Below are 105,555 nucleotides of genomic sequence, written 5' to 3'. Positions count from 1 at the left end.
CGGAATGACGTTTGGGGATCCGCACAGGAGCAGGACGCTGATGAATTGCAAGCTCCTCAGTTCTCTAGACGTCCAATGGACCTTTCCAGAAATGCATCGATGTATAAGTCAGATTCTTTTCATCTTTTACCAAACGGACTCCTCTCAAACTTTGTATTTCGTTTTGCCAATGAAATGAGAAAATATTTGATATTCAGTAGTTGTTTCTTTTTAAATATTTGTGCGATTAAGGAATTTCATTATTCGAACACCCCTAATGGCAGCACCTTTATTGTGATTTTTAACATGGTGAGTTGGGAGGCAGATATGTTATTATTTAGCATTTGAAACTGGCAACTCTCGAATAGTTCACCGGTGGTAGGAGACCTACACAGGATATTCCAGCTAACTCTAGCCAAGCGGTTAAATAAAAAACTGGTACAATGTACAATTACGAGACGTTCAGTGTTCAAACATTGGCCCTCTTTTGCCACCAGGATAATTTTTGCGTGCTAATTATCTGGTTAATTAGAAAAAACTGATTAAATGTTTTTTTTTAATCCAGGGTGCGAGTTCCATTGGGAAAACTTATTGCATCTTAGAACATCCTATTCAGCAGTTTTTGTCGCGTGATGTCCTGCACAGCTACTTTTTCAGAGTGTGAGAAGTACGAAAGTGCCACGTGATTGCGCACCCACTTGATGCAACACCAGGAGTCCTATACATTTGAAGGAACTGACTCCTCTAACTCGGCAACCGCCTTGTCATGGTGTAGACTGTGAATGGTGCATGGAACACGCAGTTCGTATTCAGCGGAATCGAACTGACAGCTTGTCACTTCCAGACAATTGCCAATCGAGTCGGGCAATGAGCAGAGTTAGTTCGTTGAAATCATTTTTGAGACCACTGGTGCTGCGTCCTGTAGATGCACAATCACGTGGTACTTCTGGTGTTTCGTGCACTAGAAGTGCAGAAAAAGAAAATTACGCAGGTTATAGTGTGATGAAATCGACTAACTGTGTTATTTTAGTACGCAATAGTAACAGTTTTCCCATAGGAAATAGCGCCCTGAATTTGAAAATTCGAAACTTGTTTCATTAATTTTCTTTAATCTGAATAATTAATGCAAGAGAAATCCTGGTGGCAGAAGGGGACTAATGAATGAACTCTGTAGGACTCGTAATCATATATAGTACCAGTTCTTCTTTATGTAGCCCCTCGCCAGGCCCCATTGCAAATTTAGGTTATACACTGGAAGTTGTAGGGAGCATCTTGTTGCAAGAATTTTTCAAATTAATTCGTTCTTTATTAGAGACAAGAGGAATGGAAATACCTTGTTGCCGGTGCTACTAGGAAGCAAGCTTCACTGCTAGTGTACGCACACTCTCCTTCTGCCTCAACTAGCACTAGCAAATGGCCTTCCTTCCCTTCCTCCTCCCACACGGAAGCCAAGAAACTGTATCACATATGTGTCACAAACCTCGCCTCTTGTATTTTCTTCCTCTTTTTGCTGCGTGGCACTCTCCCAGTCATGGTATTATCCGTTCTGCATTGGACGATTTGTTGAGGTCGCGTGCCATAATCGGCGACTTTGCTGGCAGTGTGTGGACTTTATTTTACGTTGCCCAACTACGTCGCAGTTTAGTTGCACCGAGAATCGTGCTTCAGATGCCATGTGTGCAATTAGATAAACTGGACGAATAATTTTATGTCAGTTATTTCAGTCTACATGCCGTTTCGATATGTAGAAACATAGCACTAGACTTTTGTGACTATTCCTTCAACTTTCTAATATGTGTGCTGTCAAGTTCATAATTAAAAGGTAATTGATGTAATTTCATTAGTGATTGCTTTGGTTTTTTTTTCCAATGATGCCCACCTTGGTGGATAATCCGTCTGTTCAAGCTAATCAAGTACACTGTATAATCACTGAAATGAAGAGCTTCCTAGCTGGTTGGTTGCCTTTGATCACGCACGTGAATTCCAACAGCATGCTGATACAGGCATGGCATTGATGCGTAACCGTCAAGGCGCGCCGAAAACGGAGGAGGAGGGAAGCAGTTCACCCTACTTTCCCTTCAGACACACTTTAGGTGCTTCGCGATGCGCGATCCCCTTCGCTGCGGCCATCATAAGCACCCACGCGAGAGCGAGGGTGAAGTTTGTCGTCACTCGGGGGCACTCTCGAAGCGAGCTAGAGATAGCAGCGCCGCGTAGCGGCTCCGCAGCTGCTCCCATGCCCGGAGCCATGGTCTCTACACTTTTGCTCACGACTGTACATGCACACATGCTTGTACGTATATATGTGCATGTTTGAAAGACCTCGTCTTTGTACTATCTGTAGCTTTGTACCATTTGAACACAACTTCCTCACACAACACCCCTGCCTCCCATATAAAGGCAAGGTGGTTCATCACACCACAACTGAACCTGAGCTAGGCAAAGATAGCAAAAAAGGGGTGAGACGGACCATAATTAGGAAGCGTGATTCACTGGTGAATTTAGACATGTTTTAGAGCGCAGCTCTTAGGCTCCTGTTCCTGTGGCGAGCGTCGGCACCGTACCTCATAACCGAGTGAATGAGCACAGCGAAAGATGAGAGCGAACGCAGACCACAGCAGGCAGAGAGAGAGAGAAGGAGATTCTTGATGATGGGGAGGAAAGGTTGGGGTAAAGTGCAGCGCACTAACTGTCTCTCAGCAGAGGACACCTCAACCGCGCTGCACAGGGGGTAGGGAATGAAAGTAGGGGGAGAGAAAGAGCACCAGAAACAGCAGCACGCCGCGGAAATGGGATGGAGCTAAAGGCGGTCGGCGAGGCCGACAGCCTCGGCGAATGTCAGGAGCGCACGTAGAAGTGTCCTGTGTCGTGAAGGGCAGCCCGAGGGGTGCAGGAGTTCAGTCACGGTGCCACACGGCAGGCCGTGCCCCCGGTAAACACGGGCAAGGGACGCGCGCGCGAGCGAAAAGTTGGGGCACTCACGTAGCAGGTGCTGTAGGCAAATGAAAGACAGTGAGAGCAAAGATAGTGCAAGAAGGAAAGCAGAGGAGGAGGGTATGGTGAAAGCGTGAGAAGAAAAGCATAGTGCCGCGCAAGACGGACTATGGTGACGATGGCTTCGAGATGGCGCCAAAGTATCCCGCGTCATTAGGGTGCCTCGATGCAATCACTCTCCTCTGCTCCATTCGCGGGGTTGCACAAATCAAGGCACTCTACATGTTGTCAGTTCACCAAACCGCTGCATAAGCGGAGGTCTGTCTTCGGCGGCTGCTGTGAATCACAACCACGCATCACCCACACGCCGCCTCTTGTGATCTCCCAATTAGCGAGGCAGTCGCGCCACACTTCGCTCTGTTTCGAATGTACCGCACGAGATAGAGTGTCCGCTTCGGACAGTATATCGTGATATTAAAACACGTATAGAGCTGCACTCAAATTTCGTATTGGAGAACATCATAACCGTCGGTGAATTTTTCTAGGGACATTCTTAACCTGTTACGGATTGGAGCACATGGCAGCGAACAAAATATTTTTCTGTTTCAAGCCTCCATCCTGAACAATTTTTCTTTTTCCATGTAGCAGTGTTTTCTGCAGTATTTTGTACACCTAGACTTTCATTGACAGATTATATTCAGAACACGGTATAAGACATAACATGGGGCGCCTTATTTTCATGCTGGTTATTCTGGTTATTGCGCACAGACACAAAAAGAAGTCTTAAATTCTAAATTCAGTGCTTAAAAATGTTTTTCACCATACAAGGGGTTGCTGACGAGTCCTTATAAGCTTTACCTCAATTGCACTGAGTGAATGTTTGGAGGATTCTGTCGTATGCATGGCAAGTTTAATGTCGAAGTCGCTTTTTCTATTGGTTTTCACTAAAGAATTAAAGGTGCCGCCAAACTTAAGTGACCTTACACAGGAAGAGCCTTGTGCTGGAAAGATATTTGTGTGCAAATAAATCGTTTTTACTGTTAGTATTGCTCATCAGCTACAATTGGGGACAATGCCCTTCAGGAGCCAATTGCGAAAGAACAATGAAAGCATTGAACTTGCTACATGACAGGACACTGACACTTACCCGCCACCTTCCTTCCTATTTGTTTTACTAATACAGTTTGCACATATATTACTCAAACCTACAGCACATGTCTGATCATAAGTGTTTCAAGATGTATGCGACACATTTTAAATGTCACTGCCACCAGCGATATTGTGGAGGACTATCTTGGCGCGCAAAACTGTGTACACTGTGCCTGAAGCGGCTATGCGATAGCACTAAAGCATTTGGCTTGGCTTTGGACCAGCCATTCCAGCAGATGGGAAGAGCATCCTGGGAGACCTGTGAAAGTGCCCCTTAGGGTAAATCTGAAAAGTACTCATCAAACAGTTTTGCAAAACAGAAGGGTTTCAGGTTAATGCACATTGGAGACCCTGAAAGCATTTAGGTAGTGTTTTCACTGATGTGGTCATCGGCAGTTTCAGCGAATCTGTCTCCAAATATTCAGTGTTGGTCAGAAAATGCAAATGTGGCATCTTTCGAAGGTTTTCTTTTTCTGCTAATTTTTATTGGACTGGTTTGAATAGATAAGACATTGTGATTTTCATGTGCTGCCCATAGTGAATAATGGCCAAGGAGTGGCAGCATTCACTGTCACCCTAATGAAAAAGAAAACAAATAACTGTTTTGTAAAGGGGCTTAAATGCAAGGTGTTAGGATCTGTGTTTCTAAGAGATATGAATATGTTTATGGATTATTTCGAAGTGGAGAAGTGGTAGCACCTTATTCATCACTGTTGGGCAAAATGAGGCACGGTCTGGTCAAGAAACATCTGGGAGAGTTGAATTCAGTGCTGTTTCATTGCAAAATAATGCAACATTCACATGACTAGGTGTATTTAGCACCTGTAGGCTTCTTGAAACTTTACTTTTTATTATTTATATTTTTGCTTACATTTCTGCAAAAGACTAGTTTACGAAAGACCACAATCTTTTCTGGAGAGACTAGAGAGTTCTAAGGCTGTACCGAAGTCCAGTTATCTACAAGTATCTTTTCCCCTTGCTTAAGCGCCAACTTGTCAGTATGCCCTTGCATATTGCAACATCGTGTTTTTATTTATCCTATTGCTTCCTTTCATGATGTAACTTTAAAGTAAACTTATATTTTTGTTAGAGGTGTGTGAATGTTCAATATGAATCGTCATTGTTCTAAAGGCAGTGCATATTGTAGAGACATGGACGAACACTATGTCACACAAACGCAAGTGCTGTATTTGATTTTATGTTTGTCCATGTCTGAACAAATGCACTGCCCATAGAACAATAATAGCCAACCAACTTGCCCATCAATACCTCCTGAGCAAATACGAATAAAATATTATTTTCCATTTGATTTGAGAATGCATCATTAACATTTGTTGAATATTTGTTTCTGTTCGAATATAAGAGCAACATCTTAATTAAAGTTTACAGAGAGAAAAATTCATTCAAATAGTGACCGCTCCGAATGATTCTGTTGTTTGAATCTTTTCTCTTTTGTGCTCACGAGGATTTCTACAGGAATTCGGGGCTCGGGCTCCTTTTCCAAGCGTATCACCCCTGAAAAAATCCAAACGCCAGGCCTGGGTACACTTGTGCCCATCTGAACCTTTGGGTGCTCAGCGGCGGTGGGAATCGAACTCGCAACCTACAGCAGCCAAAGCAGGAGGTTGTGGGTTCTTAAATGAATGTGTGCAAAAGTTAACATACCTTCAACATTTTCCAGTCATTCAGCAAGAATGCCTTGTCTTTAGACAGTCTGTACTAATCTGTTGTCTTGATTTAGACAAAGAAATCAATTTCTTTACAGCAAAGCTGTTTATGCGAACCCTGTGCCATCGTCTTTGGACTTCGCTAAAAAGGGGCCTCGTGACGTAGTGAGAGAGAAGGAAAAGAGCTCAACAGTGGGAACAGGGTTGGAGTAAAGCCCCTTAAATTTCGTAAAGTAGTGACACTCTCCTCCTTTGCCTTCACTATTCATTTCTCCTCTCTTTCATGCTCCCTCCTCGACCGTGGCGCTGCCTACACTGCTCGAGTGTAGCAACGGCGCCAACATGCGCTTCTCACCACTCCGTAGACGCTTCTCAAGCAAAAATGGCGCTGATGCACGGCGCGAAGGCCCACGTGATGCTATTAGGCCAATAGCGACGCGGCGTCGACCTCTTCCAGAGCGCGTGAGGAGGAGGCGGCATTCTTCAAAGCGTGGCAGTACTTTACTAAGTTTAAGGGGCTTTAGGTTGCCATGGGGTGACCCCTTTTCTCCTGCGAGAATGTTATCTTATACACGAATCTTATACGGTTGTCACATGGTACATTTTCGATGATCGAGCTAGATCGGCATCGTATTTATCGATGAGTGATTCCACCCTGCCGTGAAACAAACATTACGCTGGCGGTTTGCGGCCAATGAACAATGCCCAGCTATTGAAACGCGACACTAGGGGTGTGTGGCTGCTGGCACTTTTTGTGCCAGCAAGAAGTCCTAGCATCCATGTCAATCGTCAAACCAATCCAACCAATGGACAAAACAATTGCAGCGCCTGCATCTTCAGTGGGTGGGTTTTGTGCCCAATATACGGAGCTTTGGATTAGTGGTTCCGCACATTCCATCCCAGCTACAACTATTAAAAAAAAAATTTAATTATGGGGTTTAACATGCCAAAACCACTTTCTGATTATGAGGCACGCTGTAGTGGAGGACTCCAGAAATTTCGACCACCTGGGGTTCTTTAACGTGCGCCTAAATCTAAGTACACGGGTGTTTTCGCATTTCGCCCCCATCGAAATGCGGCCGCCGTGGCCGGGATTCGAACCCGCGACCTCGTGCTCAGCAGCCCAACACCATAGCCACTGAGCAACCATGGCGGGTAGCTACAACTATAGCAAGACCACGAGTAGTGCATACTCCTGAGGAAGAAGCTGCCTACTGCGAGCGCCAGGGCAAAAAAGGGGCAGAGCAACTTGCACACGAAAAAAAAAAAAAAGCACGGCAAAACACAGACAGAAACCTCACGTGAAAAAAAAACACTGGGAGAATTGCAAAACAGAGCACTCCTAAAGCATGCTCACCACGCAAAGCACGCAAAAGCAAAAATGAGGTGAAAGAATGGTGAAACAAAAGGTTTACAATATAGACTGCTTGCAAAGTTTGACTTGCATGGTGTAACACTCGATGTAACAAACACAGCTTTGCTGTTTGACCATCTTCACAGACTGGAAGGGGCAGTGGTATTTTAGCCAGTGTCAGTGTTTGTGTCCTTTTAAAACGACTTGCTGTGCTGCGTAGTATTTCCTTTAACTCCTTCAAGGAACATAACATAATATTTCTACCCACATTTGGTGATATGCCGGCCGTTCCTTTATATTATTACTGTCACGGTCATGGTGCACCAGATTTGATTGCTTTCAAATTGTGACCGATTTACAAGTTCCACAATAGACTGGTCGTCCAGTTGTGAATGACATTTACATGCATGAAATGATGTAACTAAGCCTTTTCTTATTTAAAGGGACTCTTGTAACCTTAAACTTTTAGTTTGTTTAGAAATAAGACAATTCAATAAACAAGTGTCATTTTTCTCAATATTTAAGTGACTTGTAACTTTCACTATTTGAATACCCTTAAATTTTTTTATAATTTCCTTGGAATATATAGGACATATGTACCCTACACAATAATATATTTTCTTGATCTGTGCGGTGTGTAACCATTTGAGTACAAAGAAAAATGCTTCTTCGCACTTTTGTATGATTAAGGGCTCCCAAGGAATGGGTCCTGCAACACTTTCTGAACATGGTTAAAAAAATATGGTTGGTCACTAGACGATGCTGTCATGAATATAGGTATAAGCCTATTATTGCAATCCTTGCAGCAGGGAGCCACAATTTCACTCAAAGCGAGCACCTGCTTTTTCCTTTAAATTGCTGAAATCCCTGCTGCTTTCTGTGTATGTTTCTATGTGCTTTTAATCATGATGGCCATTTGCTGGATTCTTTTAGACACCACAACTAAGCAGTGCCTTCAGCAAAGGCAAAGAGAGATATCTCGGGATGATGTGTCACTTTGCCCTTAGGATGGGCAGGCAGGCTATGACACAGTACCCTAGGCATCAGAGGAAAAAAGGACAAAATTAAAATGTAAACAAATCAATGCATACATACATTCAATAAATAAACAAAGGAGAGTGGTGCCATCTGGTGGTGGAGAATACCAGCACTGCATAACCGCTGTGACATCATAGATTAGTCAGCATAACAGGTTCACACTACACAATCTTGAGGTCAATAAAAAAAAAAAAAAAAGCGTGGCTCGACGCTGGACAGAGCACGTGGGGCCTAGTTCTGCATAGCCATGGCAGCTCAGTTGGAATGATGAATAAGCAGGGAAAGGCCACAAGAGTGTTGCATTGGCAGCATTTGATTACTGGAACTGCATTCATGCAAGACGCATCAAAAAAACTTTTTGTTGGAACAAATTTGTGAGGAGGGTGCCTTCTCCATAGCCTCAGACATTCACCATTCGTGAAAATTGCTGCAGCACCCATTTAAAAAATGTACTGAAGTGTAAAACTAAACAACCAATAATTGTGTCACATTTATTTTCTTTTACTTGCTGCTACTGTATTACAAATTCATCCCTTACAAAAGGCATTTCAAACAACCATTTACTCATACTTTCAACACGGGCTGCATATCTTGTATACTAAAAAGCACTGCCAGTTTGCCAGTGCCAGATTCAGCTGGCTCATTTTATTGTGACAGCAATGACGTGGACACTCCAGGCGCATTTCTGCTGTCGGTGTCACCATCGCTGCGGCAGGCCGCGCATACCCGGCCGGGCCACTGTATTTTGAAAGCCATCAGCGACGGATACAGAGTCCCACTGCGCTTTGTTTTCGCCACTTAGCGTTTAGGTGAGCGGCTGCACGAAGCTCACTTCACTCGCTGTTGCTGCCGCACTTGCTCACGACAGCGTTTCGACAGCAAGTGTCCACGGTTATCGAGTGTGATGTGTTTTTGTTTGCTGTGCGAACTGACACTATGCTTGTTAGTATAGTTAGCAAGCAGATTCACAAGATGATGTGGCCAATAAAAGAGCTATCCTTACTTTGTATGGCTGTCTGCTAATTTGCTATCGCAATCAATGCTTCGCTTTTCTGGCAAAACTGCAACTTATTTTTTATTTTCATAAACCAGTTTTGTTTGGCGTTCGCACAGCAAATTCACTCCAGGATTGTTTAGAGATGAGTTGCAGGAAAATAGTGTCCTAAAAATTATGTGTTATATGTTGTGACACAAAGAATCTCATTTGTGCATAGTTATGCAATGCAGCACAAGTTCACACAGAAATGGCATCTCCTTCGTTGCAGTTCATAAAGACTGCAGAGTCCTTCAGTGGTAACAATGCATTTTTTTTTCTATTGCAGTTGTGACCGGAATAAAGAAGGAGAAAATTGTACATGTAACAATACCAATGCATTTGCATACCACAGGACACCAAACACACATATATACACACACATTTAAAGTGTAGCCTTTATATGCATTTTAACATCACAAGTAGTGGTCTTTATCACCAATAAATATGTCTATGAAGACACTGAGCATTTAAACAATAACTGCTGTTTGAGGAAAGATCTTGAACACAGATATAACTGAAGTAGGTGCTTACATAGCATATTAATATACTCACTGGACATTTCTGAGTACACATAAATTTACAAAATTATGTCAACACAGCAGAAGCTCATTTTTAGAAAAAGTACTAAAGCACAGAGGAAAAAAAAAGCATCTCTACAGTTTAATATACATCAAGGAAATGGCATTTCTTCTGGCATTGAACTGCTGAACAGGTGGGAACTTTCGCAGACTTACTTTCATTCTGACTGCACATATGATGCACTAATAAATTATTCTACTTGGATCACACAGTATACAGTATACAGTTTCATCTTTTTAACATAAAAAGCCTATCTGGAAAGTTGCATACACACACAGCTTTTAAGACACTGAAAACTTACACAAAATGCATAGAAATTGCAACAGTTATACCAGGTACAAGAATTGCTTGAACATGAAAACTGTACCTAGTCACCTTCTGTAGCAGAAACCAGCCAGGGACATCCTTGAGCACATGAAAGGGCGGCTAAGTAAGTCGGGCACCAAAGCTGCCGTAGCGGTTACAGGCATACCACTTTTGTGGTTGCTTATTGTGTAGAGGCTAAGAGAGCCCCAACTTGTTAACAAAGTCTTCTAAGTTCCTCATAAAGAACTTCTCATCATCCAAGCTTGTCTTTGTCTTGCCAAAGGGAAGGTGGGGGCAAGTTGTCCTCCTATCTGGAATACCAGGAGTTCCAAGCATGACACAGGTGGCAATCAAACAAGCCTCCTGGGGGCAAAGTCTTCTGGAGGCAAAGCCTCCAGAACGCTCTGCTCGCAGTGAAGTGGCAACTGGAAGAAAGGAATTTCCTGCATATCTTCAATGTGTTGTCACCCGGCGTCCATTTCATGCTGCAAGATGACAATGCTGTAACATCGGCCGAAATGTGTGCCATGTGATTACAGAGTGAATCAGCAACCACTGATGCGGGGCCAACACCGTGTTACAATGCATTGGAAATTCATTTCTTATGATTGCCACTTCTGCACTGGCTATAACGAGTTAATCTTGTTTTAATCTGTACAGGTTGCTTCTAGCTTTCACCAATGAAGCAAGCATTGTTGAAAAATGTACTCATGCCAGAAGGGTGGCTCTGGCACTCCACATGTTCTTAGCCCTGTAGCCTTGACAAAAATGTTTAACTATTGAATGTGAAGCATTTCATTGCATAGTCAGAGCCAAGGCCAAATACGAAGCCATTCAAAGTCGCAGAGTTTGACACTGATGCGCGTGCATGTCCATGCGCCCGCTTGCTGGCTGCTATGGGCTCAGCGCCTCCTTGCACCATGCACATGTGCATGCACGCCCACGTGCACGCTTACAAACCGCTACTGGCTTAGCGCCTTCTTGTTCCACTTGCCAGTAAGGGTGTGCAAGCCACAAATAAATGTGGCTTGGTTGTGCTAGGTGCGCTATGTTGTGTGTAGGCCTCTACTTGTAGATACCACAAAGTTTGAGATTGTATTTGTGAGTTTTTGCACATCTATTGACAAGGTTCATTGCTAACTCACAACCGTAGTGGCACGTACTGCATAGTCGTGAGTAGGACACCAAAGCAAAGTGCAGTAGGCTTGAGCTCAATTTGCACACAGGCAAATTGTTTTTTAAAAAACTGAGTTTTTGATCAATAATCACACCACTCACTGTCCCACCGCTGGTCATGGGCTGTGCAAAAATGCTGCTAGCATCGCAATGACTGCATTCGCTGTGTCACCACATATCGTAACTGTTGCTGTAGGAGCAGTTCAGCCCAATAAACCTGATGCTCTTGCTAAAGGCAGATGATTGCTATAGCCATGTGTAATACTTGCACATCGTCAGTGCAACTAATATCAAGATCATTTTACTGAGGCATTCAGGAGGCAAAACAGTCATCCAGATATATGTGCTCCCACCTGAAGCCGACAGTTCATAAAGGGCTCATGGCAATGTAGAGGCCATATTGAAAGGCTCGATTAAGGTACTAATATGTACTGGGAAAACACGAGGAAAGCGGAAGATGGAAATTCAAGGCGATGAGCAAAACGAGAACAAGGTAAAAGCAAGCACCACCGTTTCGACAAGTGGACTTGCCTTGGAAACGACAAGTCCACTTGTCGGAACATTGGCTCCCGCTTTTACCTTGTTCTCGTTTTGCTCATCGCTCTAATATGTATACTGGGTAATATATAGCCAATACTCCAGTGGACATTAAGAGGGAAAAATGGAACTGGGCATGCCATGCAATGTGTAGGGCAGATAACCGGTCGACCATTAGTTAGAGAATGGGTGCCAAGGGAAGGAAAGCACAATTTAGGATGGCAGAAAATTAGGTGGGGTCATGAAATTAGGAAATTTAGAGGATGAAGTTGGAATCAGCTAGCGCAAGATGTGGGTAATTGGAGATCGCTGGGAGAGGCCTTTGTCGGGCAGTGTACACAAAAATATACTGATGATGATAACGTACTGGGTTGATATGGCTTTATCTATATTGATTATTCTTTACCAACCTTTGCAAGGTAAATTCCATTAGGTGCATTAACTCTTTCATTACCGCACCTATAGAAATCGATCAATTGGATAAACAGTTTTTCTATGCATTGTTAAACATTTCCATTCAAATTCCTTTACTAGCAACATCATGCACCGTTTAAAATGACGACTAAACTTTAACTACTTGTCAGGTTTTACAACTTTTGGCAGATTTGAGAGTCTGGAAAAATAAAACTTCGACTGGCAGTATTGTCGAAGCTAGCCTCCAGAGCTCCTAGCACTTCTTCAATAAAAAGGCTCTGCTTTGCTCGACTCGGTAATATCATTCTTAAATGACAGCAGCAGGGAAGACACAGAAGCTTCTCTCAGGTTGTCAATTGTCCGATCCGATGCATAGGCTGTTTTAACAAGGACTCAAACAACGGTAGATGCGCGTGAGTGCGTGTGATTTTGATAATTGTGTTCGACTAGTATCAAGTGCAACTTTATTCCCTCCCTTTCACCCCCTCGTGGGCTGTTTTTATCCATCAGTGCTTCGACACTGTATGTATAAAATATTATGAGCAATCATTCCCATCGTGTAGGGGTTTTCACTCGCACAAGAGTCGCAAGTGATCTCAGACCGACCTTCGGCCGAACCTTGACTAGCTGTCTAAACTCTAACATTTTGAACACCGCCTGTGCCCTTATTCATTACTGTACAACAGCGTGCAACACTCCACATTGCTATACAGCATGGTGCACAAATGGAACAAAGCACGTGGAGGCTCCAATGCCAGTTGAACGCACATTAGACCACCTTGCTCGCACAGAAAAGCCGATCGAACGCAATAACCTAGTGTGAGGAGGCTTCTGCATGCTCCCTGACCTGACAGCCATTACTTCGCGAGCCTAAAGAATGCAGTAAAAAACGAACGAGGTGCCTGCTGCAATGACAAAAAACAAATGTTCCCTGTACAACAGGAACTTGCCTGTTTTAACATTTGCAAAGCTACTGCTTCTCCTGGGAAAGCATAGCATGAGCATCACTATGGCTAGTATTGATGGCAATAAATCTTAATTTTTTTTTGTGATGTGACTTGCAAATGCTGGGAACTAGGAACTAGGTGCATGTTCTGTACATTTCATTTTTTTTTTACTTTCAGTATTAATACTAAAAATAGCAAATTATTACTTTCATTTGTGTTCCTTGAGGTGCTTCTTTGAAGTTTATCATAAGAATACCACAAAATTGCTTGAGCAATTATTACTGCTATACATCCATCCAGAACATCAGTGATCAGGCTATAATTTTATGTATTGCAGTACTATATGGTATGACTACTACGGATTCAAAATGTTAAAAAAATAAAAGCACCAGAAATTTTCACATTTCTAGTGGTAATGAAATAATTAAGTGCGCTAAAATAAGACAAAGAGGGTAGACTAACATACACAAGTTAGCAGTATTTAATGCTATCTGCTACACACACATTGGCTCTTAATTGGTGAGTTAAAAGTGCATTGAATCAAGTAACACAAAAGAAGAACACACACACATGCACAGCGTATTGTGCCTAATTTATGCACAAAATATTTCTTGTTGAAGAACTTTCTCAAACAATATTGCAGGGTCATTTACCTGCTCAAATACCCAAGCTCACCACGGCACCTTGTCTTCTGAGTACCTTTGAAACATCAGCTTTGGCAACATACATCCAACACTGCAGCACACAACAGTAAACCACCACTATGTTGGACATATTCACAGACAAATTCCTCCTGCTAATATAATTAGTGAGAAGAGTAAGGTGGATCTGAGGGGCCCAATTTTTTGTTGGTCACAACCATACAAAGAAATAGACAGTGAAGCCAGAGAAAGCATAGGGAATATTAATTATGTTGCATTGAAATGTATAAATATTGAGGTAAAGAGAAATGAAAGAGGATGACAAGATAACTTGCTGAATGTGGGAGGCACAGTCACATCTTCGCGTTATACATGGTTGTGCTTTACCAATTCAGCCACTGCAGCGTTACCCTTCTGGCCACTTTCTTTGGTATTTGCATATGTCTACAAGAGTAGCCCTGGGGGTGTTCACCAGCACCGTTCAAGGCCATGGCAGTGGATGTACTCGCACAAACCTCTGAGCATGCAAATCAGCCGTACTCAACAGCACCAAGCAAGAAAAATGCAGCAAGAGTGCAGTTTTACGACAGAGATTTGTTTTCCACTTGCTCCCACTGCAAGCGCTGCAGTCAGCCACTGACACATGATCCTACCTAAAATGAAATGGCAACAGCAGTGCCAGCCTCACCAGTGGTGGAACTCAAGGCCAAAAATGTGTATGTCTTTGGGAAGTAAGAGAAAATGTCTCTTGGTCATTAATTGCATGAGAAAAACTGTAAAAACATTTTTGAATTCTGCACGATTACTCAGATTCATGTTCTTAGTTACAGTGGCGAGTTAGCATGGCAATGTTTAGATGCAGACACTTGCCATTGCGGCAGCAATCTATCCTCAAAGGGTGCAAAGGTACCCTTTCTTCTGGGCAGAGATGGCCTGTAGTTTCATCCTCAATGATTTCAGCCAGTCACATCACAGCAGTTATCGCCTTTGCAACACAGAAGAATGCAAGTGCAGATTCTAAAGTTATCAGATGTCGTTGAAGATTGCGTATTTGTTGCCCCTTGTATAGCATCGTTTTTTTTTTAATAAAGATAATAAACTATCAAGAACAAAAGCCTGTGTAACACTGGAAGTGCAGGTGGGAATTTAGAGAGACATCACACATCACAGTGTCCACACAACTGTAGACCACTGTCATTTTCAGGGTGCAAGACATTTTTTTTTTTTTCATATAGCTCATCCATTTTCGACATGTTTATTGGAGGTCTCTTGGACTATGCAGGTTGAGAACAAAAAATCATGGGGGATAGATGTCTTCACGTACCTTGAAAGAACATGCCGCTTGAGTGTTTGAGGGCTGCTTGCGAGATGGCCAGCCACAGAATTGTGTCTGCTGCTTCCTCCACCGAACGGCACCGTACAGAGACTTTACGCAGCAGTTTCGGAACAGCATCCTTGACCCCTGTGTAGAAGCAATTAATTGCATTCATTATTTAAGTACTCACTGAATAAATGAATTCATTATTGCAGTATTAATTAAATTCAAGTGGTAACCTATTCTATTCATAGAAAAAAAAAATAGAGAAAGGCCACGGATATCCTAACTGTGTCAATTGCCAATTGTGGACACCAGAACCGTCCCGCAGACTTTGAAAAAAATACAGGGTAAAGGAATAGAGGATAAGGAGGTCAGACAAATTGTTGTAAAGAAATTCCAAGCTGTGCCATCTAGACCCTTGCAATAATTGCGCATAAGAGTGTTGCTGCTGCATTGAACATTCTGAATACCTTTAGGAAACATGCAACGAGTTGTAAAGCTCAAGGTTATTCCTTTTCTTAAAACAGGTAGCTCAAAAATGGTGCATAATTAAGTGAGCACAATGTGAGCACATGCAATGTGAACACATGCAGCCCCCATCTTACGTTTCAGACCAAGTCTAGGTGCTCTCTGCAATAACAGTGTCATGGCATTGATACATACTTGAATCAAAGCCAACCTTAATTCTAAGCAGATGCCCAAACGTCGGAGTCGAAAAGAAGCTTTCCTTTCAACCAAGGGGCAAGTATCAACGACATACTAAATGTCGCTCTTTTCTCACATCAGACATTAGTTGCAAATTCTCTGTACGATCACATGACACCCAAAAATGCTTATCTTTATGCAAGATGCTCACTTCTGGTCATCATTGGCATTTACATTTCATTCCTTGTTGCATACTTCTTCCCAAAATTCAAAGCCCTCGGTCTGTCGAGCATGTTGGAAATGTAGCACTGTCAGAACAGTTACGAGTCCAGTTTATCAAAGATGTTGCTCAACATGGCCACTATTTAGTTTGCCATCTGTCAGCGACATGCAGTTGAAGTGACCTGCCATGGTTAGGTGCTGCTCTTCCTCGGTTATCCAGCTGGTGTAGCACTTCCTTAGCCTGTTCTTGTTGTTAGTATTGGTAGATTGTTAATAGCAATATGAAGTGGTTGCAGTTTACTCCCACAAACCATAGAAAAGAATCATTACCCTGCCTCCTTGAATATAGACTTGCTCTCAAGTTTCACTTCCACATTTTGTAAAACAGAGAGCTCGCCTCACATTGCAACAAACAGTGTTCACAAAAGAAAAATGCTAGCTGTATTATTTATTTACTTTCTTTTCTTCTATTTAAAGTAGCTAAAACTAGTCAAGCTAGTCTGCTCGGACAATATGACAAAAAATTGAAACAATGATGTAAGCAGAGCACCATGTTGTAATCCCTTTTTGTCAGTTGGTTACAAGAGCACAAGAAATGCAAACAGGAGTTGCAAGCTAAAGAGATTCACAATGGCATTTGCATTTACAGTGCAGTTTGTGACTAGATACGTATAGATTTTTTTTTAACACAGCTCATTCACGAGACTTTCGTGTTCGAAAGAGGTGAATGTTGGTTTTACTTCAGTCATTACTGATAGAATGAGGCGTGGGCACTGGACAGTGACCATATACAGCCCATCTGCACTCGACACAAATTTTAGGGCCAATCTTGTACTTGCCTCTATTTAGACTTGGAAGCTCGCACCACATGCAGATGTGCAGCTCGCAAACTTTTCACCCAATTACTTACATTTGCCATCACTGATAAAGAAAACAAGAACAACACTTCAAGCGTTAATGTTCAATGTACCCTTACGTTTACACCTAGGCTGTGCTAATAGAGATGTGGGTGCCTCAACACTGCACTAGTGTCTGCCTTTACAAGTAGTCTCTTCTAACAAGCATGTTGCCATTTCAGGTACTTGTCTACAAACGCCTAGACACAAATTTTATTTATTTATTTACTTATGTATTTATTTATTTATTTACATCATACTGCAGGCCGTGTGGCCCAAGCAGGAGGGGCAAGGTAACAAATAAAAAATATGCGTACAAAAGGCAAAGTTGCAAAATATGAAACTTAAGAAATGAAACAATATAGCATAAAACAGCAATGTTACTTAGGAAATACTAATAATATGAGTGAATTGATTCAGGGAAGTTCAGATGATGGAAAGGGATGAGGTTCCATTCTTCTATAGTTCGAGGGGGAAAAAAAATTGTAAGAGGTTTGTCCTGGCAACGTAAGGAGAGAAAGCGAGGGGGTGGGAATGATGGGTTTTCCTGGATGCAGAAAAAGTTATGTATGGACTAGGATCTAAAGAAAATTTACGGTTTATGAAGGAGTAAAGGAACTTCAAGCGCATTATTTTTCACCTCGTTTGAAGGGTGTGAAAACCATTTGTCCGCAGTAATTCAGTTATAGACTCTTCTCGGCCATATCTGGAAAAAATAAAACATATGGCTCTTCTCTGTATCCTTTCAAGGGCGTTAATGTTGATTTTGGTAAACGGGTCCCAAATAACGCAAGAGTATTCCAATTTGGGTCAAATAAAATTGGTATAGGCTAATGATTTTACTTCATGGGATGCATGTTTAAGCTTATGGCAAAGTAGACATAGCTTTCTGAAAGCAGGAGAGGCGGAGAAGCAGGTTGGCTCTGTCTACTTAACAAGACAGAGCCAACTTTTTACAGTCCTACCCACAACACGTATTCGTGCATAGACTAAGCCATAGGGTCAGCATCACTTCTTCTATACCTGGAATGGAGAGTTATCAGTAATCCATATGGGAGCGATCATTTCCCAACACTCCTAGAAACAAGAAAGTGGCACGATGGACCAGCTTACCCCAACAAGTGGAAAATTCATAGTGCAGACTGGTCAAAGTTCAGAAACATATGTAAACTGTACCTGGAAGATGTGGACCACCTAGGTGTAGAGGAACTGGCCAGCTACATCACTGAACATATCCTCTGTTCTGCTATGTTCTGTTCTGCTAGGAGTGGCGGTAGCAGCAATGTGGCTATTCCAATTTAGGTTGTTAGTAATTGTAATTCCAAGATACTTGTACTCGCTCACTTCGGCCAAGGGATCTTGGCCAATAGAATAAAAAAACTTAAGGGGTAGCTTTTGTTTGTTATACATAGAAGCACATATTTATCTGAGTTAAGTTTCATTCCCCACTTGTTGCTCCACTCAAGAATGTTGTTTAAGGCTAAATGAAGAGATAGTTGATCATTAACTCTATTAATTTTGTTAAAAATGATAGTCGTCTGCGAACAGACAAATATTGACAGGGGCCTCTATTACATCAACTATGTCATTACAGTAAATAAGAAATAGAAGTGGGCCGAGCACGCTGCCTTGAGGCACACCAGAGGTTACTGAAAGGGAATTGGACTGCTGCCCATCAATCACTACGTACTGTTTTCGATGCGTTTAGTAAGCAAGTAAGCAGAAACCCAGGACAGGATAAAGGAATTTTAATTTACTAATTAATTTGTCATGAGGAACATCAACTGCTTTTTGAAAATCTAAATATATCACATCTACTTGGCCAGCCTAGTCAAGGATAGAAACAAACGAGTGAATGACTGTGCTTAATTGGGTGACTGTCGAGAGCCCCTTCCTGAAGCCATGTTGGAAAGGAGAACTTTGTAGTTTATCAGCCTATTCTAATATCCTGAGTGAAAAATGCCTCTTTGAAGAAAGCTTTTCTCTTCATATCAACAGAACACTGGTATTTTCTCTTAACTGGCATTTTCTCTCAAAGTGGTTTAGTCCTCATACCAGTGCTGCCTTTCACTTTCTCACGCTTCTCATCTACCACATGCCATTGCTTCCTGCTCCTAATTAAAAATTAGTGGAGAGGAAAGGCATCTTATATTTATGTTTTTACAAAGCTGCTCACGGTCAAACTAATAGATCCTGTTCCTAATTGTAAAGCTAGCTTTCCTGCCAGGCCAGTTTGCTAAGATAACGGTGAAAATGAGTACTGGAATCAACATATGTGTGCACACCTAATGCGTTTTGCAATATGCATAATGTACACTTTAACCCCACAATAAAATCATGTTTTCACTAAGCACACACTCCTACACAGAAACACTTACTTTATGTCCTAATTGCTGAAAGTACTACTATAGTATTATAATAAAGCTCACTTCTGCCATTTCAACCTGCACTGTGCTGCTTCAAATTACACACATGTACCATACATGCACACAGGCTATAAAATGCAGACTGGTAGCTGTAATAAAGGCCAACTGCAGCAAATTATCACTTTGCCTAAACTGGCTATATTGAAGTAGTATATATTATAAATACATTATATTATATATTATATTATGAAATCAAATTCTGAGATTTTGCATGCCGAAACCTGTTGCGATGCCTGTTTCGCGAAGCTCAACCGGCGTTACTATTGGGTAGCGTAACGTCGGCAGGCTGCAGGCCTCCGGTAGACCATGGCGACCAGGTAGGGACGAGACGATTTCTAGTGCGGAACTTGCACTGTTTATTCAATGGTTGGGGAAAAATGTAAAAAAAGAGAAGGAATGATGAAAAAGTACATTGCAAGGCCCCTTAAATAGGCTCACTGAAATCGTAGGCAGGATCTTGCTCACGTCAACGTAACGTGACATGCACTGAGTCCCCCTCGTTGCTTTGCGGCTGCTCCTTTTCTCTTGGGCGATGTTGTACGTCCTCGTTGTTGCTTTTTGGCTGATCCCACTTTCCTAGGCGACATTGCACTTGCTTGCCTCTGCTGGTGGCAACCTGCGGGTCCGCGATGGGCGGCTGATCCTTTCTTCTAGGTAACGTTGGTTCGCAGAAAGGGTCTCCCCTGGAGTCGGAGAGTTTGCGGAAAGGGTTTTCGTGCCCACACACAAAGGGGCCTGTGAACACAGCGGGTCGCCTGCCAGACCAGCAACCACTCGAGAGAACCATAGAAAATTAGGAATCCACCCTCCGTTTCGATGAGGCATGGTGGTTGAGCATCCTTTTGCCTGGGGTGTTGCATGCCAACCGTAACAGCATCTCCAGCGGGGAGGAAGATCCCGACACGTAGAGGCCAGCAGCCACTGGGCGAGGGATCGGCGTTTCAGCAGCAGAATTTCCCTCCGGGATGACGAACCCTTGGTTCATAGCTTGTAGATTCCTTGGAGTCGTTCATCGGTCCTTGTGGCGCTCTTGTATGCCTTTTCTCCCTGATCCGGTCCGGTGAAACTGAACTTGCAAACCGGTCTCACGTCTCATGTTTGGGCAAGCAATCACTCTTGAACAGTGCCGGACCCACAACCACAAAGCAAGGAAGCACAAGGCCACCCTCCCCCAAGACACACCAGGCTTTACAAAAAAAAAAAAAAAAAAAAAAAACGCTATTGCTTTCCCATCCCTTTCACGCGTCCTCCCCTCCTAAACACTAAAAACAGCCATTTGTTGAAAGCATTAAGAAGTGGTTACTAAAATCAGCTAACAATCAACTACAACTTCGCTATAATAAAAAAAACGTATGAAAAAAAATACCAACATAAAAATGCCACAGCTGAGGCTTTCGCTACTCTAGGGGCAACGACTCAGACCGTCGGCATTGCCGTTAAGTTTACCCTTCTTGTAGTGAATATCGAAGGTGTACTGTTGAAGAGCCAAGCTCCAGCACAAAAGACGGCCATTTTTCGTAGACATGGACTACAGCCATGTGAGGGGAGAGTGGTCAGTCTCTATGGTAAACCTTGAACCAGCGATATAGCAAGCTAGCTTCTGCGCTGCCCATACTACGCAGGCGCATTCCTTTTCTCATGCACTGTATGCTTCCTCATGAACTGAAAGCTTTACAGCACAGGGTGTTCGTTCTCGTCATCTCTCTTTTGACAGAGCACCACCCCCATACCCCTGTCGCTGGCATCACACTGAAGAATGAATGCCTTAGAGTAGTCGGGCGCGTTCAACACTGGCCGACTCGTTAGTGCTTTCTTCAGCCTACTAAAAGCCTTTTCATTGGCGTCATCCCACTTTATTGTTTGCGGTTCTGTTTTTCTGAAAGCATCTATTAAAGAACTTGCAATCTCGGAATAATGTGGGATATATCATTGGTAATAACCTTCCAAGCCAAGGAATGACCTGATGTCCCGCTTGGTGCGTGGTTGCGGGAAGTTGTCTATTGCGGTCAGTTTAACCTCGAAAGGCCGACGATGGCCTTGCCCTTACATGACCTAGATAAGCTACCTCCGCGCGCCCCAATTGGCATTTGGGAGCCTTGACAGTTAAGTTGGCCTCTCGTAGACGACACAACACGGTTCGCAGGTGTTGCATATGGTCCGCCCATGATGAAGAAATGATTGCTATGTCATTGAGATGTGGAAGTGCAAAGTCCTCCATTCCCCATATCACCTGGTCCATAAGGCTAGAGAAACAATAGGGAGCATTCTTCAATCCAAAGCTCAGGACTTTCAGCCGAAAGATTCCCATCGGGAAAATAAACGCTGCAAGCCTGCTTGCCCTCTCGGTCAACGGAACCTGCCAGTACCCTCTGATATAAATCGAGTGTAGAGATGAAATTAGCACTGCTCACTTTCTCAAGCCTTTCCTCGATATGCGATATTGGGTAGGTCTGGTCCTTCATGATTAAGTTGAGCCTGCAGTAGTCGATACACGGTCGCGGCTCCTTTCCTGGGACCTCAACCAAGAGGCGAGGTATAATCACTCTCTCCTGGCTCGATTACACCTAGCTCTAACATCTTACTGAAGCAGGGTTTGGGTACGGGATAGTTGGTATTCCATTGTTTCAAACATCACTTACAGCGCGTACATAGACAGGGACCAAAAGAACGTTCCCTGTCTTTGGTCCCTGTCTATGTACGCGCTGTAAGTGATGTTTGAAACAATCTAACATCTTGTTTATTTCAGCGGCCATGACTTGACGTTGACGAGGTGAAACGCGATGAGCTTTCGAATGAACTGGGTCCGATGAGGTTAACTCGATATCGTGAACTATCGCAGTGGTCCTACCAGGTGTGTCCGAAAATATGTCTTTAAATTCAAACATGAGTTCCCTCAGTTTGGCCCTTTGATTGGGATTCAACTCCACCTGCTTTACAAGCTTGTTAATGGTCTCGTGAATGTCTCTTGCTCCCATTATTGATGTTAACTCCGGAAAGTCGACAGGCATCTCCTTAGGTTGGTTAAGGGACATGTTCACAATGGCCTTACTCTGCTGGTAGGGTTTAAAACGATTGCCGTGGTGCACTTGTGGTGTCCTTCGTTTTCCCAGTACTGTGATTACGCAGTTTGTTTCAGATAATTTCTGAATTATGTCAACTGGTCTTTCGCATTGAATCTGTAGTTTGTTTTTCAATGAGGGTTGCAGGATCATTACCTTTACCCCAACTTCAAAGCGTCGCGCTTGAGCCGTCCTGTCATAGTAATGCTTAGCATTGCTTTGTGCCTTGTGCATTTCCTGCCCTGCTAATTCTTGAAAAGTGTGCAATCAGTCTAACAGCTCTAGCACATATGCCACAACAGGAGTGTAGTCCGCCCGGCCTTCCCAGGTTTCTTGAACAATGCGAAGAGGGGACCGAAACCTGTTGACTCGTGCGGTGCAGTTCGAAGCGTGAACATTGCTGCAGGCAAGCAAACCTCCCAATTGGCTTTGTGCTCATAACAAAGAGCTCGCAAAAGCCATTTCATGACTGAGTGAACTTTCTCTACTGCATTTGACTGCGGGTGGTACACTGAGCTATGAATTATTTTAATACCACATGTTTCCAGAAACGTCGAGGTCAGTGCGTTCATAAAGACGGATCCTTGATCTGACTGGATTTCTGAGGGAAAACCTAGTCGCGCGAAGGTAGACAAAAACGTGTTGACGATCTCCACCGAGCTTAGTTCTTTGAGGGGCACCGCCTCTGGGAATTTCGTTGTGGGGCATAGTACAGTGAGAATATGCCGATAGCCAGACTGCGTTGCAGAAGTGGTCCCACTGTGTCTATTATGAGTCGGCGAAACGGCTCCGTGATAATGGGAACAAGTTTCATTGGCGCTTTAGCCTTATCTCCGGGCTTGCCTATGCATTCATTTATTTATTTATTTATTTATTTATTTATTTATTTATTTATTTATTTAAGATAGTTTCAAGGCCCAAAGGCATTACAGAAATGAGTGGGTGAACATAAAAAAAAAATTTTGCAAGATACAAAGACATATTCAAGGTGGCGTTTCATGAAAGGTGGTTTTCAAGGTGTCGGTATCCAGGATGGCTGCAACGGTGGCGAGAAGGTGGTTCCAATCTTTGCTTGTGCTAGGGATGAATGCATTACTACAAAGTTTAGTACGTGAAGATGGCACACCAACTTTGAAACTGTGGTAAGAGCGAGATGATATGTATGACGGTTGGGTGATAAGTTGTTTTTTCAACAATGGGTTGTCGTAGTAGATTTTATGGAAGAGCGAAAGGTGGAAGCATCTACGACGGAAAGAAAGTCCTTGCAAGTTAAGTGTTGTTTTCATTGAGGTAACGCTAGCATATCGGGAGTAGTTTGATAAGATGAAACGTGCTGCACGATTTTGAATGGCTTCTATGCTGTCTATGAGTGCAATGTTACCCGGGTCCCAAATGGCGCATGCGTATTCTAGTTTGGAGCGAACTAATGTTTTGTAGAGAGTTAGTTTCAGTGACGATGGTGCAGATGAGAAGTTTCGGCGCAAATAGCCCAACATGCGATTGGCATTGCTACATATAATGTCGACATGCATGTGCCAGGAAAGATTGCTGGTGATGTTTAGTCCAAGGTATTTGTACAATGAGACAACTGAGAGTGGGCTATTATTGAGGAAATATGTATGTAGATTAGTAGTATTGGTACGCTGTGATATGCGCATGCATTTACATTTGCTTAAGTTAAGCTTCATAGACCACTTGTTACACCATAACAAAATGTTATTAATGTCGTCTTGAAGTTTATGAGAATCATTGAGGTCAGTAATCTTATATTATAGAACACAGTCATCAGCAAAAAGCCTAATAGTTGAAAATTTCACACAGGATGCAAGATCATTAATATAGATTAGAAAAAGTAGAGGACCTAGAACCGACCCTTGCGGCACGCCTGAAGTTACCGCGAGGGGCGCAGACAATGAATTGTTCGCCATTACGTATTGTGTTCTATCAGCAAGAAAGTTTTTAATCCAGTCCAGTACTAGCAGATCAATGTTAAGAAGACTAAGTTTATAGATTAGTAGGTTATGGGATACAGTATCGAAGGCTTTAGCAAAATCGCTAAAGCTGCAATCGGTGTCAAGTCCTAAGTCGGTGTTAGAAAAGAGGTCGTTAGTAAAGCAAGCTAGTTCCGTTTCGCAGGAGAACGATTTCCTAAAGCCATGCTGACTGTTGTTAAAAAAAAAGAGTTTGTCTCAAAAAAATCAATTATGTGGGAATATATTATATGCTCCAGAATCTTACAGGGAATGCTGGTTAGTGATATGGGACGGTAGTTTTCGGGGCAATGTGTGTTACCTGATTTGTGAACAGGAACCACCTTCCCCACCTTCCAGTCGCTTGGCAGTGATGAGCAGTGTAATGATTGTTGGAATATCCTAGAAAGAATAATTGATGAATACAGTTCAGTACATTTGAGTATTTTTGAATTAATTTCATCTGAACCCGCAGATGAAGATATCTTCAAATTACCGATTAGTTTTCTGATGCCCACCCAGTCTATAAGAATTGAATCCATTGGGGTATCATAAGCTTTCTCCACCACTGGACACTCATACACTGCCTTGGCCGCAAGCGCCCTTGCCTTGGAATGAGTTAAGGCTTGCACTATCCCTTCACTAAACCCGATTCCCCTGCGTCGCAGCAAATCCTCAGATTTGTTAGAAAACAAATATGGATACTGTGGCGGGAGATGTGCCGAGACGGCGGCTTAACTGTTTAGTACTCCAAAAGGGCCTTCGATACAAGTCTTTGCCACAGGGAGACAAACACTGGAGGTGTCTACGGCTTGCCTTATCCAAGCACATTCTCCCGTGAACTGGCCTTCCTCCACGTACAATGGGTGCACCACGTCCATTGTGGCTACAGAGTCGCGAAGCACCCAACACGGTTTGCCGTTTGCCAAGAGGTCTCGAATGTACAGTTCTAGTCATTTCAGATTTTCCTCGTTACTAGTTAGTGACATCAACAATAGTTTGGAATTTTTGCACCCCACAGAGATAAGCCCAGTTTGCTGGCAGTTGTAGCAAACTACTGGTTTCTTTGCCTCAAAAGCATTTTTCTTTTGCATTTCTACCCTCTGTTCGGGTGACTCCTCCTTTCCCTTGCTGTTCTCGTCACTAATTTTCACCAAATCTAACCTTTCCTTGGATTTATACTGACTCGACTTTGACCATCGCTCTGGCTTGTCGGGTCTGTATTTATTCATCTCCTTCTTAGGAGCTTTGTTGCCTTTGAACGCATGGCGAGTTACATACTCCTCAGCAAGATCGGCTGCTCTTGTGATAGCGTCCACACCTGGTCTATCCTGAACTCAATACTTGACGTTTTCTGGCAGCCGGCGGTAGAACTGTTCTAAAGCAACGCACTGCATTGTCTTTTCGGCGTCGCCGAGTGCACCCTCTTCTCTGAGCCATTCTTTCAGGTTTACCTCCAAGGTGTATGCGAAATCTGAGTATGACTCACTTTTGGTCTTCTCGCCCTTCCTGAATTTTCGCCTGAATGCTTCTGCTGATAATCTATACTTTTTAAGCTGATTCACTTTGACTTTATCGAAGTCCTCTGCTTCTTCTTTCCCCATGCGGGCAATGATATCAGCTACCTCACGTGGCAGCAATGTAAGCAAGCATTGTGGCCACGTGTTTTTCACGAATTTCACGTTCTCACACGTGCGCTCAAACTGCACCAGAAAAAGACCTATGTCCCCTCCTACTGCGTAGGGTGCCATCAAGTCCGTCATTCTGTGCTCGCTTTCTCGTGCCTCTGTGCTAGGTCTTTCAGTATTTTGAGCCTTCAGAAACGCAATCTCTAGGCACCTCATTTCGAATGCATCGCATGCAACACGGTCGCGCTCTTCTCTTTCTTCTAGGCTCTTACGCTCTTCTTCCTTTTCCGCAATGCTCTGTAGGCATTCCTTCAGTTCATCATCGTCTGCCCCGATCGCTTCGATCACCTCAATGATCTGCGGCTTTCTCTTCGATTTGGCAATTTGGAGGCTCAACTCTCTGGTCAAGCTAAACAATTCCGGCTTCTTTAGTGCCTTCAAGTTCATGACTGCCCTTAGTGCTGCTAACTCTTCACTCTATAACAACCTCGACGTACTCAATACTTCCGTCAATGGTTAAAGAAAAATCACTGCTCCGTACTTCCCCAAAAAGTATGTAAAGCCAAGTGATATCTTAGTGAAGAAAAGCAGTAAACTCGCCATATGCAGTCATGAATCCTGACACCTTCCTTCCGAACAGTGTCAACAGGATGAAGAGGAGACGATTTCTTAGATGTCGTCCAAAGTTGGGGTCTCCAGGGTAGCGTATCCCATCACTGCCAACCAGTTGATGTGATGCCTGTTTCTCAAAGCTCGACTGGCGTTACTATTGGGTAGCATGGCGTTGTCGGCAGGCTGCAGGCGTCCGGTAGACCATGGCAACCAGGTAGGGACGAGACGATTTCTAGTGCGAAACTTGCACTGTTTATTTAATGGTTGGTGAAATATGTAAAAGAAGAGAATGAATGATGAAAAAGAACATTGCGAGGCCATTTAAAAAGGCCCACTAAAATTGTAGGCGGGATCTTGCTCACGTCAACATCACGTGACATGCACTGAGTCGCCCTCGTTGTTTTGCGGCTGCTCCCACTTTCCTAGGCGACGTTGGACTTGCTTGCCTCCGCTGGTGGCAACCCGCGAGTCCGCAATGGGCAGCTGATCCTTTCTTTTAGGCGACGTTGGTTTGCGGAAAGGGGAGTCGGACAGTTCACGGAAAGGGTTTTCCGCACACACACAAAGGGGCCTGTGAACACTGCAGGGCGCCTGCCAGACCGGCAACCACTCAAGACAACCATAGCAAATTAGGAATCCATCCTCCGTTTTGATGAGGCACGGTGGTTAAGCATCCTTGTTGCCTGGGGTGTTACACGCCAACCGTAACAGCAGCAACCACTTGAGACAACCATAGCAAATTAGGAATCCACCCTCCGTTCTCTCTCCAATCCACTCTCCACCAACCATAACAAACCACAATACGATTATGAGGCATGCTGTAGTGGGAGACTTCGGGTTAATTTGACTACGTGCACCCAATGCACAGTACACGGGCATTTTTAAATTTTGCCCACATCAAAATGCGGCGACTGCAGCCCAGATTTGATGCCGCACCCTCGGGCTTAGCGGCGCAACGTCAAAGCCACCAAGGTGGGTAGTATTCACTATCGAAGCAATCTTGACAAAGCCTCAGTGCTGAAATTGTACAATTTACTTATTAACAGCCTTTAAATAGCACCTAAGCAGATGCATGCACCTGGTGGTGAGTGGATGTGATGCATATCCCAGCACATCCCCTCCGAGATATTCAGCGTGCCACGGCTGCTGCCTAACCTCGGAGGTCATGCCGAGGAGCTGTGCAGGTTTTCGACTTTCTGGGTTCTGCATCATTTTTTACGAGTGCTAACGACTGCATTTTGTTTCCTTCTTTTTTTCAGTGTTGGTATAAAAAAGGGTCTATCTTTGGTACCTTTTCATGACACACCTATCAACATTTCAAAAAAAAATTTGCATGAAGGGTGCTCTATATCTACACTATTTTAATCTAGGATTTCATCAGAGTTGGCCATTAAATTGTAAAGCACTGCAACGAATGAATTATAGCTGTCACATTACACAGTATACATTCATGAATTCTATGCATGTGTCTTGCATAGCTGAGGACCCCTTTCTATCAGTTCTGCTTTTTTTTTTTCAACATACTGGCACCTGACTGTGAATGTCTTGCAATTGTGACTGCTGCTGGAGTTACTTAGAGTGCAATTTCAGTTTCGTTCTCTAGTGCCTCAAAGCATTCTGGTACCACACTCCTCTGCCCATTTCTTTGTAATGTTGACATATATTACCTTATGAAAGTGCAGGCACTTAATATTCTTGCATAAACATATTCTTCAGTTAACAAACTTAAATTCATGAAGCAATGCAATCAGAGTGTGTTATGTGGCACAAAAATGCCTAGTACTATTTGCAGTGTAAAAAAAGATTCATGGACAATTACAATACTTCCTAGTGAAAAATGTGAGCGCAGCTTTATATGCGTTTTTATTTCACAATATAGTGGCTGGCGCGGACAATTTGTCTCGTGCGGCACATTGCAAATGGAGCGAATTGTGGCATGACTGCCTCGCTAATTGGGAGGTCGCGAGAAGCAGTGCATGGGTGATGCATGGGCGCAATTCGCAGCAGCTGCTGCAAACAGATCTCCCAGACAACACGCACTACTCTGGCACCATTTCGTAGCCATCGTCACCGCAGTGCGCATGTTGTATGGCATTAAGTTTTTCTTCTCACACTTTGTTATACCCTCCTCCTCCTCCTCTTTTTGCCTCATGCGTCCGCTGCACCCTCCTCCTCCACTTTCCTTTTCGCACTCTCTTTGCTCTCATCACTTTTTTCATCCCACGCATTTGCTCTTTTATCCGCTGCACTCGTTTGCTCCTTGACGCCGACGCTCTACACAGGAACGGGCACCTATGAACTGCGCTCTTAAAGCATTGTGGTGCAAATGAGCGGTTGCCACTGATTTCCTGAGTGACACCAAAGGGCGCAGAATTGAATACCCACCCAATGAGCCAAAAATTTGCTTTCTTTCTAGGATTTCATCTTCTGCTGTTCCAACTTGAGCATTAGGTCAAGAATCAATCCCCTCTGTCTTAGTACTGTGGTTAACCGTAGTAGAACAAGGAATGTCACTGGCATCAACGTTTTGACCAGGGTACTTGTCTTCATCAGAGCAGCAACTGCTTTCCTTAGCAGCATTTATGCCAGCACAGCTCACTATCCAAGACCCTCAATGGGGAGGAGGAGCAGAATAAGCTTGTGTGTAGAGTAGGGTAAGGGAAGCCAAAGTGTTAAAAAAATAGGAGGGGGTCCCCTCCTCCTTCTCCACCACTGAGGTAGAAGGAGAGTGAGCTACATGCACATAAACGGCTGCCAAAGAAAGCAGCTGCTGCACAGACAAAGACAAATTCTCTTGTCGAAATTCAATGGCTCCAGCAACATTCCTTGTACGACTACTGTTTTTCACTTCGAGCCTCCATCCTGTGTCTTGTTTGGATCTCTCTTAATGGAGCAATTTGCAATTTGCAAAATATTTACATTTCATGCGTTTCACTGTCTGCAGGCAGGAGAGGACAATACAGAACATGGCACAGGGGCCTAAACAGATGCTAACCTGTGTTCACAAGCAGCCATGAAATGCACACTGTATAAAAAAGAAAACTTCTATTTATCTGTACTCTGTTTTGCTAGCGAACAATGCTTTTACATAACAGTGTTTGTTAAAGCTGTCCTTTTTAAGCGAATACAACAGTTCTAACATACCATCAGACATTATACACTGCAAAGCAGCTCTGATGTAGCCGTCTTATTTGGCCAAAAAGCTACTACACCAAGAACTAAACCAAAAGAGCCGATCAGGTTGTGTGGACCTCAAGTGACTACCAAGGCACTGGTGCAGCGATATGAAAAACTAACTCTGCAAGTCACTCTTTACATTCATACCCTGGGGTTCAAGCCAGCCTGGGTGCATGGCTGAGAAGTGGATGCCTGGGTAAGTCTCAGCATAGTGTTCCACCAGCACAGCCTGGTGACGTTTAGTCTGTGTGAAGGCTGCCAGCCCATTGAAAGGGAACATGCACTCGAACTGAAGATCCACTGGGTCCAGCCGCTGCATCAGCAGGCTTCCACAGGTGACCAGCACCTGCATTGCACATTTTACAATGGTGCTGTCAGGATCACATTTCAAGGGGGAAGGGGAACTGAACCCAATTCTACCTTTGCCACTACTTCTTTAGTAGCTCCCAAGCTCAAATAACCAAGTTACAGCTATTTGCACAAAGTGAAGCTGCAATGCCTTTTTTTCCCCATGTCATGTATTTCAGGCCTTTGCACAACTTCTGTTATTTGCACTCGTTGTGTTCAGTACTATCTTGCTATTACGTTATTTTCTGTATGCCTATCATAGTATTGTAGCCACTCCTGCTTAAATCCATTATCACAGGCTGGCACTATCCTTGAGGTAAATTAATTTTAAATTTAATTGTAACAATAAACTCAATGTCCACAGATTTTAAAAGTTAAAAGAGTGCACTAGGCAAATGGTATAAACTGTGCACTGGTAACAGTTGCATATGCTCGTTGGCAATATTGTTACGTATAAAGATGCACGGGAATGACTATACACGGGTATATTTAATAATAATAATAATAATAATAATAATAATAATAATAATAATCTTTATTTCCATCGGGATGATGGAGGAGGTTGTGGGTAAAAGCTGCTCGTAAACGGCAGCTTGACAAAGGCCCACAGCCCCCTTCTACAGGGAAACAACAGCAAAGCAGGGAATGATACACACAAGTATACATATAATCTCTTCGCAATTTAGCAGAGCCAAAAATAATATTTACAAGTGTATATGCATCTAGCCCTCCCTAGAACGCACAGCCTATACCAGGTTATAACACTGTCCTCATTATCTCTTCAATCCTGACAGGCCTCCTGTTGGTCAATGAATAAGGTCGCAATTTCGCCCGAAAGTCAAAGCATCGATTACAATAGCAAATTATTGGACAGCTATATGCAGTAAGGATAGTAGTTTTATCGGCTGCATAAACTTGTAAACATAGGCATAATAACTCAATTAACAAGCATGGTGTCATGCGCACATAAGCAAATATGAACACATCTTACTCGATGACCGCTGTTACGTTTCGCCTACGACGCGCGGTATAGCCGGCGCAGATGCAACGGACGCCGGGGCTTCGTTCAAAGCGGCGGACATTTTGGCCCGTTCGGAGCTGCCGCAAAGCCTCCCCGCCAAGCGCGTCCAGGCGTGTTTCAGTGCCACGTGTCTTCGTGTGTGCGTGTGTGTGTGTGTGCCCACGCTTGTCAAAGCGCGGCAGCCGGGGAGAGGAGCTCCCCAAGTGTGCAGCGAGGAGGTCCGTCCGGCGCCGGCTTGGCGGATGCGTCACTACACTCGTCTCAACCTGTCTCTCAGCCTGTCCGTGGCCCGCGTCACGTGGTCTCGTCACGAGGCCTTCCTCTTGCCCTCGACTCCGAGAGTATAAGAGCAGCTGCCCCCCGGACGCCGAGAGAGAGGCTCCGATTTCTTCCGTTGAGTTACGTGCTCTCCCGTCTCTCCACTTCGGTCGACCTGACCGCCCGCTCTTTTGCGATGTTAGAATAAACAAGTTGTTCTGTTACCAGTCGACTCATGCTTTGCCGGGACCTTCGGATGCTTCCAGTTGTGCCCCAGGCCGCCAGGCCAACGCTACCCTTGGGGCTCGCGACCCATTTGCAACAACGGGCGTCAGCGCTGAGATTCCTACAACTGTCTGCCAGCGGTGAGATCGCGACAACGGAGGCCAGCAGCGAAGATATGCAGTTGACTGTATGCTGAGCAGCACAACGACCATCCGGGAGCAGTGCAACGAGCCCTGTGTGATGACTGGTTGCCTGCAGCGGAACGACTGCGCTGAATTCTTGGCTGCGAGGTTTGGTGAGTGCGGGACTTTCTTCTTCTGAGTTTTGCCAGGCTATTGTTAGTGTCAGAAACAGAGCTGGTAATTGTGGTTGTCGTTGCTGCCGGGTAAGTTTGCGGCAAGACAATAGTAGGCAGTAGAGAAAGCAGCATTCAGAGCAGCCATGGATTTGAAGTCGTTGCGCAAACCGATATTGCTGGAGCTTGCAAGAGAGTTGGGTCTGGATGTCTCAGACAAACTCAGAAAACCAGAACTGCTAAGGGCTATTCTTGAGTTAGAAGCTGAGGATGACGAGCTGTCGGAATGCCTTGAGACCATTGAGGAGCGGGCAAAAAGACAGGAGCGCGAACTTAAAGAGCAAAAAGAGAGACAGGAGCGCGAACTTAAAGAACAGAAAGAGAAACAGGAGCGCGAACTTAAAGAACAGAAAGAGAAACAGGAGCGCGAACTTAAAGAACAGAAAGAGAAACAGGAGCGCGAACTTAAAGAACAGAAAGAGCGAGAGCAACAAGAGCGCGACCGTCAACACGCTTTGGAAATGAAGCGTCTCGAGATAGAGATGGAACGCGCTCGTAATGGAAGTCAGGCACACGGTGCAGGAGAACGAGTATTGTTCAAAATGACTGACCTGATGCGGCCGTTTAAGCTTGGAGAGGACATTGGTTTGTTCCTGGTTAACTTTGAGCGAACGTGCGAGAAGCAGGGGTTCTCTCGGGAAACGTGGCCACAGCGCTTGCTCACTTTGTTACCCGGCGAGGCGGCCGACGTAGTCGCTCGCTTGAAGAGAGAGGAGGCAGAGGATTTCGACAAAGTGAAATCGAGTCTGCTAAAAAAGTACAGGCTGTCAGCGGAGGCTTTCCGTCGGAAGTTTCGGGAAAATGAGAAAGGTAAAAGTGAGTCATATACAGAGTTTGCCTACAGGCTTATGTCAAACATGCAGGAGTGGCTCAAAGAAGAGAAAGCGTTTGGTGACCACGAGAAAGTTCTGCAGTGTTTCGGGCTAGAACAGTTTTATAGTCGGTTACCTGAGAACGTGCGGTACTGGGTCTTGGATAGGCCAGACGTTAGTACGGTGGCTCGAGCCGCTGACGGTCAAAAGGGTGAATTTGGCTCCAAGTTTGAGAGGCCGAAGTTCACGCCCATGAGAGCAAAGGGGGACACACGTAGTTCGGATGCGCGTGAAAGCAGTCCGACCGAACGTAAGGAGACGGCGGCAACCGAAGCCGAACGCAGAAAGCGGTTCGAGACGAGGCAAGCGCGCGTGTGTTATACGTGCCAGAAGCCGGGTCACTTTTCGGCGCAGTGTCCAGAAACAAAAACAAAAGTCGTGTTTTTGTCATTATGCAGCACTGACGAGAACATGAAGCTTCTCGAGCCTTACATGCGAGACCTCCTCGTGAACGGGAAAGAGTGCCGAGTGCTTCGCGATTCCGCAGCTACAATGGATGTAGTTCACCCCTCTTACGTAGAACCCGATATGTTCACGGGCGAGTGTGCATGGATCAAGCAAGCCGTGGAAGCTCATAGCGTGTCTGCCCGTAGCAAAAGTGCTTATTGAAGAACCTTTCGGAGCACTTGAGACGGAGGCCGCAGTGTCATCTATGCTGCCCCCCCAGTACCCGTACCTATTTTCGAACAGGTCCGATCACCTCCTGCGCGAGAAGGGGCTTTTGTTTGGTGAGGCTAGCGTTCAGGCCTTAACCAGATCAAAGGTTCGGGAGCTCGCTGCAAAGGCGGTAGTTGCGGGGCCGACGTTGTCGAACAATGAAAAAGGGTCAGAGGCGCAGCAAGCTGATATTCAGAGCACGCCCGAACTGAATAAAATTGAGCCTGTAGCGTTAAAGGCACCAGATACTGGAGAGGAAATTCCCGATGCGGGAAAGTTAGAAGAGCTATCTGCAGATTTGCTCATCGCGCCTACGTCAGACCGACTTAATAGGTTGCTAAAAGTCAGCCGGTCGGCTTTGATAGCCGAGCAAAAGAAGGATGGCAGCCTAGAAAGCATACGCTGCATTGTCAAGAAAGGTATCGCCAAGAAAAATGCTCGCTTTGTGGAAAGAGGTGGGGTCCTGTACCGGAAGTATCTAGACCGCAGGGGAGTGGAGTTCGATCAGCTGATCGTGCCTCAGTGCTACCGTCAGGATCTGTTGCGCTTGTCGCATGGGGGTTCGTGGTCCGGACACCTAGGAGTTAAGAAAACTAAGGACCGTCTCTTGCAAGAGTACTATTGGCCAGGGTGTTTTCGGGACGCAGACCACTTTGGAGGACATGTGACACCTGTCAGTGGGTGGGCAAACCAGGGGACAAATCGAGGGCGCCGTTGAAGTTGGTACCTATCATTACGGAGCCTTTCAGACGGCTCGTTATTGATACAGTGGGACCTCTGCCGGTAACAGCCACGGGGTACAGACACATTTTGACTGTGATCTGCCCAGCGACAAAGTTCCCTGAAGCAGTGCCGCTTAAAGAACTGAGCTTAGTTGAGATAGTCAATGCACTACTGTCCATATTTGCGCGAGTTGGTTTTCCTGCGGAAATCCAGTCAGATCAGGGCACAGCGTTTACTAGCGCTTTGACGACAACTTTTCTCGAAAGGTGTGGGGTAAAGCTGTTACACAGCTCAGTGTACCACCCACAGTCGAATTCCGTTGAGAAGCTCCACTCCGTCATGAAGCGCGTGTTGAGAGCATTGTGGTTTGAAAAACAAACTGACTGGGAGCTGTGCCTACCTGGGGTGATGTTTGCATTAAGGACCGCGCCGCATGCAGCTACGGGGTTTTCGCCAGCTGAGCTAGTGTACGGTCGCTCGCTGCGTTCTCCGCTTCGCATGCTTCGAGACGGATAACTGCCCTCTCCAATGGCTGCAGACCATCTCTTCCACAAATGGCCGCCTCCTGCGCTGGAGCCTCGCTTTGCAACAACATTCCTTTGAGGTGCGTTACAAAAAGGGGAGTCTCAACGGTAACACCGATGGCTTAAGTCGAAGCCCCTAACGTAAGAATCAGCCTCAAAGTTATTTGTTACTGATGTTTTTCTTCCTGAGGCAGGATTTTTAACATATTGCTTTTGTGTAGTGTTTCAAAGTGATGACGTGCTTTCTAGTGCAATTTTCCAATTTGTGGATGTGTTCTGAGTGCTGCAAAACTACTGTAAGGAACTAGGCAGTAGTATAAAAGGGGAAAGAGCCTGGCAGGGCTTAGTGAGGGTTGTTTCGTGCTTGCTGACTGAGCGGTTGAGTTTCGGCGTAGTTCTAACGCTTGCCGGGAACGAGAACAAAAATGTCAACTCTCCCGAAGTCACTTTGCAGTGTCCTGTGTGAACCTGAACGAGAGAACGAGGCCTTCTCTGTGCGCTGCGCTCAAGAAACGCCGAAGGACGCCCGACTTCGGTTATGAGCATCATCGAGCGACATCCCTCCGGACAGCGGATGCAGTCCCCTGACCATCGGGATCTCCTTTCCCCGGCGGGGCGGTCTGTTACGTTTTGCCTATGACGCGCGGTATAGCCGGCGCAGATGCAACGGACGCCGGGGCTTCGTTCAAAGCGGCGGACATTTTGGCCCGTTCGGAGCTGCCGCAAAGCCTCCCCGCCAAGCGCGTCCAGGCGTGTTTCAGTGCCACGTGTCTTCGTGTGTGCGTGTGTGTGTGTGTGCCCACGCTTGTCAAAGCGCGGCAGCCGGGGAGAGGAGCTCCCCAAGTGTGCAGCGAGGAGGTCCGTCCGGCGCCGGCTTGGCGGATGCGTCACTACACTCGTCTCAACCTGTCTCTCAGCCTGTCCGTGGCCCGCGTCACGTGGTCTCGTCACGAGGCCTTCCTCTTGCCCTCGACTCCGAGAGTATAAGAGCAGCTGCCCCCGGACGCCGAGAGAGAGGCTCCGATTTCTTCCGTTGAGTTACGTGCTCTCCCGTCTCTCCACTTCGGTCGACCTGACCGCCCGCTCTTTTGCGATGTTAGAATAAACAAGTTGTTCTGTTACCAGTCGACTCATGCTTTGCCGGGACCTTCGGATGCTTCCAGTTGTGCCCCAGGCCGCCAGGCCAACGCTACCCTTGGGGCTCGCGACCCATTTGCAACAACGGGCGTCAGCGCTGAGATTCCAACACCGCGGAAACCCACTGTCAAGACACTGGAGTGAGGAAGCATGGCAGCAGCAGCAAGTGAATTGACCTTCGTGCTGCAGCTCACATCAACGCAAACTAAGCCATGGAAACATAGTGTGCGGAAGACTCTGTCCCAATCGCAGATCTCTTTTAAAATACAGTGGTAGGCCACGCGCGCCCACTCGGGCCCCCTGGAGTAGAATGTGCCCCCCCTTTCTACTGCTTTAGAGGTAATCTGCCACGTGTGCAAAGAGTGGGCATGCTGAGAAGGCGTCGCATCACGTTAGCTGTCTTCCTGTGCATTTAATATTGGAGTTTGCGTAATCTAGAGTTTCGGTGACTTGTTGGAGTGAGAGGCAGACGAAGCATTCGCTTCCCGCTGCTGGTGCTTTTCATGATAGTGTTGTCCCAGTGCGGGCGACGCTATGAGCTGCGGGGGCGGAGTGCATGCGAAAGCATGGCTGGCTTCACTTAATTCGTACCGCTGATGTGAAGATATTGTCGACGTGGCATGAAACTGTATCATTCGTCACTGACTCCCAAATTCATAATAATAAATTGTTTTCTCGTGAAAACTTGTTTTTTTTTGGTTGCCCAATAATTCGGAAAATTTTGCGGCGCCTTTCTCTGTAAGAAAAATCTATTGGTGACTGTACTTGTTTGTATAACAGGCCGAATTTCAATGCAACAAAATTTCGATTCATGAAGAAAATTGCCGATTTTACCTACTCCATTATATGGAGGTTTAGGTGTAATTGCTATCGCAATAGTAACTGTTCCGTAGCGTTATCTATGGCAACAGAAGCACCGTCCCGGAGCTTTAAAGGGAGTCTTCGAAACCACAGTGGTAGATTTTGAGCCTTGATACATGAACGACGTCACTGGATGGAAGGAGAGACGATGAGCTGGAACTGACAGGGGCAATGTCGTAGGTAACAGGTGTAACCTTCGCTAGAATAGCAGCTTGGGCTTGTTGGTTTTACATCCTGGTGTTAACAGCGCAAAATGTAGATGGGACACGAGATGAGAAGGCGACACCAGCTGGTGCCGTCTTCTCGTCTCATGTCCCGTCTACATTTTGCGCTGTTAACACCAGGATGGAAAACCAACAAGCCCCCAAGCTGCTATTCTAGCGAAATACATTTCTTGTACCTTGGGCCCTTTTCAATGTTTCACTCTCGACTTCCTAGCACAGCGCTTGTGGTGTCGTCTTCTCGTCTCGTGTCCCATCTACGTTTTGCACTGTTAACACCAGGTGTAATCTCCTGCAGCACATGGTATGGTGCCATGTACCGGGAAAGAAGCTTTATGTAGAGGCCCACGCGGCGGGAAGGGGACCAGAGGTGCACAAGTGTGCAAGCCGACAGGCGTGGCCAGCCTGCATGATGGCATCACGTGCGTACTCGCTAGTGAAGGCGGCAGATGGTGGGAACATAGTGCCGAGAGGTAAAGTCGGCTCTCGTCCCAATAGGTTGAAAGGTGAAAATCCAGCTGTGTCATGACGAGAAGAATTATACACAAAAGTTACGTAGGGAAGAGCAAGGTCCTAATCACGGTGGTCTGACAAAACATACATAGTGAGCATGCCTGTGAGAGTGCGGTTCAAGCGTTCCGTGAGGCCATTGGTCTGGGGATGGTAAGGAGTGGTCAGTTTTTGTTGTGTGGAACAGGAATGCAGTATGTCGGAAATTACTTGAGAAAGAAAGTAACGGCCATGGTCAGTGAGCAATTGTCTGTCTCAGGGCACTGTGAAGCAATATAACGTCACGTAACAAGAAGTCTGTGACATCAGTTCCACAGCTGGTCAGCAGAGCTCAGGTAATTACATAATCAGTAGCCACTGCGATCCATTTTTTTCCCAATGTGGATGTGGGAAAAGGGCCAAGAAGATCTAGTTCAACGCGAAAGGTAGGTTTTGTGGGTATGTCGAATGGCAGAAGGTGGACAAGCAGGTAGTATCGGGGGTGTTTTGAGACAGCATGATTCACAAGTGGCCATGTAACAGTGGATAGAGCATGCGAGGCCTGGTGAAAACAAACAGCACCATACCCGCTCATAGGTGAGAGATACTCCAAGGTGTCCGGCAGTGGGTGCATCATGAAGTTCTATGAGGACATTCCGTCATAAGTGTCTAGGCACGACAACAGGGAGGTCAGGTCCATCAGGTTGAAAATTATGCCGGTATAAGATACCTTCCTGAATTACAAATTTGTGGATAGATGCATCATTAGGTGATGATTCTAGGCGATTGATTTCTCACAATGAAGGGTCATGGTCTTGTTCTTCATCAATGTGAATCAGGGCCAGCATGGAAAATATTGAGTTGTTAGTGTCCGCAGCATTCTCAAGGTCGTCGACCGGATACCTGGACAAGCAATCTGCATCCAGCTGCTGGTGGTCGGATTTGTACACAACTGAATATGAAAATTCTTGTAAGCACAGGGCCCAGTGACCAAGCTGTCCGGAAGGATCATTGAGAGAGAACAGCCAGCACAGCCCATGGTGGTTGGTAACTACAGAGAAGGGCCATCTATGTAAGTAGGGTCTGAATTTCCCCAACCGCCCAAACGAGGGCCAAACACTCATGCTCTGTAATGGAATAATTGCACTCAGCGGCTGATAGGAGGTAGCTAGCGTAGGCGAGAACACAGTCATGGCCACGTTGGCGTTGGGCTAATACTGCACCAACTCCGTGGCCACTAGCATTGGTACGGATCTCGGCAGGCGCAGCCAGGTCAGAGTGGGCGCAACTATCGGAGGAGTCGTGAGCAGGCTGAAGAGGTGCGAGAATGCAGAAGCCTCTAACGGGCCCCACGAAAAAGGCATGTCTAGCCTCAAAAGCTCACTGAGTGGCCTCGCTACGTCTGCAAAATTTTTCATGAAGCGCCGGAAGTATGAGCACAGCTCTAGAACGCTGCGGACATCCTTTGCAGATCGGGGAACAGGGAAGTTCTTGACTGCGCAGATTTTTCCAAGGTCTGGTGGTACACGATTAGCATCTACAAGATGGCCAAGCACTGATTTGGCGGTGGCCAAAGTGACATTTGGACAAGTTCAGCTGCATTCCGGCCCAACGAAAAATGCAGAGGACAGCTGAGAGGCGCTCTATACGAGTCTCAAAAATTGGTGAAAAAACGATGACATCGTCCAAGTAGCATAAACACGTGGACCAATTGAAGCCTCTGAGCAGAGAGTCCATCATGTGCTCAAAGGTGGCCGGAGCGTTAAAGTCCAAACGGCATAACATTGAATTGGTAAAGGTCATCAGGTGTTACAAATGCCACCTTTTTCACGGTACATATTGTCCACAGCAATCTGCCAGTACCTAGAGCGTAAGACAATGGAGGAGAAATAGCGGGCACTGTGCAGGCAGTCAAGAACATCATCATCAATGCGTAATTCTGTTAAGGTGCCGATAATCCACACAGTATCGCCATGTGCTGTTCTTTTTTACTTCAACAAGTGACGCCCAGGGACTGTAAGATAGCTCAATGATGTTCTTGGCGAGCATCTTGTCAACATCACTATGTATAATTTGACACTCAGTGGCAGGCACCCGATATGGGCACCGATGAGTCATGCCTGTGGCTTGGCCCAAGGTGCAGCCCCTAATGTGAAAGATGTCAAGTTAGGAAAGCAGAATGTGGTGTAGTTCTTCAGTCTACTAAGGTGCTAAGTCAGAAGTGATCATTGACTTTATGGTGCTGACAGGGCAAGAATTGGACTGCTGATGAGTCGGGGAACCAGGAGAAGCGGCCAATGTGAAAGCCTCCGCTTCGCCTCCATCAAAGGCACAAATGAGGGCGAGTGAGATGCCTTGTGGCAGCGCTTGCAGTGTCAAGGTGAAATTCACAACTGGAAGGACGGAAAGGCAGATGCAGCTTGCCACTATAGACAGAACAGTATGGGGTACTGTGATATCGTGGGTGAGGAAGATGTCAGTGATGGGCATCAAAACATAGTCATCGTCAGGAACTGGCAGCAACGACATGAAGTCAACGTAAGTCAACGTCTGCGATGGCAAACGGGTGTACTCAGTGGAACAGAAGCACCTTGGAGATGGGTCAGCGGGGTCCAGAAGGGGCTAGATCAAGACGGAGGGTGCTGGCTGAACAGTCGATAAGGGCGGAGTGCGCGGCAAAAATGTCGGGGCCCAAGATCGCGTCATGCAGGCATTTGGAAAGGACGGCGAATAGAATGACTGTCTGGAAATCAGCTATGCAAACACGAGCAGTGCAAATTCCAATGATGGCTGCTGTTCAGCCATCAGTGACGTGGATGACTTCAGACATCAGAATTTTCTTGCGCTTTCTGCAAAAATGAGCGCTCATGATAGGAAGGTGTGCGCTCCAGTGATAGGTGATAGGTGATAATGCGCTCCAGTATCACTGAGTGCAGTGACTTGCACACAGTCGATCTGCACGTCCAGGAGGCCCTGTTTGGTAGGGGTCGTCCAGAGAGGATTTTTGGTCGGTTAAAGCATGCAGTGCCACCTCTAGGAGCTGCATTGCTTAGTTTTCTGTCTGGGAGCATCATAGAAAGGTCGGGGAGGACGGTTGGCTGGGCTGGGGGGGGAGTGAGACTGGTGCCATTGGACTGAAGGTGAGCAGGAGTAGTGGGGCTCAACCCCATGTTCTTGAGGGGCAACTTGGTCAGAGTTGGGCATACACAAGCGACAATGACCAGGTTCAAGTAACTTGAAAAATTCATCTGTGCAGTAGAATTCCAACGACTTTGGCAGTGGCGAGAGATGTGGCCGACACGGTGACAATGAAAACAAATAGGTTTGTCATCGGGAGGTTGCCATGTGGACAGATTCTGGAATTGTGGAGGAAATTCTGATGTGGGTCGAGGTGCAGTTGCAAAATGTGGCTGAACATCGGAGCGAGGAGCCAAGCAAATGGAGTAGATACCAATATTGGTGATCTCCTGTCAGATGACGGTATGGATAAGCAGTAAAGGAAGCGAAGGCGGGCCGAAGGACTTAGGTTGCACAGTAGTTGGAGCAGCCACCTCAAGTTCACACCGATACATACATGTAACATTATCACAGGTGCTGGCCAGGTGAAAGAGATCATCACACGATGACGTTGCTGCGGTATTCGGCAGGTGCTGTAACTGATGTGCGATGCATTGGCTTTTGGCTTGTTCCAGGCAGTGGCCTTCTTTAATGACGGTGTCAACAGTTGTAACGTTCGTAAACACAAGCAAGTTGAAGGCATCGTCAGCAACACCTTTAAGGACGTGCACAACTTTTTCCGCCTCAGCCATGCTTTTGTCATCTTTGCGGCAGAGACCTAAGACATCTTGCACATAGGTTACCTACGGTTCTGTTGACGTCTGTGCACAAGTAGATAATTCCTTCTTGGCAATGAGCTGTCGACCCAAGGGGTTCCCAAATAAGTCGCGAATCTTCTGCTTGAAGCTGTTCCAGCTTGTGAGGTCATACTCGAGGCGTTCCACCAAGGTAAAAATGTTTGTGAGCATGATAGTAAGGTCCCACCTGTTAGCACTGATGCATTCGTAGAGGTTCAACCAGTTATCGATATCGGCACTGTCCAGGCCTGAGAAGACGCCAGGATCTTTAAGGGTGAAAAGTGTGCCAAAAGTCGTTGTGGTAGGTAGGGCAGCCAGTGTGGTCGAGGTTGACTGCCCAGAAGCCATGGTGAAAACCTCGAGTGAGCTTCTGCTGCGGAGTTCCGTGGCAAGGACAGGGACCGCAACCTCCACCAAATATGTTGCGTATGAAGATGCATAGGAATGACTATATACAGGTATATTTACAAGTGCATATGCATGTAGGCCTCCTCAGAACAAACAGCCTGTGCCAGGTTATAACATCATCCTCATCGTCTCTTCAATCATGGCACGCCTGCTGTTGGCTAATGAAATAACTGTTCCATAGCAATATCTTTTCACAGTCTCAAACTAAGAAAATTGGTACTAGTATACATTTTAGCAATTTCATTAGTCACTCAGTAATTAGATGCTAAAAACATCCAGAAGCATTGAGAAGCTCGAGAAAAACAAGACTAAGCTGTTTTCCAGATTAAGTTTGTTGTTTCCTTAAGCCAGGAAGATGAACCCCTGGGATAAAAATGTACCACCTGGTATTTTTAGTACATTTCAATTAAAAAGTTCATTTATGTGTTTTAAGCTGGAAAGAAAGAGCACATAATAAAGTTGAATGCTATTAAAATTATTTATGCATGGGACCATAAATATCTTTCATGTATAGATCACTGTTATATTGTGCCTCTCTCGTAGCCCCAATAAGGCACAATAAACACGCTGAAACACTAAAAATATCCCTCAATGCAGGCTCACCAGATGTTTACTGAAAAGTAATCCTTTCCTTCAGGATGTGTCGATTCATGTAATTATCCACTCATGTTGTCAGGGCCACTAAATGTCTTGACAATAATGCAAGAAAGCTGCAAAAAATTTATTGTCACTTTTGCCCCTCTTACAAGTTATCTTCACTCCTGCGGTGACTACACATCTCGATGGAAGTTGGCAGACAAACGACAAGTGAACAGCATGAGGAACATAAGGACTTGTGTTCCACCTCGTGCAACTTTAAAAAGTAGTCCACCGCAACTATGAGTGCAGCATAATGCGCTCATTGAGTGCAGCATTATGTGCCCATTCGTATAGCCCCCTGACGCCACATGTACTACTACACCAAATAAGCATGCACACTGCTGATACAGGATGTTCATCATCAAACCCAAAAAAGGGGCTGGAGACACTTAGGTTATTTTGTTATAGAGATAACTTCAGTGCCTATTCTGTGTTGTAGCAGTGCCCACAATACAAATAAAAGTAAGACATTAGACGGGTTCTAGTTTCCCCAATATTACACAGGTCATTTCACAATACTGGCATTCATTGTAAAAGCATTCACCTGTACTGAAACAATGTCACAAAGGCAGTTAAGCAAGTTAGTTACAGCTTAACCATGGTTAAAATGCATGCAAGTATGCCTACATAGGTGTTCATCTGGGAGCTGGCAGCACTCTTTCTACTTATCGATGTGATCTGAGAAGCTGGATGCCATGCACACACTCACGACTCAAGAAAAATAAAGGCAACTGCACTGCATCTGAAAGACATAGCCATTCATGCTAGTGTATTTATAAGAAAGAAACATGTTGCATCGTGTCCAGCGCTGCGTAAAACATGCAATTTGCAATTTTTGTTGCTTCCTTAACATCTCCAGCATCACTTCCTCATTAGTTATCATGGTAAATCACAAAAAGTGGGTACTGAAATTTCTAACCTCATTCCTGCTATTTGGATACAAAAACGGAGGAACGAGCAATGAAAAAGTGATGGTTCAAGTGCACACCTCCAGCACTGCAATCTCCAGCCAATTCTTGCAGGCTGGCCACTGAATTTGGTGGCAATTTGCTGTTGCCACTACACTGGCCTGCCTTGAAAAATTGTAAGCAGCCATAACAAATTTCTAAATTTGTCTGTCACCTCCCAGAATAAGTCATATTAGTTTGTTAGAAGTGGCACGTCCTTTGCAGCATTTAAAGTGAATGCCAAATGCTTCAAACTGCACTCACAGCCCCAGATGTAGCTCTGCAAGATAAAAATAATTCACACTGCAAGCCCATATAGAACACAAAGACAAGTGTGAAACAAAAGTTTTGCCTAAGCTCACCACTCGTGGCTCACAGCTCTGGTTCAACAAAGGAATGAGGTTGGTGATCAGGACATGGACACCTGCAGAAGCATAAGAATAATCGTAAGGAGAAAGCAGTCAGTGAGACATACTACAAGGAGGCAAGTGCAGATAAGATCTCAATAATGTGATTTTTTAAACTGGACAACGAGTTCATAAACTATGACATGGCAAACAATGATTAAATAATATATTTCGAAATTACAAAGCGTGAACAAATATATTTCGGCAAGCGTTAACATCTCTAGACCAAAATATGGTAACAGCAGATTCCAGTGAGCAAACAAGAAACAGGAATATGCACATGCGAACTCTCTTGCAAGGTGGTGCCACTGAGATTGGTGCGAGTCCTTATGAGAGCACTTTTCAAACACTTTTTAGTGCTTCTCTTAACCCACTACAAAGAGCCACAACACTCCAGATATCAAACATATAAAGCCATTTCTGTATCAGCTAAACACTGCAATGAACAAACAGATGGCAGGAAATAATTATCCAGATCCCATGCACTGTGGGTATCCATGTTATGCGAAGCATTTTGCAGGTGGCTGGCTATCCTGTATTATTTGGGGTTCTACAAAGTGTTACCTCATGGACCAGCTTGTGCAAAGTGACCAATTGTATGTGACAACAACAGGAACGCCATCATTTTCCTCGGATATCCTTCAAACAACCCTCAAGAAGGATGTTAATATAAAAACCTTTTCAATTCTGTTTTGCCTTTAAATAATCATGAACATTCTCTATATGATATGCTTATACTAAGATTTTCCATAGCCTTTGGAAAAGCAGGACGTGTAACAGATATACTATTGCGGGAACACCGTGGTCAACACAATCAATTTTTCTGAAAAGTGTGCCATATGTACGTACAGTGTAAACAACTCGGGAGCCTGAATGGATGTCTTTTCAAGATACGTGTATATGCCTGCCTGAATATTAACTGCGTGTATATAGAGCTTTAGCACTTGTCGAAAGCTACTGGCCTCTTTTTCCCATGCAGTAACTTTTTTTAATGCATCTTAATGAGTGGAGCATCATGATCATGTGTTGGGGGACCCTGGTTTAAATTTTGATTCCTGGTTCATATCTTGGTCCCTGGTTCAAAAGTTGGACACATATTTTTTATTGAAGAGGCCAGAAATGAGATGAGACAGGAACCTACCAACCACAATGTACCTGATATGAGGGAAAGAATGCTTTGCATTAGAACAACCGAGAGGAAAAAAACACTAATGCATTTGTGTCTTGCACTCTGACAAACTCATAAAAAAGACTTGATAGCTCGATACTATAAGGTCCAATAAAGCAAAATTGGGAGTTTTCAAATGCTAAAAAAGTTGCTTTGTTAGCTGTGTGTGAAACTTATTATGGTACACTAGGCTAGGGCTGGGTTCTTTAAGAATTTTTAAAGAAAGATATTTAGGCCAACACACATAGTCCATCTTTTTTGTTAGATTATTTGACCCTGCAAACATGAGGCACATGGTAATGTTCGAAAATAATAAATTTGGTGAAGCATTCTGATATTTACTTACATACTTAAGACTGAAATACAAAGCTGAAGACAATCATCACTGCAAACAAATTTTGTCTTACCCAATTTCCATGATGAGCACTTGGTATACAACACACACAGTCTAAATACCCATTCTCATTAAATAAGCAGACACGTTCCACAAGCTGGTGTCAACATACAGAAAGTGGCAGGTAATAAACCAATGCCAGTATGCAATATGCAGAGATAATATTTGAAAATGGATGGACATGCACAATGAGCATTTTCAAAAATAACATTCTCTTAGAGACTATTTAGGAAGAGAGGTGAAATTCTGATGTACATGTATGATTCAAATAAATTTTTGACCATTAGCTGATGTGAGTGTTGCTTGTATCTATGCAAATATACTTTATTCTACTGCAAGCTGTTAAAAAGTTATGAATATAAAAACTTCAATAAGTGTGTTTAACCTAGAGAAGCTGCCATTTCAAAATATAGCAAGCTTCCTCAATTTTATCCAGCAACTAATTACGGAAATGTCTACAGCACATGAATCTGGAAAGAAGCAATTACATTAAAGTTTGTTTCACACACAAAAAAAGATAAAGAAAAAACACGCCTACATAGCTCAGTTTCTTTCACCATTACTATATAGGCACAATTATGCACTGAACAAGAAAATATCAACTTTAGCCAAGAAAGTACCTAAAAATTTTGCTTCATGAATACAGTGTTAAAACAGTTCTCCAAAACAGGAAAATTCTGCAGAAAAGCAAGAAAAAAAAAAGAGCATGTGCCAAGTTTAAAACAAATAAATACCATAATATATCCAAGATGTGTACACTCAAGAAAGGCCTCCTCAAAGCACGTTGGAGCTCCCTCTGCAATTCAACAGTGTTCTGTGGTTAGCCTTCATCTTTATCTGGTAGCACGCAAGCCGTTGACTGATCACACCGGGGCTCACATTATCCGCGCACATCTTCACTTTGCACGCTCAAAACAAATTCCATTTTCCAAGTTCCAATGCCTTTTGGGACTGTCTTGAATTCTAGGCATGTCTTATTTTTTTTTTAATAGAATTTGCATACATGTCGTTGCACACAACATATTAGCACACACAGCCATAACAAAATGGAGCAAGGTTCCGACAAGGGTGCCCATTCCTTTTTCATGCAGCTTGAATGTGTTTGCGTAATGGTGTTCACCAATACCCTTTCCGCAGTGCAGATAGCAGGCTCAAGTGTAACGGCAAGCAGTTATTCATTCTCGCCATTACGAGCAAGTCAGTATAATGCTGCACAAGGCAATAAAAATCATCACAAAAGGAGGAAATGGCAGTTTTTAACACTCACCAAGTGTGTTTGTGGCAAAGGTTTTTTCAAGACCATCATCCCCAATTTCCCTGTTTTGTGTGATTGTTGAAGCACAGTTCACCTGTGTTGGGTTATACATGGCACAACATGAAAAAAAAATGTACAAACACATTTATCAGCTACAAAACTGCACATTACCCTTTTCTGCTCACTGCACACATGGTGGGGGCAAAATTTCATTTCTTCGATCTCAAAGTGCAGTGCAAAGCATTTAAACAAGTCCATCAAAGGTATAGCTGTGTGGTTTGGTAAATAGCATAGTAAAAAAAAAATTACAGTGATATGACAACATGGATGTACAGAGGAAGTTCTCTGAATGATGCAGTGCTCAGCAGATGGCTCAGGAATTTTAGGAACTTAAATGGACACTGAAAAGCAAGGTTAGGTTGTGCTAGACTGGCAAATCATCCTGGAATATCAGAAATGTCAGACCATCCCATGAGCGGAGTTCTGGTAAGCCAGAAAGAAATGCAATTACAAAATATGGCCTTGGAAGTTTCTGCTCCTCAGGACATTGCAAGATCTGGATAGCATGTAATGAGAACTAGTTAAAAAGTTTCACAAACAAGGACTACAGTATATTATAAAGGAGCCAGACTCAACCTAATGTGTTTTGAGAACTCTTTCCAAAAAGTAAAACGAACAGCCCAAACACAGAAAGATATTTTGAAATAAATGACATCATACTAATGCACTGTCACTACAGTTTGGCTGTGAAATCCAAGAATGCAAACTTTGCCATCCATTTTATCCACTAACAATCAACCTTTCTCAGCTAAACGCATGCACAACAAGTATTGAATTGAACTTCAAGTATCAACACAGAATGTGTGTTGTTCTTCAGTAATCACAATGCCATAACAGCAGGCCCAATCTCCGCTTGAGTCTCTAAAGGATGCTTTACAAGACTAATCCGACTTGTTGCTCTTCTGCGTCCCTCGAAAAGATGGACATAAGAATGTCGGTGATAAATGGCAAACAGTTTTTGGTCACTAACAATCAGCAGCATACATTCAAAGAGAGCATATGTGGGGACGAACAATTCAGAATTTTGTTACATTTGGTGGCTTCCGGGACATTTTCAGTCATTCTTCAGCCTTAAAATGCTTTCCAGTGTCCAAACCTTCCCTGAATAAGACACCAAAAATGATGCACACAATCGACGTGGTATTTTTCACAGGCAACGCTGTTTGATTGTGCAAGGCTGCAAAATCTTGTCTGTAAGTTATGGCAGGTGCCTTTAATAGTGCCAGAAACAGTGTATAATACCATGTCCTATAGTAACATAAAAATATTCAAGTGGGAAAGCTGCACCTAACAACATGCTGTTCATCACAGTGTGGAGCTACACAAGTCCTATGGTGGACCCAGAGCTGGAGCAAAGCTATTAACTTCTATGTTAAGTTAGGAAACACACCTACAGAAAAACAGAACCCCTCAATGAAATTTTTTGAATCATTCATTATATGTGAGTTAACAAATGAAAAGTGCTCTACTCATTAATCGAAGAAGACAAAATTTACTGTGCCAGTACAATTACTGTTGATGCATTTTCAGCATGCATGATGCCCAGCTCTCACTTTTTTTTTTTTTTTCATAAGTGAAAAGGAAGATGCTGACAAAGGCAACTAGTGCTACTGAAGCAACATTGTTCAAGATATTACTTCTAGGTAAAAGTGACAATAATTAAAGTTATATATGCCTGTGCCACGTGTGATATCTTGGTTCCTGTAAATTATGTTGGGTCACACATATTAAGCGCCTGGAAAGCCACAAAGGTAAATGTCAAGCAACAATTTCTTACCAGAACATGCAAGATTTCATGGTCTTGCTTAAATTTTTTTGCAAAACTGAAGACATCCTGGGGGCGAGACATGTCCACTATGTGCACAACAACTGTATTCTGTAAAAATAATGTAGCAGTGCTGCATCAATATTTCATGACAAATGTATAATGCGTGAGAAATATTTCATACCGGCAAACGCATACCTCATTTTCTGTTATGTCAGTGATTGTTTTCCTCAAAACTTCTGCCTTCTCTTCATCTCTGCATACGATGTGCACTGTACCACCTGTTTGAAAAAGTTTCGTCACATGCTTGATAGAGTTGTGTTATTTTCTCGGCACACCTTGGCCATGGCAGTCCCCCAACGCGGAAACGTGTCAACTTCAACAACGACAACAACAACGTACAACAACGAGTCCCATATATCAGCGAACGTAAATTTTCTACAATGTCGTATCATTGCCAGCTCATGGTGCCCGCGGTAAAATTTTTCTAGCTCAGCACATGTGATTTATGGGCACAGGGTCTTACAGAGATGAATGCCTTAATTAACCTATACAATACTTGACAGATTCTAATAACTAGGTTCGAAGCTTCGATCAAATATCGGCGGGTGATTCAAATAAAAAAAATATAGTAACATGTATGTCCCACCTTTTTGCGCAAGTTGGATAGCAACAACCTTCCCAAGCGTACCCGTGGCACCGGTAATCATGAAAACTTTACCGGTGCAATCAACGTCCAAGTCTGGGAGGTTGAACGTTCGGCAAGCAGACCGAAACCCGCTCCTGAAAATTGGAGAGCAAGGCAGAAAGGTCCTCACTTCATTTTATGCGGTAAAATTTATTGGTACAAATAATGAGGTCCCAGAGACCGAGCTTGGTATGCTACGTGGTAACCGTACGTGAAACAACGAAACGTACTTACGTACGCGGACACGCCCAAAACGCGCGATTGTCAAGTAGAACTGCAACCCATCCGCGCTATATAAGGGTTGGCCGTAAAACATACTTTGTAAAAGCATTCTTCTCTTCAATGCATCGATTCCATAGAGAACTGTAAACTACCCCGTGCAAGTGTCACACCAGTATGCCCACGCAGCTTTCTTACCTGCTGTACTCTTTCATGCCCTTCGCAAACCAAAATACGTTCCTGTAGAGGGACGTCATAGTTGACTACAAGTAACTATGAGTACAAAATAGGCCAGTAGTGAGCGACAGCTGCACAGACGCTGCAAACTACACTTGTCTCAAGAGTTCGCATATCTCCGTGCCATCCGTCCAACAGCAGACGGCTTTAAGCCAGGCTCATGGTAGCCAGATTGCTAAATGAAACCCGCTACGTGATGCAAATGTGGGAGAGAAGTAGGGAAGTAGACACGTGGCTAGGCAGCAGCGGCGGAAACAGCACCATGTACTTGCTTCGGAGCCGCATATCTTCAGGAATGTCACGTTCGGCGGCCGTAAACCGCGAGCCTGCCCCATGGTGTTCTAATAAGAACAGAATGCAGTCGTCGTGCCAAAAGACCGCATAGACCGCATCGCTTGCGCAGCGGTTCAGAACTTTCATATAGAACTTTAACTTGAGTATGCTTGACGTATTAGATGCGCTTCAGGTCGGAGTGAATGTACCATCGAGTCAATATATGTGTGGTTCCATAACCGTTCAAACGGTTCAACGCCTCTTAAATATAAGCGAAGGCAAACTTTCTTGGTGCAAATTAGAGAAAAAATTTTTTTTTTAGAGGAAATGAGACATTTTGATAGTCAGCGAGTGAACTGTACAGCTTCAGAGCGGTCCAACTTTGGTCTGCTCTTCCATATACAGAGTGAAGTTGGGTTTTTTTTTGTTTTTTTTTTTAGCTGCACCAAGTATATTAAAGGATGCCTATGGAAGATAGCACAACTCTGAACCTTTATCTAAATTACTCAACGAGACGGCCATTACTTCTACGAGAACTCAAAATTTTCAATTGAATAATTAACGTAATTACGCAAATCAACTTTTTAAGGAATTAATTTACGCCACATATTTCAATCTACGAATTATAGCATTCTCTGGACATCACCAGTTCCGAGATATTAATTTTGAATGTGTCCGACGAAATGCATTGGCCCTTCGCTCTGTAGAAGAAACCTTGTGGTTTAAGATCCTAAACCAGTAATTTCCTTTTCCCTGCGCATATTGCAATTTATTACATATTTCAGTTGGACTTCACCTTTCACTTTTGCCATTTTTCTTATTTCTTGCTTAACTGTACTGTACAGGGATTCACTAGTGTCATGTACGTATCTCATGGCGAATTCTGCAAATCCCACTGGCGCGCACCGGGGCGACGACGATTGGATGAAAGGGCGCATTGGCGCGCCCCAGTTCGCACCGGTGCGATTTGCCGAATTCACCATTATTTATTTCTGCACTAAGTGTCATTTTACAACCTATATTGTTTATCTTTTCAAAGGCCACTAGTGCCAGCTATAAGTCTTCAACAAATATTACCTTTTATCAAACGTTTATAATTGTGTTTCAAACTTGATTCCACCTCTCAAACGTTAAAAGACTTTCCTACAAAAGTACACAACTGTTTCAACCTATATAAAAGTGCACGATAAAATTTTGGATTAATCAATTAATCGATGAATTAAAGCCCTTCATCGAAAGCGATAAACCGATTAAAGGCTAAAATGACGAATGATTAATGGTTATAACAAAAATATAATCGACCATCTCTACGCTAGTTAAGACAAAGAAAGAGTGCGTCAATGTTTGCAATGAAGCTCGCCTCCTGCAGCAGCATGGCGAAGTGACATTTCAATTTCTCCTATCTCCTCTAATAAAGAACCAAATTGAAATACTCTCGCGGTAAAATGCTCTCTACACAACTTACAGCGTATAACCGAAATTTCTCATAGGGCCTGGTGAGGGGCACATTAAGTTTGGCAGCGCCACACGCAATGGTGCAACATGTCGCAAAACAACTATAGCCATATGATAAATCAGTACAGCGCTAAATCACTGCTCACAAAGACAACGAAAAAAGTGAGCGCGCGCTACATGGAAACACATACTGGCGTTACGTTGCATCAAACCGGCATATGCTAATCTTGTAGCCGATGTTCCATCGTTTTTTTCTGTGTTACGTACGTGGCTGCAGGAGGCATGGAGGAGGCAGGAGGCACGGGGGCATGGAGGAAGGAAAAAAAAAATCAGTTTTTCCTACGAGACGTTCATTTGATGGATCGCCAGCCGTTTGTGCGCAGGCGCGAGTAAGAGCGGGTGTGAGAGAGAAAATCTGGGGGCTTTTGTTATTTATTTATTTATGGATACTCTTAGCCCAAAGGCCGATACAGGGTGGAGTAATCATAAAATAAGCTTCAAAGATCGCTACAAACACGAGCGCTACACAAATCAATCCAGAAAATACAACTGCTTAGGTTTGCCAATTTTACACAAGAATATAAGCATTGTATAACAGGCACCGAACATTACAAGCAATAAATGTACCATACAAAATAATATTTTCAACATCACAAACAGAAACTTCAATATCCCGTAGGATCATTTCAATCATGTCACGTTGCACATGCTGCTTATCATTGCACAAAAAAGCTAATAATGTGAGAGGATGGTTACATAGAAGAATAATAGGCCAGTACAGATTTTTCAAACTGTTCTAGAGAAGCAATTTCCGTTATGCTATGCGGTAGCGCATTGCAATCTTCATTCGTTTTAGGAAAGAGGGAGCAATTAAATGAGTCAGCCTTTGCTATTGGCCCTCGTGGCGCTAGACCTAACGGACCGTGATGTCCGTGACGTTCTCTTTTGTAAGTACCTTTGAGTGTCGAAATTGAAGTGGTTATGTTTCATTAAATAAATAAATTTTAGTCTAGCCACTTTTCGCCGCAATGAAAGCTCGAGCAAGTTTAGTTGAGTGAGCATCTCAGTTACAGAATCCGTGTACCTATATTTTGACATAATAAACCTTGCTGCACGCCTCTGTATTTTTTTCTATTTTATTTACTTCATTCTTCTTATACGGATCCCATATTATGCTAGCATATTCTATCGCGGGACGTACCAATGCCAGATATGCAGTTAGTTTAACATCTCGGGGAAAGATCGTGCTTCATAGGAACATCTCGGGGAGCAAGTTTAAGCCTCCGTCTTAGTGACCAAAGTTTAACCTCTGCGGCATTATACATAAATTAGTGATGTGTTTTTTCCAAGATAAGTCATCTGATATCGTAATGCCTAAATACTTGAAGTGGCTCACTTGTTTTATTGGTCTACCATCTAACTTGTAATTGTAATGTAACACATTTCTTGTTTTTCTAGTTATTCGCGCATAAACATTTTTTTCGTAATTTATTTTCATTTTCCATCGCTTGCACCAATTGGTGATTGATTCTAGTGCTGAATCTAATTTTAATTGGTCCTCATGACACGAGATTTTAGAGTATATTAAGCAATCATCTGCAAATAAACGAACCATTATCTTATCATTGAGGCCATTTGTCATGTCATTAATATAACATAGAAACAATACAGGTCCTAACACAGACCCTTGAGGGACACTTGATGTTACTTTTAGAATTTTCGATTTGTTTCCTTTCACTTCCACGTACTGCGATCTGTTAGTAAGGTATGAAAGAATCCACTTAACTATATTTAAATTAACTCCGATATCAAGTAGTTTACCAATCAAATCCGAGTGTGAAACGTGGTCGAAGACTTTTGATAAATCTAGGCAGATTCCGTCCACCTGACCTGTTTCATTAATTACCTGAGCAAAATCGTGCACTGTTTCTGCAAGCTGGGTGATAGTGGACAATCGGCTCCTAAATCCGTGCTGGTTAGAAATAAATATGTTCGAGCTTTCGATATAGTTAAAAAAGCTTTTTGATAGGATATGCTCGCACATCTTGCAGCAAGCACGTGTAATTCAAATGGGTCTGTAATTTTGAACTCTATGTTTGTCCCCAGCTTTATGAACTGGCTCGACTCGCGCCATTAACCAATCATTTGGTAAATTGTGCTGTTCAAGAGACGCACGGAAAATTATCAGCAAATACTTCGCGATCCATTCAGCATATCGTCTCAAGAATTCATTAGGGATGCCATCCGGGCCAGGAGACTTTTTTGTGTCTAGACCTAAAAGAAGTGAAAGTATACCTTCTACAGATAAGGTAATGCCTGGCACGTCTGAGCGAGCATTAGTCATTTTCTCTCTTATTTCTGCAGGCAATGGTAGGGGAGGGTCAAACACGGAATGGAAAAATTCGTTGTATATATCAGCAATTTGCGCAAAGTCTGTAATTATACATTCATTGCTGGTACATACTTCACATCCTCACGTGATGGAGCAAATTGACGCCAAAAACGCTGTGGCGAATCTTTCATAAACCGTGATAAAGTGTGGGAATAGTAATGTTCTTTCGCAGTAGATAATTTTTCCTTTAGTATTATCGAAAGATCTCGAATCTCATTAGGATCTTTATTTTTAATTTTCATTCTACGTTTTAACTTCCGCTTTAACTGAATGATTTCTCGGTTCACCCAAGGATTTCGCTTTTTCACTTTTTTTTATCTTCATTGGAACATAGTTATGCAAACAGTAATTGACAATACCTTTAAACTTATGCCACAACGTATTGACCTCAGCTGCTTCATCAAACGTCTCCAATGCCATCTCCAGGTAATCTAGGATGCTGACATCATCTGCTGCAGCTAAATTTCTTACGTGTATTGCTTCTCTGTGAAGCTTGACTGGTAACACTTTCTTTATGCACAGTAGGACAAGTTTGTGGTCTGAAAGTCCGTCGTGAACAGAAAAGGCATAATCAGTAATCCTGCTATCTATAAATACAAGGTCAAGTACTAGCTGACTGGGTGGTTGGTCCAATTCTAGTTGCTTCATTAACAGCCTGCATAATATTTCTGCTAAATACCATGTCAAATAAAGCATCACAGTGTTTCAAGTCTGCCGAGCCAGTCTGCCGCACACCCCAACGAATATCTGGCAGGTTAAAATCACCTGCTATAATGAGACGCGTGTTTTCAGATACATTGTCAATCAAAAAGTCGTGAATTGATTTTAGAAAGGCAAGATGGGCATTACGTGTCTATAAACAGCACCAATTACGCAAGGAGAGCCACGCAGCATTGTTCTACACCAAATACTTTCGTTATCTTCGTTATCGTTTGCTCGGCACTGCGGAGAAGCTTGCACGTGTTGTATGTGTTTGTCCCCTAGACATGCGAGTTTATTTACGCTTCGACGCGCGAGGTGACGCAGTGGGCAGGGACGCCCCATTTGGTGATCGCTGTGTCTGAAGGGGCAAGGTTCTGACTGTTGTTACAGTCACGGGTCGCTTTTTTCGTCGCGACGACAGATTGCATTTTTTACAAGCGCTGCTTCAGGAGGGCACATGTCCCGGCAAACGGAGGCCTCAGGAGAGCACCTGCATGAGGTTATAATAAAGCAGGCGGCGCAGGATCTCCAGGGCACCCAAGGGGTAACGGGGGGATCAAAGCTGGAAGTAGGGCGGCCCTTAGGTTGGGGCCGCGGAGGCCAAAGCGTGCCAGGGAGTGCCCGCATAAAGCGGACAGCTCCGACGCGCGCAAGGCTTCGGAGGGAGGGAGGCGTTCTACTCCGGGCAGCCCGGGCAACAACACCAACACCACCTAGACAAGAGAAGGCCTGAGCACTCGGCGAATGACTTCACGGCGAAGAGGCCAGCGGCGTGCTCGGGGATACGGGTTGAATGAAGGGATCGCGTCCTTATGGGCAACGTTAACCAGAGCGCAGTTTATTGTTTTAGAGCGCAGCTCTTTGGCGTCCGTTCCTGGGTTTCGCGTCGTCGTCGGCGTTGTCGTCGGCCTCGTAACCAGCTCCGCCCCCCTTTCATCCCCCCAGCGCTAGCAGCGACCGACTGATACCGCTGGATGCCGCTGACGCCGCTAGAGATTCAAGATAACGTGACTGCATAGAACACCGTCGCCGCCATGCAGAAAGAGGAGGAAAGGGTCCCCCCCCCCCCCCCCCTGTTCTTGTGTGGCGGATAGGGTGCTCTTCAGTTGCCGACGCGCCGGTTATTTCACGTAGGCCCCGGCACGTCGACGAATACGTGACCACCTTCCCACGGCTAGACCTGGTTCTTAGCGCTGCGGAAGCGAGGGTATCATATTGTTTGTGTCGGCATCGGCGGCGTTGTCCCTGAAACCAACTCCGCAGCTGGGGTTGACTCACTATCGGCGTCAGCGGCATCAGTCAGTCGCTGCTATCTCTTCCCTCCTCCCTTTATCGTGTTGTCCGCTTGCTGCGCGCGCTTCTGCCCCCATCGTTTGCCGCTGGGTGTACACGCCGCCCCCCTCCCCCCTCTTCCTGCGAGTCTCCGGTTGTCAAAGCGCCGGCTCGAACTTAATTCCTTTCTTCGCTCCTCCTCCAATGCAACCCCTGTGCGGTGGCAATCAGAGAGCCAGATCGGTGGCGGCGGATCTGTATATGTGCACCGCCCGAGCCGAAATTGCCGCTGCCGTTCGCCCTGTGCGGTGGCAATCAGAGAGCCAGATCGGTGGCGGCGGATCTGTATATGTGCACCGTCCGAGCCGAAATTGCCGCTGCCGTTCGCCACTGCGAAATTATCTGCCAGTTCTTTCTGAGCCATGAGCGAGACGACCGATGGAAGTCCTCCGTCTGCTGCTGCTGCTGCTGCTGCTAAACGAGCTGCCAGAGCAGAGGCCCAGCGCCGTCGCCGTCAGAATCCAGAGGTGCGTGCCGCCGAAGCAGAAGCTTACCGTCGCCGCCGTCGAGATGATCCAGGAGTACGCGTCGCCGAAGCAGAGGCTAAGCGCCGCCGCCGAGAAGACCCTGCCGTTCGCGCCGCCGAAGCGGAGGCTCATCGCCGCCGTCGAGAGCAACCAGCAGTAAGCGAGGCTGAAGCAGAAGCTCATCGCCGCCGCCGAGAAGACCCTGCAGTTCGCGCCGCCGAAGCGGAGGCTCATCGCCGCCGTCGAGAGCAACCAGCAGTAAGCGAGGCTGAAGCAGAAGCTCATCGCCGCCGCCGAGAAGACCCTGCCGTTCGCACCGCCGAAGCGGAGGCTCATCGCCGCCGTCGAGAGCAACCAGCAGTAAGCGAGGCTGAAGCAGAAGCTCATCGCCGTCGCAGAGAAGACTCTACCGTTCGCACGGCCGAGGCCGAGGCCAAACGCAAACAAAGGCTCGCAAACAGTCAGGGTGCAACAAATGCAACAAAAAAATTCTGTGATAGCGCATACATGTGTTGCTCGATTTCTTTGCCTCAATCTATCGAAAAGGTGAAACAGCTTATTTGCTGCGCTCAAATTTCGCATTAGGAAGTAACGTAATCGACGGTAATTTTTTTTTTAGGCATTGTTGAGCAGATGGCCCGCAGAGAACAGAGGGTGTTCTAAGATTATTTTATTTATGCAAAACTATTTACGCGCTGCATTATTAAAAAAAGACAGAAAAATGCTATGGTTCAACCTCAGGATTGATAACGAATTTCGAGTAAATGATGACAGGGAGCATGGCTTATATTGAAAAGTCACAGTGCTGCCCTCTTCTTCAGAGTAGCTTTTTTGCCTTGATTTATCGTCGGCGTCAAAGAGTTTAATTGCTGTTCATGCGACCACAAAAGTTCTTCAACAAAATGTTAGCACTGCACCATAACACATATCTCATGACAACTTCACTGGTGTGCCCGTCTTCACATTCGGGACACATGTATTTATTCCAATCTAAATTAGGCTCTAAACGAATAGTTTCGCTTTTGAGTCGTTATTACATACAGTGCCGCAGTCCACATATTTACAACACTTCAAATGCGTTTAGCAATGGAGATACAAAACATTCGTGCAACTATTTACAAAGAAACAGCTGCCTTATTCCGCAGAATTCCAGTTTTTCTCTTCTTTGCCTTAGCATTGGCGCCCAATATTTTGTCATTGATCTTGCGGAAACATGAACGCATGATTTTTCGGCCCCGATTTGTAATTGCCAAGCCTTTTGCCTACTTCTTAATATTTTGTATCTTCCTAGTACTGCTGTTACCTGATACAAGCTTAGTTACCTGATACAGGCTTAGTTACCTAAGCCTGTAACGGCGCCGGTCCTCTCAATCTCTTCCCTGCTTTTTTCTTCCACTAATACTCTAAACTTCACTTGATTATCTCAACTGCTGACCGGTTAATGTTTCCATGCGCTTTGAATCCCAGCGCTTCTGGAAGCTTAACGTTACCTACAGGTCTTAATGGGTGAACACCTTCGCATTCCATTATAATGGGCTGTCTCTGGATTTTTTCTGCAACAGACGCAAGCCTCACCATGTTGCGAATATTTGCTCCGGAATATTTTTGTCCTTAGGGAACCAGATCGGGCCTCAAATAGCAAGGCACTGTCTTCCGTGTTATCGTACAGATTTTCCTTTGTAATTTATTCCTTTCCATTCTTGTAAATTTCCATGCTTCTTTTTTTTTTCTCGATCCTTTGCATCCATTTTACTGTCTCTGTTTCTCTCACGTTCTTGTTTATGACTCGTGTTTGTCTATTTACACTTTCGATTACCTTGTACTGTGTTGCCAACTTTCTTGACCTCTTCCTCCATTCCATGTCAACACTTTCGAGGGGCAGACATATTTGTGCACTCTAACCACCCATTTCATGCATTTTCCTGCGTCTTTCTTCAAAACTAATTTTGATCTGCGCTTCACTGACTTCAAAAGATGCCCAAATCATGTAACATTGTACTGCTTCATTTGAGGTTTTACCGTAGGCCCCCAAATCCAACCGGTCTACCGACCTTTGGTTAAATGTATACCGTCGGCAAGGTATCTGATTTTAGCCACAAAATAGCATTTGTGAGCGTTAGTGTTAGCCCCATTACTTCTTTCCAAATTCCTCGCACCGCCTCATACTTATTGTATCCCCAAATTGTTCTATCTTTAATTATTGCTGCATTCCGCTTCGCCTTCATTTTTTAGATTCTTAGTGGATGCTTGAGTAGGTCTTTCGTTCCTTTATGTATACTCCCAGATATTTATATTGCTTGGCTATGGGCATGGGCTTGCTGTTGAATTGATACCACTTCATTACTCGTCTCTCCATTACAGATCATAATTCCGATTTTTTATGTGCTAAATTTAAGGACCAGATTTGTCGCTGCATGGCCACGTATGCTCGCAAGTCTCTGTAAATCTTAAGACATGTTTTAACAGTTGAACTAAAGAAACAAAGGACTAGGAAAGATAGACAAGATCTTCATTAGTCCTTTGCTTTTTCAGTTCAGCTGTTCAAACTCATCTTAGCTATGAACCAAGTAGCTCAGTTGAATACCACTTCGTAAATCCCTTGCATTGTCCGCTAGTAGCACTATGTCGTCTGCATATATCAGCCCAGGGACATTCTGTTGAACCCTTTTGCGATTACGGATGTAGTATAAATCAATACCAGCCAGTCAATCCAGTCGCCCATAACATAAAGCGTGAACAAAAATGGAGACATAGGGCATCCTTGTTTCAGTTCTGTGAAATTCCACTAGTTCTTTGCAATTCCGGCCTTCCCACACACTTTGTACTCGGTTGTTCTTATATAACTCCCTCTGCAGCTACCTGAAATTATCTATGCCTTCATGCTAGAGAATATCCCACAGCAATTCCATGTCTACATTTTCATAAGCTCCCTTATTATCTAGAAATGCTATACATAAACGTCTATTTTGAGGTTTAAACTCTCTATGCACTGAGTTAGTACAAAAATATTATATTCCAAGCGTTTGCTTGGTCTGAACCCATTCTGTAGTTTACCAAACATATCATTTCTTCCCCACCCAATTCGACAACTCTAATTTATGACTTACATTGTCATTCTATACATCACGGACGTTACTGTAACTGGTCAGTTCGAGCTTGTATTATCCGTATTACCTTTGACTTCGTAGATGATGTTCATCTTGCTTTTACGCCACTCAATCGGGATTGCCTTTGTTTTAATCACTTCCTCTATGCCACTAGTCCGCTGTACCTTGCTCATGGACCCAGCTGTTTCATTAGCTGTATCGGGATTTAATCTGGTCCTGCTACCGTGTTATTAGGGACATTTTCTTCTGCTTCTTTCCTATGAAAGTCTTCTGCGGTAAATTTTAATGTTTCAGGCTTCTCTGTTGCTGGGTCCCGGTTGTCTTGACTACGCTTTATTCCCTGACGAAGTTATCACTAACGTCTCTCACCGCAGCGCGTCGTCTCCATCAAAGAGGTTACCACCTTCATCTATTATTGCCGTTTACGAATTTTAGTAGGAGCTCTGAGTGCTCTTACATGGTTCCAGAATATTTTTCGTGCGCCTTTGTCTTTTTTGCGAACGTTATGCGCCCAACGTTCACTAGCGCATGTAATTTTCTCTTGCACTATCTCACTTACCATCCTTTTCTTTTCTCGGTATTTGTTCAATCTAAGGAGCATCTCTCCTTCGAGTAATCTCAACTTTTTTACTTTTCTTTTGTCCCTAGATGCCTGCTTATGCTTTTTCATAGCTTGCTTTATTTTCTTATTCCACCCCTTACGTGGTTTTTTTCTTTCCGCTTCGACAATTTTTAGCCGTGTTTAGCTTATTTCCTGCTGCATGACGTCTACCAGTTCCTTGTAATCCCAGTCTGCTGTAGGAAGCGCCTCCATTTTCTTCTCTATGCTGTTTGCGATCTCTGCTATTTGCTTTTCATCAACCTTTAAGCATTCTCCTGCTATTGGTTCCTGTCTTGCGTCGGTCTCTCCAAAATTTTAAGGTTATACGTTTACAATTGCTACACAGGCTATCTGTTTCTTGTTCATCTATTGTCCTTTGGTCTATAGTCGTTCATAAATCATTTCTAGGACTGAGGCGTAGCCGATACACGACTGCCAGTTTCCGCATTGACACGTTACATGTCTATAACACTTATTCTCTCTTAACTGTATAAGGTTCTGCTCCTCGCACAGATCCGGCACTAGGGAATAATTGCAATCAGTATATCTGTCTCGATCCTCCATGTGCGCATTCACATATCCTAATATTACCTGGCCTGATCTTCTTGAACTCAATAATACCATTTCTAATGCAGCCAAACATTTTTTCTATTTTGATCCCTGCTATCATTACCTGTCTGTAAGCAAGCTACTCCCAGCCCCATCTTTTTTCCCTTCTCGTGTGTAGCTAACCCACAGATGATGTTTACATGTCTCGTTGTAACGTTTCCCCCTTCATAACTCGCCTAATGAGCATGCCTACGCCTCCGCCTTTCCTTGAGCTAGTCAATCTGATGCATGTAGCCCTCTCACATAAAATTGTCAATAACCGGCGGATGCTCCAAATCTCGAAGATGCGTTTCGGCCAAGGTGCAAGCACTAATAGCTTCGTCATTTTCGTCATTCAGCTGCGTTTGAATTTCCAGCCATCTATCTTGCTTTTGACCACCCTGCATGCTTATGCAACAAATTGTGCGGTCTCTATGCTTATTCTTTGTGCCGCGTTTCTTAACTCCTTGTGTCATAAATCTGCTCCGTGCTGGTGGGTGGCTACATTCAGTACTTAATCTAGCTTCCTAAAGAAAGCTACTGCACGTGCCGCGGAATGAGTTGATGCGCATGAGTGGTTAGCGCAGAGCAAGCAAAGTGCGCCATGAACAAGTAGGGTTCGTCCATGGGAAAAGTGGTACAAGTCGGCAGGGCGAGAACAGCTCGGACATGGGGTTAAGATGTCGAGGTACAATTTATACAGAGATTATCTTCAAACCGAAGATGTTGATTCCCTCTGGGCATATGTATACATTGCCTTTCCCTGCTACACGTTCAACTCACTTGAGAAATTTGCTGGTGCTTGTTGCTTGAAGAATATACATGGCGAATCTGTTTGGCGAATTGACACAGGCTGCTCGGCCCAATTATTTTAGTGAAATATGCCTTTTGGACCATATGGCTGCATCCAGAAAGAAGCCGAAGCGTCATTCATTATAAGTATGGGCCATAATGAAGATATAACTCCCCGGTGGAGGGTCAAGAATCAAGTGAAATATGTAAGGCTTGTGGTACGTTTCTTCCTTATGAAAGTTTGCGAGGTTCTCTTTTAAGTACAGACGAAGCGAACAGTTATCCGTTTGTATAATTAAACAATGCTAGTTTGAGACATAGTGACGCAGAATGTGCTTGAATTTTCCTTTTCTAGGCAACCTAAGCTGCGCTGTAGTACCTCGAGAATACTTTAGACATTGCAATTGGCGCTATAAAAAACTGCTTTATGGTTTCAATTCAAAGTTGTAGTGAACTGATGGGTTTCGCGAACAATGCGTGCCTCGCCATAACGTAGTCGGTTGCTACCGTCGTGTGAGGAGTCTATACCATATTGTCAATAAATGCTATTGAGGGCCTCCATGAAACATTTCATCGCTTGAAATTGATTGGCTCTTTATGTTAACTACGAAACTTGTCTTTCAGGTGATTGCTACTATGGTATTTGTGAATTAACTATGTAAATACTCTACAGGACGCGCCGTCGTGTTAGCAGCCATGAGCAATATTCGTTTTTTGGAGGCCTGTTTCAGAGATCAATGAAAGTAGCAGCAAACTTTTTCATAAGAAATGCCCACCTAACTCTTTTACGCATTAATAAAGTGGCCACATTTGAGTAGAACAACTCACCAGAGTAATAAGAATCATGACAGTTTCGCTGGGCAGTGTCTTTCCAGCACGGATGACATGTTGACGCCAGTTACCAAGATTTTTCTCCTATGTAAAATGCAATGTCCCTCATGGCTAAGTACTAACGGAATGTTAAGTGTTTAGCGAACCATCATACACAACTTCGCATATTGAATTTGCAGACATTCTTTCTACGGAAAATTTATGGACAGACACGGCGCATATATTTGTTGCAAGACCAGAAGACCTGTTCAACGCTGCATAGCTTGCGATATCCAAGCCGCAAACTTTCTCGACTCACGCGCTTTTGAAGGAGGAACTGGGGTTCAGGCATGGCAGCAGAAAGAAGCCGACATATCCTTCAATACGTACGGCTCGAGCCACCCATACCCCACGCATACACGAAGGGAACGAGCGCGCGCGGCAGCCGAGCGAGCCGGATCCAGCGAGCGGCGTCCTGGCCGTGACGTCACTCGCGAAAGGGCGCCACTACAAATTCTCGCCGCTAATGACCGTAATCGCTGCTGTAAATGGTTTATTTTCTCCATCTCCAGTAATGCAAATATTTTTTTTTCAGTATGTATTTACGTATAACTTGAGGCTATGTAGACACCGAATAACATGGAGGAGTGTTAAGTGACTGAAGAATTAACTGCAAGAAATGTTTTGCTTGCTATAATTTATTTACATCTTGCAGCATGGTGTTACGTTTCGCCTACAACGCGCGGTAATGCCGGCGCGGATGCAACGGACGCCGGGGCTTTGTTCAAACGGCGGACATTTTGGCCTGTTCGACGCCGCCGCAACGCCTACCCGCCAAGCGTGTCCAGGCGTGTTTCAGTGCCACGTGTCTTCGTGTGTGCGTGTGTGTGCGTGTGCCCTCGCTTGTCAAAGCGCGGCAGCCGGGGAGCGGAGTTCCCCGAATGAGGAGCCTGGACGTCTCTCGGCTCAACTGTTCGCGCCGTCGTGTGGGTGAGGGTTGGCGATGCGTCACTACACTCGGTTCAGCAGGTCTCTCGGCCCGACAGTTCGCGCCGTCGTGGGCTCATGCTCCGCCGTCCCGTGACCTTCATCCCGTGACCTTCCCTCCTTCCCTTTTGGACCGCGACGCCGAGAGTATAAGAGCAGCTGCCCCCGGACGCCAGGAGAGAGGCTCCGATTTGTACTGTTGAGTTACGTGCTCTCCCGTCTCTCCACTTCGGTCGAACTGACCGGCCGCTCTTTTGCTATGTTAGAATAAACAAGTTGTTCTGTTACCAGTCTTCTCATGCTTTGCCGGGACCTTCGGATGCTTCCAGTGCCCCAGGCCGCCAGGCCAACGCTACCCTTGGGGCTTGCGACCCATTGGCAATAACGGGCGTCAGCACCGAGACCCCAACAACTCGGGCCAGCGGTGCGATTCTAACATCTGGTTGCCAGCGGTGAGATCGCGACAACGGAGGCCAGCAGCGAAGAGATGCGGTTGACTGTATGCTGAGCAGCTCAACGACCATCCGGGAGCAGCGCAACGAGCCCTGTGTGATGACTGGTTGCCTGCAGCGGAACGACTGCGCGGAATTCTTGGCTGCGAGGTTTGGTGAGTGCGGGACTTTCTTCTTCTGAGTTTTGCCAGGCTTTTGTTAGTGTTAGAAACAGAGCTGGTAATTGTGGTTGTCGTTGCTGCCGGGTTAGTTTGCGGCAAGACAATAGTAGGCAGTAGAGAAAGCAGCATTCAGAGCAGCCATGGATTTGAAGTCGTTGCGCAAACCGAAATTGCTGGAGCTTGCGAGAGAGTTGGGTCTGGATGTCTCAGACAAACTCAGAAAACCAGAACTGCTAAGGGCTATTCTTGAGTTAGAAGCTGAGGATGACGAGCTGTCGGAATGCCTTGAGACCATTGAGGAGAGGGAGACGGCAAAAAGACAGGAGCGCGAACTTAAAGAGCAAAAAGAGAAACAGGAGCGCGAACTTAAAGAACAGAAAGAGAAAGATGAGCGTGAACGAAAAGAACAGAAAGAAAAAGAAGAGCGCGAACACGCTTTGGAAATGAAGCGTCTCGAGTTAGAGATGGAACGCGCTCGTAATGGAAGTCAGGCACACGGTGCAGGAGAACGAGTATTGTTCAAAATGACTGACCTGATGCGGCCGTTTAAGCTTGGAGAGGACATTGGTTTGTTCCTGGTTAACTTTGAGCGAACGTGCGAGAAGCAGGGGTTCTCTCGGGAAACGTGGCCACAGCGCTTGCTCACTTTGCTACCCGGCGAGGCGGCCGACGTAGTCGCTCGCTTGGAGAGAGAGGAGGCAGAGGATTTCGACAAAGTGAAATCGAGTCTGCTAAAAAAGTACCGGCTGTCAGCGGAGGCGTTCCGTCGGAAGTTTCGGGAAAATGAGAAAGGCACAAGTGAGTCATATACAGAGTTTGCGTACAGGCTTATGTCAAACATGCAGGAGTGGCTCAAAGAAGAGAAAGCGTTTGGTGACCACGAGAAAGTTCTGCAGTGTTTCGGGCTAGAACAGTTTTATAGTCGGTTACCTGAGAACGTGCGGTACTGGGTCTTGGATAGGCCAGACGTTAGTACGGTGGCTCGAGCCGCTGAGCTAGCCGAGGAGTTTGTGACGCGTCGGGCTCGCGGAGCTAAGGACGGTCAAAAGGGTGAATTTGGCTCCAAGTTTGAGAGGCCGAAGTTCACACCCATGAGAGCAAAGGGGGATACACGTACTGCGGATGCGAGTGAAAGCAGTCCGACCGAACGTAAGGAGACGGCGGCAACCGAAGCCGAACGCAGAAAGCGGTTCGAGACGAGGCAAGCGCGCGTTTGTTATACGTGCCAGAAGCCGGGTCACTTTTCGGCGCAGTGTCCAGAAACAAAAACACAAGTCGTGTTTTTGTCTATATGCAGCACTGACGAGAACATCAAGCTTCTCGAGCCTTACATGCGAGACCTCCTCGTGAACGGGAAAGAGTGCCGAGTGCTTCGCGATACCGCAGCTACGATGGATGTAGTTCACCCCTCTTACGTAGAACCCGATATGTTCACGGGCGAGTGCGCATGGATCAAGCAAGCAGTGGAAGCTCATAGCGTGTGTCTGCCGGTAGCAAAAGTGCTTATTGAAGGACCTTTCGGAGCACTTGAGACGGAGGCCGCAGTGTCATCTATGCTGCCCCCCCAGTACCCGTACCTATTTTCGAACAGGTCCGATCACCTCCTGCGCGAGAAGGGGCTTTTGTTTGGTGAGGCTAGCGTTCAGGCCTTAACCAGATCGAAGGTTCGGGAGCTCGCTGCAAAGGCGGTAGTTGCGGGACCGACGTTGTTGAACGATGAAAAAGGGTCAGAGGCGCAGCAAGCTGGTAGTCAGAGCACGCCCGAACGGGATAAAATTGAGCCTGTAGCATTAAGGGCACCAGATACTGGAAAGGAAATTCCCGATGCGGGAAAGTTAGAAGAGCTTCCGATCGAGCTTCCGGGACTAGGCTCAGTGACGAACAGGAAAGACACCGATCAAGTCATTAGTGACTTAATAAGTAAAGCATCGCTGTCGCCTGAGCAGAAAACCGAACTACACCAGCTCTTACAAGAGTTTCAAGGTCTGTTCTCTGAGAGGCCTGGTAGGACTTCTGTCCTTACTCATGACATAGAACTTACCTCCCCAGAGCCAGTACGATCCAAGGCGTACCGGGTGTCACCCCGCCAGAGCGATATTATGGAGGCTGAGGTAAAGAAAATGCTACAGCTCGGTGTTATTGAAGCGGGTGAGAGTGATTATACCTCCCCTTTGATTTTATTTGAGGTACCGGGCAAGGAACCTCGTCCTTGCGTCGACTACCGCAGGCTTAATTCCATCACTAAGGATCAAATTTATCCGATCCCTAACATCGAGGAGCGCCTTGAGAGAGTGAGTAGCGCTCAGTTTATTTCCACCCTAGATCTTGTCAGGGGTTATTGGCAGGTTCCACTTACAGAAGAGGCTAGTAGGTATGCGGCGTTCATTTCACCAATGGGGACATTCCGTCCTAAAGTTTTGAGTTTTGGTTTGAAGAACGCGCCATACTGCTTTTCAAGCCTCATGGATAAAGTGTTGCGGGGACAGCAAGAATTCGCTTTACCGTATCTAGACGACGTAGCGATATTCTCCGCATCCTGGCCTGAGCATATGGCGCACTTGCGGGCAGTGCTAACCCGCCTGCGCGATGCGGGCTTGACAGTCAAGGCTCCCAAGTGCCAGTTAGCGCAGGCCGAGGTTGTCTACCTCGGACACGTGATTGGTCGGGGTCGTCGCCGCCCCTCTGAAATAAAAGTGGCCGCTGTGCGAGACTTCCCGCAACCGCGCACGAAGACCGATATTCGGTCGTTCTTAGGTGTCGCCGGCTACTATCAGAGGTACATCCCCAGGTACTCTGATATCGCGGCTCCCTTGACGGATGCTCTAAGAAAGACAGAGCCGCAAACAGTCGTCTGGGATGAGACGAAGGAAAGAGCTTTTAGCGCCCTAAAGAGCGCCCTAACAAGCCAACCTGTGCTACGATCGCCCGACTACACAAAAGGGTTCGTTGTTCAGTGTGATGCTAGTGAGCGAGGCATGGGCGTTGTACTGTGCCAACGGGAAAATGGAGAAGTAGAACACCCCGTCCTGTATGCTAGTCGTAAGCTGACCAGTCGTGAGCAGGCGTATAGCGCCACCGAGAAAGAGTGTGCGTGTATCGTGTGGGCCGTTCAGAAATTGTCATGTTACCTAGCCGGCTCGAGGTTTATCATTGAAACGGATCACTGCCCTCTCCAATGGCTGCAGTCCATCTCTCCCAAAAATGGCCGCCTCCTGCGCTGGAGCCTCGCTTTGCAACAATATTCCTTTGAGGTGCGTTACAAAAAGGGGAGTCTCAACGGTAACGCCGATGGCTTAAGTCGAAGCCCCTAACGTGGGAATCAGCCTCAAAATTGTTTGTTACTGATGTTTTTCTTCCTGAGGCAGGATTTTTAACTTATTGCTTTTGTGTAGTGTTTCAAAGTGATGATGTGCTTTTTAGTGCAATTTTTCCGATTTGTGGACGCGTTCTGAGTGCTGCTAAACTACTGTAAGGAACTAGGCAGCAGTATAAAAGGGGGAAGAGCCTGGCAGGGCTTAGTGAGGGTTGTGCCGTGCTTGCTGACTGAGCGGTTGACTTTTGGCGTGGTTCTAACGCTTGCCGGAAACGAGAACAAAAATGTCAACTCTCCCGAAGTCACTTTGCAGTGTCCTGTGTGCACCTGAACGTGAGAACGAGGCCTTCTCTGTGCGCTGCGCTCAAGAAACGCCCAAGGACGCCCAACTTCGGTTATGAGCATCATCGAGCGACATCCCTCCGGACAGCGGATGCAGTCCCCTGACCATCGGGATCTCCTTCCCCCGGCGGGGCGGTCTGTTACGTTTCGCCTACAACGCGCGGTAATGCCGGCGCGGATGCAACGGACGCCGGGGCTTTGTTCAAACGGCGGACATTTTGGCCTGTTCGACGCCGCCGCAACGCCTACCCGCCAAGCGTGTCCAGGCGTGTTTCAGTGCCACGTGTCTTCGTGTGTGCGTGTGTGTGTGTGTGCCCTCGCTTGTCAAAGCGCGGCAGCCGGGGAGCGGAGTTCCCCGAATGAGGAGCCTGGACGTCTCTCGGCTCAACTGTTCGCGCCGTCGTGTGGGTGAGGGTTGGCGATGCGTCACTACACTCGGTTCAGCAGGTCTCTCGGCCCGACAGTTCGCGCCGTCGTGGGCTCATGCTCCGCCGTCCCGTGACCTTCATCCCGTGACCTTCCCTCCTTCCCTTTTGGACCGCGACGCCGAGAGTATAAGAGCAGCTGCCCCCGGACGCCAGGAGAGAGGCTCCGATTTGTACTGTTGAGTTACGTGCTCTCCCGTCTCTCCACTTCGGTCGAACTGACCGGCCGCTCTTTTGCTATGTTAGAATAAACAAGTTGTTCTGTTACCAGTCTTCTCATGCTTTGCCGGGACCTTCGGATGCTTCCAGTGCCCCAGGCCGCCAGGCCAACGCTACCCTTGGGGCTTGCGACCCATTGGCAATAACGGGCGTCAGCACCGAGACCCCAACAACTCGGGCCAGCGGTGCGATTACAACAATGGATACAGAAGCACGCATACAATTCGGGAAATGTTCTCAATTCTTTCGTGTTTTTCCTCTGCAATGAATTTAAACATTTGACACACAGCCAGTGGTCAATATTTATTTAAAGAAAACGGACGCCCATCTAGTTAACATGGTCTTCTTCTCTCTATATATAGAGAAATGCAATTTCTAAGTTTATTCCTGTGCATAACATGAATCACTACATTTAAGATTTACAGGTAAACAGAATTCAAGTTTTAAGGGATCGCATGCTCCGACGAAGTGCTCCGCGTAAAGCGTGTAACATGGCGTGTAATTTATTAAAAGGTTTTAAAGATGTACATCGCTGGCGATCGCAGCACACTGCTCGGCGGAATTTTCAGCCACCCATACCCATATGACGTAAATCACCCAATTGAACGAGACGTTCATTTGAGGGATCGCCAGTCGCTTGTGCGCAGGCGCGAGTGAAAGCGGGTGCGAGAGAGAAAATCTGGGGGCTTTTGCTCCATGAATATATGACTCTGCCTAGGCACTACGTAGTACGTTTCTTAGCGGGTGTTGTATGCGTTTGGCCGCTAGACATGGTCGAGTTTACGCTCCGTCGCTGGCTGCCCGCGCGGTGAGCCAGTTGGCACGGGCACGGCCAATGTAATAAAAAAAAAAAAAAAGGTGCGGCCTGCCGCGTGCATCGAAAACGCTGTCACCCGCCGCGGCGCTGCCAGTCGGAGACTGTTGTCTCGGATCGGCATAGCAAGTGCGTGAGGAACGCGCTTCGAACGCCGTCGCCCGTGAAAACCGACACGTCCCGTCCCCGAGAGCTAGCGCCGTTCGGCCCAGCCAAGCGGCCAAGAATGCAACTACGGCTGTCACGTTCGCTCCCATTTGGTGATCGCTGTGTGTGAAGGGGCACGGTTCTAAATGGGGTTGTATAAGACATACGCGGGTCGCTTTTTTAGTCGCGACGATAGATTGGATATTTTACAAGCACTACTCCAGGAGTGCACAAGTAACCGGCAAACGGAGGCCTCAGGAGAGCACCTGAGGTTAAAGCAGGCGGTGCAGGATTTCAGGGCACCCAAGGGGCAGCGGGGTGATCAAAGCTGGAAGCAGGGCGGCCCGTGGGTTGAGGCCGCGGAGGCCGAAGCGTGCCAGGGGATGTTCGCATAAAAATTGGCTATCCGCGATAGCGGACAGCCTATCTTTTACATCCCTGGCACGCGCAGGCATCGGCGAGCCTCAACCCACGGACCAGTCCGGGTTCTAGCTTTGGTGTCCCCGTTGTGCCGCTTTGGTGTCCTGGAGGCGCCGCCAATAATGCAAAATAATGACACGTTGTTACAATTAGTAAAAAAACACACACACACACGATTGAATAAATATAATTAGGTCTAGCCGCCAACTTCTGACGCTAAGTCTAGCACTACCGCGCGTCGCGACTTCTGCAACGCCAGTTAGAACTTTGCGTCTGAAGGGACGTCGGACAGACTTTCTCGCGCCTGCGGCGCTCGTGCTGGGTCAGTCATCGTCACCGGCGGCCTTTCAGCCACTTGCGTTTGTTATGTTTGTGCCCTGGGATTTGCCTGACGGGAGGCCAGTGCTGTGGTGTGTCGACCGTGGAGGCAGCATTCATCCCCGCATGGTGCCCGCTTCAGGCACACGACGACTACGTGCACGGCTCGGGTTTCCTCGCGGCTGCACGGCGTCTACGACGTCCGGCTTAACGCAATAACGTTTCGCGAGTCCGGTATTAGGGTAAACGCAAGCGCAAGGGGACAGGGCCTGGCCATTTGACTTGGTTTGACTGTGTCGTTTCACGGGATGAGCAGAAATTCTCGCAACGCACGCTGCTTCGATAGCTCTAGCTTGAGTTCGACCACGAGGTCAGTGGGGTCGACTGCTAAGCAGCTGGCGGAGAGTTTGGAGAGGCTTCGCGCGCTCGCTCCTAGAGAACCGGAAGTCGACGACACGACGTGCCATCATGACGCAGCGCCAGTGAAGGCGGAGCTTAGCCCCGATCACTCGGCGAACGAGTTGAGAAAACGCATGACTATGGAGGAGGGTAACTTGTAATCGCCCGTAGCTCTTTTAATATGAGACGTTTCACACAATTAAATTGTGGTGCGAATGATTAACTTTAGCTGTACCCTATACCATAGAGTTTCCTACAAATATTATTGTAGAAAACTCTATGCCCTACACGTCTACAAAATTTGTCCGAACCGCTTCAGGGCCTCTTTAAGCGATATTTCCATGGCAGTTTTGGTTGCACAGCAGTTTGGAAAAAAATCCTGACATACAGCCATAAACAGCTCATGCATAGCATGCCATCTGACTAGCATGAAGCTCGATGTTAAGAGAAAGCTTTAGCTCGGGTTCAACTCCGACGCGGCCTATTAAAATACATGTAAAATGCAAAAACGTTTTTATGAGATAACCCCTGGACTGATTTTAATGAAATTTATTGCATTTGAAAGAGAAAGCTAAATTCTAGTGACTGTTGAAAGCGGAATTTCGATTTGGGGCTTGAATTTTCTTAAAACGATTTTCAAATATTTGACCGTCTGAAAAAAAAAAAAAGAAGCACGAAGTTTACAAATTCATGGCTCTGCATCAAGAACTGATATCGAAGTTCTGTAAACGGCATCCATTAGATCATTCAAAGCGGACAAATTCAATATGTCATTTCACATCTTACGTGAATTTGTTACGTTGGTTACAAGGGTGTTGCAAAAGTTGTATTTCCCTATTAGTAAATATTTTTAAATTCATGTGTAACATATCAATTTTGTCCGCTTTAGATGTACTATTAGATGCAATTCACAGAATTGTATTATCATTTTTTGTTGTTGAGTTACAGAGTTGTAATCTTGATAGTTTCATTTTTCGAAAATTTTTGATTTTTGCCAATGTTTAATAAAAAATTGACGACCTAACTCAAAAATTCGAAACCAACAGTCACTAGATTTTAAGTTTTTCTTTTAAATGCAACAAACCTCGTCAAATTTGGTGCAGTGGTTGCCGAGAAAAACGAATTCTCCTTTTCCATGTATTTAGATAGGAGCACCCGAGCTAAAGCTTCCTCTTAAGAGAAAGGTGTGAAATGATTTGCATGGCTATGCCAACAGCAGTTTGAGCAGAGTGCCAATGCTTGGTCAGTTAATGAAAAAATTCTAACCCTTCTTATCGGTTACACAGAACAAAGGCTTGTCGATTCACTTCTATTACCTTAAAACAGAAGCAAACGCAATGATGATAGCAGCGACAGATGCAACACAGAATACTATGCATGCAATTAATATTGTAACAGGACAAGGCAACAGCATTAGAACAATTGACAAAAAAATAAGAGGAAGACAAGGTCATCAAGATGGTGTGAAGGAACACGAAAGCAAGCGAGCAGCTAATTAAGAACGGCTGTATCACTTATTTTCCAGACTACAGCCCACACCCAACCTACACCTCCACAGAGGTCCAGTTGGCCGTTCTTAATTAGCTGCTCGCTAAATAAATCGCAACAATCAGCCAGCCTCATCGCCTCGCTTCAAAAGGTGGCAGCGGTGGACCTAACATGGCTGACGGTACATGCAGGGAGCAAGTGACAAACAGTGATGAGTAGAAAATTCCTGCGCAAATTAGAGGACAACTAGGAAGACGAAGCGGGAGTCGAGGGTATACAGCAATTGAGCATGTGTAATATTGATGTCCCACGGCCACATTCGATTGTGATCAAGCCCGATCCGGTTCGAAATTCTTGAATACCATTGACTCCCTCCCGCAGCTTGCACAAAGAAGCCAATCGCGTCTGAGTAATTCGATACCCCACCAGACTCGATCACGATCGAAAGCGCGCCAGGAAGCTAGCAAAATTGTGAATACGCTACCAGCTGCAGAAATATTTTGTACACTATCCAGACGAACTCGCCCTGTACACAAGGAATGCGTTACAATCACGGCATGATTTGGTTCTCTGCTAGATTCTACCATTCTCACTTGGGATTCAAAAATAATGTGAAGAGGAAAGAAGTACGTGAACTTACCGTCTAGTACGGTATGCAAGCCTCAACTTCGTTGAATGCTAGATCACAGCTAGCAGACGTGGCGCATTCGATTATAAACATGAAAATCAGAGCTGTGTAGTGGAGTGCAGCCACAGCTGCAGTACTACTAAAGCCACACTAAAGGACAGGTTTCGAAAACGACCAGTGCATTTGACGCAGTGCAGATGCACTCGCCGGAGCTCAGGACCCTTTTGTTTAGCAGGCCACCCATTCTGTGTCATTGCGTTCGCTGTTCTTGTGTAAAAATATACTGCAGAGCTCGGGACAAGTGAAGGGCCGACGCAGACTCTGTCCACGTTCCACGGAGATAATTGCGGAGAGCGCCGGTCCCAAGCATTTCCGCTACTTTCGCAGAGGTGCAAACGCAACGCGACACTAAAGGCACAGAACGTTTGCGGGTCACATGAAAGCAAAGCAGAAGTAGTTCAAGGTTCAAGCGTCCAAGTCCCCCAAGTGTGAAAGGGGTGAAACAGCGCAAGGCATCTGTACACTATGTGATGTGTTTGGCCAGGCCGCCCAGCCCAGGCGCTTGGCATGGTTTGGCCAGTCATTTACCCCGACATTGGGCTCCGCTGTGCAGCTGTTTCGTATAGGCATTCATAGGTTTCATAAGTGTGTAATAAAGGCATTGGTGTACTTTTGTTTCGCTGGTTCTTGCATTGCTTGTTTGGCTTGTTGTAGCGATTGCGTCGAAGTCTGCTACCGCCTTCGAAGCTGCCATTTACTTCATTATTGTGGATCAATCCTGGCTTTTAGCTAAATGGCAATGAGTGCGAACGATGCATTATGATGTGCGCTGTAAAAGCTACATGCGGTGTATCCCGTGCTAATTCGTCGCCGACAGAACATGAATTCTCGTGCACGTCTTTTTCCTGCTGCATCTGCGCATTGATTCTTGGACGCGCTAATCAGTGAATTCCTATGTCCTGTGAGCACCTCCAGAGCGTAGCCAAAAACGGCTACTATGTGCAGCTACTACAAAAAGCCTGACCATAACTGACGCAAGTCAAGGAATGCGAATGCGCTTGGAACATTTCGTCATCGCTACCGGCGTGGCTCTCACTGCTGTTCTCCTCGGCAGGGTCGCACAGTCATTGACTGTGGTGGCTGTTCTGGTAATCATGCACCTCCTACTGTACTGGCAGCAGTCTGAACAACCGGACTTCAACCAGAGGCTGCACGCAGACAGTGGACAGTGGCTGAGCCTTCTCCTGCATTTTTGCTTACATCTGGCAATAGCTGAGCACAGCGATGTTTACACCTTCACCTAACTGGTCTGCAGTCAGGTGCTTGTTCTGTCTCTTGCGGTCATTTTAAGATCATAGACACATCCATCTATGCCCTTTCGACTGTATGGACATCTTTACTTGTTACAGCGACTAGCACTTCTTTTCCGTGGAGTGCAGCGGCTGCAATGACTACGGCAGGAACAGATTAGCTTAGGGGACACAAGCGACTTGCATACGCAAGATCTAGGGGTGACAGTACTGTTCATGCGCAGACCCTGACGTAGGGGTCTGTGCAAGCGCAGTACCAGGACCTCTAGTTCTTGCGTACGCAAGCCGCTTGTGTCCCCTAATCTAAATCTCTATATTCAGTTATCTCGTGACGTTGTTACCGGCTTACTCACCCAAGTCGTTCACTCACAGCGAGCTGTTGCTCGTTTGCCAAGGTATCACTACGTTCATCATTGTTTCCGGATGCAGCCTGGTGTGCAACATCATCTACAGAGACCGCTGTGAACCTCAAGTGTTCTGCCTCTGCCGGGTTCGTTCAAGCAGGACTCTTCAGTCTTGCTTTGTTTGTGGCAGCAGTAACCCAAATACAAGCATTGTGGAAACTGACGGAGGTTTATGTGGGGCTTTTTATCTCCGCAATTTTGCTCGTCTATCCTCTGTGCAGTGTCATGGCCAATGCAGAACTAGTGAGCTGGCTTGCATACCCCTGCGTCAGTAGCTGCACAATTTTGCCTTACGGTCTCTTGGATTATCATGTTGGTAATAGCTGGACTGTTTGTGTACTGGTACACTACAAACTATAGTGAAAGTTCCACTGTGGTGTGCAAAGTTTTCCATGCAATGATTGTGCCAGTGTTTTTACCAGGAGTACTATTAGATCCAAACCTTGTGTACCTTGAAGGTGGCGCCAATCTCGGGGCGTTTGTGCTCCTCGAGGTATTTAAGACATTGTCGATTCCACCACTAGGGCCGCGCATATAAAGTGCTTTTGCCATGTTTGTTGACAAAAGAAGATGCCGGAGCATTCATTCTAACACTCGCCTGCCTGTTCATTTGGTGTGCTGCATCCCTACTGCTCTTTCCGGAATAATTTGGCGACCCAGAGAGAATGCCCATTTTACTTGGCGTTACAGTGGCTCTTGGCAATGCAGCATGTTGTTGGGTTGTAACTTGGAAAACACCAGTGGCCCGGCACATCAAAGACTGTGGAGGGGACACTTGCTGCCATTGTCACACAGTTTGGATTCTATTTTCCATTGCTATTTATGGCTGTGCCAACTGTGTGGCACCAGAACACACTATTGTTGTGGTGCTCTGCCTAGACTTGTACCTTGAAGCATGTGCAACTCAAATGGACAATTTAGCACTTCTGTTTTTTTGTACCCTATGATGAGAGCCTTGTATGCTTTGCAATGACAACTTTCTATGTTAAATGACAGTGAAGCATTGGTGCTGCCTCAGCAGGGTTACTATCTAGCACAAGAATAAATACAAGGCTATTTTGCAATAAAAAGACATGAACTATGTACTTTATTTATGGTACAATGCACAGTGGACTCTGCCACTAAGCCCCTTAACATCTTAAGAGGGTGAAAATAAATAATGAACCGGTGCTGTGACATGACTATGCAACACGGTCAAACAATTCTGACAGAACACTGTCATACTGAATAACATCTGTGGAGGTAGACAACTCGGTGACATAGTGCTCTAGCTCTGTGTCAACATTAGCAGGAGCTGCTTTAGTTGTCTGCCTTGCAGGAGTCACTGCAGTCATCCCTCTACGCTTTGGTGCTTTCAAAGATGACTTGTCCCAATTGTAAGGTGGACGGGTTGCAAGCACAGGGTTGTATCCAGGGGACCCACTCCCACTCTCCTCTGTTGGGAAGAGAAGTTTTTTTATCATTCGTACATATTCCTCAGCAGACTTGCAGCTGCTCAAGGACTGCAATTGAGAACTCCTGGTTTCACAAGTAGAGTCAGAGCCAGCTGCATTATTGGAAGTGCCAGATGAGCTGCTTTCGCTTGGTTTTGAGCTTATGGAACTGAGCTTGCTGGACGTGGGGCTGAGGACAGGTTGCAAGATGTCTGGAACTACCTGCTCACTCCGAACACTACCTTTTCTTTTTCTACGCGGAGTGTGTTCCACTTCTCTTCTTGTCACTGCCTGCAGGCATTTCTGTGGCATTGTCACCGTTTTATTTGAGTGGGCTCCACCATGTTGCGTCTGTGCTTTTGTAATTCTCTTGGACTTTCGTTTGGTTATCGGTACGGCCAGGGCTTGGTTGATCATGGCCAACTTGTCCATTATTGCACAGCCAGTATGACTGGTGTTTTGCCCCGACAGCAGAGTAGGTTCTTTTCTTTCTTCCCTTTCCTTGCTTTGGTGTGCTGCACTTGTGCCTGTATCTGCACTTGCGGTGCTGGCAGGTGGCTTCCACCCTCTTGTCCTCTTCTCAACATGTGCTGGTGTGTCCGACGAAGAAACAGCTGCAGTCTGCGTATTGCTTGTGTTGACTAGGTTGGGAGGGAGCTTGACCACAATTTTCTGCATTCTGTTTCGTAGACCCAAAACTGAAAAGACAACGGCCTGCCCCTGAATCGTGGTGTCAATCACTTTCATTCCAGTTCCCATGGAAACCGTAGTGACACCCTTCTGCACTTTATCATTCGAAGGCTTGTTGCTGAAAATACTCGACGATGGCTGCAACAATGCAGCAGAGGTGCACTGCTGCAATGTGCCAGAGTCAGCCCTTGCACTACTAGTCGCTCTGACAGTACTGGCGGGTGTTGCACTCCTCTTTCTCTTTAAACTGCCAGTAGGAGGCCGACGCAAAGTAGAAGGTGCCAGTGGAAGGCAGCCAGCTCTACTCCTTGCATGGTTTTCCAACACAGTGTACTCTAAAATCTTAAGGTCAATGGGATTCACAAGAGGTTCCTGTGTCAACAAGGTATCCTGCGGTCCACCAATTTTCATATTCCACACGCTCTCTGCAATGTACAATGACGCTGTAAGGGGATCCTCTACAGGACCCAGTTTGTGAGCCACAGGTTTGTTTGGCAAACCAGAGATTTCAGTGATAGCATTTGACGCAGTGGAATGTTCACAGTGCTCTATTTCTGCGCGTGTAGTGCCTTTGTGTGCCTTCTGTGGAGGCCCCAGTAGCTCCACTGATGAGGTTTCATTTGCTACCACTGAGCCTTCTGGTGAGCTAGCCTCACTTCTACATGGTGGACAGAACCAACCAGTGGTAGCCCTTGACACAAGGTTTTTATGGTGCCCGTGCATACCCTCGGTATCTGCTTGTTCGTCACACAAGGGTTCTGATAGTGATGTGGCTTCAGCCGTTGCTGTGATGTTAGCTTGCAATGTCTTGCCAATGCCGTGCAGGAGTGGCAGTTCTTCAATGGCACTAGACTGAGGTAAAGATTCATAGCAGTTGACAGCACTTGCGGTACCTTCTCCTTCCTTCACCAGATATCTGGTCACCTCTATTGAGGGTGCTGCATTCATGGCCCCTGGATTTCCTGGTAAGCTTCCCTCAGTTCTGCTTTGAAATCTAGACAGTCTACCAGGAGCACATGGAAAAGCAACAGGGTCAACGTAGCTGTCAATACCTTGAGTGTTTATCCCTACTTCTTGTGAACACATAGGTAGCTCCGATGACGTAGTCTCCTCTGCTACGACAGATATTTCTGGTAAGCTTGCTTCATGGGAGCTTGGTTGGCAAGGTAATTCACTGACTGCACAAGACGGAGCAAGAGGGTGGTCAGAGGTAGCAGCAGCTTCAGTGCCCCCTTCTCCATTTAACGGTCCGATTTGGTCAGTTGGGGGTTTCATCACTACTTTCAAGTTTCCTGGTGAGCTTGCTTCATTTATACTTTGCGATTTGAAAAGCTCATTATCAGTATTTGGTAAATCAAGGGATTTATGGCAGTGCAGTCCACTGCCGGTGCCTTCTCCCTCTTTTTGTAAAGACCTGGGCAGCTCCACTGAAGGAGTTTTATTCACTACTGCCAACTGTTCTCGTAACTCTGCCTCACTTACACTTTGCGAACTGGATGGGGAACCTGGCAGGCTAGAAAGAATGTGGTCAGTGGCGGCACTTTCTGCGTTCCCACATTTCAGTAACGGTTTAGGTGGCTGCATTGATATTTCAATTTCACTTGCTATTAAGTTTTCTGCTAAGGTTGCTTCACTTCTGTTAGGCAAGTTCAACAGCTCAGTGCTGAAGTCTTTCGAAACAGCGAGGTTGTGTTGATCTGCTCTTTGCTTTTCTTGACAAGATGTAAAGGTATTCGGCGAAGCAAGCGTGCTTACTACGGCTAAGCCTTCTTTTATGCCTACATCTCTTCCATCAAGCAGACTTTGAGGCTTTATTGTAGTTTCTACAATGGCAGGTTGCTGATTAGCTGCAGTTTGAGTATTAGCCCGCTCTTCCCTCAGAGATTCGGCCAGATCTGACATTTCACTAGCTATCTGGTCACTCTTTGGTTGGCCTACTGTGCTTAGCATGCCACGCATATCACCACAATGTCTCACTGAATCACTGAAATTATGGTCTGTTGTATTTTTAGCCCCTTGCTCTTGTGACAGTGCAGATAGGTTTGTGGGTGAAGTTTCACAGGGTAATGCCAAGTTCTGTCTTTTGTGAAAAAATCTGCTCTCCGTGTCCACTGTGTCAGATTCTCCCACAGATGTGAAGGCAGCGTTAGTTACAATGGCACTTGAAACAGGTACAACCATCCCCTCCTCCATGGTCAATTCCATAGAACTGTTTTCTGTGGCACACGCACTGTCTGCACTTTCAGTGGCAGCACCAAATGACGCATAACCTTTTTCTAAATTTATTGAGATATTTTCACGAACTAGTGGCACTTTTGTTCCCTCCCTATGCTTGTGCGCCAGGCTTGCAGATGGTGAGCTAACCACTTTCTGCTTTACAGCATCTCCCTCAACAGTATTTGTTTGTAGAGATGAAGATACCGGGGTAACGACTGCTTTCGCACACCTGAGACAATACGCAGAAATGTTTCTTGCTGCTGGCTCTTCTACCATTTGATGTGGATCTACTTTGAATGCACAATTTACTTCATCCTCTAGTTCTTCTGGCACCACCTCTTGCCACGAGTCAATAACACCACTTGCAAGGAGTGTGGGAGTTCGAACATTATTAGAGAGATGACAAGAGGGCTCCATTTCAGATGTAGCAACAATTTTCACTTTAAGTACTTTTCCCATTTGAAGCATGTTGACCTTATCACACTTTTCATCAGCATTTTTTTTCTGCTTTGTCTCTGGGCAGAGATTAGGGCTCGTAGGTTCACGATTAACAACACAGAAAGGATGTTCTGATGAAGCAACAACTTTCACTGCCACCGCCTTGGGTATCAGAGACATGCAGAAAACACTACCTCCTCCTGTGTCATTGCATTTCTTTGTCTTCACTTCCGATGGAGCACTGACACTCAGGGGGATGATGGTTGAATCATGAAACGCTGAGCCAGATGATGAAGCGGTAACTCTCGCTGCTGACGTTACAGCTGCAGCAGGTTTGTGGATAGAAGGATGTGACCTGTACCTATGGTCTGTGTTTACGCAGAGCGAGGTATTAGTGCCAAATGACTGAATGGGTGCACTGCCACAAGTGGTAACGGCAAGTACTTTGTCGATGGTGCCATGTCTCACCTCACTACAAGTGGAGGCAGAAGTATCACGTGCACTATAGACATGTTCCTCTTCATCCACACACACCTCGGAGTTGGTGCACAGCGATTCATTGGTTGCATTGTCACAAATGTTTACGGTGGGCTCTCCAACTGGTTTGATGAACACCTGTCCCGCATCGCCACAAGTAGAGGAAGAAGTGTGACATGTCCTGTACATATGTTTCACTGGGTTGACGTGCACTGGGGGCTCGGCACACAACAATGCTGTGGGTGCACTGTCACGAATGCCAACTGTGGGCTCTCTAAATGGGTTGGCAGTTGCCTGTACTGTGTCCCCACTGATGGAAACAGCAGCACCTTGACACAACCTGTCCCTGTGTTTTTCCAGGTGCAAGTCTGGTGATGGGTTGGCTCTGGATGCAGTAGGCACCTTGTCACAAATATCAACAGCATGTCTTCGAAAGGGTTCAGTTGTCACCTTTTTCGTGCCAGCGATGGTGGCAGAAGTATGATGTGTTCTGCTCTTCTGATTGTTCGAGTCCAAACCTGCTGAAGGACTGGCGCTTGATGTGGGTACTTTGATGCAATGATGATGATATCCTCCATCACTGTCACACCATTTGACTGGACGTGGCTCCGTGAAAATTTCACGCAATTTGGGCATGTCTATCTCGACGAGATCTGCCTGAATATTGCCATTTACCATGTCTGAACACTGTGAAGAAAAAAAGAAAAATCAATGCTTAAACACTTGGTTGAAATAATGACTGAGACAACATGCTACATATGCTTGCAAAACATCTGCACTGCGTGTTTGGATAAAATGATAAAAGTAAACCAGGGTTTTGTCACGCAATGCAATAAACTGCAATGAACAGCTGCAGGCTTACTCAGTAAGAAGGAAGTGCAACTACAGTGCAGAGAAGTTTAGATCATATCCTACTAGCAAACTACAAAGATGTCAAAGAAGTCTTTACTCAAATGCTCCTTCAGTAAACATGACTGAATTTGGAACACAAGCTGTAATAAACACAAGTTCCAACACTGGGAAGTGCCAGTGTTTGTGTTGGGGTCACAATAGAAATATCTGACCAACCTAAAGGGACACCAAAAAGGAACATTAAATCAGTTTGTACTGATGAAGCATTTTTGAAGACCTTTAACCCTTTCAAGGTCGATGACGTAAATATATGGCGCTGCGAACGAGTCCAAAATGGTCGATGCCGTATATTTATGGCGCCATCTGTACGTTTAAAAAGCGCGCCAATTTCCCCATTTTTTCTTTCCTGGCATGTGCTGCCACTAAGTGGGAATACATGGAATTTTTTTCTCGCGCCTCCTCCTCTCGGTTTTCGTTGCATGGTTTGTTTTAGAGCTAGTTTGCTCCAGCATGTCTGTATACTAACGCTCACGCATTGGCGTGCACGTGGGAGGGCAGTGGTTTGGGTTTTCTTCTGCGGGCGGTTTCAGTTTCTTGCGCTCACAAAACTGATGGCTATCTCGTTACTAATTGCTCAAAGGGCGGCTGCCTGTTTCTTGCTTGTTTAGAGCTCACAGAGGTGAGCATAGGAAGGATGCCGCCATGCATGCGTTTCCTTTTCTTTTGTTGAGGAGACTCGCGATATCTAATTGCCTCTGGTTGGTGATAAGATGCAAGATTAGCGGAAGTTTGTCACAAGTTTTGCTTTTTTTGACGGGCACACAGCCACAGAGTTTTCTTGGGTGCGCTCACCTACGCAGTTCGATTAGGCTATGGACGTAAATATTAGTGTAAGAGCAGGAACATTTGAGACTTGCGAAATATTCTCGTGTGCACATATTCTAAGGCTTGAACTATAACAATGCATCAAAATTTTAATTCTTATAGGATTATTTCCTTTTTTATTCTTGTTATTCATGAATAAAGAGCACATTTATTTGAACATACTGCTAGCCTCACATTTGAGGCTGTTGCAGGAAAGGGGCAGGATACATATTCAAGAGAACACAGTTCAAGTAGGCGCGGTGTTAAGAATGGCCGTACGGGCCAGCTTTCAGCCCGCTGCACGTGTTCCAAGCCCACCAGACAGGGATCCATTCCGAGAACTGCGGACGGCCGGCAGCCACGTGGCGCGCGATCAACTCCGGAAATTGGTACTTGGCCGAGCCACCCGGGACAAAGCAGTTCTACGAAGCCCTCTGACGTCGGCACTGAAAGCTGGGCGGGTACCGAGAACTGCGGATGACCGGCAGCCACGTGGCGCGCGATCAACTCAGGAAATTGGTACTTGGCCGCGCCATCCGAGACGGAGCAGTTCTACGAGGCCCTCGGTCGTCGACTCCGGAGCCTTTGTGTGTATGGGTTCGCACCTGTGTGTTTGCGTGTGTGTGGGCGTAAACGATAGTGCGGGGCGGCGGCAAGTTTACAATGCTTGGACGAACCTTCCCGACCATTCGTGCTCCGTCCACGACCGAACGATGACGTCAAACTATGACGTCAAGCGGAGAGCTTATAAGCAGCGTTTGCCGGCTGCTAGGGAGTGCTCTGTCATGCTCGAAATGTAGTAGTGAGCTGTGTGCTCGTAAACTGTTTGCTGTATGTTAGTTTTGCGGGCTCCATATGGGAGTCGCGCTAGTCTGCCAATGTATCCTGCTTAAACTGTTAATATGTAAATAAATCCTGTTCACCGAGTTCCTGTCTACGACCTTCATCTCCTTCAAATGGTGGCAGCGGCGAGATAGTCCGACGACTCCTACATCTGGTCGACGGCGGTAGGATCGTCCGACAACTCTGACAGGGGACATAGGTAAGTTTAGGTGAACAAGGCAGTACATATGCACTCTATATTCATTATACAAATGCTATAAAAGGAGGGGGGGGGGGAAGTAGTAAACGCCATGTTGGATGTTCATTGCGCAAGAGATAAGACTTGGCAGGTACTGGGGGAGTCATGAGCAGAAAAACACACACACACACACACACACACACACACACATATTTATATAAGGGCAGGATACAAGACATTGATAAGTGAATCAGAATGGCATTGCACGACGCAGCTCGCCTACGTGCAGATCGTAGCTACAAAGCATTGTTTGATAACTTGGCGATAAATGTTTCGAGTGATGCGCAGGTGACAACGTCATCAGGCAACGTGTTCCATTCACGGATTGCATGTGGAAAAAAGGAGCACCTGAATATGTCGTTGTGAAATCTGTATTCTGTTAAGTGCTTGGTGTGTTTTGTTTGAGAACTACCTGTATCTGTCTGTAGTAAGTAGTCACTCGCATTGATTTTCATACCGCCATTAAGAAGAAGGAAAAGAAACTTAAGACGAAGTAGTCGAGCTCGATTTTGTATGGTGGGAAGTTCAGCTTGCCGTAATAGTTCTGCGGGGGAGTCAAGACGGTGATACGTATTAAAAATAAATCTAATCGCTTTCCTTTGTACGCTCTCCAATTTTGCTATGTACAGTTTACGGAAGGGAAACCAACATACTATTCCATAATACAGTATAGGGCGAACTAGTGACAGGTATGCTAAGCGTTTAGTATCTATTGATGAGGATCTAAGCGAGCGTTTTAATGAGTATAAAACTGCCAGTGCTTTATTAACAATATATGTTAACTGCTTGCCCCATTTAATATCTGATGAAATTATGATGCCTAAATATTTATACTCTACTACTTTTTTGAACATCTGTCCTTGTAGATAATATGGATAATTCATGGGCGCTCTTTTATTCGTCACTGTCATACAAACTGATTTTTCTGTGTTAATCCCCATCTGCCACATTTGGCACCATTGTGTTATATTTTCAAGTGCACTGTTTAAGGTTATCTGGTCATCACGACAGGTTATTTCCTTGTAGATAACGCAGTCATTTGCAAAGATTCTTACTGTGGCATTAGTATTAATGTTTAAATCATTGATAAAAAGAAGAAAGAGGATAGGAGCTAAAACAGCACCTTGTGGGATGCCAGATAGCACATCGCCGCAATACGAAGAGTGGTCTTTGAAACATACATATTGACGTCGACCTGCAAGATAGCTTTTTATCCACTTGGTGATGTTGTTATCACCGAGGTAGTGGATAAGTTTCTGAAGTAACTTTGGATGGGAAACCCGATCGAACGCTTTGGATAGATTTTGGAATATCATATCGGTTTGACTGCATTTGTCCATTGTAAGCGCTAAGTCGTGGATTGTCTCAATAAATTGAATAGTCGTAGATAATCCTCTTCTAAAGCCATGCTGATTAGGGACAATTAAATTATTTTTTTCTACGAATGATATTGTGTGTTTTAGGATTATATGTTTGAGGATTTTGCCGGCCGTACAAGTAAGCGAGAATGGTCGGTAATTTGCTGTGCTGGTAAGGTCACCGGATTTATGTTTTCCATTTAGCAGTTTTCCATTTCACCGGAACTTCGCCCATTTGCAATGATTTTACAAAAATAATCAGCAAGAACTTGGACATCCATTACGCGTAGCGCTTCAAGAATGCATTTGGTATGTTGTCAGGACCACAAGATTTTTTTGGGTCTATTTCATGTAAGAGGGAAAAAAATTCCCGATTCGGTTATGATTAAGTCTAGTTTCACTGTGTTGCTCGGAAGAAGATTGAGGTTGGCTTGTTTACCGTTGTCTTGTGTAAATACTGAAATAAAGTATTCATCGAACTCTGTAGCCTTTGCCATAGCTTCAGTTGGTGATGGATTACTGGTCTGACGTGACTTCGAATTAAGGTATCGCCAAAGCTTAGACGGAGATGTTTTGATAAAATTACTTAGGGTGACATTCATGTATTCATCTTATGCCTTTTTTACGGCTGCCTTTAGTGCCAGGGAGTGTTCGTGTATTTTAGTAGTGTAGCCTGGTATGGGTAGTTTATTTCTCAGTTTCCTTAATCTGGCAATCTTTCGCTTTAGTTGTATTACGTTTCTTGTTATCCAAGGGTTTGTCTTACGTACTGGTTTGATCTTTGTGGGAATATATTTTGATAACCAATGCTGAATGATTTTTTCAAATGTTGACCATAATCCATCTATTGAAACTGTAGGATCATTCGAGAACGATTTAAAAGTGGAGTAAGAGTGATCTAGATAATCAAGAACGCTGACGTCGTCAGCATTCGCCCAGTAAAAAATTGGTGGACTCCCTTTTTGGGTAGGCGGAGGTGTGCCTAACAGTAAGGAACATTTAGTAGCTTTGTGGTCCGATATGCCGTCGAGAACTTCCCATAAAACACTGTCTTCTGCAATAGCATCACTCACAAACGTCAAATCGAGTACATTCCTGCTTTTTGCAGTAACACGTGTTGGCTCCCGTATGATTTGTCTAAGGCCAAGATTAAAACATACGTCAAGTACCTCTGCGTGAGTTGTATCAGCAATGTTATCAAGGGAGTCCCGTGCTATACTAGCAAGGTTAAAATCCCCCGTAAGGATTAGCTTTGTAGTATGTGTAAAAAGATTTTCTATATAATTTGCTAGCACGTGTAGCATATCATGGGAAGTATTAGGGGCTTGGTACATGGTGCCTAAAAGAGGGAGGATTTATCTGTCATGATTTTGCACCAAAGTACTCCAGCATCAACCATTTCCTCATAGGTGCGACGTAAATATTTTCCCTTATCAAAATTGCTACGCCACCACCGCGAGAGGACCTATCTCTATGCATGACAGTATAACCCGGAGGGAAGATATCGCTGCTTGAAACCTCAGGAGAAAGCCATGCTTCGATTATTGTTACAATATCTGGTCTATGTTCTATAATAAATGCCTCAAGTTCAGTGCTTTTGTTTACAACACTTCTGGCATTTATGTTCACTATCACTAGGCTGGAGGGCGTTTCATGCTTAGTGAGTTTTTTTTTTTCTGTCGGACGGCAGGTTTCTTTCCCACGGGCACTTGGGCTCCTTTATGTTCGTCCCAGACGTAAACTTGGCCATTTCCTTTTAATCTTGTCGTACACAAGTGTAACTTTTTTGCCCCTCTCTCGCTTGCTCTTGCTGCTGTTGCAAAGTTTTTCTGATATTACACACACGGATAGAAAAATCTTCACCCACAGATATGTTGGAATTCTTTAGCTTGGAGCAGTTCTTCATTATGTTCGCCTTGTCCTCAAAACATTGCAACTTGAACATATATACCAACACAAAATATTTTTTTCTCACTTTATGGTCGCTCTAGAAAAATTCCAGTAAATTTTTTTCGAAATAGGTCCCTCAGAAGAATTGGAATCTGCAATAAAAAAAAATAGACCCTGAAAGCGTTAATTTTGTTAAATTCGTGGTAATATGTTGATCATTAGAAGTTTCACGGAAGTCAAAGTTCAATTTTTCAAATTTTGTGGCGAAACCCTAGTAGGTAACATCAGCGCGATGTCACAGATTTCAAAGTATTTCTCACATTTGGGCCATTGTTGCTCAGTCAGAAGTTCTTAACGCTTTACAAATTCAGTGCGTGGCTCTTTTAGAATACAATGTAGTCCATTTTTATATATTAAAATTTAACTAGACCAGAGCAGACGCTTCGAAAATCCACGATCTCACAGTGCGTTGGAGCAGAAACGTTTTTGTGACTTTTCTGGCTTATCAAGTGTCTTATTGTAGCAAGAGTGCCTTTTCTGTATTTTGAATGGGTAATTTACTAACAAAGCTCAAAAAGCTTTTCACTTTATTGTCCATATAAGTGAGTATATTTGCATCTGTAATGGCACAAGTGTATTTGATTCAGCATTATGCAGAGTTATATTGGATGTTTCAATGAATACTTCAATATTTGAAAATAGTGTTTCTTATATTAAAGTGATCATTCCTTCGAAATTACAGTGTCAGCAGTAGCGTACATGAGAGAAGTGAGATGTGGTAATTAACCACGATAATTAACTAAAATCACCTAATGCTATTATTATATCTGGCATTGTAATTAAGAACAAGGGCAAGATCCCTTATGGAAACGTCAATAATTCACTAAACTCACCTAATGCTATTAAGTATTATTGTAATTGAGAACGAAGGCAAGATCCCTCGTAGAAACGTTGGCTGCAGTGGCATTCTTATTTCGACCACTGTTGATCATTTCAAACCTCAATCTTCCTGTGAACTTGTATCTTGTTTGGAATTATTGTAACTGAGAAATTGAAGCAAGTGGTACATGAATGCTTTGTTGAAATTTAGATATGAAAAAATGTGACACCCCTCGGAGCTGTAGTGAGACAAACTTGGGCACTTTGGACACATGAAACCAAAACGGTGGCTTGAGCGCACATGTAGCCACACCTATCATAGCTACGAAAGGGATACTACCCCTACCCCCCAGCCGGGAAACAGCATAGAGGGCGGCTACTTCTACACTGATGAGAAACTCCAGGGCCCAACCAACTGCCACAGGTACCTATAGATTTCACATATTTGTGCTGCTCTGAATAAGGGACTACATGATTGTGATCAGACAGGATACATTCTGGTAAAGAAGGCAAGATGATGAGTACTGGTTTAGTTAAATTTTCCAGTGCTTATACTACACTATATAATAAGGTTCTATGTGTAATGCACATATAATTAGAGCAAGCTTAAAGAATTGCATATTGAGGATCGTACACAGCACATAGCACTTGCACATAAAGTGGTCCACACATCTCAGATGGAGGAATGGGCCTGGTTAAGAGGGACATACATGTCAAATGGTAAATCATTCAATACTAACTATACATTCATTAACAAGACCATTAAATGATAGTAAAAGCTTTTTCAGAACTGCACCAAATCAGCAGGGCATGTTCATGGGGAATATTGGTGTTAAAACAGTGCAGACAAACTATGTAATTTATAAACACACATCAAAGACCGCATCACTCCCATAACCACAGCAAAACTATGCTGCTCGTCTTTGCTCATTTCTCCCCTGCAGATGTCAATGCTGCGAATAACACTGTGAGCAAATGCTCTCTTCGGCTCTCCTCCAAACTTGGCAGCGCATGCAAATTCTTTTTTGAGATGTCTGTGTATAAGGCTTAAGAACACACACCAGTAGAAATAATAAATGCACATAAGCTATAATACAGAACAGGTGCCACCAGGTAATGTGCTGTCGGGCCTACGCTGATATTCGCTAAGTTCTGTTCGCTATGGCCAGTTAGGCTTAAGTTAAGGCTCAAACTACTGCAGCAATTTCTTGTGGACATTGCAAAAATATGCTGACATAGCCTTTTGCACTGCACCAGACAGTATTTGCTTTTGTGCTGCTCTATGCAAAGTAGGACATACTTTGCATAATTTTCTTTGCCTGAAAATGCCACCCGAAGTTTGAAAGTTTAGCTTGAACGAACTGGCCTGGCTGCGTTAATGCAACATTTCTAATTGTAATCAGCTCTATTCATCAGCAGGCAACAGAACACCAGCTGATGCCTCCCAGGGCTTACACAATACACCATTTAAATGAATTAGCATCTGATCGTATTAAGGCTTACATGCACAACCATTGTACCCGCCAGCCCTGCATCTCCAAATAACCACGGTCTATTGCATAACGCGTCTTGCCCCTTTGTTATTGTCTATTTTTATCATCATAATCCAGTTTAACTCATGTGTTAATTTTCATGCAAGGATCTCTCTCAATGCGTTTTTCGGAGAGGGAAAAAACCGTTACAACTGGGACGGCGCAATATGCAACTGCGGGAGATCTTTTTACCCAAACACGCGCACTTTGCCCTCATTACTGTAGCACCATGCCTGTTAGCTGCGCCTTTAATACAAAGTGCTGACTGCCGGTAAGTAAAACGCGAGTTTCTGGACTTACCTTCAAGTTGCTGCACATCTTCACTGCTTCGGTCGGTCCGACTGGGTAAAGGAGTATTGGACTCTTCAGTCCATCGCTCCGACATCGCTCGCACCATCCTACGATCTTCTGAAACGACATCTGAAAACAATTACATGATTAAACAGTTTTAAACAGGATCGAGAAGTCATCAAAAACTGCTGCTCCATTATATCAATGCAAGACAGTCCTCTTACTTTAATTTCTGACGATGAGAGCACGTACCTAGCGCTGTCCCAAGTTCTAAGACATTCTCCTCTGTCAAGACGTTTATCACAACACGTGAAAATGGCCGGCTTGTTTTAAACAATCTCGCAACTACATTAGCGATCTGGCAGACTGAAAAGGACTGTGCGCACAGTGGATTGCCTAGAAACGTAGGGGCAGTAACTCTTTACTTCTAACAACGCGGGATGCACTGACACGGATCCGCGCACGTGCGTTCATACAGCGCTGCGAGTTCACTTACGATTGATGTTCGTCTGAAGGTGCTACTTCGTGCGGTAACGCAACAGGCCAGTTCTGTTCGCCGACATCCCAGCTACATTTTAGTTAAGGGAGCGTTGATGTGCCCGTTATTACAAATCGTTGTCACGCACAAGTCGTGTTCCATGTTCCTAAACGTAAACTAAACGTCGCGGCGCCGGCAGCGTCTTGCCGTAACCACGAGGATGTGCGTCTAGGGGCGCTAGCGTCGCTCGCACCGACCGCAGCCGACCAAACATTTGATGCGCGGCCAGCGCGGCTCCCCAGACGACTCCACACAGAATCGACTCCTGCAACGCACGAAAGTGACGTCACTTTAATAAATTAAACTAAAAACAACTGAAATATATCAAATCTTACTAAACAATGCATTGAACCAGTGCCTCCTCTATACTTCAGTGCCCGGCAGACGAGCGGACGAGCGCTACAACAACATAGGCCGCCGCAGGCGTTCCGCCGATAGGCGCCGCCACCTAAACAGGGCACTCCTCCCTCATCCACGGCCGGGCTCGACTGGCAAGCGCGGCCCTCAACGCGCGTTTCTGCGCGTTGGCCGCACCACCCCACTTCTTTAATGTCTAATTTCGCAGCTCAGAGGTAGACACACATATATGTGGTTATTGTTCCTTGCTGTACGAATTGCGAAGCGAAAACGGTAACTAACGCTGTTATGCGCCGCCGCCCAGCAGTGTGCGTGCTCGCTTTCGGTTTAAAGGAAAAGCCAGCAGACGCGTTTCTGGGGCTGCCTGCGCAGTAATGTATAACATGGTGCGTACGAGAAATGACAGCAGCATTTATTATATTGGCTGTTGTCTCAAAGCTTGAGGCACTCCCTTGAAAGGGGCTTTTTGGCGAAGTACCTATTGCTTGTCCGTCACGGAGAATGCATAGTTAGATAGAAGAGGTCGCAGGAACCGCACAGAAATCAGTTCCATGAGTTTCAGCCTGTGTGGCTCGTCACTGTCCTTGCATTTCAACAGGTTGGGGCCACAGAGAGCAGGAACTGCATGTTCTACAAGACTAGTGAGGGGTTTCTCAAGGGCACGATTTTCCTTCAGTGTCTGTTCAGCAAACGTCCGCAGGGTGTCAAGGACAAATAGGAGCTGGTATGAAGAATAAGGCAATCCACCTCGATCTTGGCTGCGAGTGAATGTCAGGAGTGGCTGATTTGTTACTGGCTTTGTGCAAAGAGCTACACAGTTTTCGCAGTTCATTTTCTCTGTTATAACACGAGCAATGTAGCCTCCAATGTACATTTCCGTGGAAATCTGAAGGGAGGGCAAGTGCAGAGGCAGGATCATAGTGTTCAGTCGTTCTAGAACAGTCATTGCAGTTTTTGCGATTTCTGAGCGCGGCTGCGCTGGTTCTGCCGGTGTCTTTCGAAGCAATGCAGTGGACCTTCCTGCAGTCTCGCTGTGAGCAACGTAGGTATAAGTGCAGTTGAGGCAGCAATTCCTGTTTTAAGCACTTTCTCAAGTCCTGAAAGGGCTGCACGGACATCGAAGGTATCATTGCAACCCGAAGACATACGCAACGTCCCAAAGAGAGATTCTATGGGGTCACTGTTAAATTTGCGCGCAAGCACGAATGAAAACTTCTCAATACTCAGCAGGTATTTGATGCATGCCACAGTTGAAAACATAGTGATGAGAAATGCTTCATGTGTTTCCTTGGTCAAAAACTCCTTCGGATGGCTACATCTCTTTTTCAAATCCTCCAAGTACATCGGCATAGTAGCTTCAAGCCACTCAAGCCGCTCATCATCAACATTAACATAATGCCGGGCATCTGCAAAGTTCTGACGAAGGTGCTGCGTTGTGTTGCTTGTATCATGAAGAACAAACCAACGGTAAATGTACTTCATGAATGTAATACTAGGGCCTGCGCTTGCAAATGATGCGCTCCAAGTGTGACCCGCTTGTTCTTTCAGGTGCTCCAAGGCAGCAGTTACAGCAGGAGACAGCACCTGCACGGCCCTTCCGACATTCATCTTTTCAATATTGTTAGGGTAGACATGCTTGCGACTGAGGTAGCGCACTGGTCTTACTGTCAAGTATTTTTGAAACTCGTAGACAGCTTTGAGATGCGAAGATGATATTTCTCCTTTTGGCCCGATGTCATGGGCCAAGAACGGGGAGCGCACATTTTTCAGAACATGGCACAGATCAAAGCTTAGGAAAAGGGGTCGCTCAGGGTCACAGGCATGTTCAATCCGATAAGTGAGACAGCCATATCCCAGGAGCTTAAACGCATGCACATTTACTTTGTGATTGTCCGTAACGAGCCTTGTGATGCGAAACCCACAAGCTGCCACTTTCTTCATGATGAAGAGAACGAGCTCATAGAGTTGAGCGCAAGTCAGCTCTTTGGTAAAAAAAGTAGCCTACTGGGATTCTGTAGGACGTGGACAATCCGCTCATCACGAAACACAGCAGCGAGTTTGCTAACACAATATCCTTGTGGTCTGCCGAGCCAAGGTCTGCGTGGCCAACAAAACAATCTTGCTGCTTGTGGTACTCAAGTTTCTCTTTCACTCGTATCTCATCAACGATGCGAGAGCACACCTGGAGTGGGGTGCCTGCAAATTCTGGCATTCTGTTTTTAGTCGTGCTTCAACAAGTTTTGTGAAGCCCATCTCTCCATTCTGAATACCAACATATGCAGATAGAGTGTTTCTGCTAGGCAGTTTCAGAAGTTCCTTGCCCCGCATATGCTCATAGGACCTTGTTGATAAGTGCCTGAGAACAACAGCGGCGAGTTGTCTCCTCAGATCAAATTGGTCTTTTCTTCTGGAAGTTTCTGATTTGGTCGAGCAGAAACAACGCAGCAGGTTGCTTCTCCGAGGCTGCCTTTCTTATGTAACAAATTTAATCCGTAAGGCTGTCCTCTTTCAGGCGATTCAGCTCCAGGTTAAATCTGTCAACTCTCTGTCGAAGTTGCTGGATTTGTATCTTGAGATCTCTTTCTTTCCGATTCCATTTTGTCCTTTCCGCAATCAGCAAGCTTGGTGGCGCCCTGCTATCCACTTGGACGCTTCGATCACGCTTCGCCTTGTCTCCGCAATACCGGGCGTCGCACTGGCCCGCCGCCTCATGCGCGCAAAATGACACCTCCATGGAAGCGTCTTCTTCCTCCTCAGCCATTGGTTTGTCAGAGATTAAAGATGGCAGCAAGATCGATGGGGACGCGACAGCTTGAGAAGTATCCGTCTGTAGCACAACGGTAACACGTGCTCGCTTGATTACACTTCATGAACTTCTCTCCTGTACAGCTTTTGGTTGAAGATGACGGGGGCAGGGGCGTAGCCAGGGGGGGGGGGGGGGGGGCTTATGGGGCTTCAGCCTCCCCCCCCCCGAATTTTTTTCATGCTGTCCACGCACCACCGACAAATTCAACTCCCGGCGCCGGAAATCATTCTGGATTTTGTCTAAAATGTCTTTTTCACTCTCGAAAAGACATTTCACCGCGAACATTGCGAACTCGGGCTTGATTTCGCGGCAACGCCCATGTAGAGGGAGCCACATAACGCGAAGCAGCCCCACCCGAGCACAAAGTTTCAAGGGCGTTCTGATGGCGAACGGGCTCGCCGCGGCATCTCGCGGAGGCCGAGGAATCTGCGGAGCGCATGGATGTAAATTCCGAAACTTCATGGGTATAAATCTCAGGAACTTTTGATGTGAAAGGTGCATTGGCATTTCCAAAGTTGTGCTTTAGATTTTCAGTTGCGGAACTTCGTGGGTTTAATGCTGTTATAAACATTTGACGCCAAAGGTGCATTGACTTTTCTAAAGTATTATATCGGAACATACAACGAGACAAGCCAAATCAACACACTATCAGACAAGTTGACGATGAGACGAAGCGCTGTGGTGGTTCATTTGTGCCGTCATGTCACATAAAAAAATACCAACTTTTTTTTTTCACCTACGTCAAAGCATCCATGTCAAGACACTAAAGCCAGCCAAGGTAACTACGTTCTTTATTATTTTTTCTGTTTTGAGTTTTATTCGCGCGTACACATTGAGCCTCTTCAATTTTTTTGTTCTCGTTACCCTACCCGCCGGCTGCCAGAGCCAGCCAGAGCGCATACGTTTTTCTCGTGTTGCCGGGACCACCGCGCGGCGCACTTCAGTGCGCGTTCGGTTTGTTCTGGCCGAGTGGATTTTCACCTGGCAGTGTTTTGGACGCTTTCTGGCTAGCACGTACACGAGAAAAAGAAACAATGGTCACTCACCGCCATCACTGTGGAGACTCGACAGATTGCACCACGTTCGCTTGAGCGCAACCTGTCCGGAAAGTCTTGTCTCGCCGGTGTAGGATACCGAGCAGTATGCGTATGGTTCTCGGTGGACCAAGCGTCTCACGTTTTCTTCGATATTCCTTCGGTAGCCACATTGGGTGCCCAAAGTAGGCATTTGATTGTGGCCAACATGCTTTCCTTTGTGTATTTTTTTTTTTCATTTCAGTGCTCCGGCCCCACAAAAAAGAACTACATTGTTGCGGCGCAGCGAATTGCCGCATGATGAAAGTTCGATTTCATTACTTCTTTTCCGGAAAGTAAAGGTCCATGGGACGGCTCAGTTGCCGGATACTCTTATTATATTAATGCCATAGCAGTTATATGCACACTCCAGGCGCATTATCCTTCCGTCGCCTTCCTGTTCCGTATAAAGTCCAAGGGCGATAACATCTTGACCGCGCGCCGCATGCAGCATGTGCGAGTGAAAGCGTAAGGGGGGGGGGGGGGGGGGGCGTGGTATGGGTGAGCCGACGATGGTGACTCAGTCTTGTGTGCGCGAGGGAGAAAAGCAAGGAGGAAGCGCGCCGCCTCCTGTCGCGCGCGATACATCTGGGAGAGGGGAGGGAGGGGGTGCTAGGATGTGTGAATGTGTGGTTGCACAACATGTTTATTTGCCTTGTTTGACACATTATATATAGCGACTTTTTCTTAGACACGTATATTTATTGGAGATTTATACGTATATTTAAATATCTTGTTGCGAGCTTTTGTGTATACGTGCAGTGAAGTTCCTTTCCAGTGACACTTTTTTATTTAATTTATTTACATCATACTGCAGGGCATGTGGCCCAAGCAGGAGGGGCGAGGTAATACATAAAAATACGCGTGCAAAAGGCAGAATTGCAAGGTATAAAACTTAGGAAATGAAACAATATAGCAATAAACAGCAATGTTGCTTAGGAAATACTTATGAGCCTGAATTGATTCAGGGGAGTTCAGATGATCGAAATGGATGTGATTCCATTCTTCTATAGTTCAAGGAAAGAATAAAATATAAAGAGGTTTATCCTGGCAACGTCCCCTTTATCACTTTATCAAGCTGTATCTTCGCGTTTGTATATTCCATTGTATCTTCGAATTTATAATGTCCGAGGGCGAGTCAAATGAAAGTGAGCCAACCCACCCCGCAAAATAATGGTTTGGTTAATTATTTGCGAGGCATGCGCGTAGCACACGGACATCTCTCATTTACAAAAGTGACACACAGGTTTGAGGATAAACGTTGGTTAATGCTCTCATACACTGTGTTGAACATGGTTGTGTGACATAATGGACACCCCAAAAGTTGAACAGCGTGGTGTCGTGAGGTTTTTGACAGCTGAAGGTGTTTCCCAAAAAGAAATTAGTTGTCGTATGGCTACCATGTACGTTGAACATTGCATATTATTGGCAACTGTGAAGCGTTGGAGCAAACGTACGGTTCGAAGAACGACGTGAAAGTTGCAAAGACGCTCCAAGACCGGGCCAAAGCCATCGTGCAATCACCCCCAACAAAATTTCAAAGCTTCATGAGCTGATGAGACAAAAACTGAGGATAAGCATCGGTGAACTTGCAGAGCGTGTGAACATCAGTCACGGTTCGGTTCACACCATCATTCATGAACATCTCGGTGATCGGCTTCTGTGTGCGCAATGAATGCCCAAGATTTTGAACCACCGCCAGAAGACGGAGAAGTTAGGCGCTGCTTTGACTAATCTGATCCAGTATCATAATGAGGGTGACGACTCCATGTCTGCAGTTGTGATTGGGGAGGAACCATGGTGCCATTACTACGAGTCTGACACACGACGGCAAAGTTTACAGTTGAAAAATTCGAATTCACCACGCCCAAAGAAAGCAAAGGCCGTCATTTCCGCATTAAAGCTGTTGTTCATTTTTTTTTCGATCATCAGGGGCCATTACTGATAGAATTCGCTGAATCTTGAGAGACTATCAATTGTTTCCGATATGGTGAAACGCTGGAGCGGCTGCGTGTCGCAATCAAGAACAAACGACGTGGAAAATAGAGGAATGGAGTCATCTTTCTCCACGACAATGCCCGTGCCCACGTCCCTGATCTGGTTAATACAAGACTGGTAAAGTTCAAGTGGGAAACGCTGCAACATCCGTCATGCAGCTCAGATCTGTTGCCTTGCAACTTCCACATTTTGAGGCAACCGAAAATACAGCTCAAGGGAACCAGATCCGTGTGGGACGATGACGTGAAAGAGTCAGTTGTAGACTTTTTGAAGCAGCAACCCAAGGAGTTTTATGAGACGGGAATCACGCGACTAGCTAGTCAATGGGACAAACGCCCTAAATGCTCATGGAGACTACTTTTAAATAAAGTACCCCGTTTCTCATGTATTCGCATTGGCTCACTTTCATTTGACTTGCCCTCGTATATTTTGCAGAACTGCTTTTTATACGTGCTTTCGGTTTCGACTATAATTTCGGTGCAATTACTCACGATACACGACCGGTGACAGCTGATCTTGCGCAATCCATTGGAACAAATGACAGCGTCATGGAGATTTTTTATTGGCCGTTGCATATGTACAAGAATGTAATCACGGTTCTTAAATGACTAAGTTTCATTAACATATTTGTCCTCAACTTGTTCATTTTAGGGCCTTTAAATTTTTCATATCAACGGCATGCACTGCTTTGCTGGTTTCGAACTGACATAGTTCTAAAGTTCGTGTGATGTTTCCTTTATTTATTAAATAGACAAACAACATGGAAGCATTGATATCAGTTATTTCGGGCAGAATTTTTGGCACATAAGAGTATATCCTTTTATGAAAAAATAGATATGTTACTTGTTTGGACAGCGCGTAGCGTTCAAGAATTCGTTTGCAGCATCTTTGGCAATGGCAATTCAACTATCAATCCTATATTTGATCCCTCGACAAATTGTTTAAGAGGATGCTTTAGCTCGGGCCCAACTCCGACGCGGCCTATTCAATTACATGTAAAACGCAAAAACGTTTTTCTGAGATAACCCCTCGGCCGATTTTACTGAAATTTGTTACATTTGAGAGAGAAAGCTAAATTCTAGTGACTGCTGGAAGCGGAATTTCGATTTAGGGCCTGAATTTTGTTTAAAATATATCGAAATATTCCAACGCTCGAAAAAAATAGAAGCACGACATTTACAACAATCTAATAGCTCTGTATCAAGAACAGATATCGCGGTTCTGTAAACGCCATCTATTATAACAGTCAAAGCGGACAAATTTGGTATGTCAATTTATATCTTACGTGAATTCATTACGTTGTGTACAAGGGTTCAGCAAAAGCCATATTTCCATGTATTATATTTTTTGAGATTCATGTGTAACATATCAATTTTGTACGCTATAGATGTACCATTAGATTCAACTCACAGAATTATGATATCATTTTTCATTGTTGAGTTACAGAGTTCTAAACTTGATAGTCTCGTTTTCTGAAAATTTGCGATTTTGGCCAATTTTTTATAAAAACTTTACAGTGTAAATGAAAAATTCGAAGCCGGCAGTCATTAAAATGTAAGGTTTTCTTTCAAATGAAACAAATATCGTCAAATTTGGTGCAGCGGTTGCCGAGAAAAACGAATTCTCCTTCTACATGTATTTAGATGTGAGCCCCCCCCCCGAACGAAATTTCTGGCTACGCCACTGGACGGGGGTAATCGTCGAACACGGACGGCACAGTACCCTTCTTAAGCATTCGTCTCTTGTTTTCGATAAAATCTTCGTACTTAAAATGCTGGCTACAAACCTTTGTGTAACACGATGAGTCGTTTGGGGTCCATCCGTCCCGCCGGACTGCAGCAAGCCATTTTTGCCTCAACTCCAATTCCGACGGCACCTCGTCATACGATAACCCGGTGGTTTTCTTCTTTTCGTCAGACTTGCACAGAGGCACACAACACTGTGCCATTTCAGATGAAATGCGTTCATACAGAAAAAAGCGCACAGTGAGGACGCACTCGAACAGAACGTGTGCCTCCTCTGACAACTTTTGGCTGATGCTTTTTATTTCCACCTCAGATGGTCATTTCATTTTATTTCAGCATTATTTTTTTACAGCAGAGAAAGAACGCTAGGGCAAGAACAAAAAGCTCCAAACAGCAGCTTGACTAGGTCCTTGCCCCTTTTCTTGGCAACAGGCACAGATTCATACATACATTCAGAGTGCATATAATATACATATACACACACGCATACCAGAAAACTTCCTGTTAGTTTGTCGATGAGAGAGAGAAAAAAAGAAAAAAAAGAAGTGCGCACATATTCACCAATAGAAAAAAAGACATAAGTACATTTATAGCATTTTCTTCAAACATTGTTTTTTAAACATTGTTACAACATTCAGATTTCAGAAAATTGCCATCGTAACTCATACAGCCACTCATAAGGGTATAATTTAGTACAGTAACATGCTTTCGTACAAAGGATATTCATCAAGAAATATAAGCAAAATACCGTTATATAAATCATTTTAATCAAATTGCTCAACCGTTTGTGTCACCGGTTCCACGCAAATGCACCGTATTCTGAAAGTTGTGCTGTCAACGTTCGCTTAGAGATATCATTTAGGGTTATATCAACATTCTGTAAGGTGTTTAGTAACTTCGGTACGCGATATTCTAATCTAGTAAATCCATAATTTGTTCTTGAAAATGGCAGTAGCCAAGCATACTTTCGCCTCATATTGTACGGTACATGTGTGGGGAAAGTTAATTTGCATAAATCTAAGAAAAATGTGTTGTATAGAAGACTGTTTTTGCACTTTAAAACAAGGTTTGTTTCGTACGAGTGTTGTACGGGAATCACATTGAGGGAGCGAAATATTGCAGCTGTATTAGCATCGTAAGAGGCATTCGCAATATTGCGAACGGCTTTTTTCTGCAGGACTAGTAGTTTGTGAATATTCGTTTGGGAAGTGGTTCCCCATACGAGATTGCAATAATTTATATGAGGAGCAAGAAGGCTGTTTGTAGATTAAAAGTTTAATTTTAGGGAGTAAAACATGTCTGAATTTGCATAGCATTTCACAAACCCTGGCGAAAGACGTTGAAACTCGGGCGACGTGATCATCCCACAATAAATGCTCCTTAAAAACTACTGCTAGAGTCTTTACTGTTTTTACAAGCTCTACCCTCTCCGCACCAAGCTTTAACATTATGTTCCTATCAATTTTTTTTCTATGGTGGAGCAAACAGAATAGCTTTTGTTTTCGAACTATTTATTTCCAATGAGTTAATTTTACTCCATTTAAGTAAACTACTCAGGGTGTCATTTGCCAGGTTCAAAAGGTAAGCCAGACTAGTTGACTGGAAAAACAAACTGCTGTCGTCGGCATAAATTATGAAGTGTGTTTTTTCGCTTATATGAACGATGTCATTTATGTAGATGTTGAACAATGTTGGCCCAAGATCGCTGCCTTGCGGAACTCCTTGCAAACATTTTTTGAAGTGTTGATTGGTGGGATTTAATTGAGACGCACTGCTTTCTATGTCTTAAATATGACTGTATAATTGCTTATGGAGTGCGGCGAAACCCATAATGTCGTAATTTATCAAATAAAATTAAATGGTTAACACGGTCGAACGGTTTGGAATAGTCAATAAAAACTCCTATTGTTATTTTTTTATCTTCAAAACCGTTAAGAATGAATTCCTTTTGTGACAGTAAAGCAAGCTCTGTCGACATTCCTTTTCAAAAAACAAACTGTTGCTTGGATATGATAGAATGTTTCTCGCAAAATGATGTAACCCTTTTAGAGATAATTTTTTTTCTAATCCTCTTGAAATTACAGGTAATACTGAAACTGGTCTGTAATTTGAAAATTCGTTTTTGTTCCCCGATTTAAACAGTACAGTAACTTTGGCATGTTGCATTGCTTCGGGAAAGACCCCAGTAGATAATGCAATATTGAATATATGAGTGAGGACAGGTGACAGAAGATCGAGCACAAATTTAATGGATGTTATTTGCAGCCCATCAATATCACGCGCTTTGCTGTTTTTCAGGGACATGAAAGTTAAGAAAACCTCTTCCGGAGACGTTGGCTCAGAAATGGATGAATGTTTGTTGGGTAGCACACCCAATAACTCAATTGCTGTTTTGTTGTAATTGATTGAGGCTAGAGAAGTAAAGTAGTCATTAAAGCTGTCTGCTAGCTCCTCACCCCTTAACGACTTGCCACCCACAGTAACTTCCAACTCATCTTCACGGTCTTGTTTTAAAAGCTTGTTAATTTCACGCCAGACGGTTTCGCTTCGACCGTTTGCTTGATTAAACCGATCTTCAAAGTATGCATGTTTCGTGTTTTTCAAAAGTTTAGTTACACCATTGCGGCATTTCTTGAATGCTGCGTGATCATTAATGGCCTTTGTCTTCACGAATTTAGCATATAATGAATTTTTCTCGCGAATCATTTTGAGACACTCATTCGTAACCCGTGGCTTGCGTATTTTAGTGGACCTTCTTACTTGTTTAAACGGAAAACACCAAGTATATGCTTCCTTCACAATGCTTATAAACGTATCGAAGCGTTGTTTGCATCAGTTACTTTTAGCAGGGAGCTCCAGCTTATATTTTCAATTTTCGCGCGAAATTCCCCTGATGTTTTGCCGTTGATTTCTTGTACGAGAAATGTCTCAGCGTGATGTGCACATTTATCTTTAAAACAGTGATTCAAACGGCAGAACGTATAAATTGGTAAATGGTCACCTAAACTAGTGACAATCACACCTGAATCTGTACAATGTTCATAACAATTTGTTATAAATACACCTTTCATATCAGAGAGATGGCCGATGCGTGTAGGTTCAGTAATAATATTATTACAGTGACATGACTCGAGAACCATTCGCAATTCAGAAGATTTCGGTGTCTGGCGTAAAAAATTGATGTTTAAGTCTCCTCCCATAGTAAGACGCAGTTCGTTCACTGACGCAAAGCTGAGTAATTTTTCAAAAAAAAAGTATCGGTGTTTCCATCTGGTGGGCGGTACAAAAACGACAAACACGCATTTTCCACACTGCAGTGCTACAACTTCATAATCTTCGGTAGCTATGGAAAAGTCGTCAAGCAGGTTGCACGATAAGCGCTCTGACACAAGCTGCAACACGCCCCCACCGCGTCGACAAGGTCTGTTGACAAAGAAGGTGTTGTAACCAGGCAGGCGCATTACTTCGTTTTCACACGCATACCATGTCTCGGTAATCATGATAACTTGAAAATGGAAAGAAAATTCATTGAAAAGTGTAGTGAGCTGGTCATGCTTAGTACGCGCAGATTGCGCATTGCAGTGTAGAAATGTAATACAATCACTGTATTTAGGGGTAACAACGTCGCTGGGTGTGACTATAAAAAAAAGATAAGAATGGACGGAATGTGCTTTCCTAGCTGTCTTTAGTTACCAATTTTTTCTAGATCCGCTTCACACTTAATTCGTACTATACGCGACTTTTCTGTCTTGGGCGCGAAAACCTTGCCTCCCTTAGACCATGCGAAACGACAGTTTGCTTCCTTTTTCTTAGCGATGGTCATTCCAAGCAGTTTCTTTAGCTGAGGATAAAGGTGTTCGTTGGCGTACACTGGTCTCTCTATGGTAAATCCAATGTTTTTTTCTTTAGCCTAATTCTTCCTGGCCTTCTGAAGCACCGCATCTCGTTTTGATCGGTGGTTGAAAACAACCACTATGTTTGGATCTGCATCAGTGTTGCGCACAGGAACGCGGTGACAAATGTCGACATCCTCCTTCGTAATGGGCTCACCGAGTGCACTTCCAACCCGATTTAGTAGCTTCTCGAGATTCTGTTTTGTCATGCGGCACTCCTTTCACTTCAATGTTTTTATTCCGGGAATACTGATCTTGCGCTGTCGCTTGCTTTTCCAGTGCCTCAACCTCCTGCACAAGCACCGCTTGCGTTGCCTTGAGGGTCTCGTTCTCAGTCTTTAAGGCTTTACATTCGGCTTTTAGATCCTCAAAGGCTTTGTTTATGAAGTCAAAACTGCCTTTCATTTCCCGGAGTTCCCGACGGAATTCCATATTCAAGTCCGCAATATCAGTAGCCATTGTTAACACAAGTATTTGACAATAAAACAAAATACGTATGATAACAACCGACAGCAACTTGGCAGCACGGACGGCAAGGTTATACAATTCAAAAGGAAAAGAATAATAGAACCATTTCAACCTGAAGAAAAGCAGAAGTTTGACAGTGCGCTCACACCGCTGTCTACGCTGCCAAGTGACCCGCGTAGCCGTCCGATCGCCCTTTTATCCCGTGCAAGCACCAGGAAAGAGGCCACGTGGTCCAGATGAAGGGTGGATGCGTCCCAGGGAGTGCAGTCTTATCACAAGCAGCTGGCCACCAGAGTCGTTGATTGCAGCAACCGCCAGTTCCGCACCGTACACGCCTGAAGAAAAGCAGAAGTTTGACAATGCACTCACGCCGCTGTCCACGCTGCCAAATCGGCAGCGTGGACAGCAGCGTGTAGCCAGGCTACCGGTGACATGTGTAGTTACAGGGTTCACCTGTAACAGAAGTTGTTCCTAAAATTGTCTCGGCATCAACAGTTGGGCCCAGAATTGTCCAGGCCTCAACAAAGAAAATACTTCCCTTGTCGTGAATCCGGTAAAACCCCACGTCCGACCCGGTACAGGGTTCACCCTTTTGAAGCTGCAGCTAGCAGGGACCGGTTCAGCCGCATGAATCGCATACAAGCGGTCCACGCTGACAAGGTGCGTGCGACTTCAGCCGCCGTTTTCCTTGTTAAAGCTGACCAGACCTGCCGCAGCTGAGGTCAATTCTGCTTACCAGGGCACATTCCCTGCACCGGGATAGCAGGAGGAGGTAGACAACCCGTGCGTTTTGCCGGGTGCCGTTTAAGGGGCCTTCCGCATTTTCCCCCTCTCTGCAACCGCAGCCCTCCGATTCCAGGCTGCGGCAAGAGCTCCCCCGCTCGTAGACTCAACCCGCACGTATACCCCGTGACGCACCCCTAGGAGGTGGGGAGAGCTCAGATCCAGAAGCCGTGACTCCACCCAAGCTGGATTACACGGACGCGCAACCATCCGCATCGTTCAGGCACCTCTGGACCATGAATGGTCGTCAGACTTTCCCATGACCGACTTACGAGATGTACCGACTTCCGTACTGTGGCCTCCAGTAGGCTGGATGACCGGGGCGCGCAACCTACTCCCGGCCCTAACAGCACGGTTTTGAACTCTCTCACAAGGACGCCATTCCATGGTGAGGCCTCCGTGGAGCTGAATCCGCCTTTTGCGACACCGAACTGCGCATGCGCAGCGCCCTAGCGGCTGAGGACCGAAGCAATTTGGCAGGCGCACGGCCGGACTCGACTCTCTCCTCCGAGTGAGTGGAGTGCGACCTTGGCAGGCGCTACACTTCTCAGTGGAATAGGGCGCCAGCCGTTCCTCTTAGACTCTTACAGACCGGCACATATCCGTGTCTTGCCGTTCTACACGGTTTACCCCAACGTATATCGCGAAGACGCCTGCCCGTCCAGCGGGCAGACCTCCACTCTAGCACACATGCTCCGGGAGTGCGGGTCGAGATACCCCAAGTTCAGCAAGAAGTGGGACTCGCGTTTGCGTAGCCCCGCTCTAGACAAGCGAATGCTGGCTGTCCGGCGTGACCGGGCCGGCGGGCTAGACCTGCCAGTCCCGACGTGGGCATAGCCGGGTGCGCTACGAGTTCGCGTCTTCGCCGGAACTCCAATAAAGTTATTTCACTCACTTGTCAGCCTTGCCATTCTCGCTGCCGTGCGCACGGAAGGCCTTTCGAACATTATTGCCATGGAAATTTGGCGCGATGCTAATGTCGTGTCTCGTTTACGGCTCTCCCTGTGTGTTCTACCTCTCCCTGTGTGTTCTGCGTACTACGCAGACAAACAGCAGTGGTGCACGCAAGGTAACGTTTAAGATCAACTCACCACTCTCGCGTTAGACGAAACGTTGAAGAAGTTGAGCTTTAGCCGCCAACATCACCGCTAATTATCGTCAATCAAAGCATCCAGCACGGGAAGTTTCACTTACATCGATTCTCACAGTGCGTGTAATCTGCATATTTTTTTTTATATTTTGAGACCGACTGGCTCATTGATATGCTATCTATCTGTCTACACGTAGGTGGATGATGGAACTTCGAGCAAGTGCCATTTGAGGATAGTAAGGAGATTACCAAATCTTATTTCAATTACAATATTGATAGCAAAATTTTCATTTTACTGCAAATTGTCAAATCTGTTAAAATCAAGGAAAACTCTGTCTTTTGGTATAAACAGAAAACAAATTGTTTAAAATGAAACAACTACTGCTTTTTTCCCGCTTAAAGAGCATTTATCTGATCAAAATAGAAATTCCCGTTTTTTTTTCTTTGTTTTCTTTTTACATTGTGAATTCACGTTATTTGTCTAACTTTACCTGTGCCACGCGTTTGCTTGCTTGCTTGCTCCTCGCTTGTGGCGCTTACCCACTACGGGAGATTGGCCAAGAACCCGGCGGTTAAAGGGTAAAGGGAATGGGGGAGAGGAAAACCTAAACGGAAAAATAAATCAGGGTGACGTATAACGTTCATGTTAATTAAAAAATAGATTTACGTGGCAGATACAGAAATAAACATGTTTGTGATTATATATAAACAGCAAATTTTGCGTTTCTTTTTGGGTGGCGTTAATAATTTAGAACACACAATCAGTGATTTAATGATCTATCCAATTATTGATATCAAGAGTTAACATGGTAGCCTTGTTGTGCCACAGAGATAGTCGCAAATGGCCATGTAGATGTTCCTGTGGCTAAAGCCCAATGATAAGCCCCGAAGGAGAGGATAGATATTTTTGAGTAGTTAAAGAAAAGCCAATTTTTGGAATGAAAATTATGATTTATTCCTCTGATTCCTAAATCGACGGCATGCTATTAGGAAGTGATCAATATTTTCGCGTTCCTGGCACGTAGACACAGAGGGGACAGTGCCAGACCAGACCTGGCTGTATAGGTAAAAATTTAATGGTGGGATGCAGCATCGTAATTCTGTTATGGAGATTTCTAATTGACGTGTGGGGCACCATTTATTGTCCCATGAAAAGGACAAATGATTAAGTTCCGACGTTTGGATTGTCAGTTTTGCATAATCTAGGAAACTAGAAAATTTTCTAAACCTCGCCGCATTGACATAAGCCGAAGTAGGCATAAAGGACATAGCTGGTCCATCAAGAGATATCCGCGCAAGTGTGTCTGCCATTTCATTGAAGAATATACTACGATGGCCTGGAACCCATACCAACCGCACCAAGCTTAAGTTTGAGGGGATTAATGATTTAAATGTGTTGGCTACAGTAGGGGGGGGGGGGGGCATGAAGATGAAGTGAGTGATGTGCATACTGACATTGAATCAGTCACTATAACCGCTGTTGAATAATTTGAAGGAAGTTTTCGAAGAGCTAGGATGACGGCTGATAGTTGAGCCAGAAATATGGGTGAGAAATCCGGAAGGCGTAGTACATATGACCAGGATAGGGACTCGGATAAAATGCCCACACCCGCTTTCGCCTCAATTATTGACGCATTAGTCGCGATCACATGATCTGTTCGCAATTGTTGTAAATGATCTCGTAACATGCCATTTAAATATGTAGTGGGCAGGAGTTTGGCATTTGACGGAAATATATCATCAAATTCAATTTTTATTTTAGGCAAGGGCTAGCCTGGACAAATGAGCTCGCGTACTTTAACACTGGACTTTCTGACAGATCGTGACTTCACTGTGTGACGCAGGATTGTACGGTGACACTGCATAACACTAGGAACGCCTTTGCGGGCTGCGTGACAGTGCCCACAGAAACAGTTTGTGTGTACGTGTATGTGTGTATAGTTTTTTTTCTTTTTTTTTCTTTTTTTTAAATCCTTTCTCTCACCTATCGCATCCCCTTGCCCCTCCCCCAGTACAGGGTAGCCAACCGGAGATAATCACTACTTAACCTCCCTGTCTTTCCTTTGCTTTCTCTCTCTCTCTCTCTCTCCTCGTACTATAGCTTAAGGGGCTTAGCCGGCGCATTTCTCTATATGGGCCAAAATAACGGCGCAGTAGCTTTTCCGAAAGGCCAGGCGTACGTATAGGCGTCCATACCCACACTTTGTCTCCAGCATTGTACTGCATCTCTCTTCGCCTTAGGTTATACCGGTTTGCGTCGACGTATTGCTGTTGCACGATCCGGTGCCTTGCCAACTGCCGTGCTTCTTCTGCCCTTTCGATGTATTCAATAAAGTCAGGATTGTCTTCGCTGTTGTTCACAGGTAACATCGCGTCCAGTGTCGTTGTCGCTGTCCGACCGTAAACAAGTTCAAATGGCATGAAATGTGTCGTTTCTTGCACTGCAGTATTTATTATACACAAAGGTAACGTATGGTAGAATACTGTTCCACGTTCGATGCTTTATTTCCACGTACATCGAGATCATGTCGGCGAGCGTTCTATTGAGCCTTTCAGTCAGGCCGTTTGTCTGCAGATGGTATACAGTGGTTTTTCTATGACCAGTATGTGTTAGTTTCATAACAGACTGCATCAAACGGGCCATAAAAACTGTTCCTTTGTCTGTTATGACAACCTTAGGTGCGCCATATCGTAATACTATGTGTGTTACGAAAAACTAAGCCATTTCAATGGCAGTTGCTTTTGTGATAGAAGCAGTCTCGGCGTACCGCTCAGATAATCGGTTGCTACCACATTCCACCGCTTTCCTGAGGACGAAACGGGAAATCGCCCATGTAAATCCACTCCTATCTGCGCAAATGGTATTGCTGGTGGCTGTATTGGTTGCAGAAGGCCTGCTGGTTTGAGTGGAGTGTTTTGCGCCTTTGGCAATCTCGGCGCGGTTTGACATAGTGCTGCACTGAATTCATCAACTTTAGCCAGTATATAATATTTTTGGCGGATTCACGCCAGAG

The 105,555-nt window shown here is 45.1% G+C and overlaps 1 protein-coding gene across 10 annotated transcripts; it reads right to left on the bottom strand.

Annotated features, from left to right (window-relative positions):
• Positions 1–4,892: 4,892 nt before the first annotated feature.
• LOC126547013 (dehydrogenase/reductase SDR family member 12-like) lies at positions 4,893–88,682 on the bottom strand. 10 transcript variants are annotated; one of them, XM_055062978.2, is made up of 11 exons: positions 88,287–88,507; positions 87,800–87,919; positions 51,362–51,441; positions 48,948–49,081; positions 48,497–48,579; positions 48,311–48,409; positions 46,486–46,567; positions 43,612–43,673; positions 29,858–30,056; positions 15,082–15,219; positions 4,893–10,353 (listed from the first exon to the last, which is right to left on the bottom strand). In XM_055062978.2, the coding sequence occupies exons 4-11, from the start codon at positions 49,006–49,008 to the stop codon at positions 10,238–10,240; spliced, it is 840 nt and encodes a 279-aa protein (XP_054918953.1). In that variant the 5' UTR covers positions 49,009–49,081; positions 51,362–51,441; positions 87,800–87,919; positions 88,287–88,507; the 3' UTR covers positions 4,893–10,237. The 10 variants fall into 10 exon arrangements, with proteins under 10 accessions (XP_054918953.1, XP_054918954.1, XP_050050780.1 ...); XM_055062979.2 differs by lacking the exon at positions 51,362–51,441; XM_050194823.3 differs by lacking the exons at positions 51,362–51,441; positions 87,800–87,919; positions 88,287–88,507 and adding an exon at positions 49,404–50,840.
• Between the last annotated feature and the right edge of the window lie 16,873 nt (positions 88,683–105,555).

Source organism: Dermacentor andersoni, chromosome 1 (genome assembly GCF_023375885.2).
Source record: "Dermacentor andersoni chromosome 1, qqDerAnde1_hic_scaffold, whole genome shotgun sequence".
In the NCBI taxonomy this organism is placed as follows: Eukaryota; Metazoa; Arthropoda; class Arachnida; order Ixodida; family Ixodidae; genus Dermacentor; species Dermacentor andersoni.
Note: the sequence above shows the minus strand (reverse complement) of the source record. Positions and strands in the feature narration are given on the sequence as shown.

What these genes read in the sequence shown, in the direction of transcription:
- LOC126547013 (XM_072288906.1), bottom strand. An exon ending in AGATGTGCAGCAACTTGAAG is followed by an intron (nt 79,731 to 87,799) that starts GTAAGTCCAGAA and finishes TTTTCTTCACAG; the next exon opens with TGTTCAGACATGGTAAATGG.